The sequence below is a fragment of the Aspergillus nomiae genome, assembly GCF_001204775.2.
Source record: "Aspergillus nomiae NRRL 13137 chromosome Unknown contig00023, whole genome shotgun sequence".
In the NCBI taxonomy this organism is placed as follows: Eukaryota; Fungi; Ascomycota; class Eurotiomycetes; order Eurotiales; family Aspergillaceae; genus Aspergillus; species Aspergillus nomiae.
Genome location: NW_015378078.1, coordinates 1 through 134,876, shown reverse-complemented (window position 1 = coordinate 134,876; position 134,876 = coordinate 1). Strand labels below are relative to the sequence as shown.

The 134,876-nt window shown below is 49.0% G+C and overlaps 45 protein-coding genes across 45 annotated transcripts; 20 read left to right on the top strand and 25 right to left on the bottom strand.

The window, feature by feature from the left end:
* Positions 1-440: 440 nt before the first annotated feature.
* On the bottom strand, positions 441-1,274 carry ANOM_001774 (cell wall mannoprotein 1 family protein; the record flags this gene model as incomplete). The annotated part of the gene is made up of 1 exon (XM_015547031.1): positions 441-1,274. One exon carries the CDS (start codon positions 1,272-1,274, stop codon positions 441-443), a length of 834 nt encoding a protein of 277 aa, XP_015410798.1.
* Positions 1,275-5,423: 4,149 nt separating this feature from the next.
* ANOM_001773 (extracellular guanyl-specific ribonuclease RntA) lies at positions 5,424-6,089 on the bottom strand (the record flags this gene model as incomplete). The annotated part of the gene is made up of 2 exons (XM_015547030.1): positions 5,424-5,887; positions 5,991-6,089. Coding segments are annotated over 2 exons (426 nt in total), but the record flags the coding sequence as incomplete, so codon positions are not given.
* A 508-nt stretch (positions 6,090-6,597) lies between these two features.
* Positions 6,598-8,148, bottom strand: ANOM_001772 (zinc-dependent alcohol dehydrogenase; the record flags this gene model as incomplete). The annotated part of the gene is made up of 8 exons (XM_015547029.1): positions 6,598-6,999; positions 7,053-7,116; positions 7,166-7,216; positions 7,269-7,368; positions 7,428-7,579; positions 7,761-7,809; positions 7,862-7,947; positions 8,009-8,148. The coding sequence occupies 8 exons, from the start codon at positions 8,146-8,148 to the stop codon at positions 6,598-6,600; spliced, it is 1,044 nt and encodes a 347-aa protein (XP_015410792.1).
* Positions 8,149-8,450: 302 nt separating this feature from the next.
* Positions 8,451-10,416, bottom strand: ANOM_001771 (amino acid permease; the record flags this gene model as incomplete). The annotated part of the gene is made up of 8 exons (XM_015547028.1): positions 8,451-8,851; positions 8,916-9,287; positions 9,338-9,432; positions 9,480-9,659; positions 9,712-9,869; positions 9,919-10,045; positions 10,092-10,203; positions 10,257-10,416. 8 exons carry the CDS (start codon positions 10,414-10,416, stop codon positions 8,451-8,453), a joined length of 1,605 nt encoding a protein of 534 aa, XP_015410795.1.
* A 2,078-nt stretch (positions 10,417-12,494) lies between these two features.
* Positions 12,495-13,289, bottom strand: ANOM_001770 (cutinase family protein; the record flags this gene model as incomplete). The annotated part of the gene is made up of 3 exons (XM_015547027.1): positions 12,495-12,765; positions 12,838-13,055; positions 13,104-13,289. 3 exons carry the CDS (start codon positions 13,287-13,289, stop codon positions 12,495-12,497), a joined length of 675 nt encoding a protein of 224 aa, XP_015410794.1.
* A 2,123-nt stretch (positions 13,290-15,412) lies between these two features.
* ANOM_001769 (uncharacterized protein) lies at positions 15,413-16,929 on the bottom strand (the record flags this gene model as incomplete). Its single annotated transcript, XM_015547026.1, has 4 exons — positions 15,413-16,020; positions 16,075-16,315; positions 16,377-16,594; positions 16,650-16,929. 4 exons carry the CDS (start codon positions 16,927-16,929, stop codon positions 15,413-15,415), a joined length of 1,347 nt encoding a protein of 448 aa, XP_015410778.1.
* Positions 16,930-18,118: 1,189 nt separating this feature from the next.
* ANOM_001768 (fungal specific transcription factor domain-containing protein) lies at positions 18,119-20,328 on the bottom strand (the record flags this gene model as incomplete). The annotated part of the gene is made up of 4 exons (XM_015547025.1): positions 18,119-18,208; positions 18,263-19,873; positions 19,928-20,234; positions 20,261-20,328. 4 exons carry the CDS (start codon positions 20,326-20,328, stop codon positions 18,119-18,121), a joined length of 2,076 nt encoding a protein of 691 aa, XP_015410779.1.
* Positions 20,329-20,952: 624 nt separating this feature from the next.
* On the top strand, positions 20,953-22,284 carry ANOM_001767 (putative MFS monocarboxylate transporter; the record flags this gene model as incomplete). Its single annotated transcript, XM_015547024.1, has 2 exons — positions 20,953-21,273; positions 21,325-22,284. 2 exons carry the CDS (start codon positions 20,953-20,955, stop codon positions 22,282-22,284), a joined length of 1,281 nt encoding a protein of 426 aa, XP_015410772.1.
* A 491-nt stretch (positions 22,285-22,775) lies between these two features.
* On the bottom strand, positions 22,776-24,338 carry ANOM_001766 (putative nuclear envelope protein Brr6; the record flags this gene model as incomplete). The annotated part of the gene is made up of 3 exons (XM_015547023.1): positions 24,140-24,338; positions 23,179-24,078; positions 22,776-23,125 (listed from the first exon to the last, which is right to left on the bottom strand). Exons 1-3 carry the CDS (start codon positions 24,252-24,254, stop codon positions 22,776-22,778), a joined length of 1,365 nt encoding a protein of 454 aa, XP_015410773.1. The 5' UTR covers positions 24,255-24,338.
* Positions 24,339-24,849: 511 nt separating this feature from the next.
* On the bottom strand, positions 24,850-26,163 carry ANOM_001765 (uncharacterized protein). The gene is made up of 2 exons (XM_015547022.1): positions 25,557-26,163; positions 24,850-25,502 (listed from the first exon to the last, which is right to left on the bottom strand). The coding sequence occupies exons 1-2, from the start codon at positions 25,718-25,720 to the stop codon at positions 25,118-25,120; spliced, it is 549 nt and encodes a 182-aa protein (XP_015410770.1). The 5' UTR covers positions 25,721-26,163; the 3' UTR covers positions 24,850-25,117.
* A 1,430-nt stretch (positions 26,164-27,593) lies between these two features.
* Positions 27,594-28,628, bottom strand: ANOM_001764 (alpha/beta fold hydrolase; the record flags this gene model as incomplete). Its single annotated transcript, XM_015547021.1, has 1 exon — positions 27,594-28,628. One exon carries the CDS (start codon positions 28,626-28,628, stop codon positions 27,594-27,596), a length of 1,035 nt encoding a protein of 344 aa, XP_015410771.1.
* A 1,691-nt stretch (positions 28,629-30,319) lies between these two features.
* ANOM_001763 (uncharacterized protein) lies at positions 30,320-34,806 on the top strand (the record flags this gene model as incomplete). Its single annotated transcript, XM_015547020.1, has 8 exons — positions 30,320-30,562; positions 30,626-30,640; positions 30,722-30,917; positions 30,984-31,928; positions 31,983-32,341; positions 32,591-32,705; positions 32,767-33,092; positions 33,193-34,806. 8 exons carry the CDS (start codon positions 30,320-30,322, stop codon positions 34,804-34,806), a joined length of 3,813 nt encoding a protein of 1,270 aa, XP_015410776.1.
* Positions 34,807-35,108: 302 nt separating this feature from the next.
* Positions 35,109-36,671, bottom strand: ANOM_001762 (feruloyl esterase B precursor; the record flags this gene model as incomplete). The annotated part of the gene is made up of 1 exon (XM_015547019.1): positions 35,109-36,671. The coding sequence occupies one exon, from the start codon at positions 36,669-36,671 to the stop codon at positions 35,109-35,111; it is 1,563 nt and encodes a 520-aa protein (XP_015410777.1).
* A 1,104-nt stretch (positions 36,672-37,775) lies between these two features.
* ANOM_001761 (putative endoglucanase-1 precursor) lies at positions 37,776-38,581 on the bottom strand (the record flags this gene model as incomplete). Its single annotated transcript, XM_015547018.1, has 2 exons — positions 37,776-38,172; positions 38,226-38,581. The coding sequence occupies 2 exons, from the start codon at positions 38,579-38,581 to the stop codon at positions 37,776-37,778; spliced, it is 753 nt and encodes a 250-aa protein (XP_015410774.1).
* A 1,842-nt stretch (positions 38,582-40,423) lies between these two features.
* On the top strand, positions 40,424-41,167 carry ANOM_001760 (aminoglycoside phosphotransferase family protein; the record flags this gene model as incomplete). The annotated part of the gene is made up of 2 exons (XM_015547017.1): positions 40,424-40,717; positions 40,802-41,167. 2 exons carry the CDS (start codon positions 40,424-40,426, stop codon positions 41,165-41,167), a joined length of 660 nt encoding a protein of 219 aa, XP_015410775.1.
* Positions 41,168-41,872: 705 nt separating this feature from the next.
* Positions 41,873-43,444, bottom strand: ANOM_001759 (MCT family MFS transporter; the record flags this gene model as incomplete). The annotated part of the gene is made up of 3 exons (XM_015547016.1): positions 41,873-42,302; positions 42,358-43,048; positions 43,120-43,444. 3 exons carry the CDS (start codon positions 43,442-43,444, stop codon positions 41,873-41,875), a joined length of 1,446 nt encoding a protein of 481 aa, XP_015410789.1.
* Positions 43,445-46,650: 3,206 nt separating this feature from the next.
* On the bottom strand, positions 46,651-47,657 carry cwc26 (putative cell cycle control protein (Cwf26); the record flags this gene model as incomplete). Its single annotated transcript, XM_015547015.1, has 2 exons — positions 46,651-47,411; positions 47,465-47,657. The coding sequence occupies 2 exons, from the start codon at positions 47,655-47,657 to the stop codon at positions 46,651-46,653; spliced, it is 954 nt and encodes a 317-aa protein (XP_015410788.1).
* Positions 47,658-48,090: 433 nt separating this feature from the next.
* tcsB (putative sensor histidine kinase/response regulator TcsB/Sln1) lies at positions 48,091-51,761 on the bottom strand (the record flags this gene model as incomplete). Its single annotated transcript, XM_015547014.1, has 7 exons — positions 48,091-48,264; positions 48,312-48,451; positions 48,500-48,623; positions 48,675-50,900; positions 50,965-51,534; positions 51,585-51,619; positions 51,678-51,761. The coding sequence occupies 7 exons, from the start codon at positions 51,759-51,761 to the stop codon at positions 48,183-48,185; spliced, it is 3,261 nt and encodes a 1,086-aa protein (XP_015410787.1). The 3' UTR covers positions 48,091-48,182.
* A 2,088-nt stretch (positions 51,762-53,849) lies between these two features.
* Positions 53,850-54,662, top strand: ANOM_001756 (uncharacterized protein; the record flags this gene model as incomplete). Its single annotated transcript, XM_015547013.1, has 1 exon — positions 53,850-54,662. The coding sequence occupies one exon, from the start codon at positions 53,850-53,852 to the stop codon at positions 54,660-54,662; it is 813 nt and encodes a 270-aa protein (XP_015410786.1).
* Positions 54,663-55,895: 1,233 nt separating this feature from the next.
* On the bottom strand, positions 55,896-60,317 carry ANOM_001755 (cytochrome P450; the record flags this gene model as incomplete). The annotated part of the gene is made up of 9 exons (XM_015547012.1): positions 55,896-56,699; positions 56,754-56,967; positions 57,024-57,354; positions 57,407-57,738; positions 57,797-57,955; positions 58,046-58,213; positions 58,479-58,513; positions 58,570-58,613; positions 59,408-60,317. 9 exons carry the CDS (start codon positions 60,315-60,317, stop codon positions 55,896-55,898), a joined length of 2,997 nt encoding a protein of 998 aa, XP_015410785.1.
* Positions 60,318-62,403: 2,086 nt separating this feature from the next.
* Positions 62,404-64,051, top strand: ANOM_001754 (aldehyde dehydrogenase family protein; the record flags this gene model as incomplete). The annotated part of the gene is made up of 4 exons (XM_015547011.1): positions 62,404-62,457; positions 62,524-62,593; positions 62,662-63,095; positions 63,152-64,051. 4 exons carry the CDS (start codon positions 62,404-62,406, stop codon positions 64,049-64,051), a joined length of 1,458 nt encoding a protein of 485 aa, XP_015410784.1.
* Positions 64,052-64,466: 415 nt separating this feature from the next.
* On the top strand, positions 64,467-65,044 carry ANOM_001753 (MGMT family protein; the record flags this gene model as incomplete). The annotated part of the gene is made up of 3 exons (XM_015547010.1): positions 64,467-64,581; positions 64,662-64,785; positions 64,873-65,044. 3 exons carry the CDS (start codon positions 64,467-64,469, stop codon positions 65,042-65,044), a joined length of 411 nt encoding a protein of 136 aa, XP_015410783.1.
* Positions 65,045-65,359: 315 nt separating this feature from the next.
* ANOM_001752 (serine/threonine-protein kinase) lies at positions 65,360-67,498 on the bottom strand (the record flags this gene model as incomplete). The annotated part of the gene is made up of 5 exons (XM_015547009.1): positions 65,360-65,967; positions 66,043-66,274; positions 66,325-66,412; positions 66,467-67,257; positions 67,335-67,498. 5 exons carry the CDS (start codon positions 67,496-67,498, stop codon positions 65,530-65,532), a joined length of 1,713 nt encoding a protein of 570 aa, XP_015410782.1. The 3' UTR covers positions 65,360-65,529.
* A 2,942-nt stretch (positions 67,499-70,440) lies between these two features.
* On the top strand, positions 70,441-76,483 carry ANOM_001751 (uncharacterized protein; the record flags this gene model as incomplete). The annotated part of the gene is made up of 21 exons (XM_015547008.1): positions 70,441-70,660; positions 70,711-70,766; positions 70,819-70,943; positions 70,993-71,103; positions 71,153-71,299; positions 71,353-71,392; positions 71,445-71,544; positions 71,591-71,774; positions 71,829-71,837; positions 71,893-71,984; positions 72,034-72,079; positions 72,132-72,253; positions 72,306-72,379; positions 72,434-72,631; positions 73,518-73,659; positions 73,730-74,309; positions 74,361-74,597; positions 74,649-75,413; positions 75,470-76,007; positions 76,069-76,207; positions 76,266-76,483. The coding sequence occupies 21 exons, from the start codon at positions 70,441-70,443 to the stop codon at positions 76,481-76,483; spliced, it is 4,143 nt and encodes a 1,380-aa protein (XP_015410781.1).
* Positions 76,484-77,122: 639 nt separating this feature from the next.
* On the top strand, positions 77,123-78,246 carry ANOM_001750 (uncharacterized protein; the record flags this gene model as incomplete). The annotated part of the gene is made up of 4 exons (XM_015547007.1): positions 77,123-77,233; positions 77,407-77,589; positions 77,690-77,825; positions 77,885-78,246. 4 exons carry the CDS (start codon positions 77,123-77,125, stop codon positions 78,244-78,246), a joined length of 792 nt encoding a protein of 263 aa, XP_015410780.1.
* A 428-nt stretch (positions 78,247-78,674) lies between these two features.
* Positions 78,675-80,435, top strand: ANOM_001749 (carboxylesterase family protein; the record flags this gene model as incomplete). The annotated part of the gene is made up of 8 exons (XM_015547006.1): positions 78,675-79,165; positions 79,216-79,294; positions 79,349-79,465; positions 79,523-79,789; positions 79,837-79,874; positions 79,964-80,157; positions 80,206-80,280; positions 80,332-80,435. 8 exons carry the CDS (start codon positions 78,675-78,677, stop codon positions 80,433-80,435), a joined length of 1,365 nt encoding a protein of 454 aa, XP_015410768.1.
* Positions 80,436-81,071: 636 nt separating this feature from the next.
* ANOM_001748 (serine hydrolase domain-containing protein) lies at positions 81,072-83,029 on the top strand (the record flags this gene model as incomplete). Its single annotated transcript, XM_015547005.1, has 4 exons — positions 81,072-81,630; positions 81,689-81,826; positions 81,882-82,146; positions 82,195-83,029. The coding sequence occupies 4 exons, from the start codon at positions 81,072-81,074 to the stop codon at positions 83,027-83,029; spliced, it is 1,797 nt and encodes a 598-aa protein (XP_015410769.1).
* Positions 83,030-83,921: 892 nt separating this feature from the next.
* Positions 83,922-85,460, top strand: ANOM_001747 (NAD(P)/FAD-dependent oxidoreductase; the record flags this gene model as incomplete). The annotated part of the gene is made up of 7 exons (XM_015547004.1): positions 83,922-83,975; positions 84,038-84,082; positions 84,139-84,186; positions 84,247-84,716; positions 84,779-85,196; positions 85,255-85,328; positions 85,379-85,460. 7 exons carry the CDS (start codon positions 83,922-83,924, stop codon positions 85,458-85,460), a joined length of 1,191 nt encoding a protein of 396 aa, XP_015410764.1.
* Positions 85,461-85,891: 431 nt separating this feature from the next.
* On the top strand, positions 85,892-87,485 carry ANOM_001746 (FAD-dependent oxidoreductase; the record flags this gene model as incomplete). Its single annotated transcript, XM_015547003.1, has 4 exons — positions 85,892-86,184; positions 86,239-86,510; positions 86,555-86,925; positions 86,988-87,485. 4 exons carry the CDS (start codon positions 85,892-85,894, stop codon positions 87,483-87,485), a joined length of 1,434 nt encoding a protein of 477 aa, XP_015410765.1.
* Positions 87,486-89,469: 1,984 nt separating this feature from the next.
* ANOM_001745 (uncharacterized protein) lies at positions 89,470-90,185 on the top strand (the record flags this gene model as incomplete). Its single annotated transcript, XM_015547002.1, has 2 exons — positions 89,470-89,539; positions 89,593-90,185. The coding sequence occupies 2 exons, from the start codon at positions 89,470-89,472 to the stop codon at positions 90,183-90,185; spliced, it is 663 nt and encodes a 220-aa protein (XP_015410766.1).
* Positions 90,186-91,014: 829 nt separating this feature from the next.
* On the bottom strand, positions 91,015-93,762 carry ANOM_001744 (putative short-chain dehydrogenase/reductase; the record flags this gene model as incomplete). The annotated part of the gene is made up of 5 exons (XM_015547001.1): positions 91,015-91,077; positions 91,131-91,855; positions 91,912-91,979; positions 92,273-93,213; positions 93,274-93,762. 5 exons carry the CDS (start codon positions 93,760-93,762, stop codon positions 91,015-91,017), a joined length of 2,286 nt encoding a protein of 761 aa, XP_015410767.1.
* A 2,255-nt stretch (positions 93,763-96,017) lies between these two features.
* ANOM_001743 (uncharacterized protein) lies at positions 96,018-97,367 on the top strand (the record flags this gene model as incomplete). The annotated part of the gene is made up of 1 exon (XM_015547000.1): positions 96,018-97,367. The coding sequence occupies one exon, from the start codon at positions 96,018-96,020 to the stop codon at positions 97,365-97,367; it is 1,350 nt and encodes a 449-aa protein (XP_015410760.1).
* Positions 97,368-98,189: 822 nt separating this feature from the next.
* On the bottom strand, positions 98,190-98,504 carry ANOM_001742 (uncharacterized protein; the record flags this gene model as incomplete). Its single annotated transcript, XM_015546999.1, has 3 exons — positions 98,190-98,237; positions 98,294-98,359; positions 98,412-98,504. 3 exons carry the CDS (start codon positions 98,502-98,504, stop codon positions 98,190-98,192), a joined length of 207 nt encoding a protein of 68 aa, XP_015410761.1.
* A 1,945-nt stretch (positions 98,505-100,449) lies between these two features.
* ANOM_001741 (uncharacterized protein) lies at positions 100,450-102,194 on the bottom strand (the record flags this gene model as incomplete). Its single annotated transcript, XM_015546998.1, has 2 exons — positions 100,450-102,018; positions 102,108-102,194. Coding segments are annotated over 2 exons (1,623 nt in total), but the record flags the coding sequence as incomplete, so codon positions are not given.
* Positions 102,195-105,066: 2,872 nt separating this feature from the next.
* ANOM_001740 (Zn(II)2Cys6 transcription factor) lies at positions 105,067-106,778 on the bottom strand (the record flags this gene model as incomplete). The annotated part of the gene is made up of 4 exons (XM_015546997.1): positions 105,067-105,500; positions 105,554-105,863; positions 105,915-106,633; positions 106,700-106,778. The coding sequence occupies 4 exons, from the start codon at positions 106,776-106,778 to the stop codon at positions 105,067-105,069; spliced, it is 1,542 nt and encodes a 513-aa protein (XP_015410763.1).
* A 1,154-nt stretch (positions 106,779-107,932) lies between these two features.
* Positions 107,933-110,046, top strand: ANOM_001739 (putative sugar transporter; the record flags this gene model as incomplete). Its single annotated transcript, XM_015546996.1, has 7 exons — positions 107,933-108,011; positions 108,076-108,164; positions 108,246-108,316; positions 108,371-108,662; positions 108,859-109,575; positions 109,637-109,741; positions 109,816-110,046. 7 exons carry the CDS (start codon positions 107,933-107,935, stop codon positions 110,044-110,046), a joined length of 1,584 nt encoding a protein of 527 aa, XP_015410809.1.
* A 495-nt stretch (positions 110,047-110,541) lies between these two features.
* On the top strand, positions 110,542-112,182 carry ANOM_001738 (amidohydrolase; the record flags this gene model as incomplete). Its single annotated transcript, XM_015546995.1, has 1 exon — positions 110,542-112,182. The coding sequence occupies one exon, from the start codon at positions 110,542-110,544 to the stop codon at positions 112,180-112,182; it is 1,641 nt and encodes a 546-aa protein (XP_015410808.1).
* Positions 112,183-113,483: 1,301 nt separating this feature from the next.
* Positions 113,484-114,369, bottom strand: ANOM_001737 (uncharacterized protein; the record flags this gene model as incomplete). The annotated part of the gene is made up of 3 exons (XM_015546994.1): positions 113,484-113,732; positions 113,796-114,066; positions 114,125-114,369. The coding sequence occupies 3 exons, from the start codon at positions 114,367-114,369 to the stop codon at positions 113,484-113,486; spliced, it is 765 nt and encodes a 254-aa protein (XP_015410801.1).
* Positions 114,370-115,536: 1,167 nt separating this feature from the next.
* On the top strand, positions 115,537-116,984 carry ANOM_001736 (Zn(II)2Cys6 transcription factor; the record flags this gene model as incomplete). The annotated part of the gene is made up of 3 exons (XM_015546993.1): positions 115,537-115,896; positions 115,957-116,100; positions 116,157-116,984. The coding sequence occupies 3 exons, from the start codon at positions 115,537-115,539 to the stop codon at positions 116,982-116,984; spliced, it is 1,332 nt and encodes a 443-aa protein (XP_015410800.1).
* A 67-nt stretch (positions 116,985-117,051) lies between these two features.
* On the bottom strand, positions 117,052-117,985 carry ANOM_001735 (copper homeostasis protein CutC; the record flags this gene model as incomplete). The annotated part of the gene is made up of 2 exons (XM_015546992.1): positions 117,052-117,715; positions 117,840-117,985. 2 exons carry the CDS (start codon positions 117,983-117,985, stop codon positions 117,052-117,054), a joined length of 810 nt encoding a protein of 269 aa, XP_015410803.1.
* Positions 117,986-118,699: 714 nt separating this feature from the next.
* ANOM_001734 (M81 family metallopeptidase) lies at positions 118,700-120,235 on the top strand (the record flags this gene model as incomplete). The annotated part of the gene is made up of 1 exon (XM_015546991.1): positions 118,700-120,235. One exon carries the CDS (start codon positions 118,700-118,702, stop codon positions 120,233-120,235), a length of 1,536 nt encoding a protein of 511 aa, XP_015410802.1.
* Positions 120,236-120,361: 126 nt separating this feature from the next.
* On the bottom strand, positions 120,362-121,287 carry ANOM_001733 (uncharacterized protein; the record flags this gene model as incomplete). The annotated part of the gene is made up of 3 exons (XM_015546990.1): positions 120,362-120,550; positions 120,627-121,151; positions 121,210-121,287. 3 exons carry the CDS (start codon positions 121,285-121,287, stop codon positions 120,362-120,364), a joined length of 792 nt encoding a protein of 263 aa, XP_015410805.1.
* A 1,101-nt stretch (positions 121,288-122,388) lies between these two features.
* ANOM_001732 (putative Melibiase subfamily) lies at positions 122,389-124,548 on the bottom strand (the record flags this gene model as incomplete). Its single annotated transcript, XM_015546989.1, has 1 exon — positions 122,389-124,548. The coding sequence occupies one exon, from the start codon at positions 124,546-124,548 to the stop codon at positions 122,389-122,391; it is 2,160 nt and encodes a 719-aa protein (XP_015410804.1).
* A 2,633-nt stretch (positions 124,549-127,181) lies between these two features.
* On the top strand, positions 127,182-129,164 carry ANOM_001731 (adenosine deaminase family protein; the record flags this gene model as incomplete). Its single annotated transcript, XM_015546988.1, has 5 exons — positions 127,182-127,340; positions 127,396-128,271; positions 128,326-128,356; positions 128,422-128,908; positions 128,964-129,164. The coding sequence occupies exons 1-5, from the start codon at positions 127,199-127,201 to the stop codon at positions 129,162-129,164; spliced, it is 1,737 nt and encodes a 578-aa protein (XP_015410807.1). The 5' UTR covers positions 127,182-127,198.
* A 4,321-nt stretch (positions 129,165-133,485) lies between these two features.
* On the top strand, positions 133,486-134,876 carry ANOM_001730 (amino acid transporter; the record flags this gene model as incomplete). The annotated part of the gene is made up of 7 exons (XM_015546987.1): positions 133,486-133,646; positions 133,741-133,754; positions 133,821-133,893; positions 133,953-134,284; positions 134,341-134,484; positions 134,538-134,752; positions 134,810-134,876. Coding segments are annotated over 7 exons (1,006 nt in total), but the record flags the coding sequence as incomplete, so codon positions are not given.

The following is a 134,876-nucleotide window of genomic DNA, read 5'->3' as shown; positions in this document are numbered from 1 at the left end:
GTTAGATAAGTGAGATTTCAAAAGCAAAAAAGAAAAGCCGAACGCGGGGGTCGAACCCGCAACCTTGAGATACCGTGAAGACTAAGAGTCTCACGCTCTACCGATTGAGCTAGCCCGGCTGGTGTTGAAATATGCTTGCTAATTTTGCCATCTTATTCCGGAGGTCTACAGAATCGGAACTCTCCGTTTTGTCAGAAGAGCGCGAGTAAAGTGATTACAAGGAAAACATGTCAATCAGCAAATATAATCCATTACTAGACTATAGCGAATTTCCAACGCGGTATATACAGGCAGTGCCCGTTACATTAATCGGTAAGACAGAATAAAATATACAGAACAAGCCCACACTGCTTTCCTAATCGTTCCAATCGGTCATGGCGCTTGTCTTCATCACCATCGTCAAAAGTCGTTGAAGGACGATGGGATCATCCCATGGGTACTCATCGCTTAGACAGCGACGGCAATGGCGGCCATGGCGACGGCACCAAGGGAGTAGCCGATGGTGGCCTTGTTGGCAGCTCCGGTGGCCAAGGGAGGAGAGGTGGCGGAGGCAGAGCCGGAGCCAGTGGGGGTGCTGGAGCCGGAGGGGACAGCGGAGGAGCTGGCACCGCTGGAGGAGGTGGGATCACAGGGCCGGAGGAGGTGGCAGAGGCAGAGCCAGTAGCGGAGGAGCTGCCGGTCTCAGTAGCGCTGGCGCTGTCGGTGGCAGAGGCGGACTCGGTGGGAGCAGCGCTGGAAGAGGGGGCAGAGTCGGAAACATCCTTGTACTCATCGATACCCTTCTGGATGGCCTTGCTGATACCAGCGGAGAGGTTCTTGGCAATGTCCTTGAGAGCCTCAGGGACCTTGGAGGTGATGGCATCGGCGAGACCATCGGCAGCAGACTTCTGCTGGTTGAGGGACTCCTTGACCTTGCCGCCGGCACCAGCCTTGACGAACTGGTCCTTCTTGGCGATAATGTCATCGACGGCCTGCTCGACCTTCTTGGTCAAGTCCTGGACGGGGCCAGGCAGACCAAGAGCATCGCTGGTGCTGATCTCGTCACCGCCCTTGATGGTCTCGGTGCCCTTGGTGATGGTGGAGACCAGGTCAGCCGAGGCGGACTCGACCTTGGAGGGATCACCGCCGCTGTAGCCCTTGATGGCGGAGTCGAGGGCATCGGTCTTGGAGCTGATCTCGGCGATGATGTCAGCGGGAGAAGAAGCACGCTCAACGAGAGGGGTGGCCAGGGCGGCGCCGGCGAGACCCAGGGTGAAGATGGCGGAGAATCTCATCTTGACGGGAAAGACTGGTAAGTTGAATTAAGATTATAAGGTGATCTATATAATTGGGAAGACCAAACGAGTGCCCGAGTGCAGAGAAGCTAAGAACGTTGCCAAAAGAATGGAGAGCTCTGATCTGATCTTTCTTCCATCGAGGCGCTTCGAACCGTCTCTATATATACACGACGGACCACAATGAAGCTCACATGCGTGATCAGGTCCGGCCTCGGCCAGAATGGGTCAGGGGAATGGAGTCAGTGGGTTATTCTTAGCAGGATTTGGTTTAGGTTGCAGAGACCCAGCATTTGCCCCATGGGATTGGTCTCGGGGTGTATGAAGCTACCAGGATGAGTTTAATTAATATTTGGGTATGTCGTAGGGATCGTCGTCGCGACGGTTGGTCTGGACTTCTCTGACTGGTGCCGCTGAGATTTGGGGCGGCTTGGATCGTCGCTGTTGGAATAATCGCATGTCATTGTGACATTCTTAGGGCTCCCAAGCAAGGACGGACTACAACGTGACGGTCACCCTCCAGCAAAAGCTTGGGGATGTTAGGGCATGTTTCTCACGACCACCCTCACCTTTCGTTGTACAAACATGCGGCCGGCCCAAAACCATGAGTAATGGGAACCCCGGAGAGCGAATTGTTTCCCTGAAAACCAATCAATTAGGATTCAATGGCGGGGGCGCTATGGCATTAGCGTTGTAACATTGGGGTCAGAACTCCGGGCCGCCCCCAGATTCTCATTTGTCCTCTTCTCAGGTCTGGGGGAGATTCGCCTAAACGGCACTTGGCCCGAGTCTTAGTCTCTGCTTCGACCCCCTGTGAACTGAGACATTGCACCATTGATTCCCAGATTACCCCGCACAGTTGGCTCAATGTACAGGCGAGGCCATTGGGTTCTCTCGTTCGGGCGTCCGGCGTGCGGATCCAAAGGCTGAATTCTTGGCATCATATCGTCCCCAAACGGGGTCCTCCGTAGTCCCTCCGACGAAAAATTCCCACTTTTGGGTACGGATGTGGCAAGAACCCTTCCGACTGCTCCGCTGATTGGTAATAGCGAACAGTCAACCTCTCAGCCTATCGCAGGCAAATATCCAGGGAAGCGAGATTACCTCTGTCCCGTTTATTGTGATTTTTCCAAGCCACTTACTTCGCTGGATCGCTTTGTTTCCATGCACATTCAGCTGTCTACCTCGGTCTCAACAAGCGGGATCTGTTGCTTAACCCTCGTGCCTTGTGTTGGAACCGTGGCCACGGCTCTCTCACCCACACTACATGAGATTTTCTTGGTGAAAAAAGGTTGAGACCCCGTGGCGCCTCCTTCTTGCTCGATCGCGTTAGATGGCGACATGCGCCAATACCGTCCCTGGCATACCAGGTGGTCCTTGCAGTTTTTGACAAAAGTCCTAGTTTGTAGTTGTGACTCCAACTTTTGAGGTCACATCCGCCGGACCCATACACGAGGCGATCCCCCCCCGTGTGGAACCTACTGTTGCTGAATACTTTGGCAATTTCGCCCGGCTCGAACTGGGCCGAATTCGAGTTTATGATTTTTGTTATGAATGGAAGTTTCCGGAAATAACAGGAGTGGACTTTTGTTCGAAATTATCCGATTATAGCGGCATTTTGCTCCAATAAGCGCCCCGCTTGGTATGGAGGGATTTGGCGGCAAGAGCCAACATCCCACTGCTCGTCGTGATCTTATTTGCCGGAGGTTACATCGCCCTAGTAGGTAAGTACGTGGTGCTCTGATCCCATGCATAAATGGCTCACATGAATCCTAGACTAGTCGCTATACAGCCATGAGTAGTTAGCATGGACCCCGAAGCTACTGTAGCGCGAAATCGGTGGCGATTCAGTTAGGGTCGGGACTTCGGAAGGCCTGGAGCTCTACCCTGAAGCTGTGCGGTTTGGTCTGGAGCAATTCGATGGCAATATTTGCGTTAGCGCCATATTCTTGTCTAATATGGAAAGCATTGCGATCGCTCAGACATCCTGTCAAAGATACCTATATCACTAGTGCCATTCCCTGGTCATAATATTGACGCACGACGCTCGGTGACTGAAATCCGTCCAATTCGAGGAAAATCCAACGATCCCAATTTTAGATTATCTATGCTTTCACTCACGCGAAGATTGACTTTGTGGCAGCACTTTATTTGAAGCCAGTACGGAATGATGATTTTCGCGTGACTGTGTTGACATTGCCCTTGAATTTTGGAAGTCGCCGAGGTCTCAACCATACCTCGTACCTTTCGCTCGCGCAATGCGCAGCACTTGTTGTACCATGCAACTGTACTGGATTATCATGAAAACCTAAGGGTTTTGCTGATCTAGACCCGGTTCCAATTCTAGTTGTCCTGCTTTCCCAGGCACGCTTTAGAGTTTTCCCTTGACCGTTTCACGATATGGACGACCACGGATCAAACAAAGCTAGTGCTACACCCATTGAGCCTTGCAAACTAGGATCGATCGTTAGAACTTCGGAGAACCTGAAACTAGCCCTATACTGCGTACCCATAGTGCGACGATGATCGGTGACGTCGATCTCATTAGATTCCTTATACGTGGAGCGATGATCATCGCTACCATTGCCGGTTACATGCTGATAAGTCGATCACTGTCACACCATTGAAAGAACGAATCTACGATTGCACTACGCTGTCCTAGATTCGCCGAAACAACACGGCAGGAGAAATGAATTGCCTGGGTAAAGGATACCTATGAGTTGTCTTTGGTTTCACAGACCCAATTGCAGCTCGGTGATTTTGGGCCATGCGTTGGAGGGTCGGCCTGAACTTTGATCTATTTCAAATATAGTGGTAGTACCATGATTTACGAATCTTGAGTAACTACAACTCAGGATTTCGCCTGATACAGAGTTATGTAGGATTCATGAGCGCTGCTTTCGCCGTGGAGCCTTTCCTCGACGACGAAGCCATCGCAACCTCGAATGGACCATCCCCCGTCACACTTCCGTGGTCGTTTTATTCACGTTTTGGCCTTGTGTCTCTTCGACCTTCCCACCAATTGGCAAGGCAATATTCTGGGTATCATTGCCACTCAGCCTTCTGCTGGACGCCCTGCACCTTTCCGGTTGCACCAAGGTTTAACTATATGTGGATATATTACCGACACTTCCCCGTTGCTGTCCTCTCGAAACGTATCTAACCTGCTTCCATATCCCGTCATTTTATTAGACCAAAAGTCACGCCCTCACATTTAACAGCACGATTTGATCAAAATCGCCGATGTCTCGAGTCGAGAGTTCTGGAATCTGTTGAAATTGATCGTCCCAGAAGTCTTTCGACCATAGGCATGCTCTATGTCTCTCCATGTTTAGAACAGTCTTGGAATCGGGCATTTGTGTTTCTCCTCATCTTCGCTACTAACGAAACCTAGAGGATAATCTAGGAGGTCCCACGTCTCCCGCAAAAGCTAACCCTAGAGTACTCATTTCACTCCCAAGCCCAAATTACCGCACCAACGCGCTGTGCCCTCGATTGCACCGCTGTCATACAGTTGATCGATGATTAATCTCTAAATAATATCACTGCTACTGGAGCGAAACAGATATTGGGATAATGTAACGGGCACTACGTGTATAGATGCATCATGTGGACTGGTGCTTGCCCGAGATACACGTACCTCGTAGGAGCCTGTTCATTATATATTACCACGGCTCGAGCAGAGGTGTGCTGTGGTTATGAGCTATGTGGTTGACTATTCTACATGGACTTTAGCCATCATTGAATATAAATCTAGTGAGTTTCACCTCACATAGTTGTGTCTTGCTGTAATTGATGTTGGCATTTTATACCCCTGATATGGTTGTAATACCTCTATTTTCTCTTCCGATGACGGCCTAGCGAAAGAAGTTTGTGATTAGAACTGTACAGAGTTGGTTGAATCTAAATATTAGGCTTTGGCAGCACAAGGGCGAGTAGGTGTATTATAGTCATAACCGTCTTAAATCTATGAAAAGCATAAAACGGCCCTAGGTGCATGTAAATATATATATGTTTCTGAGTATGTAAATACATTCTGGCACATGCAACTACCTTGGGCCTTATTTTACCAGCTATACTACTTAAAACGAAAGCATACGCCCAAACATAATAACAAAGAAATTGTTCAAGTCGTAATAGTTCCAAGTTCCTACTGGAAAATATATACATCCAATCCGGACCAAACCACACAGTCCATTTTGTCACAATATATATAATACCACACTCACTCCGATTTAAGTACAAGCGACGAAGTTGTTGCCACTAGCTCCGGTGTGGGTAATCAAACCAGCCAACTGGTTGTTATCGTTGAACACCACGCGGTCCGCACCAGGAGAACCGCCGTTGTAGGTCGATCCGGAGCTCAGGATCGGCCACTCATAGTACGGGGACGATACAGGGAAGTCGAAACCCTCGTAGTTGTTGTACTTGTGAGGGTAGTTGTTGCTGCCGACGGTTTCGCCGGACTGCTGCAGTTTGTAACCGGCATCCTGGGCGGTGGAAACGGCGGAGGAGGAGTAGCAGTTGCTGCCGCAGGTATAGTCGCAGGCGCGCTCGGTGAGAGATGGGAGGGCGAGGGCGGTGGGGAGGAGGAGGGTGGTGAGCGTCAGGAGCTGTGGTATTTGGTTAGGACCTTATCTGTCTGCGATCTGGGGACGGGTGGAAAAGTGGAGTTGGAGATGGGGTATTGGGTTGGACGATCGCGATCATACGGACCTTGCTGTACAACATCTTGATCAACGGGTGCGATCTGCGCGGTTCCAAGGGTTGGATTTGTTTTTGCTGATGATGATGATTACTTTCTCCTTCTGCTCCGGGGATTAGAATGGGTTTAAATAATGTCCAGGCCAAGCTATCCACGTTGTCTTATGCTCGGCATTGCTGCACCCCGGCATCTGTCCGGTTGAGATAGTCACTACGAATTGATATGCGGTGTTACATTTCGGAGGTGCCCGTGAAGAATGTCGATAAGCAGATTGGTAGAGAGGCATGTCCGGCTGATCTCTCTGGAGGCAGGACATTGTTTTGAATTAATTGAGCGTGATTGGGTTGAAATGTAGCTGGAGTGCAGATCCCTTCGCTGTCCAGTGATTATTATTTGCGGCGAGGGTTATCGGGCTCAGCTGACCGTGACCAATGAGAGGTGGACAGGGGGTGCACGGTGTCCGGTGGAGAGATTATAGATGTGAAGAACTGCGAATTAACCTGTCAAGATCGAATGAAATCGTGCAGAATACCTGGATGGCTGGATTTCTATCCCAGTGATCGTCGCCCCGGTGCGACCATGACTGGCTGTGCGACTTCCTTGCCATCGCCCCTGGATTTAACTCATTTCTCCACTAATTCTCGGACTCTCCGACGGAATCAGCAAAACGGCCCGGCCCTCTATCGCAAACCGTTCCAACCGCTCAATTACTGTGTTTACTTCTGATAACTCAAAAACCTGATAGTGTGTAGACACCCGCCCGGCCGCTGCCATTCTCAGGAGATCCTGCATCTCCTCTTCCGTCCCCACACAACTCCCAACAACGTGAAACCCGCGATTCACACAGTCCAACGGCGAGATAGGCATGCGGTAGTCTTGCGAGGGGAGACCAACGCAGACGAGCGTCCCGACGGGGCGAAGGAGTCGGAGAGCTTGGTTGTATGCGGTTGCAAGACCGACGACTACCACGACGGCGTGCGCCCCGTCGCCATCGGTTAGATTTTGGACTTCTTTTTCCACCTGTCTGAGTGTCAGTTCTACACACGTGTTCACGAAGCGAGAGGTCCACCGACATCGTTGCGGAAATCGACAAATGCCGCCGCGCCGGACTCCATACATATGTCTTGCTTCGTTGCGCTGCCTGGGTTAGCACTTGTGGAGCTGTGTTCGCTTGGAATTGTGCTACCTGTCTACCGCGATGATATTGTACCCCATTTCCTTTCCGATTTGAATCCCTCTGTGAATGGTGAGCGGGTGTTGTTTGGATTTTGCAACCGAGTGATTCTCACAAATGGCCCAATCCGCCACCGGCGCCCATAATTACGACCCAATCGCCCTTTTGGCAGAACTTGTGCAATTTGTTCAGCGCGCCGTACATGGTCAGCCCGGCTGCATCGTCAGTATCGCTGGTTTTAAACCCTGAGCCAAAAGCGAAAGGGGATACATACCGCATAACAAAGGTGCAACGGCCTCTGGCTTCAGGTCCTCCGGGATGATCGATATGAAATTGGCCGGAGAGACGATGTATTCTGTCGCTGTTAGCAGTTCACCAGAGCCCTGGACTTGAGAATGGCATACGCTGAAACGTTCCCGGGACATTCTAATCAAATTAGCGAGGGATTGCTTGAGAGGAGCGAGAGAAACTAACCCGGCCGGAGTTACTCTGATTCGGACAATTTGGATATTGGACTTTACATGTCGGACACTTCATGCAAGTGCTATACAGCCATCTGCTACATGTTAACCATTTCATAAGCAGTTCCGACTTTGGGGAGTGATACTTGACTCCCACGCGCTTCCCCATTATTTCCTCGCTCGTATCCGGGCCAACTGAACGCCATCAGTATGTCACCTCTGAGCCGAAGCATTCAACAGGTCTTACCTTGGACGACCCTCCCGATCCCCTCGTGGCCGGGGACATTCGTGCTCATGGGTAATTCTCCATTAATGTTGTGTAGATCCGAGTGACTATCCGCCTATTAGCCGCCAATTCATAAACCAGCCCAAATCAAGCTCGTAAATAAAATACCAGAAACCAGTGCATTCCAACTTAATCAACACCTCGCCTGCCTTTGGCTCCGGAACGGGGATATCATGACGGAGATCCAGTTTAGCGCCGGGGCGAGGGCGCTCAATCGTAGCTGCTGTCTGGTATTTCGGGATGGACATGATGAAGTCGTAAATCAGATATAGAGAACAATCTCCGTGGGAAGGCAAAGAGGGGCACGAATTCTTGAGCGGCGCGGGTTCTTATGCTCAGTTAAGACTCCGTAAATCCGAACCCACCTCTTCTCCATATCCGCAGATGTGGGGGAATCGAAGTTGGGGTAAAATTAATCAATTCCCGAAGATGACTCCCGACTCGGCTACCGATGGGAGCTGGACCTCCGTTTGCATGAACCACACTAGATAAATCTGTTCATATATCCTTCATTGCTAGTTCTACACGTTAAATATCTAGTACCAAGGTATTAACCAATAAATATATCCTTCAACGTGGCCAACCAACCGTGCTTCTTATCGGGTTCTGTCTCGTCCACCACGGCGACTCTTCTTCCCGTCCAGATGTCCATCTCCTCGAGCTTGACGATCTTCGTCTTATGCCAGATCTTGTATCCCACAACCAGAATCACGAAAACCGGAAGCAGGATGTAATTGATGATGAAATCGTCCACGCTAAACGGATTCAAAAAGGCCGTATACCCCTGGAAGAAAACGAGGAAGATCGTCGCGGCCAGCGCGAAATACGTGCCGTAGGGATACAGCACCGCTTGGAAAGGGAGTCGGGATGGATCGTCGCCCTGTACGACCATTGCCTTGCGGAAGCGGATGTGTGCGATGCAGATGACGGCCCAGACGACGAAGGTGGCCACTATTCCGGAGTTGTCAGTATTGTATTCGTGAGGTTGGGGAGTTGTTGGTGTGGTATTACTTACCCCCTGCTAAGGTGATTAATGCGGAGTAGATCCGGCCCGCGCTCGAGGACAGCGTGAGGAACACGATGCAAGTGAAGATGTTGGAGAAGATCAGGGCCGCCCAGGGGACACCCCGCGAATTGGTGCGGCCGATGAAGCGCGGTGCCTTGCCGTTGCGGGCCATGAAGAGCATGGTTCGCGATGCCACGTACAACGAGCCGTTTCCGGCGGAGATGACGCTGATGACGATTAGGGCGTTGATTAGATGCGCGGCGGGCAGGATGCCTGCGTCCGTGAGCGCGATGGTCAAGGGGGAGCTGGCGGCGGTGGAGGTGGAGCTGAGCAGCTTGGGGTGGTTGTAGGGGAGTAGGATTCCCAGGAAGAAGAACATTCCTGTGACTTGTCAGTGTTCTGCTTGGTTGCCTTGCGGAAGTGAGCTATACCAATGTAGAAGATCAGGATACGCCAGAAGACCTGCTTGATGGCGGTCGGGACGGCCTTTTGAGGGTTTGCGGATTCTCCCGCAGTTACACCAACCCTGCGGCCGTCAGAGATCGTGAACTTGTTGCGTCTGGGAGAACTTACATCTCTGTGCCCGCATAGAGCGTGCCGGCAACGACGAACGTCCTTGCGACGCCGTTGATCGAATCGGCAAATGCGCCCGGATCATGGTAATATTTGAAGCCAATGGGACCAGGCCCGACGCCGCCCGTGCTGATGCAGATGGCCAGGATGAAGAAAGCGATCAGGGCCAGCACTTTGATACTATTGATGGTATGTGAGCGAGTTGACCAGAATGTAGCAGCGAGACACATACAGCGACAACCAAAACTCCATTTCACCATATGCTAAAACACCCAGATTGGACAACCCTAGGAACAGGAACCAAAAGATCAGGATCCAGCCCCATTGGGGCACAGCATCTGTCCAGAAGCCGATGACAAGCGAAATTGCATTATATTCACTCGCCAGAATCTATCGAGTCAGCGACATCCCAGCAATATGAGGAAAAGAAAGCCCTTACCGTCACCCAGAGATACCAGTACGCCCATCCTAGTCCGAAAGCCAATGAATCGTCCACGAATCGTTGCGCATATTCAGTGAACGATCCAGAAACAGGGATTGCAGTAGCCATTTCACCCAGCGATTGCCTGCTCTATTAGCGTCCAGCCGGCACAAACGACCCACAAGACTCACATCACGAAAAACACAATAAGGCCGACAAGAGAAAAACTGATCAGGCACCCAGCCGGGCCGCCCTTATTCAGTGCATTACCCGAACCGACCAACAATCCTGGCCCGATAATCCCTGTACTGTCTTAGACATCGATATTACTAGAGATCGGACAGGGCACAGCCTACCGCCAATTGCGATCATCTGCAGATGTCGCGACTTCAATCGTCTCTTCAACGGAGCAGCTAGGGGGTCGATGGACCCTTCCTGGCTGTGGGGATCCTCCTCATCCAGGTCGGACCGAGCCTGGTACGTGAGAGCATCATCTTTTCCGAATTTGGTAGACATTGGCTATAAAATCGAACCCATAAATTCGCGGTCGTAGGTTGTCGGATTGTAACCAACAGAACCGTGGAAAAACGGATCTATTGTAGGAAGCAGATGATTTTTGCCCACGCAAGCCCATGATGGCGTGAGTGGGCGTGAGTGGGCGTGTGTGGTTGGTATCTCTTAGATCGGGCGACAGAGAGCGCGTTCATTTGCTGGCGATGTCGTGATAAAGGTGTATGTTTGCGGAAGACTCAACAGTCTATTGTGAAGTAACCTTCCTAAAATTGCTAGCGAGTTGTTATGTATTGTAATTACTATATCTTCGTACAGATAGATGGAAAAAATCCATACAAAATCACTAAATTGATAAACAAATTTAGCAAAATCACACACCCTAGTGCATAATCAGGTATAGCGCACAGTATTCAATACAAGGGCAATACGGCGGGTCTTGCTGGTGGGCAATTTTAAGCTTATGGCGGCAGCCGAGGAATTAGACGCATGCCCTTAGCGTAGATCGTAGTCTCTTCGTTGATTGGGCTCTGGCTCATATGTGGCCCTCATGTCGACAAGCAAGCCATCTATGACACATTCTTAACCTAGATCTTACTACAACTTAACCGTTCTTTATATCGATCTGCGATGATGCCTTCGTACAACAAGAATTGTGTGGATATTGCCCTGCCCAGTTTGGGTCATAGCGCGTGTTTTGAGACATTTTTGCCATTGAGCTGGTGTACATGTAACTAAGGGGACAATTAAAACACTTCCTTAGGAAGAGAACAAGAGGTATAGGGAAATTGCTTTCTCTACCTATCTTGATATGGGAATATAACAACTATCAACTTCATTGTTTAGGGTCAAATGCCATCGCACGTGCCTCGCGCTTCCTTCCGTTTTAAGGCTAGCGTTTTGGCTTACTCAGCAGATATCGCCACGTTTTCAACCAATCACCAATAATGTTGTATCAATGCTCACCAAAATATGGTATTGGTATGAAAAGGTGCAATACATTGCGATTCCAGCAAAGGATCCCAACTCCCTTAGTATTGGGATATACATTAATACGTTATGCATAAGGCTCAGTCATACTAACAAGGAAGCCTACAACGGCATACAATTGGGCTTATTTTGAAAGGTAAGAATATCCCAACTGACGCTAGCACCAGCATCCTGGAGTTGTGGCAACGCGTATAGATTATGACAACATCTCAAGGGTTCATAACACAGCTAAGCTGATCGAGAAATCGAAGCGTATGCGCGCCTAGCATAGAACAATGGAAGGGGAGAACGAAAATAAACCAAAAAGAAATGGAACAAAAAGCAGGGTAGATATTGAGTAAGATAGTTATAGGTACATGGACTTTCCTTGTAGGAAAATCGAGATATAATATACCGGAGGGATAAATTCGAGTCGTCATATTCCCAATCACGATGCAAAGAAGAACAATGTGTGTGTTGGATGATATACAGTCGGATGAGAGAGATGCTCACACCATTGCGCTTGCATATACAGTGGCTACGGCGAATGCATAAGGAATTGAATACCCGTTGAAACCCTGTTTGAGCATAAAATTTATACAAATCCCAATTATTATAAAATTTTTACTTTAACTATATATCTCTGATGTTTGCCTTATTTATCAACGCACAGGTACCCGCCATGAGTTTGAGATCTAGAACCGTTTCCTTTCTCTCTCTAGTAGCCCTCCTGAAGCAAACATCCAGTCCAGAGTTTGAGGGCCGTTCTCAACTAGCCTTATGGCTGCATTCCAATATTTGCAGGATCGTGGAGCTATTTGCCTTGCGCGGAAAAGTTTCCTGTGGGTTTTCTTGTCAATGTCGATCCACTAAGTTGGCGCGTGCTTCTAGCCGGATGTAACGCCCAGTCCTCGTGGCGGTGGGTTCACCCACGGTACTTGAAGTTTAGGTCCTTTATATATTCAGCTTTAGTTACATTCAATGCTTTACAAAAATACCTCCATTGATGCCATATCACATATATGTACACAGTACACACGAGAGACAATGACCAGCACAGTCCATCTACCCATCCATATCTCGTATCCAACATATCCGTCGCCCAAACTCGCACTCTAAGCTGACTGAACCTTCGACACAAGGAAAGAGGCAGCCTCCGGCGCATTGATAGTGTAAGTCAAATGGGCGGCGGTGACAATGAGCGTGCCGTCGCAGACAAGGTCACCCATCGCACAGAAGACCTTGACATCGTCCTTGGGGTAGTTAGGGATCTGGCCCTTGTCCTGGAGGTTACGGGTGAAGCCAAAGAAAACAACACCCTTGACCTTGTCCTTGACTTCGGTGGAGAGCTGTTGGACGGCGTTATCGATGACAGCACTACCTTGACTGTTTATCGTATTGTAAATTAGTATACGAGGAAATGTAGACTGTGGAATAGGGGATGGGAGCTGAGCCTACCTGTATCCACCGGCCACAATCTGGGTGTTAGGGCACTTGGTGCTGGCTTGCTCAAAGAGCGACTTCGCGGTGGAGATGGCACCGGGGTCGGTGTTTTGAGGCAGAGCATTCTGCATCAATCCCCCGGTGTACAAGCCACCCACACCTTGGCAAGCAACCTTATCGGCACCGAGCTTGCTCTTCAGGGCCGAGCAGAGAGGAGGCCCGATGACAGTTCCCTGTCGAGGTTAGCGATATGCGTGCGATAGAGCTTCTCGTTGCCGAACCATGTTGCCCATCTCGGTGGATCCTCGGGCGAAAATCAGAGTCACATCCTTGCATGCACCATTGGTGAGATCATTGGAAGAAGCAAGCTGTCTGGCTTCCAGTGACTGGTCTGCTGGCTCAGCGATGGGGCTGGCTGCTGCCAGAGTAGCCAGGACAGAGATGAGGAGGGCGCGGAGCATCACCATCTTGTTCAGATATCGGGTAGAAATGTGATATGGCACGTGGAGGTATTCAAGAAGGGTTTGAATAGAGGGTTTGCAAGAGGACTGTGATGGATTCATCTATAATCTGAGGGTCCATCCCTCCTTTTATAGTCTTTTACCGTTACCCCAATTGAGAATCATTATGCTAATTATCTCCCGATATTTACCCTGTGTTTAGCAATGGTCGCTAAACCCAAACTTGAGCCTAGTTTAGTGAGAGCCTTCGAACCCTCTTCTTTTCTTCTAATTCCATCTTTACCCTGTAGCCTGGCGCTCTGGCCCCGTTTCAAAGTGAACACCAGCCAGGGTATCTAACGACCTAACGACGCCCTAGCGGGACAATCAACACACTAGATAATAGCTAGTCCGTAGAGTCTCGGATGTACTCCTGATTTTCACCATCTGACATCCAATCGGCATTTTGCGCTTGGCATAGACATCCTCCAAGAAAGAGCCAGTGACCGAATCAGGATTCTTAGTATCCGCTCCTACTAGTTCGGTTGGGATGGCTCCACTCGTTCCTATTATTGAGGGTTGAAGAACGGTTGAAGTTCATTGAGCTGATCGTCTCTTCGTATTCCCCGCTCTATGCAGGTCCCTAGACAATATCCCATATAGACTGTGAACTAGGCACAGATTATCTGTAACAGACGTAGCACCAATTGTTCAAAGTCAATGATTATCCACGAATTAATCTGTCGCATCGCCGTGCCCGAAATAGATATGCCTCAGATCGAGTGCCACTAGGGACTACGGAACCGAACCCTAGTGGGGCTAAAACCGGGACGATTCACCTTTAAGGTCAAGCCAGGTTAGGGCTGCGTTGCTGGACTCAAACAAGCTATTGTCCTTTGGGAGGACGGAGTTCGTCGAGTTTCACATGTGGAGAAACGATTGTCGCGCGAAGCCCTCTGGTTTCCATGGGTGGCAGGTTGGATACGAAGTGCCAGGAATCGTCGGCATGTTGTCGGCGAAAATCAGTTCCTTTGGCGGTGCCAAGATTGTCGGGGTTGGAGCGTGCTGGATACGAAGGATTTTGGTGTTATACCTGGGGTAAGTTGAGATAGAGGCATTTTTCATATGGTGTTTATCGGAAACTTGGGTTGATTCATCTGATATGACGCTGTCCCTGGCTTGTTTCTTCTTTGGGTTGTGATCTGTGCTGTGCGAAGATTCTTAGGGGAGTGGGTCGCTGACAATTGTGTCTGGATATCCAATCGTAGACACTTTTGCGACATGGCATCCTCGGGACTTTGCTGTCTGTTCCTACTCATCTGTCATTGCTTACCGTGTGCTTCTGCCGAAATCTGATCCTCTAATTTTGGCCCCATGTAAAGTCTAATGTCCTCCGACAACCACGGACCCGAGTGAGTTTAAACTGGGATTGAGGATCGTCAATGTCAAACCCCAGCATACTGTGTATTAAGGGGAAAAGAGAAAGCCGAGGCAGAGAATTCCATTTGGGTTTCAACCATGGTGTAGAGAAGGACTGCCTTTTAGAATAGTCAGATCAGGTTTATCTGCATTTCACTATCTAGGGTTTGCGCTTATCACTATTCGGTATCACGTTAATAGTATCTTCGAAATCACGCAATAAAGCTTAGCTACGAGTTTGTCTTTATTGTCAGCCCTTGTATTTGGCTATCACCGTCCCTAAATCGATGCTTGCAGTCCGGGGAAGGGCACAGAGTACAGGGCTCTGAACAGATGCAACTGTCCCGGTAGTCAGTCTCATTAGTGTTCGAGGCTGTCTGGCGTATCAGCTCACTGTCGCATGAACACTGAGAAGTATCGTATATTGCAGATATAATTACAGGATCTATGATTTTCTGGGTGCATGTCGATCCCGGGGCATATCGGTAATGGACATCTATTTTTGCACCCGAGACTGGAGTATATCCGATAATTAACCTAGGTGATTTTCTAGTCATAACTTTAATTTTGGAAATCTGTGGGCTTCTGTTTATCTGTTTAACACGATATTTAGGGTGTAGGACCCTACTGTTTCATCATATTATTCTAGAAGATGAGAACCTCCCGAGAGATGATGTCAGAGGCCTTCATTTCCTTTCTCTTCTGTTTCATATACATGAGTCCCCATGCGATCAAGCCTTTCCAGTGTACTTCAACGAGTAGACGCCCCTCTCAATACTATTCAACAGAATGTATCCGCTCCGGAAATAAGGATAAACACTCCAGGCACCCACAAATTCCACCTCCCCACCCTGGGCATCATCTTCAGGATGGCAGTCAAAGAAACCAACCTGTTTGAACCCCTTGCCCGTCGGATCGTCCTTAATAGAACTAACATCGACAATGCGCAATCCGCTCCCGTAGTTAGCTTGGTACGTCAGCCCATCAATGACATACTGGTTATGGTCGATTGACCGCACGGGAGACTGGTAAGTCCCCGTATGCTTCGGGTTCGCCAGCTTCTTGATGTCGAAGATGTAGGTCGTTGTGTGTCCGTTAGCGGCTTCGCCTGTCCCGTCTTGTTCGTCCAGTTCGTCGTCCAGGAGGAGGTAGGACATGTCGGAAACTGCGATCCAGCCTTGGTGCGTGTAGCTTGCTCCAACATAGGGGGTTTTGGAGATCTGGATGGGGGCCGCTCTGTCAGTTATGTCGACGATGGTGAGGGTGTCTTCATTGTAGTTAAAGCAGATCTCGCGATTGGTGTATTTCTTGTCAGGGCCAGTGTAGATCACACATTGTGCTGGTCTGCATTAGTACTGGACTTTGACTGGGTCGTTCGGCTAGCAAAACTTACCATCGTGCACATAACCGTCCTCGCTGACACATCCAGGCGATGTCGGTTTCGCTGGATCAGACACATCGAGCATCCACAGACCGCCAGCGCAGGATAGGTTCCTAGCCGTACCGACGGCGAAGATCGTGTTGGTTTCCTCATGCGCGACGATATTATGCGAGCTACCAAAACCGCTATACCAAGCCGTTAGGTCTTCTGTTGTCGAGAAATTGGTCGGGTTATTGCTGTCTGTGTCGAGAAGCTGGACTCAGTTAGCCTTGGACACACCCAACCATGAAAGAAATGTTGGCACTATGATCTACCTTCTTCAAGTCAAAGATCTGAAGTCCATGGCCCGGTGACTCCGACCCGATATATGCATGGTCCCCAATCACCTTCATATCTCGCCAAATAGTGGCCGTTGTCTGCGTCGGTAGACGGCCGACATACTGCACACTGCCATCCTCCAGAACTTCTACAAACGCCGTTCCGTCCGTTTGGCCAACGACACCGAATTCACGACCATCGGCTGATGTCCATCCTGCTCATCGTCAGTTTTACTGCTACGGAAGAGAAGCATGGCATTGGTAACATACCCCAGATATCATTCCCCTCCCGGGTCGTGCTGCCCATGGCTTGGTGGCTGAGGAAACCAAGGAGATCAACGTTCTCACAGGAATATTCTCCTGCTTTGCCACTCACACAAGGCGTCTTCCCGAGGTCAATATAGCTATTTGGTTTGAATAGACCCTGGGCCCGGGCTCGCTCGCGATGCTCCGTTTTGAGAGACATAAGATGGCTCATGATTGGAGCGCCCTCGCGGGAAGCTGCCGCGAAGCAAGCCAGGGACAGGAGGGAGATTATTGATGGTTTCATGATGTCTGTTACCCAGGAGAAAGGTATGAGAGGAATGTTGGTCTGCTGATTGCTGCTGCTCTTTCCATCCTCACACTCTTATATATCCCAGATGCCGCAGTATCGGGCTATGAAATCACCGCCAAGGACACTAAACTCCTCACTTTTGCCAAGTTTATCATTTCATCCCATTCATCGCAGTAGATAGGGAACACCATCATCGTCGGCATTGCGCGATTGTGGAATGGCAAACTTTAATAACCATTCTTCACTTACGCACAGATAAGCCAAAAACCTTGGTGAAAGCGCCTGATTTGCTTTGAGTAGAAGGCTAATTTTCATATGGTTCTTAGGTTACATGGAAAGCGGGCTTGCGAGTGAACGGAGGCTGTTGGTTGGACGGGACGAGCCTAAACGGAACATGAATACTGGCGTTAGCCATCTTGGCAGGGACGCAATGTAACAGGGGTCTTATCGGCATTTGTTTGAACGTTGGGCTGGCGACTCTTGGATTTGTAATATGCGGAAGGTCAATGGTATATGTATCACCTGGACCATTGCGGGGATTTCGGAAATAGACATTATCGCAAATAAAGTACCGAGGAGAGGGGCATCAACGGTTAGAATGCATCTGACCGTGTAGGCAAAAATAAAAGACCCGTTGAGAAGCCTTGTCATAGTGTACATTCCTCCGGTGGTTCGTCTCTCTTGAGGGACTCTCCTGGTCGAAATTGGTAGGAGAGGATCATCGAAGCGACTACACTACTCGCGTTTCGTTTTGGGTTGAGATGAATGACCGCTATACCTCGTAATGACTGTGTCTTCATAGAATGCACCGTGCGCCTCGCCTCCAAGCAGCTGCTTTCGCCAAGTAGAATCCCCGCACAAATGTTGGGACAATGTGATCATCCCCAAAGATCGGAGCTCCGTCGGACGCCGGTGAGACATAGTCTTGGGCAGGGACAAGTGACGGAGAGACCGAAACACGACATCTCGCGAGCCTCGCTAAACGTTCTGCCCGGCATCAACATCTCAAGGGATCCTCAAGTCGGGTATTGGCAAGTGAAGATATCTGACATGGCATTTCCCATATGCAAGGCGCTTGGAGTTCCTTTATGGGATCATAGCGAGTTCGTGTATTCATCATGGAACTTCGCTCCTTTGAATTTAATCGGTTAGGAATTCAAATGACCAGACAAAATCGAAACTCTCAACTAGGAAGCAAAGGCACTAGCGGGATTTCGTTGAACACCCAATTCATTGGCTCCGCAGTGTTTTGGTTCAGGAGAACATCTGTCATCTAAACAATGGTGAGTTACGGAAAAAAAAATGAATAGTTCGAATCTTCACATACCATAAGGTCCCAATCGTCCATGGACTGGGGAGTTATATCCAGGCCCATTTGACCAGGCCCATTTACAAAGCCTTCGGTCTGGCCGTGAGCCGCCATTTCTTCAAGGATGCGTAAGCATCTTGCCTCTGCGTCCGCAGCGGTCTTGAGTAACAACACCACAAGTTGGTCGCGCGCAAGGCCTTGTCTAAGTCCTGCAATCCTTGCCTCAATCAACGCAACAAGTAAGTAACCCTTAATATTGGTCTCGCCGGCTTCAATAGCACGGAAGAGCCACTCTTTGGATTCCTGCACCATCGAAAGTAGATCTGCTCGTAAAAATACCGGGCCGAGACTTTCGTCTTCTTGCAACTGGGTGCTTAATTCTGTTGCAACGGCAAGACTAGTTTGCATGCCAAACATGCGGAGATAGCCAGTCCCACAGATCGCGAGCCTCTCGAAATCATTCTGATTTGTTGAAGCTGTATCGTGACGAGTATGAGCCGCCATGAGAGATGAGGATGGGTTCAATGCACACCATAGTCTGAGCGACGTCTCAACCACCACCTTCCGAGAATATGCATAGGCCGTTTCATGTGGCGCCATAGCGAAGAACGGAATATGGATAGTCATAAGGTAGCGCAACATAAGGCAATCCACCATGTGAATCGGAAACTGAGATGTGAAGCCGGTGCCCGTATTATACCTCTGAAGGGTCCGACACAGAGCTCTGTAAGACGCTCTGAACTCTGCATCCAGTCGCAGTGTTTCTTCATAAACACTCTTGGAGCCGAGGTCATTCAAGAATTTCACAATTGCGAGGCGAATAGGAAGGGTTTTACGGAGAGCTATCGGGATTGACACTTGAGTGAGGGTATCTTCTGGCTTCGGCACCGGGGCATCGGCCACAAGCTGATCATCATCATAATTACCGGGAAGCGCGGTGTCAAAGTCATCCAGAGATATGAACACGGGCGCACCACAGGCCATACTCGAATGCAGGGCTATTTCGAGTATAGTATTCCATAGCCTCCGGCGCATCTCGCCAACATAGATCGTCCTATTTGATAAATAGGTCGGGTCTCTATGGAGCCCCCAGTACACCGCAGTCCTCAGTAGTGCACCTGCTGAAGTCCAAATAGCGTCACCGCCCACATTTACCAATTCGCGAGCAATCAATAGTAGAATATTGATCTGTAGGAATTGGATACTCCGCCTGGACTTGAAAACAGGTTCTGAAAACCACGTCTGCGCTTCATAGATCCACTGAATGGCCGAGGCTCGTAGGGAAAACGTTTCATCGTATACGGTAGCTCCGATAGCAAGCACTAATTTAACTTGAACCAAAAATGCCATGTCAGGTGCTGCATCTGACACCCAGAGTGCCTCATAATCCCTTCGGAAGGTTGGAATATGAAGTACACGATAGACAGTTTCGGATGTCCTAAGGTAACAGTCAACGAGCTCGTCGGCTACATCCTTTGAGGGCAGAACAGATGTTGGGGGTGACGGCCATGAAGGTACCCGCCGCGACTTGATAACCCTCGCAAGGGCTTTACACCTCTGCATGCCAGCCAACACATCCGATGTCTCGTCACGAACATGAGGCTCAAGCATCTCAAAGACCTCTCGGCACTACTGTACTTTAGCGTGTTACCCCATAGAAGTGAGCAGTCTGCAAGTACTTACTAGCCCAATCACACCGTTGATCCAATGACTTTGGCCAAACATGCGGGACTTATGTACAACACTGCGAGTGATGACTTGAGTTTCCCCAAATAGGTGACTATCAACCTCGCACAGGGGCGAATTCATGACCCTTAGCTCAGGGCGAGAAGTCGGATCAGAGGACTGGGTACGTCTCTGGTTTACTTTTGATAGCTGCTCTTCGAGGCTTTTAATTTTGCTCTTCAGCGCCTCAATATCCCCAACAGAAGCTTGACTCCTCGGAGTTGTGGCATCTGCTGAGCCGCCCACTATGGGCTCATATGCATGGCTAGTCACGGTTGGTGGCCTGCTTACATAGGGAGATGTGCTAGGGGCTGTTGGAGAGGGACCATCTCGGGGTTCCAGTGTAATTGTTTGGCCATGGTTAACATGTGGCCTCGGATGGTCAGAGGGGTGAGTTTCATAGATGCATGCTTCATTTTTCGAGCGCACACAATTGTTACAGGGAGTCTTCCGATCGCATCGGATTTTTCGTCTCCTGCAAAGAGAGCACGAGCTGTATTTCTGCGGTCAGTGCGAATGGACGACGCGGATAAGGGTTCTGCGACCTACACAGCCGGTCGTCTGCGCCGTCGTTCGGGGTCAGTCATAGCTAACCCTTACGACCGTGTCAAACTCGGTCCAACCTAAGAAAGCGTCACAGGATTTACAGCGTATCTCCGAAACTATATCGTTTCTTTTTGCTGGAAAATAAAAAAAATGAAAGGAGATGAAGACACGACTGGTTTATGGAGGTAAGCCTTTGCGCTTTTGGTCCGTTTCGCCCGCCATTTACCGAGTCCGATGACCGGCTCCGGGCTTATCCCCGATTAATATACAGCATTCAGCAAGAATCGAATGATCTATATAGGATATAAGATCACTTTGGTCACTCATGATGTTGTATATGGAGGCGCCGATCACATCTCAAGACTGACAAGGACCAAAAGGCCACCTATACACTCTCCTGTTAATACCATACTCAATCCCGGACCCTGGAATGCAATATGACAAAATCATCCGAGCATACTATAGATCCACTTAGAAGCGGGCTCGACCAGGAGAAGTTGTCCCAGATATCGCCTAAATATGAAGAAGCACCAGATGGTGGTGCTAGAGCGTGGCTTGTGGCCGCAGGGGGCGCTTCACTCTTCTTCTGTTGTCTCGGCTTCGCAAATTCATTCGGCACTTTCGAGGAGTACTACTTATCACACCAACTTCGTGGGCAATCTCCAGACAACATTGCCTGGATAGGATCGCTAGCAGCATTCCTTCAATTTGCGACAGGTGCAATCTCAGGTCCATTATTCGATCGTTACGGCGCATGGGTATGTCTTTTGGTCTGTCTTGACTTCTGCCCTGAACTGACTTAGGAGTAGATTATCCGGCCAGCTGCAGTCGCCTACGTTTTTGCCATGATGATGCTTAGTTTGTGCAAGACGTACTGGCAGATTATGCTTGTGCAAGGTGTATTGATGGGAATAGTCACGGGCTTCCTGCAATTTCCAGCATTTCCAGCAGTATCACAATGGTTTGACAAGAAGCGAGCAGCCGCTCTAGGCATTGCTGCGGCTGGTTCGTCTGTTGGCGGTATCGTGATTCCTATTGCATTGTCCAAAATGTTGAACGGCTCGTCCTTGGGATTTGGATGGTCGGTGCGAATCATCGGGTTCCTCATAACGCCCATCATGGCATTTGCATGCCTCACCATCAAGCGCCGCCTGCCGCCAAGTACATCCCCCTTCTGGATTCCATCGGCATTGAAGGAAGCGAAATTCGCCCTCCTGATAGCCTCATTGTTTTTTATGTTAATTGGCATGTTCTTCCCCCTGTTCTACATCCCTACCTATGCAGTATCCAGAGGCATGAGTGCGACTCTTTCTGGGTATTTGCTGGCGATCTTGAACGCGGCATCCACATTTGGCCGTGTCATCCCAGGCATATTGGCAGATAAATTCGGGCGATTGAACGCATTCATGGTCGGTGGTATAACCACAGCGATCGTGATATTCTGTTTCGATTTGGCAACAACCAACGCAGGCTTGATCGTATATTCGGTTGTCGTTGGCTTTACTTCGGGAACCATCATCTCTGGAGCTTCTGCGGCCTTTACCCTCTGTCCGAAGGATCCCCGGGACATGGGAACTTATATGGGAATGGGCATGGCCCTGAGCTCTTTTGCGATGTTAATCGGTCCCCCGGTGAATGGCGCACTCGTCAAAAAATACGGAGGGTACTCGGAAGCAAGCATATTCAGTGGTGTCATGTGTTTGGTTGGTGGTTTCTTTGCTCTGGCAACCAAGGCTTTGACCCCTGAAGGTATCTTTGGACGAACATGAGGTTCTGGCCACGATGGGTATGATAGACTTTTTCATACTATTGTATCGGCGTGGGTGTCTTTTGAAGCGCGTTCATGTATATAATAATGTCTTTGAAAAGCGAATAATCACCACTTCGGGGTTCGTTTTTGTGGCTGATCGGTGCATGTATATGGCGGCGTGGAAGCATGTTGTGATCCCTACTCCTGGCAGCCAAGTAATAATCATTTTGATGGATACATGAGCACTGTGCCATCATAGTAAATCCTCATATGGTCGAGACCAGCTGCTCGCATCAAACAATAATGCATAATGTTGCCCAAAGATTATCTATATATACACGAAAAGAAACTGACGCTATGTGCTCCATCATGCAACGCCAGTGGACAAGGACCTATAGCAACAAAGGCCGAGCACATTCTTTTGACCAAGTCCCAATTCAAAATTAAAAATAAACGCCGGAATCCTTCCGCTAATGCAAATGCGTACACACACTTTTGTCAAACCACAGATTATAATAACAACTTCCTATCTCTCTTCGTGGGACTTGGGGTTCGCATGCGATTTTCCCGAGTGCGGCTCCGCTCATTGACGAAGTCCCGTGTTGGCGAGTCTTCGAGCATCAACGGTTTTTCTTTTTTATGATCAAGACTCGGCGCATGGGTCTGGTAATTAAACCCACCCGAGTCTGGTAGGACGGCTGGGAGGGGCCTAATGAAGGGTGATGCTGTCCGGAGGGTTGCCGAGAAAAGCTGGGGGCAGAAGGATGAGTATACTCGTGTTGATTGTAACGGTTTCTGAACGAACGGAAGGACCAGTTGCTGACAACGGTAACTGTCGAAATGGTCGCGAGGAAGAACATCTGGAGGGCATTAGTCACTGCAGCTGGTCTAGGTGGGGTTTGGAAAAGAAGACATACAATCGCTTTCCAGCTAATGGGGTCGATGAAGCTGTTGATGATGATCGCCATGGTATGTGCCGACACCTTTGCCCGTCCGACCTTCGCTGGATCCCGGTTCATACAGCGTTCCCAGTTTTCACAGACTGTCTCCAGCGCTGGAAGTCGATCTCCGCCGCCGCACTTGTTATCCACGTAGCTCTTCGCACACGTCGCCATTTCTGCTAATATCGTATCGGACACCTCTTCCGCCGCCTGCTCGAACTCCGCCCGAATAGCCGACACAAATCCAAACACCACGTACACGGCGAGCGAGAACAGAGACAGGTTCACGACCAACTGAGCCCACCACGACAGGATACTCGGAACGTTGGGATGTGCCTCGAGCAAAGCGAAAAAGTCCGAGAAAGAAGACATACGCGATGCCGGTTGGGCCTGCCCCTGAATGTGTCCCTGGTTTTGGTTCTGCTTGTTGCCCGATACGTGCTCGTCCTCACTCTCATCATCACTCTCCCTGCGAAATTGCATATCTAGTGCCTTGTCCCTCCGTCTTCTCTTCTGTACCCGGCGAGCCAACGCATTGGAATAATGATTCAGACGAGGAATCTCGCCCCGCCCGGGACTGGGCGCAAACCGTCCGTACATGTTGAATAATGAATTTCGATGGCCCGACTTCATGGGCGGCTCCGGAGTATCTTCGTTATCTGCGTTCTCGGGAGACGACATATTCTCTGCACCGGACGAGAAATCGACATCGAACTTGCGCGGGGTCATGAATGCGGACTGGCCAAAGAGGGATTTCGGGGTGCCAGGCGGGTCTTGGGATCGTGACTGCGAGAAGAGGAAGGGCTGTGAATTGGGTTCGCGCAAGGCTGGTGTCTGTTTCTTGTCGGGAGATTCGAAGATGCGATGGGGTCCTGTGCGGAGTCAAATTAAATTAGCAATGATTGTGACGGGCGGAGTGCATGGAGGCCGCACGTTTCTTTTGGTTGTCATGCTGCATGCTGAGCTGATAGAAGGGTGAAGTCACATCCCCTGGGGCTCTTGTCTGCCATTCGAAGTCCATCGGACTTTCTGCTGATCGTTTGTCCATCTTGAATGATGGAAGGTAAAATGTCCTAAACACGAAGCGCGTGTGAGGCGGGATGACAGAAAGGTAGAGAAAGATTTGGAGTACCTGATTGACATTCGTTCGATCGGCGAATTTTTGACCATTCCCGATCGGTGATGGTAAACAAATCTGGCAGCCCTAGTGCACTTACCCTGCAACGGGTTCCCCTCAGCCTACATTGTTCTTTTCTTTTGGTTTATTTATTTCATTTTATTTTTTTTATGTGAGTTTCTCCTTATGTTCATCAGAATGCGTCCAATGTTGAACAGCAGGGTAACAATGATGAGGGAGAAGGCAATAAAAAATGGCGGTGACAGGCGATATGCAGGGGCTGAACGTAACATATATTGCTCACGAAGTATAAATACGAAGTAGCCTCATATATGACGCATACTTAATTGCACCTCCTCGTACTACACTACAATACGACAGGTCTTTGTAATGGCTTTTCCCAAACCCAGGTGATGCGTTCAGAAATCTATACAAAGTCGTTCTTTTGTTCTTCAATAGTATCTTACTACTCGATACGTACCATCGGTAGAAAATCAAAACAAAGGTTCATTTGTTCATAGTCATCACGTATTCACACGAATAGAATATCAAAATATCAAACTGAGGGTATGAGTATAAACAGTCTAAAAGTAGGATCTAGGTCGTAACCCATCATCACTGGTGCCAAAAGTACAAAAGCAAAAATCTTGGGTAGAAGAACGACTGCGCCGAGAAGATAATGAAACAACCACCGAGGAGAAAAGGGCGAATTCTAATCAACTCCATAACCGAGGCTTGTGGGCCTAAGAAGTATCGCAAGACAGAAACAAGACAAGTATACAACATCAGGACATTCACAGCTTTGCGTGATCATGGTCGACTAACTCGAAATCATCATCGGCGAGGTAGCCCGTAGCAATCTCACCCTCCCGGGTGATGATTTCGTATTCCTTGACAAGCTTCTCGGTTTCTCGTGTCTCGAATTTCTCTACTGCCTTGCTTATCGCATCAGAGAGAATTGTCTGTCCCGACACTTGGTATGGCTCGAACAGAGCTTCCTCCTGAAGGTGTCCTGGAAGATCCTTTGCGGCTGAGGGTTCATCAACGTCTTCCGCCGCGGAGGAGTCGGATGGGCCGCTGTCAAGGGCCTCCCGAATGTCGTGTCGCAGGGTGAACTTGGCGGTGGTAGCCAGCTGGTTGGACTTGGCCTTTCGGTCGAGCTGCAAGAGACGGGAATACCTTTCATGGCGTCAGTCTTCGTTAACACTTGGAGGAGACTCTATGACAACGTACTTCAGGGAGTGACTCTGAGGCGCCGCTGGACGAGTCACTGGGTCAGACAGAGAGACCTCGTGATGCGGGAGCGCCGCTCGGCCACCGTAGGCCCATTTGGACTTGTGGTTATAGACCCTTTTGGCCGCGGTACCGTTATGACGAAGATCGATGGAGTCAGACATGATGACTGTTTTTCAATGAGATATAAATGACTGATGACGACAGTATGGAGAAGGAGACGCGAGTGAACCGATAGGATGAGGTTGATATAAGGGTACTCAGATCGAGCTGTCAAACGGGATGGTGGAGGTAATTGCCACCACTTAGCAGAAGAGGCAAGAACGAGGTGGAAGGGATTATTAAGGGTGAGAGGTAGCCCGAGGGACCGGAGTTGGATGGAGAACAGGGACCCTGCGCGAGGAAGGAGGCCTTGGGGGGTTGAGTCACCAATGTCTGAGCTTAAACGGAGTCATGGAACAATCAACACTCCCTGAATGGCCCGGTAATGTTCATTCAACCCAAAAATAGACACAATAGACGCTGGGGAATGTGGAGCGAGACCAAGTCTTTGATCGATCTGTCTTCCTGAACAAAATAAAGAAGAAGACGAAGAAGGAGTCGAAGCGGAGAAAGAGGAGATAGCATTCATATCATATCATATCGTATCATATTGACTCCGCAGCACGAGGACCGAGCGAGGCGTTGCTGACTACGGCAGTCATGCTCCGCGAGGAGATGATAAATGGCCATCCTATGACGATCGGCCTTCCTTATCGTGACTGCGAGGGGGAATCCTATTCCTGCTCGCCGAACGCCCCCTGACGCCACTTTGGAACCATGGTTGTTTCCTACGTCCTGAATAACGGGCGACGAGTAGTAGTTGGATGGCGATCGCCGCATTGGGATTCGCCGTCAACCTGATCCACTGCCTCAGGCACAGCCAGCCACCCGGGATGGTGATTGGCCATCACGTCAGCACTACGGACGTCCGCCTAACAGAGACGCCGACTTTACTATGACGCGAAGGGCTGATCAAATATGTAAAATACTTGGAAAAATTCACTCGAAATGATCGTATTTTAGCACATTGTGTTTTCCACTTCCGTGGTTGGGTATGCGAATAGAAACCAGCCTTCTGAACGTATCTTGCGTCACTGGAACAGTACTTGATGCTTATCAGCTGTGGGCGGCGATGCTCCATCTGATTGCAGGAACCCCAGGCAGATGACTTTGCTCCATCGGGCGGCTCGGGGTCACCTGCAGGGTTAGTCAACCGTTGCCTTAACCTCGGTCCAGAACCTCTCCGATGACTCAATCGTGCATTAACCCTTGCCTGACTCAGCTATGCCTTGGTATGTACATAACTCAACTGGTTGCCCGGCGCTGGAGTCAGCGATCTAACATTCCACAATCCTATAGTGACTGGCTATCTCGTGTATAATCTAAATATTATTGACTTGTTCTGAATTTATACATGATTATATTCACGTGTGATTTCGATGCTGTGTGTAGAGGTCCTAAGGTTGAAGAAACTGGGCAGGCTGTATACTTAATTTGATCACAGTGGAAGTACAGCAAACTAAAACTGGATGGTAGAACTACGGGGCCAACAGGTGTAGTTTTTAATTAAAAATTCTGGTTCTACTACTGATATATTATTTTAATACGTTTAGAAGTATGTACTGCGGAAAGGAATTATCGAGCCATAGTATTCATACGGTAGATTTTGGAAGTTTACTGTGGTAATAGAATACTTATTTAATTTTAAAAACATACACCCTAGATTATTGATTCTTTAGACACGAAAAGAAACGTTGACATGGTTAAGACACGGTGAAAATACTCTTGATCCATAGTGTTTTCAACCCTAAGGCCGCCTAGTAGGAATCGACCTCATTCGACTGAGCTGTCGAACAGCTTCGGCAGCCTATGAATCTATGATCATACAGAAGTTAATAGAACCAGTTATTTTGCCATAAATTCAGGGTATGAAAGAGTAGAGATTCTACAAGTGACAGCCATACTATACATCGAATATCGTATTTCACATTGTATTCATCTTTCCAGCATGCCTCTCACAACCTCTTCAGTGTGATCATCAGTAAAGGTAAAATGACTGTAGCCCTTCCACTCAGTCAAGACCGATCCCTCGAGTCTATCCGCCATCCATCGAGCCATTTCAATCGGAGTATTTCGGTCCTTGTCGCCAGACCATAAACGAACCCCAGGGAAATCAATCTCCCGTAAGCCAAAGCCCCACGGCCTTGTAAGAATCCTACACTCCTGGACATACCCCTGAGACCCCTGTCGAAAACTCTCTCGTACAATCTTAGCTGCATGTTTGAGGATTTTCTCATCCTCGAAGACCACAGAGTCCGTTTTGTTGAAATTGTTCTTAACCGTTTTCGCTAGCAGCTCCTCCAGAACCTTTGGGTCTGGGTGGTGAGCAGCCGGTACAATAGTCCAATCAGTGTACAGTCGCCCCAGACCGGAGAACCACCTCCCCAGGTTCCACAGGACGCGTGAACGAAGAGACATACCCTGCGTGCCGGCCTCAAGGGGCGCAAATCCGACGAGTACACCTACGCCCTTCAGGTTCTCCTTGGCTAGGGCCTTTGCACACACAAGTGAGTAAGGTCCTCCACCGGAGCCACCAAGGACTCGGTACTGATCTAGACCCAGTTTACCCGTGAACTCTTTGACGTCGGCGGGCCAGTCAAGGAGTTGTCGGTTTGGTTGAAACGTTGACAGCCCCATTCCAGGTCGGTCAAGGGCGAAGATTCGGGCACCATGTCGCAGGCCCAGCTCGTGGAAGTCGATCTCATAACGACATGCGGGTAAACCATGGAAGTAGAGAAGTGGTCTTCCTTGTGGGGAACCGTATTCGGCGAAACCGAGGGTGCGGCCGTCAGAGAGGGTCAGGGTTTGATCTAGTTGTGCGGGGTCTACTGCTGTTGACGATGTGTTGCAGGATTCTGTAGGCACAGCATGCTTTGTCTTAGACGCAGAAAGTGTGGACGAGCTTCTCCTTGAAGCTGATGAAAGGAAACCCTCTGTTGCTGATATTAAACGACGGTATCCGACGGTCATTTTTCTTAGTATGGTGGAAGGTACTGTTTGATTCCTCTGGACTCGCATGGTGGCTAACTTGTATTTATATTAACGGTTAGTCCGAGGAACCCCCGCTGGCTCATTTTACGTTACTTACGCTGATCGTCGAGAAATACGAACTGGCCGGTGATGGAGCAATCCACCGCGTCATCTGACTATTCCATCTATATAAATTCCATATTGATCCACCTCATTTAAACCATACATCAAGTCTCAACATTATCTAAGGAAAATTCAAAACCGGAAAGCAAGCCCTCCCTGACCTCATTCTATCCAAATAAACAACAATGTCATCAGTTCCTACCCGAGCTCTTCTACCACTATATACAACTCGCCGACATGATATTCTCCCCACTCAGAGATTACCACGACCCTTGATATATCGCGAATCTTCAGTCCTTCCCAGATCCTTCTCGACCCGGTTCCCTGTGGCGAATAAGCAGACAAGCTCATCAAACCCAGACTCAAACGAACCACCTCAGTACCCTGCTTTCAGCTTCGAAGCACTGGGAATAAGCAAAGGAACGAAAGTATTTGTCATTGCAATCCTGTGTTGTTTTGGGACCATGGAGACCTGGTTCTGGTGCAAGGCTATTTGGCGCTGGTGGCAGGGAAAGACCGAAGAGGTGGAGACAGTTCAGGCAACGAAGTAAATGGGAACACTAGACCTGAGACAGGATCCTCTTGAACCTATGATATTTCTCAATTTTGTATAACTACTCGCTGGCTAGGTCGTATCACCACTCTGGATGATTGTCACTGGAACTACCTAAATAGGAAATAATTTGGCCAAGACTCATGGAGCTAAAAACGGCGCAGAGAGGAAGGCTAAATAACACAAACTATTATTGGCTAGGGCAAGCCACCACGTAGAAGGGATGGCCATGACCCTAGACAATCATCACCTTTGACCCTCAAAACGTAATTGCCAGAGCCCTCGTAGCCCAATGCATTGAAAACCGCGGGCCAGACTTCTAGTTAATGGACTTTGGCTACGCATGTAAGCAAGGATGCCGAAAATGACGGTTGACCGGAAATTTCCCAGCAGAAAATCGGTCTTCTTGGCCCGAGTTCTCGGCGGAGAAGACGAAACCTTGCAAGATTTATCTAGAAATTGACATAGTCCCACTATCTAGCCGTACTTCAGCATACGGCCCCAAACATTGCATTAGTTGAAGCAGACAGTAAGCCGGGCTCTGATTGTCTCGGATGCATGAGTCAGTATCCTGAAGGGACAGAGCCCTGGCGTGGATGAGGGGTCTCGATGATAAAATTATACCCGTAAGTGTTTCAAGGCATATTCGAGTAACCTTGAAGAATGACACGCAGCAAGGAAGTGATGCTGACTTCGACTCACTAGGTCAATGACGGAAAAATATGTGACTCGGACGTAGATATTAAGTGACTAGGGGTCTGTGTTACTCCGCCGGCTCGGCGGAGTAGTAGAACCTTGGCCAGTGCTGAGTTGTCACAGCTGGTAATGGATGTTTTGACGATCATCACTTTGGTGGAATACTAGTCCGCCGACTCGGCGGAATGAAATACTCTTCTCACTGATCAGTCTAGTTTACCTTCTCGTTTTTTCTTTCTTGATTGTTTATAAGTGCTTGATTATCTTCAGCAGACAGCATGTTCTTAGATATCGCCACTCTCTAGCGCACTGGTACATCATGCCTACTAAAACATGGTCGTCGCAAACAGGCGACACAGCAGTGTCGTCAAGAACTTCAACACCTGCGATACCTGAAAAGCCTAACGAAGATGCTTCATCTTCATACGACCATCAGGTTATGGAGGATAGAAGTAAGGGAGAGACTGGATCTGGTCTGGACGATGCGCCAACCGATGCTCCAAGCACTGGTGGCTTCACTTTACTCATGACCGTCACAGCTTTGGCTCTGAGCATGTTTTTGGTACGACTTCACCTTTCGAACCGTTCGACCATTGTGACGCTAATATTGGATCGCAATGAATAGGTTTCGCTAGATATGGTAAGCAGATTTGGCCACTGGGCGAAGGCGTCAATTTTCAATACATGACGAGCGAGGAGCTAATCAGTCCTTCTACGTCAGACCATTGTCGCAACGGCAATCCCGAAGATCACCGATGAGTTTGGTGGGATTGAGGAGGAGGCTTGGTACGGTTCAGCGTTTTTCATTACACTAGGAAGCTTCCAAGCGGCGTGGGGGAAAGGATACAAGTACTTTCCGCTGAAGATATCCTTCCTCGTGTCAATCTTTCTCTTTGAGGTTGGCAGTTTAGTGTGCGGTACGTTTCTACTTGAGAAGTGTCCCATGTCCTCGGTGTCTGACTGGTTCTCTATGTTTTGTTTAGGTGTCGCGCCGAATAGTATTGCGCTCATTGTTGGACGGGCTATCACCGGCGTCGGAGGCGCTGGAATTTCTTCGGGTGCCTTTACCATTATCGCATTATCCGCACCACCTAGACAGCGGCCAGCATATATTGGAATCCTGGGTGCCTCTTATGGAATCGCTGCAGCTATTGGACCTCTGGTTGGCGGTGCTTTCACTACCAACGTTACCTGGCGATGGTGTTTTTATATCAATTTGCCGATTGGCGGACTGGCAGCCGGAATCATCCTGTTCTTCTACCGACCTCCTCCTCCATTGCCCTTCCTGAATACACCACTGAAAGAGAAGATACTCCAAATGGACCTACCTGGTACCTTGATCCTCGTTTCGGCTCTGGTCTGCTATGTCCTTGCCCTACAGTGGGGTGGTGTGTCGTTGTCGTGGGGCGATTCTAAAGTTGTCGGAACATTAGTTGGATTTGGTGTGCTGTTAGTTGCCTTTGCTATTGTGCAATGGGCACAAAAGGAACGCGCCGCAATGATTGGGCGACTGTTCCGCCGAAATGTAGTGATCATGATGATCTACATTGACCTGCTAGCGGGAACCTTTTTCTTGCTGGTATACTACCTGCCAATCTACTTCCAGGTGGTGTCGGGTGTCTCTGCTGCCCAGAGCGGAATCCGGAACCTGCCTCTGATCCTTGGCCAAAGTGTTTCGACTGTCATATCTGGTGTTGCCCTCAGCAGGTTTGGATACCCACAACCATTCCTCTTGGTTGGGGGAGTACTCACCGCGATTGGATCAGGCCTGCTGTACACGCTTGACGTTAATACTGGCTCTGGAAAATGGATTGGCTACCAGCTGCTAGCAGGTATCGGCATTGGATGGTGCTTCCAAGTTCCTGTGGTGACGGCACAGGCGTCTGTCGCGCCGGAGGATCTACCGTCTGTGACGGCCATGGTATTAAGTACGTTCTTCGCCCACTTCACATTTTTAGGCAGTATTAACTAACATTTTTCAGCCGTACAAACCCTAGGGGGATCAGTCTTCGTTTCAGCCGGCCAATCAGCTATGGTCAATGTTCTTCTCAAACACCTCCAGAGTGAGACGTCAACCGTAGATGCCTTCAAGGTTGCGATGACAGGCGCAACGGAGCTGCGCCAAAAGTTCTCTTCCGCTCAAATGCAGTTCATACTGACTGCCTATATGGATGGCCTCCAGGCGGCATTTCTGGTGGCCGTTGTCGCGTCCAGCGTGGCCACGTGGTCTGTTTGGCGACTCGGTGGGTTAAATTCTCGGGTCAAACTACTGCTGCTGCCGCTGCATGATGACAGTGCTAGAAATCTGTGTTGTAATACCAGCTTTGGAAATATTTTTAGAGTATCTCAGAGGGAGTACTACTTTTAGTGGTAGTACCAGTATTAATATAGAAGGAATAGCGGGGTGACAAGGATTTATATAGCAGGAGGCGGTCAACGACAGTGCTTACTTTTGCTCCCTGAACCTCAAACAAAAGAGACGCGCTATCTTCTCATCTATCACTCTCTCATTCCTGGCTTTTAGATGTACTTCTTTTCACCCTTGTACCTCAAATATTCATGCAGGCATTGACATGCATATTGGCCTTAGTTTACAACCATCAGTGCGATGATGCGGACTCATCAGCATCCAACCTCAACCCCGCCCGAGGACGAGCAACCACCTCGGAAGAAAATACGAAAGGGGACCCGCAGTTGTTGGGAATGTAAGTGATTAAGTGAGGAATTCTGGCACTGGCTAGTAGGCCTAGACTGATTGCAAGACAGGCAAACATCGTAAGGTTCGCTGTCATTTCGTTTCTGATGGCGACCAAAGTTGTCGCGAATGCCTGTCAAGGGGGTTTGCCTGTCGCAGCCAGGACTTACCAGAGCCCGAAAATGCTCGCGAATCAGATCGTGCGTCCCTGAGTGATCGACTTGGCCGCGTAGAATCGCTTCTTGAGAGAGTTCTGCGACGGCTGGACACCGTCGGTGGTGTTGAGGAGGCGCAGGCGTCCATGACGACTGATAATGAGAACGGCTTAACCTCTAGTGCAGCCGCCACGCCTGCAAATGAAAACGCCCCAGTCCTGTCACTTTTTGATAGTGGAGTAGTAAGTACCATGACCCAAACTTGTATGGGAAGATCCCTTAACATAAAGCAGCTTGCTTTCGACGATCGGAGGTCTCTACGCCAAATATCACATTGTATAGTGCAACCACTCGCGACTGGGAAAGCTACGCCAGGAGCTTCTGGATTTGTTGCCATCACATAGCGCTTTGAGAAGACTTGAACAAGCCAATAGCTGCTGGTGGCTAGTCAGGGCTCAATGCTTCCAGGAATACGAGGAATCGCTACTCTCAAGCGCCGCGGCAGCCCGTTCGGACAGTCACCCAACCGCGATCGCCAAAGTCCTTTTGTGGGTGGCCATTTGTCTCCAGCAGCTCCCACGGGGATCTGACATTGAATCATTGGAACTTCCCTATCCTCCCACCCGCCTGATTGCAAACTGTGTCAAGCTTGTGGCACATTCCATCAGCTCTGACGAGACTTTAGTAAGTAGCCTTGATGGATTGGAATGTCTAGTACTTCAAGGCGTACTTTACAACAATGATGGAAAACTGCGGAGCGCCTGGTTATGCTATCGCCGGGCGCTCAGTGTTGCTCAAATCATCGGGCTACATCGCCTGGCCGCAGACTCGGCGGACGAGTCTGCCTCTGTTTCCAGGGCAAAACATATCTGGAATCACATCATTTACGCAGACCGATACCTCTCTTTAATGCTAGGAATGTATCATGGCATCACGGACGTGGCCCTGGATTCAAAGCGAAGCGGGGACCAGACACTGAATCCACCCCCCATGGATGTTCTTTGTCGCATAGCTGGATCCATTATCGAACGAAACCAGAAGTTTAGCGGAATTACACCTTCAATGGTTCGAACGACACAAACCATCGATGCGGAACTTATGTCAATTGACCCTCCATTGGTGGTTGAGGGCCCAACTGTCATATCGCCAGGAAAGTCTATCGAGCGAGCTCAGGCCTATACCAAACTTATGACGCAGTTGTGGCATTATCAACTCATCGCCTGGCTCCATCTGCCACTGCTTTTGGAATCTGGCACTGAGAGACGCTATGACTACAGCAGGCAAAGCTGTCTAGAGGCATCCCGGCATATGATTACGTGCTATACATCGATCCGTCGCCTCACTGCGAATAGCTTTTGTTGCAAGTCGCTAGACTTCCAGGCATTTACTGCCGCCGTCACTCTCCTGATCAATATCCTCGGACCGACTGGTCGATCCCACCCTGACTCCAATGACTGGCCCGCCATCGAAACCGTAATGACAACCCTGGAGACACTGGCACAGGGACAGCCACCCGACAAGGTAGCAAGTCGAGGTCTTAGCGTTCTGCGGACTTTGAAAAGGGTTGCGACGAGAAACAACACAACCCAGTCTGGTCTCTCCGACAGACTTCCTCCCGTGGACGGCCAATCTGGACGCATCAAGGTTGACATACCATACTTTGGCACCATTTCTCTTGACTGTAGCACTCGCAGTGATACCCCAGAACAACAAAAGCTTAACGACGGCCCACCAAGGGTTATTCGTACAGACCTGGCTTCCAATAGTGCACTCTCCTCAAACGCCGGAAATACTACAGAGGCAAGCACTGTGCATGATCAGGCTATGAATGTGGGGCCCTGGCCAGAAGCTCGCCTGGCACTTGGCTCTGCCGATATATGGTCATTTGATCCGGATTTAACAGTATTGCCCTCCTTCTTGCCCGATTTGGAAGACACCTGGGACTTGGGGCTTTGAATAGGATTCGGGTGACTTGCACCGTGCAAGGGAGTAGGCATCTGCAAATGTACTTTAAGAAGCGCCTCGGCATTTTGCGACCATAGAAGGACTAGCAATATCTACTATTTGCCGGGTATTTACATTATATCAGCATACTCGATGTAAGTTGAGCTAGATAGAGTGGAATTGATATTGGGTATGTCAGATCGGTGGGAATATGGTAGCGTACCCCATCAAACTGTTCTCTATTAGAGCTCTGAAGAACACACTCTCCGACAGCTTAGACGTATTATGTCGGGAGGATAATTGACAGAATATACCTAAGTCATTTTGACGCAGGTAAAGGATGACGCATTCCTAGCATCTCCTCCAATGAACCTTTGTTGGAGAGGGTAGGGGCATAAGTCTCTCGCTGTGCCGTTGTTCCCTTTGGTGGCTTGTAAAGTAGCCGGAGCAAGATCTTTCTCGACCCAGTCCATGAGTTGGAAGAGGGCACCATTCGGAACTGGTCCCAGCCCACCATAGCAATGGCCAACTCCGGGTGCCTCAAACAGACGATAGAAATCATGGGCACTTGGATCCGTCTTCAATACCTCCTCGAAATACTTGGTCGATCCTCGCGGCGGGATAGCTTCATCGGCAAGGCCGTGCCAGGCGATTACCTTGCCCCCGTTGGCTTTGAACTTGGACAGGTCAGGGTTGGTATTCGCGAGCATCGGCGCATACTGGAAAGCGGATGCATGCAGACTTTCGAAGAACGCGGACTCAGTCATATTGTTCAAAGCAAACTCTGGGTCCTTGGCAACAAGATACCGGAACCAATTCCCAGACAGATCAGCCCCGGAGGAATAACATGTGCCGTTGGCAGCGCACGCAGTGGGGATATAGAGAGTGGTGAGCACTGCATCTTTGTTAACCCCGAACCAACCGTCGTTCCCGGAACCTGACCAAGCTGCCTGAACAGCAGCGGCACCAGAAGCAGTCAACTTGTGTGTTTTCCCTCTGCAGATATATTCCTCTCCAATGAAGCTGTGAGCCGTGACATTGCACAGGCCAGGTGAACTAATTATACCGTCTTGAACGCCATCTAGCAAATCACAGGCCTTGACTGCTGCACTGACAAAGGCCTCGATCTCGCAGGGGGATGGGTAAGTGCCTAGATTGTGCATCACTTGGGTGGGCCAATATGCCGCTGGTATGAAGGTTTCCATATTCAAAGCAGGAGCGACAGCTAAGATACCATCGAATGCATCAGGGTAATTCTGAGCCATCGCAAGGCCCTGCCGTCCACCACCAGAGCATCCGGTGAAGTAAGAGTAATTGGCCGCTCTCTGGTAATAGGACTTGGTGATTTGCTTTCCAATGACGGCCATGTCGTTCGTGGCCTTGGATGCATAGTTTTCCAAGAGGAACCAGTTGACGTTGCCTTTGCTGCTGAGAGCCCACTCAAGGTCGGTTGGAATGGCTCCCGACCCAGTGGCGTGGCCTCCATCGGTGGATGAAGCGGCAAATCCTTGGGCAACGGCGTACGTGAGGTATGTAGAACCAAACCCTGTGCTGTAGCCACCTCCGCCCAGGCCTTGGAACCTGCCATTCCAACCCTTGAGCGGGAGCCACACTTGCGTAGTAATTGTGTCGTTCCAGCCTGGATGGGTATGGAGGACCGTGACATTGCAGAAGCTGATGGTATACCGACCACCATCATTCGTTCCGGGCCCAAGGCTGACGGTGGAAAAGTTGTGAGCTTCGTGGGCTTGAATGTCGAGAATGGCAGCGCCTGGCAATTCGGGCTTGGGAAAATACCCAGGCGAGCATTCGGAAGCAGATGCTGCTTGGAAGAAGACAGCACTCAAACAGAGCAAAGGTGCTGCAGGCAGAAACATCGTGGCAATTGAGGACAGGAGATAGTTCAACAATGATGAGCCATGAACTTGACCATGCTTATATAGAAAAGAGTCAAGAAGCGCCAAACTCTTGAATTCGACCGTGTGTCAAATCATAGACCTGAAGTAATTCGTCGGAGCGCCTAGTATACGAGAGTTTCCGCGTATGCACGGATGTTCCACTTTTGATCGCCTTCCTTTCGGCGTTTTTCACCTTAGGAATAGTCTGAAGATAACAATCCGGACCCTAACTCCTGGCCGTAACCTGCGTGGGTTACCCATGCTAAAATAAAGCCTATTACAGGTATGAATCCAGTCAAAAGAGTTAAGAGCCCAGAAACATGTCTGTAGCACTTTCCCCTGTGCAGGTCGTCACTATTGGACCCACTTTTCTATACGCGTATTCAGGTGCAAACTTACCCAGCCACAGTTGACTGGAGACGTTGGCCATAGTGGATTTTTGGGTATGTGTTTAGATTGATGATTCAGCCTTGAATATAGCACCACTAGTCTCACAGATATGAGAAAGAGAAGCGCGGATATGGAGGACACCAAGATTAATGTCGTTTAAGGTAGTGGACCTAATTCATTGAACCCTCCCAAGACCTTTCCCAAGAAGCATTGACTACCTTTAAAGTTACCTTCTGCGCATACACGGACCCTACAGTATCGACTGTTATTGCACCTTATAGAGATCCCTGGATCTAATCAACAGTGAACGACCCATAGACCGGACATAATATAGCACATTGGAAACAGCAATGCCAAGTTGTAGAATCAGACCAAAGCTGATAAAGGACACTGGCGTGGAATACTCTGCGGTCTAAGTATGAAAGGAATCCATATTATTCATGAAAATACTGCCCAAATGGTTTACAAACTAGTTGCGTTTGCTTTTGATTTTATGCAGCAAAGCTATGGCGACACATTCCTGAGTATTACAGAGAAGGGGGAGAGAGTTTGCTAGAACATAACTGGAATTCAAAGTGTAATTGAGTACTCAATAAATGGCTGATGCTGGCGGCATTTGTAAGTTGAGTAACCTATACAGAGAGTACTCTTTCTGTCATGTAAAGGAGCATATGTGCTTATGTTATGTGCTACTTAGAAGGTGACAGTATAAGATGAAGTGGTGAAGACAGCGTTTTGTCCAGTGAAGGGTTCAGTACCGGCACCAATGCTCAGGTAGTACTGGGAGGCAGGGAAGTTCTGCTTCTCAGTGAGGTAGGTGAAGAACTCAGCCAGATTACCGGAGTAGTCCTGGATCTCCGTGGGAGCAACGAAGCTGAAAACAGTGGTCGCGGCGTTTGTTCCCTTGTAGAGCTTCCAGGCTTTGCCGCCAACGGTGGGATTATCGATCGGGGAGCCAGTGGCAGAGATGGGACCGGCACCACCAAGGGCGGCGGTCCAGATCATGATTTCGTACTCAGCTTTGCCGCCAGCAGTGGAGGAGGTGAAGATATCGTAAGCCACGTCACCGACGATGTTGTCTCCCTTGTAGCTGCCAGAGGCTGTCAGCATATGGTACTTTCAGGCAATGAATCCTTTACGAACCTCCACTTCCATGTGGATTGGATGTTGGGCAGGTCAGAAACCTTCTTGTTTTCAGGCCGGGCCTCCACGTTGGGGTAGCTTTTGACTTTGCCCTGGCCGCCGGACCAGCTCCAGGTAGAATGCCAGGCGATGCCGCTGGAGTTGCCCTTGCCCGGGGAGTCAAGTCCAACGCACTGGCTACCAGAGCCACTGTCCTTACCCCACATATTGTTGTAGAGCTTGAAGTTACCGACATTGATCGTATCGTACTGCCCGCAGGAATCTGCACGTTTTGCAGACTTGTGCTGATGTGATGGGGTCCATGCAGCAGAGGCAATAGCAGCAAAAAGAGCCAGAACAGCAGGAGAGGCCTTCATGGTGTTGGCTTTGGAAAGATGGATTGAAAGATGTCAGGAATCGATAGCGGTCGTGCTGAATTGGATGAATTAATTAATGCTTTGAAGCAACCTGAAGATGTCCCTTTCTTATATCCGAGAACCATGGTAGATGTTACTGCTTCTCTGCGATGTTGCCATGATCATCGGCCCCTTTCCCATCTTCATCTTCATATGGTGTCTTAGTCTGAAACCTGGCTAGGGTAAACAGGATAAAGTTCACCAGGTTCCGAGCATACTCCGAGTATTGTATACAAGGTACCAGCTATTAACCAAGTTGCTTTATTCCTATTGCATGGATAAAATCAGGGGGGAACTGGAAGTCGATCATAGCTGTGTTGGGCGTCTCATAGGATGATCGTCGGTCACAATCGGCGGAATGGCAACCTTAGATTAGATGAACGATTAGAATATCAACATTCTACAAGCCTATGACATCAACTCCACCTATCAAATACCTCACCCACAAAGTCAGCCGATATACAAAATAGCATTTGGATACATAAAGTCATGATAGTAACTACTGACACGATGCCCTCACGTAGGATTGTTGGTTCATATGCATGGCATGCCCATAGCGTCGTACAAGCTTTCAGGTGGATTAAGATCCTTATTCCACTCCACTACAGTACGTAAGGGATTCAGCCTATTCATTCCGGTCTTCCATTAGCCTAATTCTACTAAAAATCCTAATGGTCTGCCGGATGGTCAGTTGGCAGGAGCGAGGGTCTCAGGGTCTTTGGATGTTAGGGTGAATATAATCCACGGTTTCAGTCCCCCGAAATCGGTAGCCAGTCTTGTCGATCCACAAACCGTCAAAACTTAATCATAGTGGCTTCTTACACACGGGACGTTGTTCCCGGCTCGGTACACTCGGCACAGATATTATAGGGCGACTGAGCTATATACTGGATCTCAATTCAGGAATGGACTCCAAGTTTTGCCGCGCGTTCACAGTCTCCTTAGAAGCTATGGTTTTGCGGATGGACTCTAACCAGTTGACGTCTGCTGAACTAGACCCAACAAGGATCGAAACGTAATAGCAGCTGATTTTATGGATATGACCTTGGGAAGAGTCAGGTTAAATGAAATGGTTACTCGAAGGGGTAAAAGGTATATGTACATTACATTATGTTGTGTATACGTCAACGTCAGTTCAGATGGAATCCCTTCTCATTCAACTACTTTCTGAATTTCGTAATACACTAGGTCTGATACTACTGGCTCAGTTAAGACTGGTTTGCGGACATATGCGCCACGTTCATGCTAATTCTGTTCCACCCCAGTCACTATTATATGGATGTACCAATACTACTGGTACTATATATTAAAATCCGACCATTCCTCTCTACTTAGAGTCGTGATGCCAGAAACCAATCTATTGGCATGGCCTCGGAACCAAGGGGTGTCTGCCGTCTCCAGCCACAGTTCTTTTACTTTCAGGGCAAACAATGTGACCCTGCGGCCACAGCAAACAGGGGTTACAGGTATTAAGAGTAATAGGTTCACTAGGCTGAACACCTGCTTGGTTCTCTGTCGCGGGACTAAGGTTGCATACGGATCAGGATCTACTCGCCGTACTTGATTATTCTCGAGATTACCGGAACTTCTGGTTCCTATTTCCTCTTTCCAATGGCAATCCTCATTCTAGAAAGCTAGGGCAAAGGCAAAGCGGTGAAGATTAGTCTCTCAAGGGGGCCCAAGATTTATTTATAAACAAGTTCCCCGCAGAAATGAAACTGAAAGCACACAAGTTCTTCCATCGGAATCTTTGCAGTATTTCCGATCAAACTGCTGTTGTTTATTATTACTGATTTCTCCAACATGAACTCAAGCCCTTACAAGGCATGTAGCTGGACTACTGAACGCCAAAAGCACTGTAACTACGAAAGCTACCTCAAATTGTTCTATGAAGCAGGCGACCGAGGCGTCTGGTCGATAGGCTCAAAGTTGATATTGAAAGATCGAGGTGCTAGCCTTCCGACCTTTGAGGTACCAAATATTCAGTTTGTGCAGGAGCAGACCTCTATTCCTGTTCCCACTGTTGTCGAATCTTGGGAGGAAGGCGACTACACTCTCATATTGATGCGACGTATTCCTGGCGAACCTCTCGGCAAAGTTTGGTCAAAATTGTCTACGGATGAAAAAGAGGGGATAGCAAAACAGACCGCTGAGTATTTACAGCAACTTCGGAATCTCTAGTCTGATAAAATTCAATCTCTTGGTGGCCTTCCGGTCTATTCCAACTTCTTGTTCAAGAGCAAGACTTCTCAGGTTCCTCACGGTCGTCTTGTATCTGATAACGAGCTCTGGGCTGATATGGAGGGTGGGTTGAAAGAGACGATCCCCGAGGCTGCGCGAGTACAACTTCGACAATGTATGCCATCCGCTTTGCCGTACACCTTTACGCATGGCGACCTCACAAATGTTAATGTTATGGTAGAGGACGGTTCACTTACTGGTATTATTGATTGGGAGATGTCTGGATACTTTCCAGTATGGTGGGAATATGTGTGTACCTCGGTCCCTGATAGCGAGGAGGACAGAGAGTGGAAGGCGTTGTTGTGACAATATATGCCTGATTATAGTGTCGCACGCGAGTTCTGGCTGGACTACCTTTGCAGGGATATATAGAGTGAAAGAGCAATGCAGTTTATGGAAAAGGTAAGGAATGAGACCCATGAAGGAGGTATCTAACGTTCTCCAAATCTGGTAGGATAATTTATAGGCACATTGAGCTTCTTTTTGCTATTACCATGTCTTGGACCCATACTTCCTAGCACAGAAAATTCCATGTCTACTGTCGTGGACTGTTCATTGATAGAATTTGTTCATCTTCTTCGAATAAGGTTTGAAGGTTGGGAATTGTTGCTGAAGTAGTGATGATACATTTTATATAGCAGAATGAAAGCAGAGCCTCATGTACAAATGAGTGACAATAAGTAAGCCGAGAGTCCTTAATTATCACGTATACAGCGAAGCGCAGAGAAACGATTGACAGAGAGACCCCGAATGTGCCTCATTATATTCGAATAAACCGCACAGCTATGTCTTCGGTGCATGGCATAGAGAAAGATCATTTCCTCTTAATCGATAAGCTTAGGAATTGAGCAGAGTAAGGGTTCTTTTCTCCTATTCGAAAATGCTAGCAAGCACAAAGTATCAAGTCTATATGGAGAAAGAGGTAGAAAGGGAGGATGTCTAGCTGCAGGCGGTCTAATGTTGTTCTTCTCTGCATCTCCCTTGAATCTATTGTCAAATGACAGGCCACGGTTACACTTTCTTCAAATTCATACCCCCAACAACAATCCGCGCGGCAACAAACAGCGTCGCGCCGGCCATCATGACCACACCGCAGAACACCTGCAATCTGGTATATGAACCATGCAGCATATCGGGGACTAAGGCACCGCCAATGGGGGAGCCTGTCAGCGCTGCTATAGAGATAATCGAGAAACACGTTCCGTTGCGCGCGCCAACTTCATGGAGGTCGGAGATTTGAGCAATTAGGGCCGGGATAAGCGAGACGAAGGCTCCGGAGCCAAAGCCATACAGTGCGCTGAAGATAATTATGGGTGTGTTCCCGCGGGATGGGAGCCAGAGGGCTAGAACGAGGATTGCAGAGAAATAGCTGAAGATGATCATTACGTTGTATCGGCCTATGCGGTCTGCGATGTAGCCGGGAAGAGTACGGCCGAAGATACTTGTGTGTGTTAGATTAAGTCTCTCAAATGATCTAATGTCGGAGAGTGGATCACCTAGCTGCGTTCAAGATGGGAAGAAGATATGAAGACATGTTCTGTGACATCCCATAACGTTCCCCAGAGCTGATCACGAACGTAAAGGGCAAGAACATGCCCCAGAAGAAGCAAAAGGCTGCAGCAGCAGTTAGGACGAACTTAAGATCATGCAGCGGCCGGACGAAAGCCATGATATCGAATGCCTTGTTCTGCGGCTTCAACCTGGATCGTAACGTAAGGTTGGTAATTCCGAGCATGAAGAGGATAAGAAAGGCGCATATCCGCATTGCCCAGCCAAAGTCGACTTGTGGAATCAGTTTCGATACCATGATAGGGAAGATCACGCCTCCTAAACTCGATCCTGAAGCTGCGACGCCCAGTGCGAATGCTCGGCGCTTGGCGAACCAGCCACTGGCTGAGTTGATCGAGGCATTGAACACGGCACTCGCGCCAAGAGGGCTGCATATACCCTGAGAAAGGATAAATTGGTAGTACTCTGTGGAGATAGAGGCCATCATGAGGCCGAAAACATGGAAGAATGTCCCCGCGAGCAAGATCCAACGGGGTCCATAGTTATCGAAAAGGGTGCCGAAGAGTGGACCGGCGAAGAACATGACAAACGTTTCGAGGGAGGTGATCCAGGCTATGGTGCTGGGAGATAGATGGCTCAATTGGTGGCGTTCATAGTATGCTTGGAAAACACCGATACCTAGAGCAATGTAAATTAGGCTGTTCAGGCTAGCGGGTGCATCGAATCCTGACGCATAGCATGATACGCACAGTTAGTCCAACCAAAACTGACGAACATCCCGCAGAATGCTCCCAAAATAGTCATCCACGCCTGCAATCCCCCATCAGGCGGGAGGCCTGGGGCTGGAGTGACTGGCGGGCCTGAAGCTTCACGTTTCTCCCCGGGTTGGGGGCTGGCACGGGGGGGTTTAGAAGTAACGAGCTCCGTGGTATTCTGCTGGTCTGGCTGGCTACCCATCTCCAGGCCCTTTTCTAGGTGCACGCTCACTGCCGGGGTTGAATGGTCGTCAGAGATAGCGTTGATTGTCGTGCTGGCGATGGATGGGACATCCTGCTCACGATTTGCAGCTACCATGCCTGCTGCCGTCCCTCGCCTCTGAGAGAGGGCTACCAGTTCAGACTTTGGGTGTCCTTGGCTTAAAATCAACAGGCAGTTATTGTTGCAAATCTGTGCAAGAACAAAGTAGTAAAATCGAAGGCCCTCGCTCGCATCGAAAGACGGGGAGGCAAGGCGTAGTGTTTTCCAGACCAACAAGAATGAAGGCCAGTGATTGCGGGGTATTGCACCAGATAGAGGGCTAAGAATGGAGCAAGTCGATGTCCAAAGGGTCTTCGAGTCAAGGAGACACGGGCACTGTCTGATTGTCCTTCCCGATACTTGAGAAAATGGTCTATGTACACGGGAAGACCAAGGGAATATTTGCTACATGATCGCGGACTCTCAGCCTCGCGTCGAACTATAGCCCTGAATGTGACCCGGGTGATGATCCGCAAGGGCCTCCACAACCTCCCCCACCCCCTGAATTGAACCCACAACTAGGTAGGATCCCGGGGTTACTCTCCGCGGATGTATTCGAATCGCTGTGCTGTGGGTCTTGTAGCCCCTCTTAGTTATATTGTTTTGTCGCCTCTTCTAACGGGTAGACTTCCGCACGACCCAATATCACCCGGACCCAAACCGGGCTAGGTTGGCTCCTGTTGATTGATCAGTGACGTTTCGGTGTTCACATAGTCAATGGGAGTTCCTTTTATGTTATATTGTTTATCTTGTCTGTTGGATACAGGTAGGCTGGTAGCCAGGTATGTATTTCATGTATGCACCTGCGTGGGCTGTGGGGAAGACGACTTCAGTCACCACACCTTGACAGTCACCACACCTGGATAGTCACCACTAACAATGATAATAATATGATCGTTGAACGATGTGTGGATTTCTGCAATGGTCATGGATAGAGTATTCCTCTGGGTAGGTCGATCTCTTTCTCCCAATTTTCCTCACTCTGTCCTCTCGGTAAATGCGCTTGTCCAGGCCACTGCCTTACTTTTCAGACGCTCAACATCTGAAATACGAAAATCAACATGGAAAGTACCTTTTCTTGCCTCTTGAACATAAAAAGTATGGGCAAGTCAGTTGGATGAGAAAGGGCTGATTACTTCAATTAACAGAATTCCCCCAATTCACAGAATAACAGGTTCACCATTTCTTAATGTTGTTAAAGATTAGCTTCAATATTTTCGTATATTTATCGTTAGGAACCGGGAAGAGTCCTGATACAATAGATATTCTTGTACAGTCATTCTTGACCAACAAATATTTGATGATTATTCTCAGGCCCCACTACCAAGACATTGGCGTAGTTGGATTGTTTAACTAGACTTTTTCCAACCCATGGTATTAGCGTTGTCTGTGGACTATACATCTCAATTTATTGAGGTTCGCTCGATATTTCCCTGAGGCTAGGATTTTGGAAGTGGCGCTCTATATTAGGGTCATATACGGAGTATATGCTGGTCAACTCGATTTACAGGATCAATGTTCACGTTTTTACAAGCAGAAGGTTGTCCAGAAATGTCATTTTCAACCCAAATCTGTTTATCTCGCTCGTGAAGCCTGGGGTGAGTAGGAGATGAAGTGCCTGATTTACTTTGTTAAGTTGTTTCCCGGAATATACTTTATGACTGGTTCCTAACAGAAATATAGTTCGTCTCCATAGGGTTCCACAATATGGTTTGCCTTTATTAAAAGTCACTAACTACAGAGTAGAAGAGCACTAGTTCAAACCTTGGCGTAGAATCTGAGATAATATGGAGGTGTACTCTGTACATCCCCGAAGTATACAGTGCACACACAATATCAGAACGCTAGTAAAACATTCTGTAAGTATTAAAAGACAAGCTCTTGTTACGCATCTCTCTTGTTTCTACAGCATTCATATCAAAAAAGGCGGCCACAGCCAATAGGGATAGTTATTCCACACTTGCGGTGAGGCCAGTATTGCCAGGTGATCGGAGCGATGCATTAAAGGGAGACCATCCCTTAAGCTCTGTGTTTTAACGCCTCCCAGACGGCAAAAACAGTGGTTCAAAAACGTTCATCCTAGGCAGCCTTGAAGCCATTAAAGCTTTTCAGTCTAGTCAACCTCCTCGCAGCAAAATCTCAACCAGCTCGTTCAATCATGGCCGTGAAGGGCTCTTTGTTGTCCCTCGACATAGGTTTCAAGGATTGTCTGTATAGAATACGCCGTCCCAATGGAAGGGTTGTGTACGTTACGGTCAAGGATTTAGACATTATTCCAGAGGAATTTCGAACCTATGGCTCTGGTATGATATCTAAACTATCGAAGTTCAGGGAATAAAATAATAATACATAGGAAACTCTTACCGTCTATAAAGACGAAAGTGGAATTCGGTCCAAACGTGATTTATTCAAACCCTACACTTTGCAAGAACAGGAGATACCTGTTAATTGCGAGCGTGTTAATATTTTCGACTATTCGATTTTACGGAAATTGAAGAAGTCTTCCGTGTCCAGCGAGAAGAAGTCCAGTATTTCTTGAAAATAGCTAGATTTAGCTTTGAACTTTCCTGGCTTGCGTAGAAGATCCAAGTTTATTATATCTTGACACGATATAACTCAGCATTAACCCCAAGAATTGTAGAATATATTCTTGAAGAGGCACCACGCCGTATTATTAGATTTATATTTGAAAAGGTTAATGGATCTCGTCCAGATACTTCATATTTTAGAGACTGTAGAGTCGCTTTACAAAAACTTTATAATCTCGATATATTGCATAGAGATTTCAACAGAGACAATATATTTATTACGGACGAAGGAGCAAGTTTATTGACTTCGAAGACTCGTGTGTTAGCTCCGCTGAGAATCAAGAGAAATGGGATAAGAAAAAGAGCGATGAAATGCAGAGTTTTATAGAGAAGCTATCTGACAATTCTGGAAGGGGACGCCCGTTGACCGTCGGTGACGGTGTATAACACACCACTTTATATTTGTAGTGGGTGGTCCGAGAATTATATCGTCCGGCCAATATAAACCGCGTCCTCGAAGATACAGTACCTGAGTTTAGAGGTACCTTCATCAATTACGAGTCAAATGCCGAGTCAAGTGCTGGTATATATAATTGAGGCATATCGATAACGAAAAGGTGAGTATTGAAATCATTTTATGTCAGTAGTATATCAGGATTATAATATCACACGTCTCTCCAGTGTCCAGCACTGAACCAAGTCCTAGTAAAGGAAGCCATTCTCATGTCTGCCATATCACTCATCCATCTGCCATTGGTAATCCAGCGCCTCCAATCTTCCCTTCCGATTCCTAGCTGCAAACCACTCTTTCTCGAACCCATTACTGCGGTCCACTCCATCCCACCGATGCCCCGGCCTGAGTCCGTAGCGATTCGGCTGGAAAGCTCCCTTGTATAAAGGCTTCCCAGTTGCACTCTTCCCAGGACCCTTGTTGGTCAAGAATTGTGCAGCCGGGTCATTCCACCGCTGTCGGGCCCGTAACTCATCATTCATATCCTCATCATCGACCGTCCGGGCAACAGGCATCGCCCGCGCTTCCTGAAGCTGCTCTCGACGTTTCTCTCGTTCTTGCCGCTGGACATCGCCCATCAGCGCCTCCTTCGCCTGTTCCTCCTTCTCCAGCTTCTCCTGCTCCGCCTTGCGCGCCTCCGCCCGTTTCATAGCCACATTAATGATTCGTCCAGACGCATCACGATAAATCGTCTCCTGCGCTTGTCCCCCTGCCGGACTATCCTTATACAGGGCCGCCTCGACCTTCTTCCGCCGTTCCTGCGCAGCAACCATCGCAGCCGTCTGCGCCGCAGTCTGTAGACCCGCCCTCGCACCAGACTCCATCCTCATCGCCCCATCATCCTCATCCTCCCCCTCAACCACAGCAGGCGCATCATCATCCCCCCCTTCATTCCTCCGCGCCGCATTCTCAGCCGCAGCTGACGCGATAATCGCATCCGCAGCGTCCTGCTCGTTCCCGGCACCGCTAGAGTCTTCCAATTCGACTTTTTCGTGCGCCGGAACTCCGCACTCCGGCCAGACGCCACGAGGGACGGACCATCCTCGTCATCGTTCATAAAGTTCGCCGCGGAGCTCTTGAGATCGGGCGGGTCGTCATCAGCAATGATCAGGCCTTGCGCGGCGGTGTCGATTTCCTTGGTCTTCTTGCGCTTCTTTTTTGGTCTCTCGGTGGCGGGATCCGCGGTTAGATAGTTCTTCGCGAGGTAATCGGCTAGTGAGGATGAGGGCATTTTGTGACCGTGATTGTGCTGTTTTTGGTGTATGCGAGCTTGGTTAAAAGCTGGTTGGGTGTCGCTGTTATCTGATAATCGGAGGATTGTTTCGCCGGTTTGTAGTTTGGGGTTTTTTAAAGGGAAGGCGGTCAGCTTGGCTCTGCGCTAAGTAGGGGCCTGTACTAGTAATTTATCCCTCTTGTATCCCCATTAACCATAGATAATTTGGGCTTGAAGTTTGGGTACGTGGAGGAAGCGAGCCACAAATAGAGATTAGCCAGCTTAAAGCAAACTTCAATGTCTGGCCATTGCGACATGCTGATCCTACGAAAGATTCGACCTCCACTGAACTATCTCGGAAAATGTTCAAAACTTCTGCCAGATCAATTACTGCGACCGCCTACTTTATTGTCCCATGACTGGCAATCGATAAGTTTCAATGCGATAAAAGTTGTCATTTATGTACAGATATATTTAGTATAAACAATTATGAATTACACATGAACGTTATCGATGAAGCGCCGGAGATATATTCCAACTTTATTACGAACTGCCGTCAGACTCTTCAGGAATCGTCGCAAACTTGTTCAGTACCTGCTTCAAGATAGGCCGTCGGATGGGTTTACTACTTGGATCAGCAGCTTGACGGTATACTGCAGGGTATGCGCTCACCTAATGAACATGTCCATCCCGGAATCCATGCAATCTTTGATATTGCTATCCTCGGAAAAGGCGCTCAGCGCGACAATCGGCGCAGAGTATCCCATCTCGCGGATGAGTCGCGTACTCTGAAGTCCATCGAGGATAGGCATCTGCGTGCGTCAGTTGTTGTATGACAAAAGATGCAGAAGGAGCTTTACCTGAATGTCCATGAAGATGAGGTCGAATACCTTGCCCTCTTCCATGTTAGCCTTGACGGTGTCGTACGCCTCTTGCCCATCCTTGACTACCGTCACGTCGTAGACTGCCTCAAGGGCAAGCATCCTGACAGGGTTAGCTGTTGGAAGGGTACAACCATGGACATGCTGAACGTACCGAAGGGCCACTTCCTGATTGATCTTATTATCCTCGGCCATTAACACGCGGATCTTCTTTGGACCAGTGTCCGAGGAGTTGTTGGACTCCGGACCATTTGATGGAGATGAAGAGGTAGAGGGAACAGTAGGGGCGAAGAATGGCTGGCTTAACCCAACCAGACGTGGTTGGACATCTGGCTTAGTGCTGAGTGTTTCTTTACTACCCACAGTGCTGTGGTTCGACGGGGTCTGAGCAATATTGGAAAACTCTTCCAGCGAAAGCGACATGACGCTCGGGGTTCTTGAGCCGTCAACGCTGGAGCTTCGCGTGCTAGCTGCTGCCTCCTTCACGAACTTCAACGGTATCTTCAGGGTAAACAGTGCCCCGTTGCCTTCTTCACTATCCAACAGAATTATGCCTCCCATAAGTCGAGATAGTTGAGCACATATACTCAAACCAAGACCAGTTCCTCCATATTTCCGGTTCAGCCCTAGGTCTCCCTGTACGAAGGGATCAAAGACACGTCTCTGCATGTTGGCTGGAATACCCGGTCCGTTATCCTCGACCTCAAACTGGAATATCAGTGTCCGCAAGTCGGACGGCACAGGCACCCGTGTATCCACCTGGCTGTCGAGAAGATCGGTACCGTTCACCGGCATTACGCTCAACGGCGACGAGGTACCCGAACGTAATTGCGAGCTCGGCTTTGAGTCTTGCACCAGTGTCACGGAGCTATCGGGACTCCGGACTTCCTCCACACACCGGATGCGAACCTCGACCTTGCCATTCTCAGGGGTGAACTTGAGACTATTCCCAACCAAGTTGATCAGCACCTGCAGGATCCGATGTTGATCGCCCCAGAGCACCATGTCCTTGAGTCTGCCTGTCTGCGGTGGACCAACAGCGGGGTGTACCCGTTCAACTCCTTGTTCCTGGCACATGGTACCCCGAGACTGACTATCTCCAGGGCCGACGTAGTCGACACTGAAATTAATACGCTTCTCATGAACCTGACTCTGGAATATGATTGAAAGTTGAGAACGAATGTCGGAGAGTCTAAATTCCTTTTCCTCTAGGTGAATAGCCTGCTCGATCTGATTCCTGCTGAAAGTCAACAGGTCATTTAATAGATGCAGGAGGAGATCGCCCGATTTGTAGACAACTTGAAGCGACTTCTTAATCCGATGCAGATCTTCCTCCCCCATGCACACCGCGCACATGCCCAAAATGCCATTGAGCGGGGTCTTGAGCTCGTGCGAAATGTTGGCGATGAACAAGGTCTTGCTCTCGTTGGCCGCCTCTGCCGCCAACTTGGCCTTCTGGAGCTCCTTTGTCCGCTCAACCACGCGTTCTTCCAGACGGTTGTATTGGATTGTCAGCTCGTCTGACATCTCATTGAACGTGCTGGTTAGCTCTGTAAGCTCATCTGTCACACAGGACCTCCGTTCCTTCACCCGCGAAGGTATCCGGAAGGAGGACCGGGGATCCCGTCGATCGCCGAAGCTGTGAGAGCTGTTGAATCGCTCCAACGGCCGTCGGAGGCGTTTCACCCAAGACGCAGGCGCGGCCTTTTCATCCATATGTTCTTCAATGGTCTGTACCGTGTCTCCATGCCCCTCGCCCTCATGCTCCATGTAGCCTGGAGACGATGTTGGCGGCACCTCTGGCTCGATCGATTTCTGAGCGGCCTCGCGCATCCTGCGAATAGGAGCAACAGCCCAGTGCGCCAGCAGAGGTACAACCAAGATAATGAACCCCGCGGTTCCGAACACACAAGCAAGGATTATCTTCCGCAATCGAACCACCGCCGTGAAGGCTTCGGAATGCGTTTCTTCCACCAGAAGAATCCATTCAACTAGTGAAGTTTTGGGCCGGACCGCGCCCACCGCGACGTTGTACCCTTGTTCATTTTTGGTCGAGAGTTCGCCGACGGGTTTATTCTGGCTCTCCTCGGGTTCGGCCATTAACTTCAGTGCCATGGGGTACTTGGAAAGCTCGAAGGAGGTACCGGCGGAGACGCCACGGTGACGGCTGTCTTGGGACGGCAGCGGAGTGGGCTCGAAGATGTAGTGAACCTGTGCGTCGGCGATCGCTGGCCGATCAGGGGACGAGGTGGCGGTTGCAGACTCCGCGGCGAAGCGGTTCTCCGGTCTCGAGGGCCCGAGTAGCAGGACTTGCCCGGTGTTGCCCAGTCCGTCGCGAGAGCTGACCACATTTTGCACGTTCGCCGCACTGGCGACAACCCTACAGTCCGTTAGCATGGATGCCTTGCCTCTCGTTTCCCGTCGCCCGATACAAGACCACCTACGTCATGAAACCAAGGATATCCGTATTTGATGTATTATTCACGATGGGCAGTGTCAGGGAAACAAGGGAAAAGGAGCTGTTGATTGCTATGGGTCCCAGCAGCAGCGCAGAAGTTAATCCTAGAGTGTACTCCGGAAAGGCATGCACCGTGGTGGAACTATCGCCTTTCGAGGACTGTGTATATGTCAAGTTCGGATAGAGGGCCGAGGGGTATCCAAGTCCTTCATGTCCCAGCATTACGGAGCTGCCATTTGGGTAGGTGTATGGAAGCGTGATCTCTGGTATGGAATCACTGGTGACGCCCAACAATCGGTCGCGACCGCCTTGTCCGTTCTTCGAGTAGAGAATCGCCTGGTATGTGCTTAGGTATCCCCGGCTTCCTAGTGCCGATTGTATGTCGGTGATGGAATTCGCCCAGTTGGCGTCCGATGTATTCCCGGCATAGTAACGTCGTAGAGATGATTGTACCAGGAGCCGCGTGGAGATGGTTTTGCAGGTCACTTCGAGGAGCTCCAGGCTCGAGGCGATCTGGCTCGCCTTGATGGTCGCGACCAGTTCAAGCCCTTGCGATCTGTTCGGGGGTCAGTGACCATGAGCGCACGTGCAAGACTTACCACCTACTCGACATCGACTACAAAACTATACGTGGTGGTCCACTAGTGCGTCTTGTCAGCTTGTCGATCTCCCTTGCCAGTCTGTATGGTACAAACTTACTGTCGCCACGGCGAGGATGACAATACCCACCAGGGCTGTCAGGAGGACCAGCAGCCCTAGCTGCACAGCAATGGGGATGCGCATCCGGGCACGGCAATGTTAGCAATGGTCAGTCCATAAAGGAGATCATGCCCTGAGGTGTCCTATTATGACGATCGAGGATCTGGAGAAGAGAGGAACACCGGGCTAGCAGGAGTGAGATGCATGTCTATTTGATTCATTAACCGTCCGCGGTTGGGAACAGCCCAGAATATTCTGCACTAACCACGTTGGAAGCGCAAGGTTGCTGCCATCCCGATTAATTCCTTGGATTCAGCCCGAGCAAGGGTCTGACTTAGACTGCGTTGATTTGCTGAGAGCCCGCCACATAGAGGAGCTAATGAGGGTCTAGACTTCCTAGTACTAGGCGAGGTCCCGCGCATGACACGCATGATTGGCATGAGGCTGGTGGGGATCCGCGGATACTCCGTTGGCACGCTGTAGAGCATGTCAACCGAGCTTGAGAAAAACAGGTTTTGATTTCTCTTACGAGGTACAACTTGTCGATTTATGCTACGATGCCCGGGGTTTATTTTTCCGATTTGTTCTTTTCTTTTTATTTATTTATTTATTGCCGATTTTGTCATCTCACCCCGGAACCTTAATATTCCTATTCAATTAGCCCTATGTCGACGATGTTAGCCCACGGTTGTCTCGTAGAATGCCTAAATTACCTTAAAGATTACTCCGGATTGGATTGGTTTTCATGTTCCTTTCATAAGCTATAGACAGAATGGTCCTATCCGAAGACCCATATAGCTAACAGTGATATTTGCCAGACGGCTGGCAACCCCAGAGTAACGGCGAATTGTGCCCACAGGATAACCTTGTCAGACCTAAGTGATGTACAATTCATAGTGTCGTCCAGATGATCTCGTTCTATTGGTACGATCTAATGGGTTAGTGTGATTTCCAGATTCATCGTCATGCCATACCCCGGTCTACACTAGTACGAAATTCTTGGACAAGCTTAATGTGCAAAATACAATTTCAGCGACCGTATCGTTATTGCTTTCATGCATGATTCGATCCATTGATCTGAAAGTCTTCAACTAGCACGGCTTCTAGTCGATTCCTACCAGCCCTGCTTTGAGCCGCCGTTATGGATTTCAAAATGAACTAGCCCCTCTGAAAAAAAGAAAAAAAAAAGAAAAAAGAAAGAGAGAGAAAAGAAATGAAAAAACAGCGCGAGTATCGCTGGTGTTGTGTATTTCGTATTTTCGTTATAGACAATTCATGAGTTTCCTGCAATTATTGCATCGCATTCTTAATGATAATCTGTCGGACAGGTAAGATACGCGAGGAAGAATTACGCCTCACAATTTCCAAGAAAAAGCAACAAAAGTATACTTCTGGTTCGATGTATATTTTACGGGCCAAGTAAGCTGACAAGGTATGCAGACAAGTGAATGACCCACTCGTAGTATTTTGTTCTAGGCTATCGACGGCCTCCAAGGGCTTGGCTACCTAAGCTATACATGATACAAGCTCGATGTAATGGCAGACAATCTAGATCGTCCCATGGTGACCTATGGGGCTACTATGAAGGGATCGCTCTGGATTAATGATGTACCCTCTGCCGTGCCGGATTACACCCAAGTAATGTACCCATTCGTCACGGCAAGCAAGGGGTGACTGGTCAGAGCTCAGATTCCCTCAGCCGCGCCTGGCCAGGACGAAGACAAATGATACCTGGCCCGACAGCGATGCTCTACACTTGCATGAAAGTCATGCTTGTACTGGCGACTTGGGTATCTCAAAGGGGGGGAGAAACACAGCAGAAGCAAAGGTAAGGTTTCACCTGGCCAGCATCAGCACCATGCCTCCCTTTATGTGATATCCGGCCGAGCGCCGTACCTCGCATAGCGTTATTCTTTGTTACACGAAGAGGGCCCATGCGGGCGAGCTTGACGGTGATCTCGATGTCGACGGCAGTGAGCCAAACCCCCTAAGATGGAGGATATAACACATGATATACGGGACTCCCCAAGGGATGATACCTTCGCTTCGTGCTTACGAGTATCTTAGAAGGCCATTCTAGTCCACATGCTGACGTACTATATGAGGTAGATTCTCTTGGAACCCTACTTTACGAGTATCTGCGCTTCTGACGTTTCGGAGTAATATTGGAAGATGTGGTTATTCTGTTGCAAAAACCAAGTCGGCCGTAACGTCGAGCAGCCGAATCAGCAGAATATCATAGGAGTTGGGCAATTCACCGTTGTGCATAGACTCAACAACAGCATTGTTCGAAAGGTCCCAGTAGATAAGGCAGACATCTACAACACCCGCGCGGTCGAGATCGAAGCTCAAGTCTATCGCCACCTCGGACGACACAAACGCATCGCGCGATGTCTACAATGCAGCGAGGATTATATTGATCTACGATACGAGGCAAAAGGCGACCTAGAGTCATATCTGAGCCATCATTGTGTAAGTGATCGCTTCAGATATCGGATGGCTCGGCAGGCTGTAAAAGCAGTCATCTTCATTCATGGGAAAGGCGTCATTCACTCCGACCTTTCCGCTCGACAGTACCTCGTTGATAAACGGTACAGCGCTAGGTTATCCGACTTTGGTGGATCATCATTGCAGGGCTCGGATGCTATTATCATGGAGAACGCGACACATTTTCTGCCTAGGGATGAAGATGCGCCCAACACCGTGCAAAGTGATATATTTGCCCTCGGGTCGACTCTTTACGAGATACTGGTCGGTCGCAAACCTTACGAGGGATTGGAAGACGAAAAGATCCAACAATTGTATTTGAACAAAACGTTTCCTTCACTAGACGAGATAAGATCTGTGTCATGGCGGACCATCATCCTCAAATGCTGGATGAGCGAGTATAAAGTCGCTTCAGATATTCTGAAAGATGTCACAATCCCCCCTCTGATCTCGCACATCTTCTCCTGGCGCAACTCTCGCACTATACGCACAAATTGAAGAATTCAACTCTCATTCTTGAGAAAGCTTTCCAATGATGATGGCACCAGTGAAGGCGGGTTATACAAAACGGGGCATATTCATGGGTTCCCTGGGAATGCAATTGGATTAGAGTAGTTTGGACTAGAATGGCGAAGAAAGTCAGACGTACCTGTGCTTAGGGCATTTCCCTTTGACTCTATTAGACCCACTGTGCCGCACTTCATACTTGGGACAGGAATTCCTGGGACCTGTGGCTGGCTTTTCAGGGCAATCCGGACCAGGGATCAACTCAGCCTTGTTACAGTCTGAGTTTCTGCAGCCCTGGCTATGTATCGTGATAGCTTGGTAATCCACACACATCTCTTCGTTCAGTATGAAAGTCAGAATAGAACTTTCCGAGGCTTTCAACAAGATTCGATCGCAGCTGCGACTAGGTTGAGTCCTGAGTTACCAACACGGTGGTCGAGGGCCGTCTTTAATTATCTGAAGTACTATGTCAGAGCTCCTGCGCTCGGACACGGCATCGTTACACGTACCAAACTCATCATACCTATAGGGGAGACGTTATCCAGGGCCTAGATCATTCAACCCTAGGACCGTCTCACGGTCTGATTCTTGGTAGGCGTTGACCGCCCTATACAGCTAGTTCTAACGATGAAGTGGTGTTCATTTAGGTTTCTTGTGGTCCCATTCGTTCACCTCCTGATGGCGCAACCAGAAAGAGAGCCAGTAGCGCAACGGCCTGCCGTCTCTATATTTGAAAACAAAGGGTATATGCTTTAAACGTTCGACTACGATTGACCGCCTCTCTTATACACTCCCATTGGCAGTGTTCTTATTTAAGTTGCCGAGGTAAATATGAATCCATCCTTTTTAAGAGACTAATTTGATACGATAACAGTCGCGTGATAGGGCTGGACTTTGTATCTCCCTCCCCGCACTTCCTATGCAGTGTCTTTCAGCTATATCTACATAGCATTAGCTTTATTATTGCGTAGATTTACGGTTTTCTCTTGTAGTGCGTTTATATCCCAGATTTTAAGAAGCCAATACTAATGCTCGCCTAGTGCCACCAGGACGAAGTGTAGGTAATTGTGAGAACACACTTTGTATGTCTCTTACTCTGTGAGTTTAATCAATAGATACATGGTCTAGTCTGATAAACAAAGTCATGGATTGCAATTTCTTTCCCTATGCATCCGCTCAGCTTCTTATATCGAAAACGTCTATTTACGAAGCACTCGTTGCAATTCAACGTAGCTTAGCCACAACCCTTACACCCTTCGACCCATCCTTCGGCATAGCAACATGATAATCGTGCTCAAAAGAAACATCCCTCTCATCCGTCTCCCACAACTCCATATCAAACATCCGCGTAAGCGCAGCAGTAACAAGATACAGCTCCGCCCTGGCAAGCTCAATCCCCAAACACTTCCTTCCGCCTCTCGAAAAAGCCAACTGGAATTTCCTGCGCTCACGACCCTCATCCCCCAGCCAGCGCTCGGGACTAAATACGTACGGGTCCGGGAAGACTGATTCAGCGGTATGTGCGCTCAACGTCGTGATACTAACGGGTGTGCCGGGAGGGAGGGTATAGGATCTACGCGTGGGGCCTGGTGTGGTCACATACGCGGATGGGGTATAGGTTATGGGCTTGTGCTGGATACGGGCTGCGCGAGCGGTCACGCCGAAGGAGAGTCGGTTGCCTTCTTCGATGACAGCGGAGAGGTACGGGAATTGCTCTAGTTGCGTCCAGGTTGAGGGTGTCGGCAGGGTATCTAGTTCTTTGCGGAGTGTTGCGAGGAGAGAAGGGTTGGCGAGGAGATGGTAGAAGATGATATTGAGTGTTTGGGCGGGGGACTCTGTTCCTGCGAGGGTCAGTAGTGCGCCTTCTTGTTCCAGGCGCAGGAGGGCTTTTTCGGATGCGGGGAGGTTGGGGTTGTCGAGCACGGATTCGTAAACGGATTCTTTGCCTCCTGGATTGATTGACTTTTTCCCGTTTAAAGTGCTGGATGCTTTTGCCCTCATGATTGTGGTCAATTCCGCACGGACTCTCTGGTATTGTTGTTAGTGGTGTACATTGCCTGTGGTGGATGGTGGAGGACTTACATCAAAGAGTTCGTGCATGTCAATGAGTCCAGGAGGCATGACAGGCCTGGTTATGCGTTGTGGCAGTGCTTCGAGAATGTCCGGGATCCATGGAAAGTGCTTGTTCATGTTGATTCCCTTGAGCAACTCATGACTGTTGCGGCGGAGCCTGGCCGCCGCCTGTTCATCTGAGAGTACGTCGGTTTGGTGGGCAAATAAAAAGTTGGCGACAACACTACACTTCGTAATGAGTAATCTTGACCAGCATGTTTAATTCACCGAGGTTCATACTCATTGGAAAATCCATAGAATGCGTCCGATAGATTGATGGGAGCTCCCGTCGCCGCATGTTTGTCGATCAAATCGCACAACTGGTTCACCTTTGCGGTGATCACGCCTTCGAGTGAGAGAACGTTGCGCTTACTGAAGAAGGGAGTGAGCGCTTCCCGACGGATCTTGTGAAGGTAGTAGTCGGCAGTGGTCCCAATGCCACCGGGGACACGTAAGGTGCGTAGCTGGTAGTCATACTTGTCGAGGCGGGTCATCGATGGGGCGTAGATTGTGTCGAGGTAACCAACATCGTTGATGTGGACCTCATCCGGGGTTACCCGGATGATGGGCCCTGAGCATCCAATCAGTACTACAGTGTAGCGAACTGGAAAGAAGAACCATACCGTATTGCTTGTGAAGCTCTTGAATTTTAAATACGTACTGCCCTGGCTGGACGACATCATAGTAGAATTCATACCACCAGGTGAGTGCCGCCAGTCGGGGGCCTGGAATGTGGGATAAGGAATGGAAATAAAGACGACGGATGGCTTCGATGGCGGTCCATAGCGCCAGAAGGAGGAAGCTTGTCTCGACCGCCTGAAGCAGAGCCATACTGTTGCACTGTGCAAGGCGGTAAATCGAATAGGAACTGAATGAATGCCGTTTTAAGGGAACTTGTTGTGCCACGAAGCTCGATGCCAAGAGAGCCAAACAAAGAGAAGCATCCAAGCCTAAACTAGTAGACCCTGGCTAGTCTGTACAATCAAATATCAGTCCTAACACTGGTCAATCACCTCATCTGTCGCTGCGGGGCCAACTCGCGGCAGTTACTGGATGCAACGTGGTAAGCCCTAATGCAAGGCTGTACAGTGGCGCAAGCGGCCCGGAATGAAACCAAAGCACCTACCACACCGTAGGCGATTTTGTCATCTACGTGCGCCTCTAAGATGTGCCTAGATTACGCGCCATCTTGCTGCCTCAAGGATCAAATTACTGATCGCCTGGGAAGGATGAATTCTTCCTCATGCCGAACTCTGCGATACCAATATCCCTCGTGACCATCAGGAGAGACACGTTTCGTTTTTAGTTCTTCAACGATGAGAATAGTAGCTGGTTGCCCCTCATATAAGATGGCACCGATGTACGCTACACCACTTGGGGTGATAGTCGTCGGCACGGTGTTTCCTGTGTTGGGACTAATCGTGGTCTTCCTACGATTCTACATGCGGATCGAAGTTGGACCATGGCATATGCTCTGGATGGATAATTGGTTGACGATCCCAGCATTGGTATGTATATACTTCTCACTAACATTTCCTAATCTGTGTCACTGAAGCTTGACCAGATAGTCGAATTAATTCTAGCCGCTCTACTAATATGGGGAGGCTGACGAGATCCTTAGGGGTTATCCTTCCTCCCAAACTGTCCCCGGCCCCAACGGTTGCCTCTTCTCCACATCGCCACGTCAGAGCATACCTCAATAGGTATGGCCATTCATGCTCTGGTGGTGACTTTTGCTCGTCAATATAGATGTTAATGGTACTCTTGGAGACAATATTTCGCTCACATCGCTACCATCCTCGCCGTCGGCTTCATCCAGCTTCCAGACTCCTAAGAGTGTTTGGCTATGGCCCGCACGAGCGGGCCAAAAGCAACAGCTCGGCACCCATGAGACTCAGAATATGCAACACAGCACGAAACAGGAAGATTGGAAGCATTATAGCTAATGACTGTAACTCGCCGGGTGGATAACACGGCACTTCCTCACTTCCAACCATGATACCAACATTACCATTTATGACGTCCTGTATAGTCATGGTAGAAGTTGGCATGTGAGTTGGGGAACGCAGGCATCACAAGAAGCCATCTTCCATGATTGCTTATCTCCGAGATACCAGTACCACCCTCCATAGGATACCCTAGTGCAAGAAAGAGCCAAACCTACCGCTAAGTTTCGCGGATCGTGGATTCTGGAGAGAAGCTCTCATCACCGGGCTCTGCATTCTATCCGGAGCTTTCCTACGCGAACATGCACAGAATCCTTGAACCTGGCGAGGGCATGTCAGGTCTCAGGAGTATAGTGAGATAACACGCCCCCGTGATATAGTAGCTTTTCGCTTGAAAGGTCTCACATACGAGAACACCAACTGGGTACAATTCCAACGGTATAGTGAGCTCTATAGTTCCAGCGATTCCGAGGACGAAGGCATCGTCAATCAGCGTGAGATAAATCGTGTCGGCTCACGGAATCGTTGCGACTCCGTAGGAATCGGCCGCAGCGCAGAATTGGAGGAATGGTTTCAATAATGCGTGGAGTAGTGGTGGAAAAGGGTTGTGGTTGGACTGAGCCGATTGACGATACCTTCACCGGTCTTGGCGGCAATGTGGTGAGGCTACAAGTGAACGTAGACGGAAGCTGATATCCTCTATACTGGAACGATGCGGCTTGGATTGCGTTGTTGTGCGCGTAGTATCAGAGTTGGCATTGGGGCTGAGTCGGTTCAACTCAATATAGGGATCCTCTAATGGCCTTCCTGCGGATTGCTTCGCAATGTAGATCAATTTGTTCAAGACTCCGTATTCGATCTTCAGCTTAATACTGTACACAGTAGCCTTCAGCGTGGTCTGGTAGATGTAGTAATTTGCGCATTCTACTGCGATCAGAGCAATGTCCATCAGGATGCAGACCATGTTCATCACAAATAACTGTAAGATGATGTTACGGTTGTCTCGGTTGGGGTTCAGTTTCAGCATGCGCGTAGTTTCCCATATGTAGATACCCGAGATGATCAGTTCCTGGGCGCAGAATCCCGCGACTTGGACTCTCTCCATGATATTATACGCATGCAGGTACTTGTACGACTGCATGTAATTGGCAGCGTATGTCAATATGGTGGTCGGTACATGCAGGAGAAAGACGTTGGCAATGATCATGCCGCAGACAAAATTCAACACCCGTGTATTTTGAACAACCAAGTGTAGTCTTGAGTAAAGTACGAATGACTGCCCGGTCACCATGGTCCACCACCCAACTGTGACAAGTGTCAACGAGACCCAGATTGCTGACGTCAGATCAAAAAATTTCATGAAAAAGCCGATCGAGTAGGGGAGGATCCCCGCGGTCGAAATCAGCAAACTCCAAAAGTAAATCCCTTTATACTGCTTGAAGATCGAGAAGATGAGAACCAGTAACTCAATGGAATTATACCAGGCGATCACCACGAAGGTGGTGATCGTGATGCGAAGGCCATCGCTGTTACCCGTGTAACTACCCGTAACCCAATTCGACGGGCTGGACGAGCTGTCGGTCGACATAATTATTAGTGAATCAGTCAGGGAGAGGGTGTGTCAGTAGCAGTGAACTGTGGAATGTCCATGGTCTAGACGATGAGTATAGGAGTGGCCTGATCACGGCTTGCCAACACAGCACAAAAAGGAAAGGGAAAAAGGTGCTTGTGAGTTGGAACCGGAGAAATTTTGCGGGGACATTTGCAGATGGCTGCCCTCTTGGGTCTAGTGTCTTTTTACGCGATTAGATTCATTCCTCGCTGTTCGTATTAGACTAACCTTTTAGTTCGCCCGCATCTCGAGTAGGTTGCAGAGTCAGCTTGACAAGTCGCATACTCTTTTGTCTCAATATACTATAGGAGCAAGTCCATGCAGAAGACCAGCAGTGGCTTTAACAAAAAAGCAAAAAACTACTCAACACCCCCCAATTAAGCTTACTTATCCTCCAATCAAGATAGAACAAGGCCCAAGCTCAAGATAGAGTCCAGAAAGTAAGGGTCCAGTTTCGTTTTGCTAGTCCGAGTCTGGTTAGACTGTATGCTCTCACCCAATAGTATACCCTTAAATGCTTAATCATAAGCTTCCAGGGTCGCCATCCATAAACTCCCTGCATAAATGTTGATGTGTCAACCTCATCGTACAAGCCACTGTACTATCACAGTCATGCCATGGTCTATTCATTTGACTTTTTAATTGTGATTCAGGCTTTCGGCTACGACAGAGAATCATCAATAGTTCATAGTGGTGTTCCAGAAAGTGCGGTCTGTTTTGACCAGGCCTTTTGTGACCTTCCAAGTTCTCTCTGGTCTACATCTCTCTTATGAGATCTAGATTTGCGCTCAATATCAGAGATTTGGATGCGACATGGAACGCTTGGCTGACTACGATTATCATCGCGATTCTGACGGCAGACAGACCGGTTCAACGTGGGATTCTTGTTCTCGGGACTAAAAACGGCTAGATGGCTTGAGCAGGAGCCTCCTTTGAATGGACGGACTATTGTTCTTCATCGGAAACGATACAATGACTATTCTTAGCTGCACGCTTTGGTCAAAAGCGCCGCATGAATCAAGGGGTATTATCCAGTCGACGATGAAAGATTTCCAAAAGGTTACTGGCTGGGCCATTGATGACTGACTACAATGCAACTCACGATTTACATCCTGCCTGGTTACTGAGAGAGATACAGTAGATACGTCGGGAGAATGAAAAGCTGTCGATCCTCGTTGTGACCCACTACGCTCCTTTACTCCAGAGCACATCTGCCCCGCAAAATGATCAGAGCCCTTGGGGGTTTGCGTTCAGCACTGGTACATTACCAAAGGCTTCCGATGGAGTGAAGGTCTGGGTATTCGGGCATACATACTTCACAATCCAGTTCAAGGATGGCCAGGTAAAAGTTATGAGCAACCAACGGGGGAATATGCTGTTTTCGAGGAATATGAGAATGTGGAGGGTAAATTTGATGTAAGGAAAATTATACATATGTCATGAGTATATCCATTCTAGGCTTTAGTCTAGAGGTGGTAGTCACAGATCGTCGGTACTTGTACATGCTGAAACATTTTACAATCGAACAAGGAATGTTTGGAATAAAAATCATGACAGCAAGCGCTCTTTTGTGGTTACATCATTTGCAGCGTTAAGCATATCATACTAGAGCAGGGTGTTTAAGTGCAGCATTCTGAGCGTTGGGTAAAATGAAAGTCAAGGTTTAGGGTTTCGAGCCCTTGTTATGGTGCTCCTTCAAATGAAAACAGACCTAATCCCCGCTAATCTCAGGACTTCTATAGTCTGATATGACATTTTATCTTGCAGTGAACTCTACTGTAACCTGTTCGCAAACCTACTTCCACATATTTTACATTTGGATGTGCATACTAAACCCACTTGGGCCGGGAGATAACGGATTTTAGTGTCGGAATTAAGATTGGATCTAATCTCCTCGGCAGTTGTTTCTCCCCATTTGTTTAAATGTGGACCCTTTTGTCGAAGATGAAGATATTTCATTAACCAGGAATATTATTTACAATTGATACGCGGTGCAGAGCATTCAGGTCTTTCTACTTCTATATATTGGTCTTCCTGCTTTTCAGGACAATCATCACAAGCCATGGCTTCTGAAGCACCAACTGAGATTGAAACGCGTCTCTTCATTAATGGCGAGGTTGGTGGAATTGACTATTGAATATACGTATACATAGCCCAATGGCTGATAGATTTTCTCCTCCAGTTTCGCCCTGCTTCAGATGGGGGAACATTTCCATTGAAATCACCGGCTACCCTGGAAACAGTCGCTTTAGGTAAGCTGCCATGCCGTCTACCGAAAATCAAAGAACCAGGCTATGACTTACAACCGTACCTCCTTTAGTCTCTGAAGCCTCGGTGGAGGATACAAACGACGCCGTCGCAGCGGCCCAGGCAGCGTTCCCAGCATGGTCGAGCCTCTCGCCGCACGACCGGGGGGCGTACATGTTGAAGCTCGCCGATCTCATTCTCGAATCCGAAAAGGAGCTAGCATATCTCGAGGCCATCTCCATGGGACGACCCATCTCGGAATACTGGGATGCGAAGGCTGCTGCAGAAAAGCTGCAGTATTTCGCCTCCTGCGGCTGGCATGGCCAGGGCCAAACAAGTCTGAACACGCCAGGATTCATCAATATGACCCTGAGGCAGCCGTATGGGGTTGTTGCGGCCATCATCCCTTGGAATGTCCCAGTTAACTTCTTCATAAACAAAGTGGCGCCTGCGATCGCGGCCGGAAATACGGTCGTCATTAAGAGTAGCGAAAAGGCGCCGTTGACTGTAAGCACACTCCCCGTATTGGATTTGTGCTGTCCTTAATTCTAACTCCGTCTCAGTCGGCCAAAGTTGCTCACCTCATTCAACGTGCTGGATTTCCCCCAGGTGTGATCAATGTCCTGTCTGGTCACGGCCACATCTCCGGCAACACTCTCGCACATCATATGGACGTTCGAGTGATCACTTTCACGGGCTCGGGGCGCACAGGCCGTCTTATCCAAAAGGCAGCGGCCAACTCCAACCTGAAGAATGTGATCTTTGAGCTCGGAGGCAAGTCCCCGACTGTTATATTCCCAGATGCGGACCTAGAAAAGGCGGCGAAGGAGTCAGCGTATAGTATCCAAACGAACAGCGGCCAAGTGTGCATGGCCAACTCTCGAATCTATGTCCATACTTCCATCGCCGATCAATTTATCCCTCTGTTCAAGGCCAATCTCCAGTCCGTGTCGATGGGCGATCCCACAAAACCCTGCGTAAACCACGGTCCGCAGGCCGATGAAACCCAGTTCAACATTGTGAAACGCTACATAGAGCTGGGCAAGAAAGACGGCGAACTCATCCTTGGAGGAGGCGATGTCCCTGACCAAAAAGGCTACTTTATCCCGCCGACGATCTTCGCGAATACGCCAGAGAGCTCCCAGATCATGAAGGAGGAGATATTCGGGCCGGTGGTTAATATCAACGTGTTCGAGACCGAAGCCGAGGTCATTAAGATGGTAAACTCATCCGAGTTTGGGCTTTATGCTGCGGTCTACACGCGAGATTTGAACCGGGCTATGCGCTTTGCTACGTCTATGGAGGCTGGTACCGTGGGCATCAACTGCACGAGTCCGACTGGTGCGTTTGATATGCCCTTTGGTGGATACAAGGCCAGTGGTATTGGGAGGGAAGGCATCCATCACAGTCTCGATAACTACCTTGAAACGAAAACTGTACATTTGAGGGTTGAGGGACTCTAAGTCAAGTACGATGTTTGTGGATTGTGTAATCACTACCATACTTCAGTCCATCTTATCGGCAGATGATGAGCTGCAATATATAAACGCATCCGAAGGGCCACCTTACTACTGAATGTAAATATGTCCAGCCTTCAAACACTCAATCTCACTTGTCCAGGAACTACTATACAATATAAATACCTAAATTGCCAATAGCCCAATGGAGATAGCTATTTGGAATCTACATAGCAACACTCGAGTCTCGACCATCAGGTGTAGTTCCACCGGGAACCCTTAAAGCGGCACCCCGCACCCAATCGAATCCAGCCCAATGATTGAATCCATAACATACGAACCTCCTTCAACTGAACAAAACACACGGTACAACCCCTCTTATTTCTTCCTCAACCCAATATACAAAGTAGCAAAAGAACCAATGCCCCGCACAGACGAAGCCGAACACTGGTTCAACGCCGTCTACTCCGCGGTGCAGGAAATCCCGCCAGGCAAAGTGACGTCCTATGGCCATATTGCTCTTCTTCTTGGGTATCGTAGGTTTACTTTTCTATATTGTTTCTATGATCATATAGAGATATCACTGCGATATAAAGATGATACTAAAGATATGTAGCGCAACGACCCCGTCAGGTGGGGATTTGTTTGAAACATCTCCCTTCGAATTCGGAAGAGTACTATCATTCGGGCAATGTGCCCTGGCAGAGGGTGATTAATTCGAAAGGCATGATTTCGCATAGGTACCTACTATCTTTTTCCTATTGCTAGGGAGCGCTTGGCTTTCGTGGGAGTATGTTTGTAGGGTTGATCGGTACTGATGTGAATAGGGAACCCGGCAGTGCGGAACGACAGGCGGAGGCATTGAGAGAGGAGGGAATCCAGGTTGAGACGGATGCTATGGGGGAGTTCTACGTGGATTTGGCTCGGTTTGGCTGGTTTCCTTCGGTGTTGCCCAGTGAGGAGGATGAAAGTGAACTGGAGGATGTAGTAGATGGGTAACGTTGGTTATGAATGTACGACGGGTTAATTAGTACTCCGTCTCTGTATAGAACACTCATTTCATAAGCATCGCCAACATTGGGTCGTGGACTGAATATATCCGATCGCCATATAGTATAGTATATCCTCCCTTGTTATGAAGTTGCTGCCACACAAGCATTTACCTAAACAGTCGAAAGGAATGAATATAGGCCTGACGTCAAAAGGTCTTTTATGTCTAACGCAAGTCCCCATTGACTAGCCGACCCGACGATGACAGATGTAGAGGTAGACATGATATCAAGACTCTATGTAGTGAAAGAGATAAAGGAAAGATGGTAGTAGAAAAAAGAACAGAAAAGGGTAACGAAGAGCATGCGCGTCATGTCAAGGTGTCATAAAACATCCAGAGAAACGGCCGAACCAAAATGGATACATCCGCAGGGTAAATCAAGCAAGAACAGCCACCATTCAAAGGAAAAGTCATCACGCTGTTGTCGTCAAGTCTACCGCCGCTTCACCTCGGACGCCCATCCTTCGATCCCTTCGCCCCGACTGCCGGGGGGAACGCCCAGGTCGACGGCATCCATCCCTGCCGTGTCCTTCATCCACGCATGCGATGCCATCCCACCAGCATTGGCACGTCGTTCGGGCGGGATTTCCAACATGGGCAACAAGAATTCACTGATGCGCATACTCTCTTCGGCCGAGAAATGGTACTTCTCCCGAAGGACGTCGGGTAGGGCCCAATGACGCAGTCGATGGATGTTGCGCAATTCGCCCTTGCGGTTAAAGATCTCTTGCGACCACTTGCCAGAGAGGCAGAGTGATTTGGGGAAGGGACCGAGTAGTTCGATGATCTGTGCAATGTGATCGTCGTCTTTGCCGTATTTTGTACCAGATTGCGGATCGAAAAGGTAATCACCCGTGATGAGCTCGAAGACCTAGACATTGGTGAGCAGAAACCCTCCGGTCGGGGCGCAACCCCATCGCGCTGAGCATAATTCCGTCGAACATACCATGCACGCCATACTCCATACATCCGTACTCGCACCCCACTTGGACCCGAGAATGACCTCGGGCGAGCGATACTGTCGTGTTTGGATGTCGTTCGTAAAGTGGTGGCCGACCCAGCAGGCATTCCCCAAATCAGCAATCTTGACCGAGATAATATCGCATTCGGGTTCATCTTTCACTTCTTTGGAGGATTTATTCAAAGAGATGCCGGATACTTCGCGTTCAAGGAGGTCACTAGCGAAGGTTAGCCACCGTTGCGGTTCCCGACGGGACATGGAGCATACGCAGTCTTTTCTCGTTGCTTCTGTTTCTCATCTTCATCCTTGATGCCTAGCATTTCTCTCATGGATGACTTCTCTGACGGGGCAGGTTCTGCAGCGGGTCAGTAGGCGGTCGCGAAACGACCCTGGAGTGCTCGATACGTACCCGACTCCTCATTGATCATCTGACTCAGACTACTCTGCGAGTGGTGCGAGCTGTGTTTGAAATCAAAGGTGGTGTTGAGTGGACTCGGCAACGGTTGACTCCCCGTGATTAGGGTCCTGCGCCGCCGCCGGCCATTGCGGTTATCCTCTTTGTGCTCCTTCTTCTGCTCCTCCTTCACGTATGTCTTCACAATCTGTTCCACATCGCCGATCTCGATCAACACATTCTCCGGCTTCAGATCAGTGTGGATAATACCGCATTCGCGGTGGAGATAGTCCAATCCCAGGAGGACCTGTTTCGTAATCTGTTTTACCAGCGGCATCGGAATACCGCGGTGATTCCATCGCTTAATCAAACCGAGTAGATTCTCACCCAATACCTCAAATACCATACATACGTGGACGCCGTTGGGACCTTTGTGTTCGAAGGAGTCGAGCAGACTGACGACATGCTTGCGACCTGGGTGCGACGGCTTAGCTTGTACAATGCGATTTAGGAGCTTGATCTCGTCGATGGCGGTTTCGGTGTAGTGAGCAGCGGAACGAACGACTTTGAGGGCAACGTGTTTGCCGGTGGTGGTATCGCGGGACAACCAGACGGTGGAGAAATGGCCCCAGCCCAACTTGCGCACGACGACATAGCGACCGTTGTTATACGTTTCGCCGACCGTGACCGGGTGGTAACCGCCCTTGCAGTAGTCTTCTGAATCCTCCTCTTCGGCGGTCGTCTCGATCTCGTCAACGGAGGAGGTGGAGGGGGATCGCGATTGCGGAATGGCGAGAGAGGGAGCCCTACCGGATGGAAATCGATCGATCAACAAGACGAACTCACACTAGAAAATCGCAACAGGGAGGAAAAACAAGCATACCCCTCTGTCGTAGAATCAGCGGCTGTTTCGTTGGTGACGATTGGCTTCAAATCGGTTCCTTTTCTGCGCTTCTTACCGCCATTGCCATTGGCGGCCGATGCGGCCACACTGGCCATCTGCTTTCCTTTATTCAGCACAGCCTTGGTGATATCAACCCCGTCCATAATGTCCGATTGGCGACGACGGTCGGGGAATCAGGTTGGAATGAATGGGGGGAGGAGCGGAGGGAAGGGAAGTTTGACGCCGACGGGCGATGAGGCGAAAAGGCGAAGAGAAAGTTGATACGGTTCCAGCTGGAGGTGGCGGGCGCAAACGTCGAGACGAAGTGGCGGGGGTTAGAAAGAAGAATGCGTTGGGGGTGGGGGAGGATGTCCCGCGGGGAGGTAAAAGAAATTCACAAAAGGGAAAGGAGAAATAGAAAAAGGGAGAGGGGAGAAGAGAGGTTGAGAGGGAAACGACGAAGAAGATTGAAGATTGAAGATGTTGTTGTTGTTATTGTGAGAGGGGCTCGAATCTTTTTCGGCGGTACGTTGACAATACCAGGTGTTGTTACCCTTTTACCGTCCGTATACTTACTGGAGTACTTCCCAAGATAGATCACAAACTCGTCAATCTCCAAAAGATCGGTCTAGGACGAAACGGAAAATATTACAAATAATAAGACTCAAAACAGGAAATAATGGCGAAGAAAGAAATTTCAAAGCAGTGTCAATGCGTGACAGCCATTCAAGACTTTCTATATCAAAGAATTCGTCCCAAAGAAAAAAAAGAAAAAAAGATTAGCCATCAAATGGAACCCAATCCTTTTATGACGCAAACGACCTGTTTGCTAGGATGCCCGAATTCCCCCGACCTGATACTAAGTTGTAGGGGATGCAGAAACCCGTGGGATTGAGAATGGGAGAACTCAAAAGCAACCGATCGTGAAGTATTCAATCGAATTAATTTGTCAAGCGATCGCAAGCCAGCTTGTGTTGGGAAATGTGATGTCCGCAAACAGGCGTACCAGGAGTCCGTAGTATAAGCGCTACGGAGTATAGGGACAAGGGGACAGAACCCCCGGTGGATATACCGACTGAAACACTTACTATCCAGATGGATCGAATGCTACCGGATGATGTCAAGATCATATAAGACCAGGTCCAGTCATCTTATCCACCCCGCGGATCTCCATATCCATCCTCGGTCTGCGCTGACTCCCAGGGACATTGATAACGATCTCCTCCCTACTTACTACACATCAAACCGATGTCTACTACGATAGTGTTGATTGACATAGGACTCTGTATGGACTGGATATATCTTTCAGCTAACCAGTCACTGCGCTGCCCATTCAGGGGTCTAGATTTACACGTCAGCCCTTAGCTACCGCCGACTCCGTGCTGGTTGAGTCGCCCACGGGCCACTCGATGAGGGCCAGAGGGCACCAGTGACAGTGCCGCATTAGGCAGTCCGGCGCCACTCCCAACCGATCGGAACTCCCGGAATTATCATTTTTCCATGGATCAGTCACGGGGATTTCGCACGTGATGCCGAATATATCACGTGCTCTTGATGCCCAGCATGTGGTGGCCTGGGGCATCAGCGTGTCACGGGCATCAAGCCTCCTCTCCATTTTGGGCATCGAAAGATGTGCGGTGATGCCACACTCGTCGCGTGGAATGCTCCATGAGCCCAATCGGTTGTGATCTTCGCCGTTAGCCTGGTCGTTATTATGGATGGACCGAACCGTTACTATTTTGGGTCGAAAAGACTAAATATAAGCGACGATAAGTTATCATAACGACGGCACGAACTAGTCAGCTTGATTTGGAAGCTCTCTCGTCTGTCTGCCGTGTGACTCCTCAGAGTCGCTACGATTAGTGCAAGACTACAATACTGCTGTACTACCACGCTGGTTGTCGGGAACCAAACCTGATTAAAATGATCGCCGCGCGTGGTATGCTGCCCAGGGATTGCGCATGCCAAGTGATAGTGCAGCATATAGAGACAGCCAGTCCTCAACTCTACCCCACATTTATTTCGAGGGTCCTTCCCATGTCAGGGCGATCGTCTCTCCAGAGAGTGTATTTGGAACAAGAAGATATGTCGAGGTTGTGGATAATATTCACAGCAGGTTCCTGTCGCACTCGTGGGTTGGTGCATCCCGACTTGGTGTTTTCTGATAACCCTCAGCAACAGAACTAGTGCTCAACAAAATCCTGTTATTTGATATAAAACTAGGCGTTGGTATTCTTGCGCAATGGTCCACAGGAATAACGTTATATACACTTTGGTTAAGGTGAGAAATTCTATTTTGTATCCCCCCAGAGAATGCTGGTTAGAAATGCCACGTAAACCTACCATCTGAAAGACAAGATGTACGCTCACTCCCCGCGCAGTCTCCATTAGTACTTGGCGACAGGTACAGGATAGGATCATTGTGTGTAGTCCAGCGCAGGCCATCCAAATATCCCGAGTCCTACAGCTACGCTGTGGGCTTGCGAGTTTTATGAATGTGCCCTTGCAGTCAAGGTCGTACGGAGATTGAACTGCCCAATCAGCAGATATCTGATGGAAAGGAACAGTTTCGAGTCTCCACATTCCCGCAGCGATAGCTCCTGCATAGGGATACCCTCCAGCCTCTGATAGAAACTACCTATCTCGTGACATCACAGTCGCCAAAGGCGTGATGGTCGTTGCCCCATTTGCGGGTATTCCTGAACGAACCCTTTCCCATAAGGCTACAGAGTCTTGGTCATCCCACTTTATCAGCCATGATACATGTCCCTTGCAGTGTGATCGGCCAGTGCAACCTTCAAACATCGATCACTGGTGGTGTCGATGGCGAAGGCCATTTGCGCAAAAACATATATGTAGACCATGAATTGCTGCACCAAGAGTGGTAATGGCGTGATACCCTCATGCCTTGCGTCCATATCAGACTATGTATCTGTCCACGCATATACATTCCAGTGGTTGTAGAGTAGGACCCACTCGCTATAGGTAATATAGCGGAAAATCCCACATTGTGTTTGTGTGCCTGGCAGCTTTAAATATCCCGGCTGGCACTCATTGGACCATACCTGGAGATGGAGGAGAACTTTCGCATGGGTTCTGAACCATCATGGAATCCAAGTCCTGGAAAAGCGTGTCAAAAGAGAGCCAAGCCTCGTCAGGGCAAACGCTCTTAGGCGACGATCCCCCGCCAGGGAGGTGGGTAGAGCCAGCGGTGGAACACTCGGATCTGCGACTAGTGCGCGATGACATCTCTATGGATATATTTCTAGTGGCCGCTGCAGAGCTGGCCGAGAGATTTACCTATCGGTCGGTATCAGCACCAATACGTATGATAGACCCACCTCATGGCTAGCTGGCCTACTGACTTGGGTTCCAGAGAACTATATTCAGAATCCCCGGGACGATCCATCGCACCCGGGAGCACTGGGAATGGTGCGCGTGACAGTGATAGAAACTTACTTGGATTTCGTTAACGACAGATTAGGGCCAGACAATAGCGACGAGCATCAACTACATTTTTGTTACATGGTGCTACCTATCTCCGGTTCTAATGGGTATCATAGCAGATAGCTTTCTGGGTCGGTTCAAAACTATCATTCTAGGAACTGGGTATGATAGTTTACGTACAGCGTAGGCCATATACTGACAATCTTGATAGACTATCGGCAGGCGGGGTATTGATTTTATTTGCCACTTCTCTCCCAGGGAGTCTGGAGAACGGAGCTGGTTTCCCCGGGCTTGTGGCCGCGTTGATCTTGATCGGGCTGGGGTAAGGTTGATACAACCCCAGGACGGAATAGATAACTGAGTGTTTCCAGAACCGGTGCTATCAAGAGCAATGTTGGACCACTGATTGCAGAGCAGTATCAGTCTATCGGGCCGCGCGTGAAGACCTTGCCAGATGGTGAACAGGTTCTGGTAGACCCAAACATTACTATCCAGGCGATATATGCCCGATATTACTGGTCAGTTACCATTCTCACTGTCTTCCTTTCGTCCATCCTGACGGTGATCTTAGGATAATCAACTTAGGCGCCCTATCGGTTGTACCCGTCTCGGTAAGTCCCTTTTCTTCCCACCAGCATTGGATTATCATTCACAAACCTCTAGTGGTTAGAGCTGAAAGTGGGTTTCTGGGCTGCTTTTATGCTACCTTTATGCTTTTGGGCTCTGGCAATGATCGCGCTTCTGGCTGGTCGCACGCGTTATAGTAAGAATATCTATGCATTATCTTCTTCAGTCGCTAATGGGGATAGTTGTGCGACCTCCGAATGGATCAGCTATTACCAAGGCAATGCGAATACTATGGATTGGTATCAGAAGCGGAGGCAATCTCGAGGCAGCCCGGCCTGCATCACTGGAAAAGACCGGTGTCTCCGTGACATGGGATGATGTGTTCGTGGACGAACTTAAATGTGCCCTGGTGGCATGTCGTGTATTGTAAGTACTTCGTGCTGACAGGTATAAGATATATGTTACTCACAGGTGGCTTAGTTTGATCTTGTATGTGCCGAAGCATCTAAACATACCAGACCATCAAGAGAGCTAATTTCAACAGTCCATTATACTGGATTTGTAGTGGCCAGGCAAGTTCAAACCTTGTCAGTCAAGGTGCCTCGATGAACACTCATGGTATACCGAATGATATGAGTATGTGTGACTGTTGAGGTTGATGTATGCATGACTAACTTATAGACAGTGGGATGTATTAACCCCATCACGGTCCTCATTGCAGTACCATTGTTGTATGTTCCATATTTTATGACATTGTGTTGACCACACTGACAACCGTATCAGTGAGCGCTTTGTTTATCCGACATTGCATCGCCTGCATATCAAGTTCAAGCCAATTAGTCGGATCGCGACAGGCCTTCTGTTGTCGTCTTGTGCGATGGCACTAGCGGCCGGCCTCCAGGAACGTATGTAGACTGTTTATCATACTGAATTACATCTTTCACTAACCGTAGCTAGTGATCTACGAGACCTCCCCATGTCAAAGAAACCCAGCAGCCGATAGTTGCAAAGGAGTCTCTCCGATTCGACGGGTGAGTTCCGCCAGCCCCAAGGTGTGAAACGTGTCTCTTAACAACCCCAACCAGATCAGCATACTTTTGCAAATACCAGTTTACTGTCTGATGGGTCTTGCCGAGCTGTTCGCAATGCTATCCGGCATGGAGTATGCTTATACCAAAGCGCCACAGTCCATGCGTAGCATTATCATGTCCCTTTTTCTCCTGGCCGGCGCATTCGGTTCTTCCATTGGTGTTTCTCTTTCGCCGACATCTGTGGATCCCAAGGTATTGATAGAATATATATCGCTCAGTGCGACTATGCTGGTGGCGGCTATCATATTCTTTTTGTGTTTCCGAAAATATAACAGGATGGAGGAGAGTATGAACAAACTAGTCAATGGGGATCGCCCGAGGAGGGAGTCATGAAGCACAGTTAACACACTCCGTCTACAGAGGCATTGATCTGCCATGTATATATTTTAGTATACGCTTGGATGTCTATAGTGTCACCTATCCTCCAACACGCTTGTTTATCTTAATGTGTACGGAAATAATTTAACACCATATGCTCTACTGGCTGGTGTGTCACATTCAAATATCTCAATTCGCGTGTTTCCCAGAGATTCGACGAATGATTGAGTAGTATTCGAACATGGCCCTAGTCTCAGTCTGTGGAGATTCTACAATGGCAGTGATGTAAATCCAACTGTAGAAAGTTAGCTATCAAGAAGCCACAGCAACCATGGCACGGAGTCTAAAAACATATGAGGCATTTACCAAATCCGATTATATGAGAATTACCAATCTCTGGACGGAAAGTCGGGTCTGGTTCCCGAATCCACACCCATGGATCGGTATGCCGAGTTCTTGGTGCGGAAAAGCTAATGCTGCTATTACGTTGCAGATGGACAATTTCCTGTCATTCGAGTGTCGTGCTTGGATAATGCATTGTTATGTATTACTACTCAATGTCTAGCGCACGCCGGCTTGCTGTTTTGGAGAAGATATGGAACTACGAGACGGGGAAGCCAGGTATTCATACATTCCTGCACTGTATACAATGACGAACAAAACTCTCAAACTCTCTACCAGTCTGCCTGCTACGTCATGAGCCAACTTTATCTTTGCCACAGCCGACCAAGCTTTATTAAAGATGAACATGCGGATCTAGACGGCTGTTTCATGGAAAGATCATACCGCTGAAATGGCGAACGTTGCAGCAGCGCCGAATATCCCACTAGCTCTTGCTCCAGGGTCGAAGGGCCCGGAGCAGCTCAAGACTGACGGCTTTAACGCAAACGCACAGGTCACAGGTCTGATATACGTTTATTATTAGCTATACTTTCTGCCACGAGTGGAGCTAACATGTCGTCATTCCCGCAGATGACGGTCGCGTGGATATCTCGCTTAACGAGGACGACCCTCAGGTAGCTGGCCTGTTGGATGCTCTCCAGCGAAAGACAACCCGTCGCCCATCGCAGGTTCAACGTGACGATACTCCTTTTCCAGTTCGGCTAAACGTGGTGATTCACGTCGTGGGCTCGCGCGGCGACGTGCAACCATTCATCGCCTTGGGTCGAGCTATGAAAAGACATGGACACCGCGTGAGACTAGCAACTCATCTGGTATTCCGGGATTTTGTGAAGCGCAATGGACTGGAGTTCTTCAATATCGGGGGCGATCCGGCTGAGCTCATGTCGTTTATGGTGAAGAATGACAAGCTGATCCCAAAGATGGAGACTCTTAGGCAAGGGGGGGTCGGAAAACGTCGCAGAGACATTAGGATAATGCTCGGCGGGTGCTGGAGATCTTGTTTTGAAGCTGGCGAAGGTATCGATATGACTAGTGACGAGGCAATCACGGCGGCACCATTCGTGGCCGATGCTATCGTCGCGAATCCGCCCAGCTTTGCCCATATCCACTGTGCAGAGAAACTGGCCATTCCATTGCATCTAATGTTCACGTTAGTCTCTACTGCATGGCTCTCTTGAGTTGCAGCTGCTGATGGCTTTAGAATGCCATGGTCCCCTACTCAAGCCTTTTCGCACCCGTTAGCAAATATCCGGGTGGGCGATATCAAGCCGTCGGTAGCAAATTTCGCTTCTTACGGTCTGATGGAGATGGTTATCTGGGAAGGTGTCGGCGATCTCGTTAATTCGTTTCGTCGCTTCGAGCTGGGTTTGGAGCAGTTGGATGTTATGCGCGCTCCAAGTCTGATTTCCCGGTTGCGCGTTCCCTTCACCTACATGTGGTTCGTATGCTGTCCCCGTACCTGAATCCAACCATTAAGTGAATGCTATAGGTCACCCTCACTCCTACCAAAGCCAGAAGATTGGCAGGAGCATATCGAGGTAACGGGTTTCAACTTCCTAGCCGCAAACACCGACTTCGTGCCTCCCGCAGACCTGGTTGAGTTCTTAGCTGCAGGCCCGCCACCAGTCTATATTGGATTCGGCTCTATCGTGGTCGATGACCCGGATGCTCTGACCAAGATGATTCTAGACGCTGTTGAAATGACCGGCCAACGCGCACTGATCTCCAAGGGATGGGGTGGTCTCGGAGCCGAAAGCATCAATCGCCCGGACGTCTTCTTCCTCGGAAACTGTCCTCACGACTGGCTATTCACACGGGTTTCCTGTGTAATCCACCACGGAGGCGCAGGCACCACAGCTGCAGGCCTTTCCCTAGGCCGGCCAACTACCATTGTCCCTTTCTTCGGAGACCAGCCCTTCTGGGGTGCCCTGATTGAGCATAACGGAGCAGGACCGTCGCCCATCCCCCACAAAAAGCTTACTGCCGATCGTCTGGCCGATGCGATCCACTTCTGTTTGAAGACCTCCACCATCCAGAAAGCGCAGATCCTGGCCGAGAAAATGTGCGCGGAGGACGGCGCCCGCGATTGCTTAGCGAGCTTTCATAGCCAACTCGATCTTCGTCGGATGCAGTGCATGCTATGTCCTGATCGTGCCGCTGTCTGGCGTGTTAGACGAACCAAGATACTGCTCAGTGCCTTTGCAGCTACTTACCTGGTCCAGCAGAAGAAGCTCAACCCGAAAGATGTCAAATTGTATGCAATACCGTCTGTGTTGGACGCTTCCCCGTGTGCTAACATATATTCCACAGGTACCGTGGAAAACGCTACGACATAAGACAAGGCTGTGAAGGGACGGACAGCTTCACCGGTGCCATGAGCAATTTCCTCACCGGGCTCGTCGACGTGCCCATTGACGCAATCCACAATATCGCGAGTCCGGCTGCGGACCGTTTTGCGGAGAACTACAACTTGCCATCCTGCGAGGCGCGTAGAGCCATGTTCACGCAGCCAGCCTCTGACGCAGCGCCGAGTGCAACCTCAGAAAAGGAGCGTGCGCAAACTAATGATGATTCCAAGGAGACCGCTAGTTTGTCATCCTCGACGACCACGCAGTCGCAGGAAGGAACACCCTCGATGGTTGTCAAGCGAAATCCCTTGCAGCGGGTAGTGATTAACTCGAGTTATCTGGGTCGCAGGGTGCTGAACTGGGTGGTTGAAGTGCCCATGGGGGTCACCCTGTTGTTTTCTCAGTTCGCGCATATTGCTCCACGATTCTACAATGACGAAACTGTGCGCGAGCTACCTGAGGTGACCGGCATTCGGTCGGGATTTGTTGCGGCCGGAAAGGTACTTGTTCCGCGAGCATTCATACGTAATTGAATAGCACTTGTCATGCTAATTGGCCTAGGAACTCGGATACGGCTGCTATGACGGTGTCACTGGTGTTGTAACGCAACCCAGCCGCGGGTGGAAAGATGGTGGGTTTGGTGGGATGACCAAAGGCGTAGGGAAAGGTTTAGGTGGCTTGATCATTAAACCTCAGGCTGGTAAGAGTTGTCCTTGATCTTCTGCATTCAATCAATCTGATCATAATGGGCATTCTAGGTATTTTTGGCTTGATCGGCTACCCGCTTAATGGCGTACATCGAGCCATTGAACATTCATATGGAGCGGACCGACAGGGCTACATTGTCAAATGTCGCATCAGGCAAGGGGTGGCAGAATCTCAGGCTGCATCACAGGAGGAGAAGATGGCTGTCTTGGAGAAATGGAAAACTTATGAGGAAGGAGTTCGATTGAAGCATGAGAAGAAGCCTCGCTGATGTTGGAGGTTCTATTCTATGGCCTGTGTATATTTATTGCAACAGCACCTAGCAAGTATGTCCTTCTATCAACGCGTACAAAATCATAGTGACCAAATGATATCAATTTTCTTTCCTGACACTTGAGGAAACAAGGTAACAAAGCAGAAATTTAATGTCATTTTGTGTCGTTTAAAGGTAAATACAAATGACAGTATCGTGGAGCAAAAAGCCGGCAGTGATTATTCATTCGGGATCCCATCGGCAACCCAGCTCCACTATGCAATCTTCTTGCACCACCCAGAGACACTACACACTACATCCATTCTGGCCCTTTAAAGCTCCCTTACGCTAGACTGAGCTATTACCAATGAGGTAAGAAGTACAGAATCCATACAATGACGACGATGGAGCCGGTTTTTCAATGCCACTGTGGATTACGCTATCGCCGCAAGGAACACCTTATCCGCCACGCAAAATGCCATTCTGAAGCAAACTCCCCTCAATGCCCATTTTGTGATAAGACATTTGGTCGGAAGTGAGTATCTACCATCGAGAGAGCCTTTAATAGGCCTGGAATGCCAATACCATCCTTATTCCACCTCCGAGGCAACGATGTGAATCGATAGTAACGGTGCAACAGTGACACGCTCCGCCAACATGTCCGTACACACCATCAAAACAAGGACATTCCTCGCGGCCGTGCAGCCCAGGCGTGCAGTTATTGTCGCTCGCGAAGATCGAGATGTGACGGAAATTTGGATGCTCCCTGTGCAGCCTGTGTGCAGCGAGGGCTTCAGTGCTCCTTTACACAGTCTGCTGAGCGCTGTGAAGGACAAAGTTCACAAAGCTCGCTTGTACACCCTGCCTCGGCAAGTCTTGGCTTAAGGCGGCACTCTGGATCTATTGAGAAAAGTCCGAATAGAATACTGCCCTACATCCAGGCGTATTTCGAGAAATTTCATCCCTACTGGCCGTTCCTCCACAGAGCTACGTTTGATCCTAATAATGAACCTGCGTTCCTCCTACAATCGGTCGCGATGATGGGATTGTGGGTGTCCGAGGGTGGCCAGCACTCGGCGATGGATCTGCATGCACAGCTGACCACGTCTATCTATCAACAGAAGGTTAGCTTCATGATAAACGTTCCGTTCCATTAATCTTTCCTTCGTGCTAGTTTTTGGGTTCGTTTTTGTTTTTCTTCATTAACATAAGGTTCTCGGATAGGATCGATGGGATGTATCAAGCCGGCGTGGCGAACAGCAACAGGGTTGTCATTCTAATACTCCCGGATCTATCGATCCCTGGCCGATGGCAACCTACCAGGGGATACTGCTACACCTCATTTTCGCTCTTCTACAAGGTGGCCAGGATCGACTAGACCTCCGAATGAAACAAAGTCTTCCTGAAATTCCCTCCCAGCTTCTGGTCGCGCTGGTCCGCAGCTGCCTGCAGCGAAACATGTTTTCCTATCCGACTATGTTCGCGCACTTCAACTCTGCCTCAGTGCCGGACGTTTTATCTGGGTCGGTATTGAGGAAGTCAAACGTTTCGCCTTGGCCCTGTACAAAGTATGCCGCCGATGCCGCGTCGATGACGTGAAACTTCTTTCCTTGGCCGACCTACAATTTGCCATGCCGGATAGCGACGAGTTATGGCATGCTAGCTCTGGTCTGGCCTCACGGATACCGGCGTCTTATAGCGATAGAAACAAGGAGGATAATTGGATATCGCAGGCGGCCAGGTTTCTGCAATCTGATGGTGCAGATTTCGATTGGATCTGAGCTACATGGCTGTACGTCGTCTTGAGACTTGGCATATCAATTCCAATGTTTAAGACTGATGTCTCAAGCGTTATCGAATAGACTTTGGTCTGAGCTACTGGCATCAATCGTCCTGCAATATAAAAGAGGTTTATTGGTCATGGCCACAGTATAACTGCAGTCGTGCCAGGGCCTTGACAACTTAAATAGATTAACATACAAGAGACGATCACCGACGGCAAAGAGATTCGGCAGTCGTGATATCCGAGTTACTATCCTAAACAAGATTCAGGCTAATCGGAGAAATCCTTCAGAATGTGGAGCCCAAACACCAAGATTCCCCGCGCCCCCCGCATTTCTATCTGGGATACTTAATGCTTGTTTGCTCGGAGCTCAAATACCTGCAGAATGATACTAACACCGTTAGGGCTCCAGTGAACAATCTTACCATGGTCAGGCTCGGCATTTTTGTAGCGACAATCCTGTCGTCTACGGCGCTGGCCTCGGAACTGTACATCGACACCACGAGTGGTCCAGTAGAAGGCTTCTACAACAGTTCCTCCGTTCGTGCATTTCTAGGCATACCGTATGCCGAGGCAGCTGGGGGGTCACGTCGATTCAAGCCACCCGTGCCCAAATCGCGATCTAACGAGACGGTTCAGGCCGATTCATTTCCACCGACATGTCCGGGGCAATACACCTTCTCCAACGAGTCTATCTGGAGTGTCCTGCCCTACATGCCATGGAACACGAAGAGCATGTCAGAGGACTGTCTTGCGATCAATATATGGACCCCCCAAACCAAGAAAGAAAATGGTAAATTAGCCGTGATGATGTTCATTTATGGTGGAGGGTTCACCCAGGGCGGGTCGGCGATCCCCTTCTACGACGGGACGAACTTAGTCGAGGATCACCAAGATATAGTTGTCGTTACGTTTAAGTGAGTGCAATCTAATTGTGGGAGCTTCGCAGCTTACCATCGGCTCATAGCTATCGCGTTTCTATATTCGGGTATCCTAACGCGCCGGGCCTTGAACCCGGACAGCAGAATGTTGGACTTCTTGACCAGGTACGCCGCCAGTCGTATGTCGCTCTTCTATGGATGAAGAATTAATGAAGTCAGAGACTTGCCGTTGAGTGGGTGCAGCGTAATATCGCGCAATTTGGCGGAGATCCTTCACGAATTATGCTGTTTGGCCAGAGTGCCGGAGCAGCATCGACAGACCTGTACACTTACGCGGTTCGTATATGGGTCAATATGGACGGAAGCTGAAACTAACGCTGTATTGACTGGCAGTACCCGAAGGATCCCATCGTACACGGCGTGATAATGCAATCGGGTGCCGCATCCATCATTATAAACGAAGACACAGCCCACCAGAACTGGCAGAACCTGTCCCGGGCACTAGGTTGCAGGACTCTGAAGTGCATGCAGGACAAGCCGTGGGAAGATATACTCGAAGAAGTGTCTTCTGGGTCCTACAGATTTAGTCCGGTGGCAGACAACGTAACTGCATTCGCTGACTTCGAAGCTCGTGCAAACCAAGGGGGCCTTGCTCGGCTGGTAAGCTTTCTATCGGTCTACATACGGCCAGTAACTGATTCTTGCAGCCAACATTGATCGGCGGCGCCGATCGTGAGGCATCAGCGTACATGAATCTTAGCTCCAAGTCTATCAATGAGACACTGGTCTACACAGCCACTCAGAACACATTTAATTGCCCAATTGTTGAGACAGTGGCAACCGCCTCGAGCAAGATATTCCCACCTGGCGATACCTTTACCACGGTAATTGGTCTGGGTTGAGTCCAACCCCATGGCTTGGAGCGTATCATTCTAGCGATGTACCCATTGTCTTTGGGACATACAACGAGACAATTGTTCAGCCGCCCTCCAGCCCAGAAGAGGTTGCAGCGAGCAAATACATTCAGGGTACTATTATTTACCACGACTTTCCCGGATCCTAGCTAACGGGGTTAGGCGCATGGGTGGCATTTGCCAAAGACCCTTGGAACGGGTTGAGTGACTATGGGTGGCCCCAGTTTACCTCACAGAGTATGTTTGATCGCCGCCCGTATTGATTAATTGCTAATAGACAACCTTCAGACCGGTCACTAGTGAATTTAGCTCTGGAAAACCGTATCCCGGCAACGATAAGCTCTGCAGAGAAGTGGGATTCGCATTGTCGTAGGGGGAAGTTTAGCCCCTAGGGTATGGCTCGTAGATTCGTGTCGGAATTGAGTACATGGCCGAGTGAGAGATGATTATGAACTTACGACGATATCGCTGGAGGACAAATCGCAGGCTGAGATGTTGTATGCTCTGGGTGACGGAGGCGTGGTTAAATCACGCACATTTCTTTTTTTTTGGAATGCTAGGAGAACTGGCTATAGGCAATAAATAAATGAATAAAGTCCAATGAAGCTCTCTGAAACGGATCTGCCTAAGGTTCGTCTTTCTTCTATTTATATGTCCTACTTTTGTATGGGAGCTCCGCCACAACCTGGCCCGTAGGATTGGAGTAAGATTTAGTCTAGGCCCAATCAGTTTCTAATTCAGCCAAGAACAAACGGACTAGCCAATTAGGTTAATTGAATACCATCTGGATGTGTTAGCAAAGATACTTTATGTGATCTCCACTCATGAACGAGCCGACCAGTGATAGTACACGAGTTACAATGATGATATAGCGGAGCTTGTACTCCGGTAAGGCGTCCATCCAGCAATTCATACTTTCGGAGAATATCACCAAATAGCAGTGAACCCATATCACTATAAAGCACTATCGTTCTCCTAAATGATGTCGATTCCTCATCACGAGTCATTCGTGCTCAAGTCTAGCCATCATGCTATTCCTACCGTCTATTCGAGCTCATCAGCTTCTGCAATTAGTTTCGTTTTTCTTGCTCACTGCTGCTTATTCTGAAAATTCCTGCCCGCTACAGGCCCCTTTATACCATCCACCGCGCGATCCTGTCTCCAACGAGAATGTCAAGGCGGCTTCCGACAACCTCACCCAAGCGATTGAAGCAGCCCTAACTACTGGTGCTACTGATCTCGGCTCACTGCCTATCAACACAACGACATTCGCTATCAAAGTATTCTCCTCCCACACGGAGGACTCTATCTATGAATACCTCTACACCTCACCAACGTACAGCCCAAAATCGGGTGCGGGTGTAGAGAATACGACACTTGATAGCGTTTATCGGGTGGCAAGCATTTCGAAACTCCTCACGGTATTAACCTTGCTGGCACATGACGGATATACTCACTGGAACCATCCAATCACGGATTTTATCCCAGAGCTGGACGCAATACCTCGTAGTCAAAATTCCCGGATTCGATGGCGAGATATCACCATCGGTGATTTGGCTGCACAACTGAGTGGTGTGCCCCATGATTGTATGTTGTGTCCACTCCCGAAGCCTGGCCATCGATGAACTAACTGTTGTTCATATAGACGGATTTGAGGATCTCGCCGGTAAATATAGTAACGAGCAAATGATGGCCATGGGGCTTCCTGCAGTTCCAGCCAAGGATATCCCAACATGCAATCAGGGCGAAGGTCTAAATGGGGGTAATCCGTGCGACAGAGAAGGTGCAGTCAAGCGATAGATTCTCGTAGTTCTCAAACAGCTAACAGGGCATAAAAGCCTTCCTCCGTGGCATCGTCAGTGAAGATCCAACGTTTGCTCCTGGCACCACGCCCGCATATTCCAATGCAGCTTACCAGCTTTTGCGCTACGCGATGGAGAACATCACCGGAATCGAATTCGCGTCTATGTTCGATGACAGCATAGTGAAACCCCTCAATCTCAACTCCACAAGCCTTCTCACCCCAAAGAATGATAACACTGGTATCATCCCGGTCAACGCGACGGCCAGCCTGTGGGATTTTAATCTGGGTGACGGTGACGCGTAAGATGCCCTACACCCTTCCGAGTGACAAAACTGACAATACCCTAGCTTTGGGGGTGCATACTCCAGTGCCAATGATCTTGCCGTCATTGGTCGTTCCATTCTGCAATCCCTCTCTGGCTCCTCAGCATTGAATCTCTCGGCAACCCTGACCCGCCACTGGCTCAAACCGCTGAGCCATACCACCAGCTTTAGAACATCCGTCGGGGCGCCGTGGGAAATATTCCGCTACGAGCTGCCGAACCGACCCAACCACGTCATTGACGTCTACTCCAAGTCAGGAAATCTAGGAGCATACGCCGATATCATTGCGCTCATTCCAGAGTATGAAATTGGTTTTTCGATCACAGCCGCTGACCTCCCGACGAACCCGCTGATGAATGTATGGGGGCTAGCAGACCTAGTCATTGACCGGCTCACTCCTGCGTTTGACAAGGCCGCTCGCCAAGAAGCAAACAGCACCTATGCAGGCACATACCAGGCCCCAGGGGGTAATTCCACAGCTGATTCGTATGTCACCATTACCACGGATCACGACAAGCCCGGTCTCCAGGTAACTGAATGGGTGAGCAATGGCATCGACTTTCTTCAGTCTCTGGCAGGTCTTTCGGGGTTTGAAGGACTAGCCGTCACGTTATATCCCACTGGTATTGAGGAGAGTGTACATGGCGACAGAGTGAAACACGTGTTTTTCCGCAGTGTATTTGACTACGATACGTCTGGGTCGTCAAAGGGCTTTATCTCGGCTTGTCAGTCTTGGCTGAATGTCGATGGCTCTCGAATTGGCAACATTGGCGTTGATGAATGGGTGTTTACGGTTGAGAAAGGTCAGGCAACCATTGCTGAGCCTCGACTATTGAGAAAAGAGTTGCGCCGAGCATAGAAGGGACTTGTTGATTTTGCCACTGGTGTTCTATGCAGCATATGCTACATTTTGGTGTAGCTATAGATGTTCTTTTCTTTCGTAGTATTGTTTACTTTCGCTTTCGTTATATCCGTTCGGTCTTTCAAGGAGCTTGCGCTGGCTGAGAATTGATAAGCTGCAAGCACATGGTATTTCTGTTACCTGACCATATTTGCATCCGCAAGGGAGTAATGATCCTTCAGAAGAACTTGGAAGGGACTTGTCCCATTCAACATTCTATTAGGGACAAGGAATATGCTCACATTGTAGAGCGTCTAGAAAGGCACACTAATACCAATTCTTCTCTGCTGAATGCCATCTCGGCAACTTGCATAGATATTCCTCTCACGGGTAAAACCTCAGACTCCACCGCTGGGGCATTGAAAGAATTGCAGCATTCGTACAAGCCCTATACTCGGAGATGATGTGCGGATGTAGGTGAGTCACGGCCTCCGAATTCCGGTGACCCCAGATTGATTTCCGACTGGCTGGTCTTCGAAACTCGGGCCTCCCCGAGCGAGATATCCATGATCAGGGTCATGAGGCCGGAATAATTAGCTAATCGCACATCCAGCAAACGGAAAAACAGGCGTAAGGCGATCCGGAAGTGGCCATCCGAGGCATGATATCCATGCGCTCGGCGTTAAGAAGGAGAATTTTCCTCAAGGAGTTACGAATTACCCCCGAGCCCCGAGACCACGGATCTGATAACGGAATCATGCCGACCCCGGCTGCCGTTGACCAATGGTGGCGCATGGCAGAGTCTTTTTCCGCTTTGCCTCCCTTATCTGATCGAGTACTTAAAAAGAGGCGCGTCCAGGTACCCCAGTCAACAGTTCATCTTTTTTTCCAATTTCATTATTGACACAAAATGGCCAGTTCTTTGAGAAATATCATTGTTGTCGGAGGGTCATATGTGGGAAAGGTTCGTCATGGCTGAGTTTCTACCTGTTCATTCCTGATGCCTAATACTAAATTTGAATTTAGACCACAGCCCAAGAGCTCGCACAAGTAGTGCCGAACACGCACAGGGTAGGATCCTGAGTTGACATACTATTTGCTTTAAGTGTCTGACCTTAAACATACAGGTGCTTCTGATTGAGCCACACAGTCATTTCCACCATCTCTTCACCTTTGTAAGCATGCATGGTATCTCTGTGCCTGATTCCAACTTACTAATGTGTCCTATTGTACAGCCCCGGTTCGCAATCGTTCCCGGACAAGAACACAAAGCCTTCATTCCATACACGGGAGTCTTCCCTAGTACCTCAAGCCCAGTCAGACATGCCGTAGTGCAAGCTAGGGCTCTATCCGTGCAGCCGCAACACGTCAAGCTGGATCGTGAATGGCAAGGTTCTAGTCAAATTCCCTTCGAATATCTCGTCGTCGCAACCGGCACCCGTCTCGTACAACCGGCCGGTATGAGGCATGACGACAAGCTCTCCTCCGTCGCATATCTGCAGAGCCACCAAAACGACGTGAAACGGGCAAAGTCCATCCTCATCGCGGGTGGCGGTGCAGTCGGTGTCCAGATGGCGACCGATCTAAAGGAGTTCTACCCCGATAAGGAAATCACAGTGGTACAGTCTCGCCCCCAGTTAATGTCGGGGTTCCATGTAGGCCTGCATGATCTTGTCAAGGAGCGGTTTGATGAGCTTGGAATCAAGTGAGTACAACATGATCCTCGGCTACAGACGTGTGCAGTGGACTAATTATAATTCTTTACAGGTTTGTGACAGGAGCTCGCGTCAAGATTCCTGCCGAGGGATATCCTACACAGGGAGGTCCATTCAATGTCGAGCTCACCAACGGCACGCAATTGTCGACAGAATTTGTGATCTGTGCTACTGGCCAAACACCAAATAATGGTCTCATCAGTGAACTGACCCCCTCAACGTCGGAGTCTCTGATTAACCCCGATAATGGCTTCATTCGGATTCGCCCTACGATGCAATTCCTTGACCCCAAGTACTCCAACCTGTTCGCCGTCGGTGACATCGCCGATACAGGACTGCGGAAGGCTGCTCGACCCGGCTCAGCGCAGGCCGCTGTGGTCGCAAAGAACATCCAGGCTATGATCGAAGGCAAGAATCCCGAGGACGTCTTTCCCCGGATGCCGGCAGCGATCCATCTGACTCTGGGAATGGTATGTTGACCTGATAGTGGGGTCTTTGGATTAGTGGACCAGGACTGACCATTTCCAGAAATATAATGTCGTGTTCCGCAATCCCAATGTCGCCGAAGGGCAGACTGAGCCCACCATCATTAAGAGAGATGAGTGAGTGTCCCTGTTTCTACCGGATATTCACTTACTAACAGGATGTGCAGTGGACGAGAGGATATGAACGTCGAGGCGTTCTGGCAGAGGCTAGGGGTTTCGATTGAGAGCTCTAATCAGTACCATCTGTAGAGTGACAATTTCGTCAAGCCACACTTATTGTGATTGTGCCATGATTTTGAACTTGTTACAGTCATAATGTATATATACCCAATAAACATCATATTTTGTATTACAGGACTTTCCATCGAAGTTTCTCAGGTATGAAAAGCTATCTGGGTTGCTGGTTTGCATTTTTCTGTTGAGGAATTAAACGGGTGATGCTAACTAACGTTGGCCCTAAGCAGCCACTAAAATGGTGTCAGCGTGTAGCAGAGTGACGAATCCACGACAAAATCTCCGACAATACGAGGACCTTCAGACCGCCGATTTTGAGGTGAATGATTTCAGAAGATATCTTACACTCTATTCCTGGTCCCATATTGCAGATTCCTGTCAATACTTTGCAAAATATAGGTCACACCAAGCGACGCCGGCCCGCCTCATCATTCCAGCTAGCGACAATGGCCGAATCGCCGTTTAGAGTTATTATCGTCGGCGGCTCGGTGACAGGGCTGACACTGGCGCATTGTCTTGATCGAGCAGGAATAGATTATATTGTGCTGGAAAAACATCAGGAAATCCATCCACAGATCGGCGCATCGGTGGTGATCTTCCCCAACGGAGGCCGAATCTTAGAGCAGTTGGGTCTTTACCAGAGGATACAAGAATTGGCCCAGAGGCTCCGACGGATTCATACATGCTTTCCTGACGGGTTTCACTATGACAACAATGTACCTGAGCAGGTGAAGAAATTGTATGTTTATCGTAATTATCTATTGGGCTTAGGCACTGAGTAAAGCATCTATAGATTCGGCATGGACTTTGCTATCTTGGAGCGAAGACAGCTGCTTGAGGTCTTGTACACGGGACTACAGGACAAGGCCAAAGTACATACCGGTCAGCAAGTGACCAGTGTGTTGCCGACTGAAGCTGGCGTATCGGTGACAACGGCCGACGGGACCAGATATGATGGTCATCTCGTCGTCGGAGCGGATGGAGTCCATAGTTTCGTCCGGTCGGAGATGTGGCGCATCGCTGATCTGGAGCAGCCACGGCTTATATCAAAAAAGGAAAAATCGGGTAAGTAGACATAACAAATAATTGACCTTGGCTAATTGGCATAGATATGACGGTGGAATTTGCGTGTGTTTTCGGTATCTCGAATCCAGTGGAAGGGGTCAAGTCTTGGGATCATGTCATTCGATACAACCGCGGAGTGACGCTCTTTGTCTTTCCTGGAACAGATAATGGCGTATTCTGGCTCCTATTTCGAAAGCTTGACAAAAGGTATACCTATCCCAACACGCCTCGGTTCACGAAGGAAGATGCGATTTCCACATGTGAATCATTGGTCGACCTTGCTGTATGGGAGAATGTCCATTTCGGTGATATCTGGAGGCAACGGCGAACCTTCCACATGACAGCGTTGGAGGAAGGCCTGCTAAGAACATGGCACTATGGCCGCATAGTCTGTATTGGAGACAGTGTTAGCAAGGTAATAGGCTGTTCTAAGGACACCAGATACGATTCATCAGAGATCACTAACCTGAATTTCAGATGACCCCAAATCAAGGGCAAGGAGCTAATACAGCGATTGAGGCTGCAGCTGGTTTGGCAAATGTGTTGTTTTCTGTAAGGCAAAAGGCCGAGGGAAACAGTCCATCAGAGGGAGAAATTCAACGAATGCTTGATCAGTTCAACACGACACAGTTCCAGCGTCTATTAGCGATCCATCAAAGCTCGGAGTTCCTGACTCGGCTCCAGGCATGTGATGGCCTGGCCAAATCCTTATTTGCCCGTTTTGTGGCGCCATATTGTGGAGGCACTATTGAGGGAATTTCTGGACTGGCTACGAGCGGCACAGCCCTGGACTTTGTGCCCCTGACTGAACGCTCTGGAAGGGGTTGGTCGCCCGTATCTTCTTGGGCGCCATGGATATCCAAGATGGCGTATCTCGGAACCCAAGCATTCGTTGGCTTAGCGATTGCATCACTTCCAGCAAGCGTTGCGTGGACATTATACAAAATAGCTATTACTAGACTGCTAGCTAGGTGAACATTTTCTGTGGGCTCCGATTATACTTCTTTACGCCCTTTAACTCACCGCTAATTGGGTCAAGTATGGATCCAGCCCGTACGGATCGACAGTGATAGCATCTGCTCCTCCGATTAGTAACATGCTCGAGTCTTTATTTTGCCGCTCTCTTCAGCTTTAGGCTTTTCCATTTACTCCCAGGCTCAGAGTACTCTCGATATCCGCGCGTGAGCTAGCTTAGCCGGGCCCCTTGGCATGCATGCTATCACATCTATTGGGACGCGTCGCATGAAGATCATTGTGCTACTCATCGAGGAATTACTAGACGCATCTTTAGGTCAACCTAGTCCGAATATTCCGCATATTTGGCTATCCCATCATAGATAGTTCCCTCGTGAAAGGAGCCACGTATGAGGTGTCTATCTTTCTAGGCTAAATCTCGGGCTCTGAAGACGTACAGGTCTACCCACTTAGTATCTGCGAGCCTCTTCAAGCAATATCTTTACTGAAAGAGGCTCTTGCTCACTCTACCCCTGAATTAGTACACAAAATGACCTCCTAGGGTTCGAAACGATGGCCAACAGTAGAAAATATAAACATTTGCAAGATATTGTTTCACCACAACAATGAGTAACCCAACGCAACATACCTGAGGAACCAATTTCCTGAGCCAAGACTATGTTGATCTGACATGTCGACTAATGCATGTGGCAGTGCAGCACGTCGCGTTGATAAATACCAAATGAGGGTTAAGAGCAGTCCATTGTATGGCATATTTCCCCTACCCGCTTAACTTGATTAATCAATCAATTCAACCTTAATTCTCGGGCATTGGCTTCGTACCTCGTAGGGCTAGCAATAGCATCAATCACAAACTCATGCGAATGAGCTAGTTCGCAACTAGCGTCGCTCCTATTGCCTCAATTTTGGAAACGGTTAAAATGGCCACGGCGGACTACATCCAGCTGAATAGTGGGTATAATGTAGCCAGTAGGCTCAATTGATGAAATAGCAGCCAGCGGAGTGGACGAGTGAATTAACCCGTCTACGGACCAACGGCAACGGTGCCTTGCACCAAACCGCCTGGAGAATAGCATATCCGCCATGCCAGGTATATCTGATCCAAAAATACCATATTCCCCGCAGCTTCTGGACAGGTTCCTCGTCATCACCCGCGAGATCGACAGGTGGAAAACGCTAAGCTCTCGCCGGGTGGGCCCCAGTCCGCCAGTGAGACTTTAGCCCTGTAGTGGAGGATCAGCGGGCGCCGCGTGTGCACTCAAAACCACCTCAGACCAATAAGGATACTTGCTGTACGGGTGCCTATTGTTAATGTGGTTTGTTATGACCTACAACTGTGGTTAACTATGGAGATACTCCGTTGCCGATCATTTACTAGGGCTAGTGATGGAGTATGTGCCGGAGTTGATGAATCCCGAAGACAATTCACTTCTCCGAAGTTATGCCATGCATTGAGACTTGTCCTTTCTGTACCATCATTGACCCATTTTTGAGGCATATCTTCCTAGGCATCATGTTATGGTTGTCTTTGTTTTGCATGCCTTACAGTCTGCTGAGGCGATTCTTCGGCTGGTTACCCCGTAGAATGAAGTACCATTGATGCAAGCGCCGTATAGTCGAGCAAGGGATCCACCTATTCGTAAGACGACAACTGTCTTTGCGCTCGGTCAACCAGAGTCGAAGTCTGGTACAGTACCGGGGGATCGGGCCCACAGCCCTATCGACACAGCTTCTGATGCTGACGACTCACCCAGGACAAACGCCACGTCAAGCTGGTCGTCATTTCCGATTTCAATGGCGCCAGATTAGCAACACTGTCAGATGGTGGACGTTTGGCTGTAGATCAAATGGTATAAAAGGAACGGTGCAACAGGCCTCATTATTCCATCATCAGCTCAAATCCAATACACAATCACCAGTCACTCACCTTCCACTCACCACTCAATTACCCATTCGTTCAAGTTCCCTTGATTCAACTATCACAATGAAGATTTCCACCGTTCTCTCTACCTTGATGGTTGCTGGCCTCGTTGCGGCCGCTCCTCCTGCCGAGCGTATGTCCACTCTCCCCTTGCTGAATGAAAACATGGCTAATGCTTGTCGAAAGGCCCTACCGGTCTGCAGAAGGCTCCAGCTCCTCTTCCTACCGCTGATGCTCCTGTCCCACCGAAGCCGGACAATGGCAATGACAAGCGTGGAGATGTTCCCCCGCCTAAGAAGCCTACCGATCTCCCAGCTCCTCCTAAAGATATCAAGGAGAACGACAATGGCAAGCGCGGTGACGTGCCGCCTCCTCCTACCGACAAGCCTCTCCCTCCCAAGGAGAAACACGACAACGACAAGCGTGGCGATGTCCCTCCCCCTCCTCCCACCGATAAGCCCCTTCCACCCAAGGAAGGTGACAAGGGCAAGCGTGACGAGGTTCCCCCTCCCCCTAAGCCCACCGACAAGCCTGCTCCTCCTAAAGAGAACGACAACGGAAAGCGTGGGGATGTACCGCCTCCTCCCCCGACGGACAAACCTTTTCCTCCTAAGGAGAAGGAGAACAACAACGACAAGCGCGGCGACGTCCCTCCTCCTCCTAAGCCTGCTGACGACAAGCCCGTTCCCCCTAAGGAGAATGATAACGGAAAGCGTGGCGATGTTCCCCCTCCTCCCCCCACTGACAAGCCTCAGCCTCCCAAGCCTGCTCAGCAGTAAGCAGTAGGCCACGGGATATATCTTGCCTGATCAATTACCGGGTCAAGCACGATAGGGGACGATCAACCTCTGGGATAGGAGTGGAGGGCTTTTACACTTACAATGGCTTCGTCTTTTCTTTCTTTTTTTGTCCAGCTGGATTTATTATGTAGCTACTCAATCGAATGCATTCCTTTTTTGTATGGTTTATGTTTCTAGTTGTCGTGTAGTCTGTCTGTGTTCGAATCCTCACCCAGTTACATGTCACATTGGTTATCGTAGAAGGCGCCTACTGTCACTGCGTTTCTAGAATATAGACCATGTGTAATCCAGTGATTCAGGAAATTGCACTACTGGTGTGATTCCTGCTTTATATAGAGTATCTGCATCAAAATCCAATCATTTATGTTGAGTAATCAATTAGATGAGGGTTGTGTGGCTCTTGACAGACGAAATATATACCTGGCTACTTTTTGTAGAATGAATGCCAATGCTTCATAGGGGATAACACAGCTGGGGTTTGTTTAAAGGTTTGTAAAGTAAGAATGCAGGTTGGTAAACGAAGCATCTAGCATCATAGTACTATAGCAGACATATGGTGATATATGCGTACATGCACTCGCCTGACGCTATATATTTTGGCTGGGTTGATACTACTTTCTTGAAGAGGGGACCCCTCGCGCTTTTCTTTCGGTAGTGACCGCCATCATATGAACTGTTGGTATTTGAAGAAAGAAATGGAAAATATAGAAAATGAAAGATTCATGAAAAAGGAAATGGTCTGATTGAACAGTCCCATAAATGTATCTACACAGGAATAGATGTTCATAGAGTAACAAGCCCTGAATAATCATTGAATGGTAAAACCACCGTCCACCCTGATGTCGGCACCATTAATCATACCACTGGAATCCTGTTGGACTGGTTAGAGCGAGTAAATAAGCATGGTGATACTGAAATGCTTACCTGACAGAGGAAAAGAACAGCATCTGCGACCTCCTCCGGTAAAGCGAATTTCCCGGTCGGGATCGTCTTCAGAAAGGCCTCTCGTACATCATCTCGTCCCCACGCCTTCTTTCCGAGCTCGGTCCAGGCTACTGTTGGGGAGACAGAGTTCGACGTGATGCCACGACCTCCCCACTCGGAAGCCATACTACGTGTCAATCCTAAGAGCGCGGCTTTAGAAGCGCAGTATGCGCTATGCCGAGGCAGTGCTACATGCGCGGCCTGCGAGGCGATGTTGACGATTCTTCCGGGTGGCGGAGGATTAGTTGACGACTCTGCAGCCTTGGACGCAGCGAAGTAGAGTCGAGCAAACGCTTGCGAACACAGCATTGGTCCGAAGACATTCGTGGTGAGATGCTTCATGGTGTCCTCGGGTGGCGTCGATTCCATATCACTGAGGTTGACATAACCAGCTGTATTGATTAGGATACTGGGAAAGGCCCGATCAGCCACAGAGACAGACGATGGCTCGACCATTTCCTTGTCCAGTGCTTTGAATGCCGACTGGACTGATTCCGGCGACGTGATGTCGCATTCATAGGTGCGGATTTCATCTGAGTCGCGAACCCGACCGTACGTAGACTCTAGCAGTTGGTCTCGACGCCCAGCCTCAAAGGGCGCGTACAAGATGGCTAGTCGAGCTCCTTGCTGTCTGAGCTTCTGGCCTATGCTGGACCCAAGGCCACCTAGACCACGGTTAAGATTAACATGGTTCTCATTCTCGGCGACCGCTCAACCCTACCTAGGCCTCCGGGAAGGATTGCTAACCTGCGAGCAAACGCCATACCCACGACTGATGTAGTATCGAAACTGGAGTTGGGGATGATAGTGAGGAATGAGTCTTTCTTTACCCCTCAGGACGTTTCGTGGACTTTGCCTGTTGTGGTAAAGCGATAAATTTGGCTATGATGTCATTTCATCTCGGTTATTTTTCTGGGCATATAAAACACGATCTGGGTAGAAGACTTCATGGATGAGTGTGCAAGCATGGGGAAAATGACACTAAATGGCAACACCTTGTTCGGCTTATCTGCAATCACTCTTTGTCTCCCTTGAACTACATGGTATAACTGCTGACTCTCCGCAACCGCTCCCCATAAAACCATAGGACCAAGGGCACCGGTACCGCTACGGCCAAGGCCAGGAAGCCCAGAAGGCTATTTCCCCACCCGTAGCCGAGGCGTTCGTACATAGAAGGCCCAAACAAGGGGAAGCCGAAGGCACAGAGACCTCTGGCGAGATACGACGCCGCCATTGCACTCGCGCCATACAGCGGGAACGTATCGATAAAGTAGGCCATCACGCATTGGAAGACAAGGGTACATCCGCACATCAGGACTACGATGGCAACGTTGGGCACCGCCCAATGCAGCTTCGCCTCGGCTGTCCAACCATACCAGAACAGCGCGGGTGGCACGCACACGGCACTGATGGCTAGCAGTGGGAGGCGAAATTCCGGCCGTCCTTCATTCTGGTTCCGTCGCTTGAGGGCGAGGTATATGCGGTCGGCGGAGAACATGCCGATCTGGATACCAATGAAGTAGCCGATTCCAGGTGCGATGAAGTGCAGCGACGCGAGATCCTTGGGCTCTTCGTAGTGCCGTTCCCAGAGTGTCGGGAAGGTCGAGAAGATGAGATACGTGGTCCCGTAGATGATGGCCGCGTAGAGTGACAGTAGCATGACAATAGGCTGCGTCGTGAGGAACTCCATGGGGCGTATAATGGTCTTGGTGTAGAGGGCCGCGAGGGTGCGCTGCTCGTCATCGTACAATGCTTTAGGATCATTCTTGAGAAGCTGCTTCTTCCGGCGACCAAGAATAACAGGGGGATATGTCTCGCGGAAGACAAAGGCGCTGATGACGATTAACACACCAGCCACGGCAGAGGTGGCGTAGAAGTCGTAGCGCCAGGATGCGGAATAGCTGGTGAAGCCGCCCACGATAGCACCGATTGGGGTCGCGAGGATGAAGGCCATGTTCAGGACAGCAAGTCCTTGGCCCCGCTGCTCGACTGGGAAAAGATCGCTAACCATTCCAACTCCAACCTAAGTAAGCTAGTAGTCAGTTATACATAGCATAGCTCATATTGCACCTGCTATACTCACGGTAGGACTTGCACCGCTTCCAAACCCTGACAAGATTCGAAATGCGAGAAGTTGTGCCCTATTTTGCGCAAACCCGCAGGCAAGATTGAACACCATGTACATCAGGTTCCCGGCGTGGATCAAAGGGACACGCCCCCACAGCTCACTAAAGGGCGCCAGCAGCAGCGGCCCCAGCGCAAGCATTAGTATATATGCTGACATGGTCAGCGGTCCTTCGATATTTGGATCCATGTCCAGCTCGGCGCATATTCTGTCTAGCGACGGGGCCACGATCGTGGTGGATAGGTTGACCAGCATATTCAAGATGGTGATGAGCACAATGATGGCCCAGCGTCGAGCAATAGGCCATTGGTTTGGGTGAGGATACTCATCGTCGAAGTCAACGACAGCGGTCTGGAGCGATGACTCCTCATCAGAATTCTTTTCAGGGTGAGTACCCGGTGTTGCACTGTAAGATGCGGCGGACTTGTCAGGCGGAGCTTCGCTCATGGTGGTGAATTGGTGAAGCAGGCAATACGATAGAACCAACAGGTAGAAGTTGTATGGAAAATTGAATAAGGAGTAGTCTATGCTGTACTATAAACACACCATTGTCCTGAAGAGCGGAATGCTGTGGGTCGGGGCTTTCTCTGGTATGGACTATTTCCCCCTTGCTGGGAGGGCTTGCGTCTGCAACAACAAGAACCCAGGAAGGAGACCACCTGGGTGGGAAATCTCGTCTTCCAATGAGGCCTGAGGATATGCAAGGGCGATGGAAGTATGGCGTACTCGAAGCCAAGTCGTAGGTCCACGTGAAAGTAAATGCCTTGCGCGTACAGATTTACAGATGCATGCATGTATGACCTTGGATGAGAGAATTGGGATCCGAAAGAATATAATTACATATCATCGTAAATTAATGGCTACACATGGATGCTGAGGTCTAGATGGCTTCGCGCACGCAGACCCTTGCTCTAACTGGACCAATCCACAACGACCTAGAGTCAGCATTATATGCGGCGGGCACACGCTCGCAGCATTTGGGATACAAAAGTTTTCTAAATTAACACACAAATCTCGCGGGCACATACGGCAGGCCTTTCATGTATCGAGCTAAAGTCCTCATGCCGATGGTATCGAACTCTTCATAGAGAACATCATCCAGCATCTGATTACGGACACCGTGCTTCCTATAGATATCCTGTCCGATGGTCTTAAGGGTCTTCTCGGCCGCATTGCCTGACATCGTACTCCGTGTAAAGGACTGTGATAAAGGCGTAACTAGGGCCGCTTCCCCGCAGAGAGAACACGATGAATCCCTACTGGCAACTTCCATCTTCTTCTCTGTGGACTGTTGAAAAAACACCTTGGTCTCTGCCGTGGCGTCCTGGAGTTTATACTCCCCAATGCGCGCACCCTAGATATAAAAGGCCCTCCGATTGGTGCAAGTCCGATCGAGGGTTGTAAGCGTCTGCCTCCTAAACTCTTAGCCTCCCCATTGTGTACTCGATATATCCATCATGGCCCTTTGTGGCGCGAGTCAAATTAAGATTGACGGCCTCCGTCACCCCTTGCAGCAAGCAAACAAGTTCACCAACCGTCCATCCCAGGGGCTAAGTCTGACGTAATTGCGATACTGATGCCTTGAAAGGGCCAGATTGCGTCAGCTTGATTAAACTCTCTGAAAATAGTCAGGGTCCACATCGAGAGAAGATACAATTTTCTTGCTTCCTTACGCGGGGATCGCGAAGGACTCGTTGTTACGGGGAGTGGCTGTTATGGTCGCAGACGGGCCGCAACTCTACGCAAGCCACGCACTCTATTTTCACCGCCGCCTTCCCAGATCCCAATGCATGTACCTACTTCTACACACCCACAAATCCTGTGTTTAAGCCATCTCGAACTCGGTGGTCAAATTTGGCATTCTAAGTACCTTTATCGAAGGCTGAGAACAAGTTCAAGAATTAGGCTCTGTTCATTGGCTCACCATTCTTAGTAGTGAACGGTGCAAAAAAAGAAGTAGAAAAATGACAAATGAAAAATGCAAAAAGCAAGCATGAAATATTATACAAAAAGACAAGGCGATACCTCATTTACCTTCTTCCTACCGTCGTATAGCTGATTGACAGGCATTCTACCCTGCGTAGTCAGGTAGGAAATACCCTTACGCAATGAACCGAATGACCCTAATGGGCTGGTTGGATATGGTGCCGTGATATTGCCCTATTCGAGGGTCGATGCGTGTCTTAGGTAGACTTCTGCCGATCTTTTGGCCCTTCCATACACAGGAGGATAGAAAGGATCCACATATTCCTTAATGCAAGCACCTTTCAGTTGGGCTGTGGCTAACGATCTCTGCCGAGAATGCTACTCCTTGCTGCAAAATTGCGCAACACACTGCGTACACAACACATTCAGAGTAAAGAACGACGCATTCCATGGTCATCTTTTGAAGATCTCGATTTTTCAGAATCTGAACCCGAGGTTGGAAAGTACTTGCGTAAGCCACACCACGCTGCATCTCATCTACCCTGTACGTATATGGGCCATCGTGGCCATTAGTGAGATCAGGCTCCTGATCATACTGCGTAATATTTTGCAATGTAGGATCGTCCCTTACCTATGTTTGGCGACTGGAACTTTCACAATCACATTCTCTCTGGGGTTTAAATGAACCCACGCTGGCTTGACGGAAAACCCCAACAACCGTGAATCTGGACGTTCTTCGTCTGAAAAGCAAGTATTGCTTTTGACTCTTTATCACAATGGGATCAATTGGCCTAGAAGATTCAGGCCCAACGTTAGATTCCTTCCAGGCGGATAGGCCGCGGGACATTGTCGACAGCTTCCTGCAGCAGCATCCGAACATCGACTACATCCGCTTTCAATGGGTCGATTACGCGGGAGTTTTGCGCGCCCGGGTTGCAACCAAGGCTCATTTTGATACAATCGTGAAGAGCAACAAGCCCCTCAGCTGTGGGCAGGTCACCTTCAGCTGCCTTCCGGATGGGAGTAGAGTCCCTTTCGAACCATGTGCCGTACACCTGCTCCACCCAGACTGGAAGTCACTGCGGGTAATATCCACATCCCCAGGTCATGATAGCCCATCGTATGCTTCCGTAATGTGTTCCATCGTCCAGAAGCTGCCTGGTGTGGCACGCGATCCAGACCTATGTCCACGGATCGCCCTGGAGAACATCGTCGCCAAGGCCCATAATCAGCACGGTATCGACTTTCTAATTGGCTTTGAGATCGAATTTGTTGTGCTGCAGGACGGTCCCGACGGCTGCTTGATTCCCTTCTCCTCTCATCCGGGCACCTACTCCGCCGCCGCTCTCCGTGGACCCTCGTACCGTTACTTCGAGGAGTGCATGCGAAACCTCTTGGACTCCGGCATCCAAGTCCGTGAGTTTCACGCGGAAGGGAGTATTGGCCAATACGAGGTAACGCTTGCTGCGCGCCCGCCGCTTGAAGCTATCGATGAGTTGGTCTCCGCGCACGATATCATCCGCACCACGTTTGCCAACCATGGTCTGACCGCTACCATGTCTCCGAAGCCGGTTATGGACCGACAGGCCAACGGCTCTCACATTCATGTCTCCATCCACCCTCCACAGCACGAGGAGGCCTTTCTTGCCGGTCTTCTCTCCCGCCTACCCGCCATCTGTTCCTTGTCCATGCCCTCGATCGCCTCGTATGATCGCCATGCTGACTTTCTTGCCGGTACGGTTGTCGCCTGGGGTTCCCAAAATCGCCAGGTCCCAGTGCGTAAAATGCGCCCTGGGTACTGGGAGATACGCTGCGCAGACGCCATGGCCAATATGTACTTGGCCGTCGCCGGCATCTTAGCCGCTGGACTCCTAGGAAAGCAAAATAATGAACCTTTGCACTGGAACGATGCCAGCTATGCAGGTAATATGCAGGCCAGTTCCGACAAGCTTCCAGCCAATCTAGAACAGTCTCTGAGCCAGCTAGAGCGGGTGTGTGGAGAACTGTCGGAAATGCTAGACAGTCGGATACCTGGGCACTACTTGGATTTCAAACGGCATGAAGTCGGGGCTTTGAAGAATCTAGATGAGCAGCAGTTGCGCCAACTTCTAGCAAGGCTAGTGTAGACAGGTCATATCATTAATAAAGCACAATTAAAGGAAGAAGGCTTGTCAATGAAGTCGAAGAACCCCAATTGTGGAGCATTATCGCTGGCCTTACTATAGGCCCTGTCCGCTTCAAATAGAAACCCTGTTCGCAAAGGAAGAAGTTCAGGCATGAAAGCTTTAGGAGAAAAAACGCTGAATATATATCGACATTAGAACAACACTTATCTATACTGTGAAGCGTTCGTGCTTTCGTGCTAGTTTGAATTATAGATAACAATACGACTGCTCTAAAAGTCCTAGAGATCATCAAGGATTTTACACTGTAAAGAAAGAATATACTCTATTCGATCTATACAATGCGATATGCATATTCGTACAGGATGGGCGTGCAAGTCTGGCCTTGACTTCTTGTATTTTGATATATCTCATACTGGCTAAAGTATGTACCTGGTGTACACTCTTAATGAAAAGAGGTATCTTCTACAACCCTTGTATCTACACACTTCCTTTCCTCACTCGCCGGATGGCATTTGCCGTGGTTCGTAATAATGCACTGAAAATCTGGCTACATGCCTCTCATGGAGCGAAAACAATTGGAGCAGCCCCATATTAATCAGTGCCCCCCAGCTCCAATTGGACTGACCTCTACAAGCTCACTTCACCTAATATAACACTTAGATAAAGGTTGACGATTACAGAAAAGTCCAAGTGGTAATATAGATTATAGTTTAAGTTCAACAGGTGTTACGGCCATATGTACAGGTTCATTCCGAATGGCAAGCCCGGGATAAACTCTTCTTTCCCCCGTTCATACAATTGAGACCATTCGGTAGAACGGGCTCAGTTCTTGGCTTGCTGGCAGACACCCTGGTCGGCCTTCTCGTCTTGCTGTAGTCCACATCAGTTGCTGGTGATTCGAGTTAAGTAGGGGGCTGAACGCTTACCAAGCAGAATCCACCTTCACAGACACCCATGCTACCGTCCTTCTTGCAGGGAGCGCCGATAGGGAGCTAATACATTGTCAGTAGCTTGTTCCAAAATGACATCGCACGCTTGACATACAGTGTTCTGAGCAGGATTGTTACCAGCCTGCTGCTGGGGAGCGGCAATAGCAGCGCTGATAAGAGTGAGAGCGGCGAGGAAGGAGAAACGCATTTTGATGGTGTTGGATTTGGGGCTTTAGAAGAAGTGGCTTGTGGGGTGGATTGGTTGTCTTTCTTGGTTTAGATTGTCTGAACTGTTGAGAAAGCTGTTGATGGAGTGCCTTGGGGCCCTTATATGTCTTTCCACACACTCGATTATATAACAGCTGTTTCTATTTATACCGAGTAAGTTGATCTCCGTACTCCACCATTGTGGATGAGTGCCACGTACGTGAGACTCCAATAGTGTCTGAACAATTGGTGTGATTTTCAGAGCCGTAACTCAATCAGGCATGCGAGGCATGAATGGATGGATCTACGGTCAACACAGGCAATGACATATTTGTTGGTTCTTTCTTCGCTCCCACATCGACTCAGTCATTCTTTCATTTATCTCCATACATTTCAGCATTACTCCATAACGCAAAACATCGTGCATATACAGTGAGCAACGGTAGACAGGAAAGACGATATCGGTATGCTCCCTACCCTTTCGGGCCTCTACGGAAATCTGTATAACCGAGTTTGCCGGCAAGGCGAGTTAGGCCCGAGGGAGAACGTGGGGAAGTTGTGGGTGTCCTTGAGCCTTAGTCTCTCTGATTGGCGCTATTTGGGCCAACAGGGTAATGATATTCTCGGGGGCTCTTGGCGGGTGAAGATCTCGAACCTACCCCTGATGTTCTCCTGCCCTCCGTAAACACTAGAGCTTATAGTCGCGCTCTAGTGTGCGTCAGCCAACCAGAATCTAGGTTGGGGTTGAACCAGGGGGGTATTCGATGTTGCCTTCGCCAAAATATCCCAAGTCGGATACGGGTAGTCAACCAACCTTGGTTGAATGCAGTATAGCAGGTCTACAAGTGATGCTAGTGAAGATAACACTGCATCATATCTATGGTCACGGACCTTACGGAGTCCACGAGCAAGGCACAAAATGCGTACTCCTGCTCAGGAGTAACCCAACCCACAGTGGGGTGACGATCAGCCTTGAGGCTACGAAAACGGTCCTGGAATCAGCCGGCCTGAAGAACCAACGCCAAGGCAATGTAGAGCGCCTAATTAAGTGCGATCTTCTCAGCAATAGGTAGCGCCCTTCGGTAGCTGTTCGCCCATCAAACACTCAATCAAACAAGACACCCCAACGCCTCGACTCCCAGCCCCTTTTGCTCGCAAAAGCCCAAACCTCAATGGCACGCCGCATAGGATAAGTGATGTACATTAACTAGATACAAACACGGTAGGGCGAGTACCCTTGGACCACCAGGTTTTAATTTTCCCAATATTTCTACCTAGACATCGTTTTCTACCCAATAGCTTGACGGCTGATCCACCCTGAGCGATAGGACTCCTTCCACTTACATTTGAAACATTAGTCATATCAGTAAATCAAAGCATGCTTGGCGTAGAAACAAGAATCTCCTTAATCAATATCTCTTCTCACCCCTCCCCATTCTTTCTCTCACTACGAAGTATATTTCTGATAGCTACATTGAAGCGCTGCTAGGACATGCAGAGAATATTGCTTACCAAGCGAGCTTCTCTTAAACATGTTAATTTGGCCACTTCTCTTAATCTATGAAACCATTGAGCGAACCGCCAATCCAGTCACCAATCATATAAAGTGAAGTTCTTTTCCTAGCGTGTGCCAGATGATCCACCTGCCGTCCAGAAATGTTCAAGTGCTAGTAGTTAGACCTTGCACCGAGGCAGACTATCGAGGGGCTAAGGTGCCGAAGATGCAGAAAGATCCTTAGGGCATAATGTTGACAGGCCTGCTACTCCGGATTCTCTCACTCTCACGGGCACATGAAAATGTTGCATAGAACGTGAAGGGCTGGGTTCGCATGGCTAGCGGATCTACTACTAGGCAAAGGATGGTATTGACGAGAACAATATATCACGGCACACGCTGTGTGCGTTCCATGTTAGAGCAGACAGAACACGTTGGTATATTTTATGCCTTAGCCCCGACCAGTGACATGCATAGCCTGCACTATTTCATTTCCTCTGAAAAACTCTCGAGCGGTTCGGTGCAAGAAGTCCACCCGGTAGCGCAGCAAGCCCTCCTCGTTACGTCGACAATGCACCTCCAGTAGTCCTTTGCACATGCTCTTCAGTTGTCTTCGGAGTTGCTCAACTTGCAGTAAGAGGCTTCTGTAAGTGGGAGGTTCATTCCTCTGTGGAGGTACCATATTTTCGTCTTGGATTTCTCTTTCCAGGGACACATAGAGCAACACAGGTAAAGGCTCAGGGGCACTCGATGCAACGTTGAATATATGCGAAACATAAGAAGTATATATCGGATCGACTGATTCAAGCATGGATTTGAACAGCAGTTCAAGGTCGACAGGGATCATCCTAAGCTTCTTCTGCAAGAAGAAAAGGGTATCCCCAGTAGTCAACCATTCGTCGAAGGAGCGCACGACCAGAACCGCCCAGAGAAATACACCCTGAGCCCGATCGGCAATTTCACCCACAATTTCATGGGTCTGCGGATTGAGTTCAAGAAGTAGTCCCCAGGCCGGATGTTGTTCGAGTTCACTCTGAACGTAATCGTGGATATCGTCGCGGTTGTGCCATTCCAAGTACAACTTCTGGTCGGCCGATGCTCCATATGCGTCTTCAAATATCTTCCATTGCCGGCTGGAGAGACACATTTTGATGTTCGAGTGAACGAGAGAGTTCAAAAGTTCGATCAACTCGGAATGCTCTCCTGTGCATTCGTCCAGACCGTCGATGAAAAAACAAAATTTGGTTGGGATAGCGTTTTGACTACATAAAGATTTGAAGGTCTCTAATAGTTCCTCCATACACCACGGGCTGTCGCCGTGTTCGCCCGACATGGTCGCTTCCCACCTTCGCGGACATACGATAGGAATCAGGTCCGGACTGTGGGTGAATATACCGTAGAGGAGAGACTGGAGCAAGCCAATTTTAGATTTCTGCATGCTGTTTCCTGCACTCCAGAAGAAATGGCTGGCAATAACCAGCTTCTCACTTCCAGCCCATGATCTGAGGCTTTCCAGGGTCTGGGGGTGAGCGAGTAGATATTTCATAAAAGTTGACTTTCCTGACGCTGGCTTCCCAGAGACCCAATATATGCTGCCATTTTCTCCCTGTAGCCATGGAAGGGTTGTTGGTTTAGGGAAATGATCGGTTTCCACGTCTATATTTCTTGGAAAGACCCACATAAAGCTCTTCTCATGGGCTCTCGCGATTCCCGCATGGTGGTCCCTGATTGATCGAAAGTGGAGTGTCCTGAGGAATCTCTGTACAAAGGCGACTTTTGATGCTTTTTGCACAACATGTGCCATTCTACAGGCCATGGAACTGAGCTGGTTTGGATTGAAGGGGTTCGTCACGCCAGGTAGCACATCTCCTATGTACTCCTCAGCCGCTTGATGCTGTACGTCACGGAGGGTTTCTAAGATATCCGCAAGCCATCTCGTTTGACTCATCTCTATTTGTCGATTCTGGTTCTTTAGGCGTTGTACGTCTTGTAAGATACTAGATTGTCCATCTCTGATAGGCTTAAATTAGCTCCGGCGTTTGGGTTATAGCACGTTTCTATATACCTTAGAACAATCGTGAGAACTCGCATCGCTTCCCTTCTACACACCAGTAACCCTTCCTCTAGAGCTTTAACCTGTTTCTCGTCCCAGACCCCTCGCAGTGCCTCATGGAAAGACCCAAAGATACTTGAAGAGCTAGAATGAGATCTTAGCTGGTTAGCTGCGATTAGTAATTCTTCACATATTCCCAGACAACAATGCGCCAGGCTCTGAAGCTCAAAATCTCCGTATGATATGGATTCATCGGTGGACCGTTCTGGAGTAAGTCTAATTGTCAAGCCGCCGCTGAGTTGTTGTAGTGTGTCGTAGATGTGGCTAAGATTGGTATATTCCACAGGTCGGCCATCGACCGCCTGATCTAATTCCCTAGGCAGAGACAATAGCGCAGAGCTAAAGCCAAGGGTTTGTAGGGTGTTTCCACACAGACGAAGTGCAGGAACCGGATCAAGTATAGTCCTTGCTGAACTGATTCTCTCTGAGTTTAACATAACTGGCAATCTTAACATGTACTTGGATTCTCTTTCGAGGAATGGCTCCCGTAGTTAGACGGCTCATTCAAAAGGATAGAATGAAGAAATGCCTACCCAAGGTTGTCAATGCTGACAGCAGAATTACGTCTGGCCATACTACTATGCTGACGCTGTGAATGGCCCCCAATATATATTTATAGAACATCCCGGGTTAGCTGGACACACGGTTAGCGAGGCGGATTAACGGGTGCCTACGTATCAGATTTAACTAATATATGTGGTCCAAGCACTGCGCGCCGTTTACGTGGCTGCCTGTTTATCGCGTTTTGGCCCCTTCTGCGGGCAAAAGCTTTGAGATACGCTCACACTCTCGCTTAGATCCAGATATATATAATTTGTAACATGGTGCAAGTAACGTAACTGATAAGCGAGCGGGCCAGAGAATCGGGCGGGCCACCACGCGTCATTTCTACGCGTCTGTTTTTTTGAAGCTATTCAACCACCAGCCATACCACCAAAAATGCCTAAATCATCAAAAGATAAGGTGGAACAAGAGGAAAGAGTCTTATTAGCTATATCAGCTATTAAAAATAATGAAATCAACAATATTCGTGAAGCCGCGCGCGTTTTTAATATACCCCGTACAACATTACAAAGACGCCTAGCAGGGTATACATTTCGATCAGATTTACGCGCAAATAGTCATAAATTGACTACTAGTGAAGAGGAATCGCTTAAGAAGTGGATTCTATCATTAGATCTACGTGGAATGCCTCCTTGATCTATATACGTAGAAGAAATAGCCAATATTCTACTTTCAAAGCGTGATACTACATCTCCCCCTACTACTGTAGAGGTAAAATGGATATCTAACTTTACCAAGCGTACGCCTGAGCTTAAGACCTGCTTTGCACATCAATATAACTATCAACGTGCCAAAACAGAAGATCCAAAGATTTTAAATACCTAGTTTCAGCAGATAAATAAGACTATTCAAAAATACGGTATAGCCTTATCCAATATCTATAATTTCGATAAAACCGGGTTTACAATAGGCCTAATCACTATTACTAAAGTAATTACTAGGTCTAATACACTAGGCAAGCCATTTTTATTGCAACCAGATAACCGGGAATGGGTCACTTCTATAAAATATATTAGTTCTAATAGATGGGCTCTACCTCCTTGCATCATATTTAAAGGTAAAGTACATATAAAGGCCTGGTATAAGAATCGAAAGGTTCCACCTAATTAGAGGATCGAGGTCAGTCCTAATAGCTAAACGAGTAATAAAATAGGTCTATATTGATTATAGAGTCATTTTATACCGGCTACTACAAGCCAATTTATCGGACAATATCGATTACTTATTTTAAACGGCCACGATAGTTATCTAACGCCTCGATTTGATTAGATATACTTGGAAAACGATATTATACCAATCTATATACCTACGCACGCTTCTCATAGATTTTAACCACTTAATATTGCTATTTTCTCACCTTTAAAACGCGCGTACAGTGGCCTTGTTGAATCTAAAATACACTGCGGGCTTCATTATATCGATAAACTTGACTTTTTAAACACCTATCCGGAAGCTCATACACAGGCGTTTATCAAAAGCAATATTTATAGTACTTTTAAAGCTACCAGTCTAGTTCCTTTAAATCCTAAATCAATTCTATCTCAGCTAGCAGTTCAACTCAATACGCCTACACCTCCGGGTAGTAGACCAAGCAGCCGAGACAGTTCAGCGCCTAAAATACCTCATACAGTTAAGCAATTGAAAAAGTCAGAATCTACGTTTAAAAGATTACTTAAAAATCGGTCTCGCAGTCCCGATTCATCTACTAAGATCTACTTAAATTAAATAATTAAAGGCGCTGAACGAGCTATAAATAATATAATACTATTTAAGTATTAGCTTGAGCGATATAAGACTTTATATAAAAAGTAGCTTAAAAAGCGAAAGCGCTCTACTAAGCAGATTACTTTTAAAGGGGGTACGTCAGTATCTAACACCCGAATCTATATAGAGCGCAGAGCTCAGGTAGATAAAGCTATTCAAGCAGAGGGAATTCAACCTGCTGAATCGGGGACTAGGCACGCACCCCCTAGATATTCTGGCTGTAATATACAGGGCCATAAAATTATAAACTGCCCGAATCGATAGAACTATTCATTTTTCTATATAAATACAAATTGATGATATTTTGACCAATTTCAATTTCAATATAGCGGCGTGGTGGCCCGCCCGATTCTCTGGCCCGCTCGCTTATCAGTTACGTTAACGTGCCTTGAATAACAATGATACCACATTTACTAGGAATAATAGATCCGCAGTTACTGTATAAAACTAGTAAATATTTGGTACGAATAGTAATGTACAAAGTTTAGCATTTATGTCACGAAGAGCCAACTCCAACCGAAGCTCCGTTGTTCAAACATGTATCATACAGTGATGGGGTAATCTAATTGCGAAGAAATTGAAATAAAAAGTACACTGGTAGTGGTTCATTCTCGTATGTTTTCATATCTACCATAAGGTCGTCAGCATATCCACCAACCGCCTCATCGTCCCGTTCCTCGTTGCCTTCCAAAAGGCCATGGCTTGGGACAACAGACAATCTCGGTGTGCGTCGTCTGTTGTATAGGTTCCCAGGACGACCATGGGCCAGCAGTAATACTCGGCATAATAGTCTGTGGACGGGTCGAGCTTGCTGACCAAACTCATCCCTTCACAGACCAACTCCTGAAGAGAGCTGTCAGCTGTGGCCGAGTTGCTATTGATCATGTGCTCCAAAAGTATCTTGGAAACAACAATATATAGTCTTGGGCCTAGCAGAAGCGGTGTATGTGTAGTTGCGGCCAGCCAATCGCTCTCGGGCGAGGGCTGCGGCTGATCAACCCCACAATGACTGAAGTGGCTTAATAGCTGTTGGAGCTCATGGCATCTTGCGATATCGATGCCTTCCGCAGAGGATCGCTCATGCATTAGCGCGATCTCCCGCGCATATACAAACAGCTTCGGCGGCGCCCGAGCACCGGCGACTCGGGGTACACCGGTACTTTCCATTTGTACATTTCTTGGAGTTTAGTTTCAGCCAGGGAAAGGGCGGCTTCGACAGGCTCGGGCGGCTTAATCGTTTGTTGAAACGGGATGCTCGTTGTCGCATGGAATATGAAGGCTTCTAGTATTACACGAGACATGTTGGTCTCCCTTTCGGATTGCAGCATGGGAGTTGTTTGGTCATCTTGAAAGCGTAACTGTATCAATTGCGCGAGGCCCAGTATATGGGCATCCACGCCCCTTGAGAGCCGAGGTTTGGATCTCTAGTACTGGTTGTTAGAAATGCTCGATGCATTCTCGATATATAAGCTCACCTCATAGATACACAACATCATGGATGTTCGAATGATTGCTGTGTTCGCAGCATCAAACATACCACTGTCGAGGCTTTCGCGTAGTCCTGATATCGCTTTGACGTAATGCATGCTGGCCAGCTTCTGGAAATGGACCTGTGAGTAAATGTCGTCCACCGGTATTTCTGCGCCACAGCATGCGAGAAGGGAATGCATGTAGAAGGGGGTACGTAAGGCCAACATCAATGAATCATCGGCGGCAGATCTGATGACAGTATCAAGGGCCATTGGTCGGATTAACTGCGGTAGAAACACAGCCCTTAGGAATTCAAACAATGGCGCGCTGTCGGGAGTTATGGCGGGTGATAGACAGAACAATGGGGAGATATAATTGAGGATCGAGGAAGGGCTGCTTTGGGTAGTCATCGTATAGTCATTTTGGCTACTTGGGGTATCAGTGTTGGTGGGAGAAAGAAGCACATCGCTTCCTCCTTCAGTATCCCAAGAGGGAGACGCGCTGGCTGCATTGTCTGCCTCGAGTCCATGCTGTTTAACATGCCACTCATTGATAGAAGGTTGAGGGGAATGCTCTGAACGGGCTTTGCTGGCCGACCGGTGTTCAGATCTGGTCTGTTTTGGATTGCCACATAGGTCCGCAGGCCATTCACAGGAAAGCCATCGTCGGGCGCAATTCGAGCATGTCCCGGGAGTCTCGTCGCACTTCTTCTTCCTCTTCCTGCCTATAAGGGCTCGTTAGTCGAACGTTGAAAAACTTCCAGCAGAGATTGCGGAGTGGGGTGACCCACATGTGAGACAGCCAGTCTTCGTGCGGAGATGCGCCGGCCTTCGACGGGGTGGACGGTAGTTTTTCGTTCGGGGTGTCATTTCCGGCAAACTTGAATCAACTCCCCAATCTAGTAGGGCCAGCTCTTCTGCCGCGGTACCATACCGGTTGAGTTGGGGCGTATCATGCGCACAATCGGGAAGGTATCCCCTAATAGATGCCTAATGCCCTGATCTTCGTGGTTACAAGGCACTAGATACCTCCTGTGACGACCTATCTACTTGGCAATCGTACTGCCGATAAAGCCCTGGCCAGTGGAATGGCTATTCTTAGCACTTGGCCCGATAGGGAATGTGTACCCTATGGCCGCCAGGGTCCGTATAGCTGCAACACTAATTCACGCGGCTGAGATAGCTGCGACGGCGATGTGTTGAAATTGATATCAGGACCCCAACAGGCAGACGTCAAGGGCTACCGTCGGTTATCCGCTATCTGATAAGGCGTCAGCATTGTGATTCAATGACACACTATCACCCACTGGTTATCTCTGGTGTGGGGAAATCTTAGACTGTGGGGTTGGGCGTACCCTCGAAGAGATTTTGCGGGGTGTACGTCAGGGATCCGGCCAGCAGTTCGTGTATCAAGTGTGTTAACAAGGGGGGATGACCGGTGCTAGGAGTTTCAACAAGGCCAGGAGGTGCTGTTCAGGATGCAACGAGGGTTGAGTCTTTTGCCTCCGCCACGAAGACGGGCCATGTCCGGGGGCTTCCCATTGGTGAATTCGACCGAGCGGACCCATAATTTGGACAGACACAGCCAATGGCATCACTTTGCGCGATTCTCGCCCAATTGGGTCACGGGGTGGATATCAAACTCTCCAACAAGCAAAAACCATTTCGTCGCTTCCACGCCACGTTCTTTGGTCAAGGCTTGTCCCTTAGTAGATAGTCTATCCGAATCTCTGGAATCGGATATTGCATTAATTCATGTAGTCTAGTAGTCGTGCCTCCCCTCCCCTACAAAGATAATTCATCGTATATATCACCACTGCCTCGTGTATAGTCTACTTGCGATCAACTTGGCATTTGACGATACCTTCGTGTAGACATAGAAACTACTGCCTCGGCGAATGTTTTCAAAGACTCCCACCTCTTGGATAACTGGCTTTACAGTGTCAACATTGATATTTCCTTTCATCGTCCATCTTTGAAACCATTGAAATCTTGCCAACCCTAGCTGGTGATTGCGAGCCTCGATGACCGAGTCATCTGGGATACAACGAGACAATGTGGAAAGGCCACGGACGCCACCGGGGACGGTTTATTTCGGAGAGGGTAGATATCCCGCATCGTTCTATCGCAATATTCGCACTCCGGGGCAAACACTGACGGTCTCAAGGACCCATCGATCTTGACGGCGTCGAAGAAGATTCCGACGGCCATGTTATACTCCAGCCACATCCATCGAGTGATCCAAATGAGCCATTGGTACGTTTTCAGTCGCGAAACTGCCTTCCTCGCCACCCAGAATAGCCTGTTTGAGTATGAGCTGACGAGAAGTTTGGGTAGAACTGGCCCACTTACCAAAAGGCCATCAACTTTGGGATTACTTGCCTTTTCACCTTGATGGTGTTTACCACGTACGAGTCTATTTCCTAATTAAAAGCCCACACAGTATGCTGACACACCGCTAGACTGGACGTCGGAACAGTGACCTGGCCTGCCCTGATGGAAGATCTCGGTTATGGAGAAGAGTATCTTAATAACAGCTATGCGTCTGGATTGGCAGGCATGGCTATTGGGTGCATCTTCTTCATTCCTGCGGCGGACCTACTCGGGCGGAAGCCTGTATACATGTTTGCTTCCTTTGCCCTGGTCCTGTCGAATATAGGTTCAGCGGTGTTCCAAACCCGCGTCCAGTATATCGTGCTACAGGCGATAGCGGGGCTCGCAGGCTCAATCAACGACACGATCATTCAGATGACTGTAAGTACAGCTGGCCTTGTCAAAGAACCTATTCCTAGTTCCGAGCTTATGCGATATGAGATAACAGATCGTGGATCTTTTTTTTGTGCACCAGCGTGCAACAATGAATGGTATATATTCCACATGTGTGGTGGTTGGTGTAAGGCTCTATTGCTCCAAAACCACTTTATCTCTGAACTAAACTCGTTGTTTCTAGACATATCTGAGCCTCATTCCCACCGGATATATTATCAATAGCCAGGGATGGCGTTGGGTATGGTGGTGGTGCGCCATTCTTAACGGACTGGTACTACTCTTGATCATTTTCGCGTACGAAGAGACTCGGTATGGGAGGCCCGCAGGAAACTGCTATGTTGGCCAAGACCCCCCAGGGGCACTGGGGGCAGAAGAGAAGCAGATTACAGCCTCTGAATTCGACAAAGAAAAGCCGATGCCAACCCATTGTGATACAGTCCCACCGTCGCCTGTGGAGGAGCCTATCCCGCCCCGGAAGACGTATTTTGAAAGAATGACTCACTTTGAGCCTTCTGACGATATCACCTTCAAAAGGTACTGGCGGCATATGTGGACTCCATTTGTCCTAATTTTCCGCATCCCAGCAGTGGCATTTGTGGGTCTTCAATATTCCTTCATGATGGTCTGGGTGGCCATCCTAGCCACAACACAACCTCTCTTGTTTGCGGAACCCCCATATAATTTTACATCAGTGGGCATCGGCAATATTAACATTGCGCCCTTTGTCGGTGCAGTTATCGGGTCCATATATGGCGGTCCTCTCAATGACTACTATGTCGTGTACATGGCCCGGCGCCGAGGTGGAATCTATGACCCGGAACTCAGATTGCACATGCTCCTTGCGCCCATGATCATCTTACCTCTAGGTCTCTTCCTTTACGGCATCAGCATTGCCAATGTACGTTGCACTACTCCCCGAGTGAGAATCGGAATCCCTCGCTAACAGAAAGCTTCACTAGGGACAACCGTGGATTGTCCCCTTAATTGGATCCTCATTTGTCGGCTTTGGTATCGGATCGGTAACATCGATCGTTCTCCCGTACTATGGAGATTCCTATTGTGAGGTATGCTTGATCTGTGCCTCCTGGCGCTCTTTTCCGCTGGTCTTGCAACATCGTGGTGGCTGATTATCTCCTAGCTTGTCGCTGAAGGCCTCGTCGTCATCACAGTCGTCCGCAACGCAATCTCGACGGGTGTCTCGTTCGCTATCAATCCGTGGATGAACGGACTTGGTGTGCAGAATATGTTTATCAGTGCTGGATGCGTGTGTTTTGGCATTATGCTCTTTATCATTCCCATGATAATCTGGGGTAAGAAGACGCGTATCAGCACCGCTGACTATTACTTGAGTGCCGTGGCTGCCGGTTAGGGTCTGTATCGACCGGGCTCTGCAGTGCACACGAGATTGTTGAAGGGGATGGTGGGGATAGGGGATGGTGATGGAGAAGGTGATAATTTGTAGAGACAGTGTAATTAGACTGGAGGGGAGTTAGATAAAATTGAACTAGATCGCCAGAAATCATTCCTGGTCACGAGACCTGTGTCTACCGTATATCGCATCTTAGAATTATAAATACCTGTTCCATTACTTCCCCGCCACTCTCCTGATTCCTTCCTCCACAGCCCATACCAAGTGTATCGAATCCCACCTGCCAAGCCGATCTGGATGTGGAGAATCTTCGGCCGCGTAGGCCAATGGCGTCACTTTGCGCAGGGCCATCTTCACTTGGACCCTCATGCGACTACGACAAGGCATATAAGTCGACATTCCGCCCGCTGTATATCACCAACCCCGGGGGCAATCTCTTGTTCACTTCAATATAACTATCATAGCCGGTCTAGTATACATACGCGAAAAACCGACATGGCGTCTACTACAATTTTTGCCAACGGGCGCATCTTCACACCGAGCACCGGCGCAGAAGGATATGACTTCCAACAAACCATGATCATCAGCGGGGACCGCATCCAATATGTCGGATCCCCAAACCACGACGCGATTCAGCAAGCGAAAGACTCCGGTGCCCATGAGGTAGACCTGCAAAACAAGATCGTGGTCCCAAGTTTCATCGATAGCCACATGCATATTGTCGACTTTTCGCTGTCATGCCGCAAGCTAAGCCTTCTCTCGTGTAAATCGTTGGAGGAGATTCGGCAGGCGATCAAGGCTTTTGCGGAGGCGAATCCAAAGGAGCCTCGGATTATGTGCAAAAGCTGGGTTCAGTCGACCACAGGGGGAGAGGCGCTCGCAAGTATGTTGGACGACCTGGATCCGCGCCCGATCTACATCCATGCCAACGATATGCATTCGGGATGGTGTAATACTGCCGCCTTGGAGGAGTTAGGGGTCGCCACTATGGCTGATCCTCCCGGTGGAACGATTCATCGGGATGCGAATGGGAAGCCGTCGGGTTTGTTGAGTGAGATGGCTCACTTGGGTATCGTTCCGCAGTTCCTGGTAAGGGCTACCCCGCTGAAGGATAAGCTGGATGCGATGGACGATGCGTTGGCAGAGTACACTGCGGCTGGGTACTCGGGAATGATTGACATGGGTATGGACGATCTTGAATGGGACGTGCTGAAGGCGTGGCGGGAGCGACACGGGGAGAAGTTTCCGTTTCATATTGCGGCGCACTGGGTGATTCCACCTAATGACAACCTGGACGTGGTGTTTGGTGAACTTGATCGGGCGATCGCCCTCCATCGTGAATATAATCCGGCGACATCTCCCGACTTTTGCATTGCAGGGATTAAACTGATGTGCGATGGCGTCGTTGACAGCTGTACTGCAGCTCTGACAGACCCGTACCAGGGATGCGAGAATCCGGTGGATCCGATCTGGCCCGAGGACGCTCTGCAAGCTGTTGTGAAGAAGGCAGATGCGGCTGGACTGCAGATCGCTATTCACGCCATTGGCGACAAGGCCGTCAAGAATGCCATCGATGCACTATCTCTCGCACAGCCTGGGCATCGTCATCGCATTGAACATCTCGAACTCACCTCGCCGGAGGACGCGAAACGCCTGGGTCAGCTTGGAATCACGGCGTCGGTTCAACCTGTCCACTCGGACCCGGCTCTGTTCCGTGCCTGGCCGGAGCTTATTGGAGAGCATCGCTGTAGCCGTGCATTTGCCTACCGCGAATTCCTTGAGGGCGGCGCCCCAGTGGCATTTGGCACAGATTCACCCACTGCACCCCATTCTGCCCTGCCAAACTTGTATAATGCTACCACCAGGAGATCCGCCCTTGAGCCCGAGTGTACGGAAACGGTCAATTCTCACTTTGGATTGCCTCTGGCTGCCGCTGTAACTGCCGCCACAACTGGGGCGGCCTATTCCCGTTGGGCGGATTTGTGGACGGGGTCCTTGAAGGCTGGTTTGAGAGCGGACTTTGTGGTTTTGGAAACGGACTGGAAGGCAGAGAATCTACTCAAGGCAAGCGTACAGCAAACTTGGGCTCGAGGTCGGAAGACCTTCGATGCCAGTACGAATGGTGCACAAGTATAAAGAATATCTCATAAAGCGATGATTTCTATTCTATGCTTGTTGAAATAGAACATAATGAGAAATGAAGCAAACACTCATATCCTTCCTCGCATCATACGGTGCGCGAAGGGCATCACTCTTCTTCCTAATTCGTATATGTAGCTGTATAGAAGAAAAACAAGGAATTCCCTAGCTTTGTGTCAACATAACCCTAACAGATATCATCCGTCGTGTGTATTTACCTACGAGTTGGCTTTAGACCATCCGGCCCGAATGGACATTCGACCCATCCCGGCCCCGTTTCTCCGGTGTTTGTGAATTCCTCATGACTGGGCGTGGCCGTTGCTCATGTGCGTATTGCCCAGAGGCTGACTCCTTCTTGCCTTTGCGTGATTTGAGCATCAGAAGTGGTAGCAGAAGACACATGATGAGTGGATAGTTTTTTCTGTTTCGCACGGGACGTCGAGGAAAGGGAAATAGGAACGATAGATATCTGAGTACGATTTCCAGCGAAAATTTGGTATTGAACTGAGTGAAAAGTGTAGCTCTTTTCTATAATTTCTCCGACTACCATCTATTGCATAGTACTTATACCTCTTGAGGCGGACTCCCTAGACTGTTGCAAAGAACGAAAATAACCTCAACGTGGCTTGAATGACAGCCATTCGAGAACTCATTGGTGTACGCTTTGGGTAACCACTTCGGTACCTTTCATAAATGATATGGCTTGACTTGGCCTTGCGCAGATCCACGTTGTACACGCATTGACAGGCTTAGCAGAAGTTTATAGACTCTACAATCCTATACCCTATCATTATAATCGGTCAGTGGGTCCATAACTTCCAAATCTAGTAACTAATTCGGTGTGGCATCCCACCGCATCAGCTACTCCGTACTACTGATGCACCTCAATATATTGAGGGGCTGCCTGGAATCGTTTCAAAGCACCCACCTTTGCTCATGCTTTCGGTTTGGAACCATCAGCAATTCTTCTCTAGGCGTCATTTTATTCAGTAGGAGGATGCTCAGAGCCCCTGATTACATCAGAGAGATTATGTTTCGGTTTCCTAGCTAATGTGGAGGATTGTATGAGTAGGTTCATCTATTCAAGCAGTACGAGGTAGACGGTGGTTGATTGTGTATGCTCCATGGTGAAGCTATAGTCCCATATAACTTTCTACTATTATTTCTGACATTATATCATAACTAAAGGAGCCAGTCTAGGAAATAATCAAGATAGGAACGGGTGTCAGGAAACCTCGAGCATTAATTCCATACAGATCTCTGCATTAATGTCGCCGATGTATGGCGCATTGCAGCTTTTAGGCAGACATTGACCCGGACCCATACTTCTCTGCCGCTTGGTTATGCCTTCGGATATTCCTACTCCAGAGCCCCGCGAAAATCATCGACAACGCAGCAAGGACTTCGGGGAGAAAGACGAGGACTACACGAACAGCGATAGATCCAAACACGGGACTCAGGTCTTGCCTCTGGGTACAAACGGCAACCAGATTATAGAGAACGCGAACACCGGTGAAGACGATAGCAGCAAGGGCCCCATACATAAGCTAGGAAATCGACAGGCGTTAGTGCTCATGAAACATCATTCATTCGTTCGCGGGGTTATATACCTTGGTACCATCTTTATACCCCGGAGCATACTTGTTGCATTGAGATGGAAGAAGGGAGAAGAGTGCCCACATCACTTCCATCGCCCAGACAGCGACAACTAAACCCGTTCCCACCTTCCAGTGCGAAAGGTCCTCAGGCGTCCCTTCACCCTGGTAGATCTGCAATGATCCGCCAATGCTAAGGCCGAGACCAGCGCCCATGAGACCAGTGATCGTGATTATCACTATCCAACAGAGGCGCACATTGTGTTCCGGGTGACGGTAATACCGACTATTAACAGCCGAGTGTGTTAGGAGCTTTGCTACCCAGGGAGACGATCTAAACGTACGCTTCATATAGAAGTCCATCGATAGCCAATAACAGTGGGGATATTCCTATCCCGGAGATGATGTTCGCCGCGATGCTAGAACTGTCGTTCACTCCTATGGCACCCCCGATTACCCGCACAGTACAGAAGATGAGAAGGTTGGTCCAAGGAAGCCAGCCGATCCATCCATGGGACCAGTAAACATACAGCACAAAAGGAACTAGGAAGAGGTAAACTGCAAGATCAGCTGGAAATATCCCGTTCATCTTGGTCGCAGAATCGGTCCGGTCGCTCGTGTTTATGGGGAGCAAATATAACGTGTCAATGGGATGGACTGAATATAGCAGCAACTCCTAGTGGAGCGATTGAATGGAATAGACAATGCAAGGAATTATGAAAATACGATAGGGCCGTCTAAGGTGGGCAGAGGGTGTAAAGGTATTTATCTACACCACTTGTACGGCTCTGGTCAACTTAGGGCTCTACTTGACTTTCCGCATTGGGGATATAGCTCGTCGCAGTGGCTCAGTAGAACGGGTCGAACAAATATGAGATAAATTAAAGAAAAAAAAGTCGAAAGCAAATAGACAAGAGACGAAAAGCCTATCAGCAGCCAATAGTACATACCCCACAGCTGTAGTTCGAATTGGTGAAAAATAATTTAGTATCTCTCTTTCTTGGGGCTATTCGGTGGGCTGGCAATCTAATGCGAGTGAGCCCAACACCGACGCTGATAGGCGTCATTCTGAATCTCTCGACAAATTCCGGACGTTCTAGGCTAGCCGGAACGTCAAGAAACAATGCTTCTATGGGCAATCGCTTCGGAGCAGGCTTGAGGCTTAGCACTGAAGATGTGGGGATAGAAACCTCATTCGCTCACAAACAGGCAGCAGAATGCTTATTTCTGACAAGGCTGGACCTCACTAAACCCAAATGAGCATACTATTCGGAAGGACTGAAGTGCACAGCCTCTTGCCGAGCTCGCAGCCTAAGCATTTGGCGCTCATTCTTGGCAGGTTAAAAAAGAGCGAAAGTCTCGTTTCTTTCCGACCCCACTACTTTGGTCCGATCTTACTCATTCGGGTATCCAACTCGTAACCCCATCAGATTCTCTAAGTATACAGCTCAATGGTTTATCGAGGAAAGCCCAGTCCTGCCTGTGAGCCCTGTCGGACTCGACGCCTCAAAGTACGTGGCATGTCAATCTATATTAGTCCGATCTGCGGGTGTAACTAAGTCTATGTGTAGTGCGATCAGCGGAGACCGTCCTGCTCTCAGTGCATCCGCGCTCATCGAGAATGCTCAGGGTATCGCGACGTAGCGACCCTCAGCTTTCACGATCAGAGTCAAGAAGTAATAGGAAAGGCCCGTCGCCAGCAGAATACCAAGCGTCGACGAAAGCATTGTCATGCTCGAGGCGACCAAGTCCTTCCATGGTCAATGGTCACCGACAGTCATCGCCTACAATATTACCGTCCCTCACCTTCTCAGTGAATGACCAAGCATCGGGTTTTATCTTTTCCCATTATGTCCGAAATGCGAAGCACACTCGAGGTCATCTTGACTTCCTTTCAACCCTTGTTCGAACAGATACTAGTCCCGCGGTCACAGCCTGCATCAGCGCCCTAGGGCTCGCATCCCTGGCTAATATCCATATGTCGCCCGAGTTAATGTCAGCTGCACGGCATGAATATAGTGCGGCACTGTCAGCGACTAGTGTAGCCCTACGCGATCCGGAATGTGCCCGGTCCGATTCGACCTTAGCAGCAGTTGAGCTCTTGTCGCTGTATGAGGTGGGCAACTAATGCAAACACCATGTCGCATGGCTAATCTTAGGCTAATAAGCATAATAGATCGTGACGTGCGAGGGCCCACCTTTAATAGGGCGCTGGTTGAACCATATAGAAGGGGGTGTGAAACTAATTGAGCTTCGCGGATTCGAGCAAATAGACCATCAAGCGGGCTTGGAGCTGTTCACTCAGATCCGGGTGCAAATTGTATGTCATGCACACTTCGACGGAAACCGCAATAGGCTGACTATATATTACAACAGGCACTGGGAAATTTATACAAGAAGCAACGCACTCCGTCATGGCTGCTGGACTTGTCCAAAGAGGCTCTAAAGCGCCGCGGCGATACTGGGGACCAAGTCCTTGACTACTTCTTCCGAATACTGGTGGAAGTCGGTGATCTGGTTGCAGATATCAATGAGAATGCATACGCCCATCCGGCTGAAGTTCTTCAGAAAGCTCTCAACCTTGATTCAGGGCTGATAACGTGGGCGATGAGCATCGATGCGAGATGGAAATATACTGTCGTTAAGGTGAAAAAGTTCGAAGATGAAAATAATACTCTCCGCCCTGTATACGGTGATCATTATCACGTCTACCCCAATATCACAGTGAGCATGGCTTGGAACCATTATCGGTTCATTCGCATCATTCTTCACGGCATCATTGGATACATTTCCGCCAATTACTTTCAGGAATCTGGAAACGGATCATTCGGGCAAAACGAGAGGCAGAGCACCGCAATCTCGCAGCAGTTAGCCGAGGATATATGTGCCAGCGTGCCGTATCATCTGGGCATGACCGGTTCATCCGATGGATCAACCTTGGGTATTCCCTTCGCAGGCGGTGTTCTTCGGTTAATGTGGCCGCTTTTTATTGCATCCGATGCCACAGGAGTGTCGCCGAACATGCAGGCGTGGATTGCGCAGTGTCTGGATAAAATTGGGCATGGCGTGGGAATCAATATGGCGGTTACAATGTCCCAGATCCTTCGAGCTGATATGCACCTTAACTGGCTGGAGGAAGAAGAAACCAATATCGTGAAACGACCATATCTTGTACGTAACGAATATTACCCACCTGACACATAATGTGGATTGATACTTCTGTTTGTGATAATCATAACCAAGGATATAACACTTGTGTTGTAGCATACTTTCATGTTGCTTTGTTAAGGATAGCCCTCAACGCCTCTACTTCACCATCACTGACCAGTTCCACCGAGGATTGAGCAAGGGCTGCAGAATGGAATGCGGGAGCACGCGTTTTCTCCCATAACATTCCAACATTGGTGGCTCTAACTCCTCCGCCTACAATGATCTGAGGTAACCGGCCATGACCCTTCACACGTCCCCTTAACCGCTCGAGTCTTTCATGTACCAGATGGTTTAGTTGAGAGACACATTCAATCGCTGTCGCACCGGATGGGCCACTCGTCAGGATAGAAGTAAACCCGCACTCCACGATATCTGTCAGGGCAGTATCCCAGTTCGATTCCGATATCTGGTCAAATGCGCGATGAAAAGTACATGGCCTACCTTGCGCAAGGTCAACCAGTTCTCTGTTCCTCCCTACGTCAATCCGAGGAACGGCCTCCTCTGGTGCAGTCTGAGTCAAAATACCGAACACAAATCCATCGGCACCATGCTCCAAGAACGAATGCATGGTACGCTTCATGACTTCAAAGTCTGTGTCGCTGTAATAGAAGCTCTGCGCATGTGGTCGGATCATCACATAGATAGGAATGGAGATCTGCGATTTCAATATTGCCACGGTCTCGGGCTCAGGTGACAGGCCACCTGATGCATAATCTCGGCATAGCCTTGATGGTATTAGTGTTTAGTTTTAAACAAATTATGCGCAAGCATTGAGTATGTTAGTTCAACTGCCTAGAGGCAGAGACAGTCCTGAACTGACGATTTCATGGCTAAACAGAGGTGACTCACTCAATTCGATCAGCTCCAGCTCTGGCAGCAATTATAGCCGACTCTTTATTGAAGCAGGCAATCTCTAACAGTGGTCGATGGGCATTCTTGTTTGATCCTTTGTGGCTCGAGTCGCGCGACGCCGAGCTTGGCTGAATTTGCTCCATGTTCTCTATCCAGTATCAGTGACCATTGAATTTCTGTGCTTACTTCACCTGTATGTGGTGAAAACCGTACCCGTGTGTATGTCACTTGCGTTTTACTTTCAATATCCTCGGTTGAATATCTGCTCCAAGCAGGACCAAGCGAACTCGAACTCAAAGTGACTTTGAGTGTTGCCTTGGTGCCTCGGGCAAGAACGCTTCTACGCCATTCCTCTTCAGGCACCTGAGGATGAAGGTTGTTCCGTTCCGCTGACATTGGATATTGACAGACTTGGAGATACATTTATGCACATTCTCCCTGTCGTCAGACTCGAGCAATGAGATGGCTGTGGATACCTGGATCAGAACCAATTCTGCTACCTACTACGCATTGCAAAAGGCCCCATTTACTACTCTTGGAGTGTATCTGACCCATGCTTTGTCTGCAATGCACATTTGCCATGAATCATCAAATTGCAGCATTCTTGAACATGCTAAACTTGCTTTGATTCAGCCAGCTAGCTCGTTCTAAATGGCTAAAACAGACAAATTCGTCAAATATACCAGGCCATATATCCGTAGAAGCTCCGTTGCTACCGCTCGGGTTCACAGGCTTATCAAGGATTATGCGGGGTAATTAACCTAACATCAAAATGTCAACAACCCTCCGTAGTCCAGCAAAGTCTTCTATACACAGCTTAAAGATCTTTATACCAGACCTTGAGCCTCAAAGCAGTCATGGTAAAGCATCCTGTCATTGCAGTTGCAGGATTAGCCTGTGAAACGTCTACCTTCACCCCCTCGCGCACCCTAGCGCCTGCATTTCATCCCCGCAGAGGAAACGAAGTGATCGATGGATACGACTTCATACAGGCGGGCACACCTCTAGGCGATGCAGCAGAATGGCACGGTGCTTTGATTGGCCATGCATTACCCGGTGGAATGGTGACGCGCGATGCCTTCGAGGAGCTGGCGGGAGAGATTGTGGGGCGCTTAGGCAATATTGTTGCGACTACGAAGGTACATGGTCTCTGGTTTGATATTCATGGCGCTATGTGCGTGGAGGGCATTAATGACGCCGAGGTTGAACTTCTGCGACGGATTAGGGCCGTCACTGGTCCTGGTGTCATTGTGTCGGCGTCTATGGATTTACACGGAAATATTTCTAGGGAATTAGCACATGAGTTGGACATTTTAACATGCTATCGGACGGCTCCGCATGAGGATGAATCAGAGACTAAAGAGCGAGCGTGTCGCAATCTTGTTGACCTTCTTACGCAGTCTTCTGAGCTCGCTGGAGGTCCGGTACGACCCCTCAAAGCGTGGATTCCAGTGCCCATCTTGCTACCCGGAGAGCAAACGTCTACGCGTATTGAGCCGGCTAAGGGTCTTTATGAGATCGTGCCTGAAGTCGAGGCAGAACCCGGGGTGATCGATGCCGCGATATGGGTCGGATATCCCTGGGCCGACGAGCCACGGAATCGCGGCGCCATAGTTGTCACAGGGTGGGATGAAACGGCCATTACTGCTGGAGCGGAGCGTTTAGCAAAGAAGTTCTGGGACTCGCGCAAGGACTTCAAGTTTGTCGCACCAACAGGGTCTTTCAAACAATGTATCGATACGGCGTTGGCCTCGCCTGTCCACCCTTTCTTCATCTCCGACTCCGGAGATAACCCGACTGCGGGCGGTTCAGGCGATGTGACTTGGGGACTGACGCGGCTACTCGATCGATCCGAGTTTAAAGGTCCTTCGGGACCGAAAGTTATATATGCCAGTGTTCCGGGCCCGCAAGCCGTCCAAACAATGGTTCAAGCAGGTGTCGGTGCTACAGTAACTGTTACAGCGGGAGCGGAAGTGGACCATATCCATGCTGGCCCTATCACCATGACGGGACGCGTGCATTCGATCAAGCATGGCGACAAGGACGCCGTCATCGAGGCAGTCTTGCAGGTTGGCAGTGTGTTTGCGATTCTTACTCAGCTTCGCAAACCTTACCATCACGAACGTGACTTTACTGATCTCAATCTGAACCCTCGTGCTACGGATATAGTGATCGTTAAAATTGGATACCTAGAGCCGGAACTGTTTGATATGGCTGCAGATTGGATGCTCGGGCTCACTCCTGGTGGTGTGGACCAAGACATCAAGCGACTGGGGCATAAACGCATTCGTCGACCGATGTGGCCTTTTGATACTACTTTCCCGGAGCCTCCCGATTTAACGGCGCGGATCATTGCGAAGTCTAATGAACCGATGGATGGACCTGATGAGTGACAGAGCTTCTGTACTGAGAAGTTTGCAAAAGCTAAAGGCATAAGGTGGATATGATGGAGTATACATTAGTTTTACGCATAGGTTAGAGTTATCTACCAGTACTATCAGGTATAGCTCACATGGACTTCAACTTGGACCAAACTCCAGGGGCTTTGGCTGACCCCACCAGTCGCATGGGTTAAATCGCCAGGCTCCATTACCCGCGGCAAACCAGTACTTGACCACGTAGGGCAACATCCACGGCAAGGGAGGAAAGTCAGTGCCGCCTTCGTAGGTCTTGTCGGCACAGCCAAGTAACGTGGGGAAGATATCATACTGTGGTAGACGAGTTAGCACCCAACCTGCCGGCACCATATGGATAGTGTATAAGAAAAGTGAAATGGCAGCCTACAAGCATTGCGATATTCCCCGTTTTCTGTGCAATTTTCCCAACCTCTTTCCATATATTCTTCAACCCGTCGCTATCGATGTCTCCCATACCCAAGAAGATATCGATCTCAGCGTAGAGGTGATCCGTCAGGGCCTTGCTGAAAGAGTCAATTATTTTCTCCATGCCATCGGTTCCTTTCCACCGGTACTCTTCGGGCTTCGTGGCCGAGGAATAAGCAATCAGTTTCTCTAGTCCGTCATGGAACAGCTCGTGTTGATGCTTTGGGTCATCCATAAACCCTGGTCTATCGATAAACTTCTCAATCTCTGGAAACATGAAAGTCTCCTCAACCCAGTGATGGTGATGCACCATCTTGGCCCACGACTGAACGTAGAAGAGAAGGTCCTTGACATCCTGGGCGTTGAACTGTTCGTCAGTAGCAATGGGCACGTACGGCGCCTGTTGGAGAATGGCATTCAGTCCTCGTATGATGGCATTATGCGCATGTGCCATCTCAGAGGCGCCATGAACGTGACCGAGCGATCCCTGAGCATTTGGTCAGCCGGTGTCATTCAGCTCTTTCTGCTGGACTATGGGCACATACATCCAAGGTCTTTGACGGCGTCGCGATAAGGTGGAAGGGCTCGTCTGCCCACGGGGCGCTCGAGGGTTTCGTGGTCATGGTGCAATCGGGTGTTCTTCCTTAACGCTCACAATTGCATGATCGAAGTGAAATCTGGTCAATGGTTGATTGCGTCGGAGCCGCGCCTACAAGAAACTTTGAAACAAATATTTACACGCAGACGCCCCAGTGTCTGTGCGAGAGCCAAGAAATGAAATACGGACCCAATCGACCGGGTTGGCTTAACGCCGTCAGCCTAATTTTTTAAGTCGCCAATGGCTGGAGTGAGAAACGCAAGCTGACTGCACTTGCTCCAGCTATCATCATTAGTTGGCCAGATTGTTGGTTTCTTCGCAGCTGGTTGGCGGAAGTTTACGCTGCAAAGCCCTATGCTCAGCCTCGTGGAAACTCAAATATCGCGATTGTTGTCGTCTAACTGGAAGAGATGCTCAAGTGCTCATTAATACGATAGAATGCTGCGTTGCTACCCAGACAACCTGTGAACCAAGTTATGATTCATGAATTATTTGTAACATTTCATGGACTTATCTTATCGTGGACTTCTCCAGTGGGCTTTCTCTTACCCGGTACTTGATCGTTACATTGTCTACGTACGGGCCATCATGATATTTCATGAACTTATGACTGGGTACTCCTGCGGCGAACATAATATTAAGCTTCTCAAATGTAGTCTTGGAAATAGCCCCGAAGAAATGTGAGGAACGCGAATGCAAACTAGACGAAACCTGTCTTCCCTCGCCAGTCCCAATCTGCTGAACTCATCATGTATAGCGATATAGTAGACAATGCATAGTACATATTGAGCTTCTATGTTGTGTTGCATTGAGGGATCTTATAGAGGATGTTAAAGGGATATGAGGAAGGCAGGTTTTAATGACCTCTCGAGTCCAGCGACTTAGGTTCACCTTTCGACGTCATAGAATTAACGACTCGGTTCAATTCGAGATCTTTGGCTTGCCGTCGGAGTGCCAATGATCAGTGTCGATTATTCGTGAGCATGCTGGGTCATTCAATCTACGTTGGTAGTTCACATGTAACGTGGAAGTGTGCAAGTGCCTCTTCCTATCTCATAGAGACAAATATCTCATTAGGATTGAAGACCTGACTTCTTTATAGGCTATATAGTAATCTATTACTGAACTAAATATTGCCACTAGTGAGTTTCAGCAAACGGGCAGAGTGCTTTGATGGCATCCGAATGTGAAGTATTCCCTGCGCGAGCTCCCATGAGATCTCACATGGAAAGGTAGCAGGATAAAGTAGCTCTGTTCTTATAGGACGCCCACAAAGAGCAGGAATCGGTAGCTCAATGCAGTCTGGGCCTCCTCGTCTCCAGACAGCTAAATAGTGAACGCCTGAATCGCGATTGTCTGATGTAGGCACTGCCATGCCTAATGCGACCCAGCCGTCATGCCAGCGAGGAAGGCCGAGAGGCCAGAAAGCAGTAGCCGTGTTAAAATCAGCACGAATTGTACGGTAGACATCCATACCTTGTTTGATCAGCTCAAACTGGTGCGGGCTAAGTTTGTCTAGCCGTCCGCTTAGATGTACGCGGCCGAGAAGACTATTAACCACCGTCATCGCATTAGTTTCGTCATCCCACTCTGGTTGAGGGTATGCCCAAACGGCACCTTGCTCGGGGGTAACAGCTGTTGGAAGAGCGGCAGCAATTGCTGCGTAATGACCGGGATCTTGTTGGTCGCTAGTTGATTGCAAAGCATGGACAGCCAACATAGCATAATCCATTCGCTGAGCACCACTCGAGCAATTTTCAATGACCAGGTCAGAATACCGGTCATGCAGACCGTTGACCCAGTGCAGATACGCCCGATTGTGATCTAATTGACCAGATCCCGCACTTGAACAGTTGATGTCTGTACCCTGAGTGACTTCGATGTTATAGTCGAATTTAAAATAACCCACGCCATATTCGGTGACTAGCCTGTATATAACAGCATTCATATGTTCCTGGACCGCCGCGTGACGAAAGTCTAGCTGATAACGTCCTTTTTCAACGATGCGCTGGCCATTTCGCTGAAAGAACGCTTCATACGGTAACTGTGTCGCGACAACGCTGCGTACGCCAATGACTTCTGGCTCAATCCAGAGGCCTGGAGTAAGGCCTTGTGTTTTCAAGTGCAAAAGTAGTTCCCTGAATCCCGTAGGAAAGCGCTTCTTCGAAGGTTCCCACAACCCAACATCATCCCACCAGCCCGAATCATCAGCATACCAGCCAGCGTCGATAACAAAGTATTCAGCTCCAGCTCGGACTACGGGGTCAACGAGTGCCAGAATCTTTTCATCAGTAGGGTCACCCATAAGACAATTCATGTAGTCATTGAAGATGATGGGCAATGTCTCATGATCGTCGTGTTTCCGCCGCATCTGTCGCCGGTAACGGGTCATCTCGGCAAATGCATGTTCATAGTTCCCTAGGACATGGCATAAAGCCACAGGCACGGTAGTGAATTCTTGTCCGGGCGAGAGCCTTTGTCTCCAATCATGATCGGTCTCAACCGGACCGCCAGCAGCTAGATACACGCTGTCTTTCCAGTCACCGACTTCCCAGCGCCAGGAACCATTGTTTTCAACCTGCCAAAGCCATGTTTCAGCATTGTCAGTACGCTTCAAAAGGCCCATAGGCAAATGGCCTTCTGTTGAGAAGGTTCCGCGGTTAGAAACCGAATAGTGACCTAAGCTAGCTGCATATTCCTCAGCACGTCCATACACGCCGTAGTCGTCTAGACCCAAGCTGGGTAGATCGTGATCGATCCATTGTGCCTCTCTGAACCATGAATTATTGGGGACTGCAAGAACGTAGTCAGACCACCATTTCTCTGCACCAGTTGTTAGTCCACCCAGGACCAAGGAGCTCAGCTGTGTCACCACGATGTCCTTGTCACTGTCATTTCGGATTGTGCTTGTCGCACGGAGCACACAAGTACTCGGGTAGAGTATCAAGTGCGCAATCGCCGTCACCCCAAAGACGGAGTCTTTTAATGTAACGTCCAGGGTATGGGTATCCGCTTGTTGCTTGATCTCATGCGATTGGTAACGTAGCCGGGTCCCCACATATGTAGCTATCAGAGATTTGGACGATTTATGCTTTGCGGTGCCTTCACCGGCCAGCCGCATTTCCACCAGCGGTGTGTATGAATTAGTGAAGTGTTTTGATAGCGACGGTCGAGAAGAACCGGGTAAGGGAATCACTTCCTTCAGGAAAGCAGACCCTTGTTCATCAACGAAGACACTGACACGCAAGACGTCGCTTTGTAGTGTAATGGTCTCCGGGAGGGCCATATTAAAGGGGAACACCTAGCTTCAATACCAGAACTATTAATTGTTTTACTCTTGAACTTTGAAAGTAGATGTTTCGCCACACTTTTTGATTTATCCAGAGCTCATGCTAAGACTAACGAACTCGACTCAGAGATGGTTGTGGGAAGCTTCTTTCCTATAGGAATATAAGCCTACATTTCATGTAATCAGGTGGGGAGATGGCATTGTGGGGTTGGTGGGAAATATTGGAGAAAAGGTTGGCGTAAATAGGCTGAATATCCTGGCATGAACCTCATCTCCGCATTTGAGGGAAACTCTGCGACCGTTCATAGAAACGGAGGTTGACGCTTTATATATCTAGAGATTACTCCTCTCATGAGAAAACGATACGATGTGATAGGTCATAACTCTTGTATTCTAATCAACGCTAGATGAGATAGACTGATCGAATCTAATCTCGGTAGTTATAGTGCAAACATACCCTGGATAATCGCAGATCTCGTTCACAATTAGATTGGTGTCTTTCATGCCTTCACGTTGCCCTTTTGAATCTACTTAATCAATCTCGTATATGGCTTTATCTGCCCTGGCAGGTATAACAGCAAACAAAAAGCATCACTACACTACGAATAGATGTGGCAAGTCAGTCACACAGTTCTTGCTTTCGACCAGCATATAAGATATTCTGTACCTGCTTCTAACATTCTTCGTGTTAAATGGTGATACCTCAATCCCCAACATCGTCTACAACTCAGGTTGACGATGTATGGAAATGCTGTGGTGAAACCAAGTCGAGAAACTGTACTTGGTGCCAGAAACCTGTCATTCAAGACCGGGACAGGCCGTGGATGATTCTTAGTGTACATCTGTACTAGCCTTATGCCATCAGAACGGCGCTAACCGTTGGTTCGCTTTTTCATGTATACTGGAAGGACTAGAATGCTGGTTTACCCATATTCAATTGCCGGTCTAGCCAGTTCGTCTACAATATAATTTGATGTTATTAAAATAGGGTGAAAAAGCTCAACAAGGATTGGTAACGTAAGGAAAGCTACCTATAATAGAAAGACACAGGGATCTTTGAGAGCCCACTTAATACCCCTGGAGCAGGCTAATGCTAACGGTATTGGTCGGGTTGAATCGAGCCCAACCAGGCTAGCAGTAGTTCTGATCCGACTAACAGTCGAAGATCGAGAGAACTAGTTCGACTGACTATCAGGTCGAACCACCACCGTGAGTGAGGATGTCCACATCTTTATGATGTGTTATATCGCTGAGTAGAACTATAGGGTCATGGGTGCTGTTCTTAGGTGTCTTGTTTGAGGGCGAAATACGTTACCCCAAAAGCAAAAATTGCTAATTAGCCAGTAAATTTAGTCAGAATACCAAATTCGCACGATAGACCACAGCTTGCTCTGAACCTCACGACTTTTCGCAAGCTGAAGATGTTTCTACCGGCACTGGACAATGAACATAGCCCTGGCTCGACTACCAATGTTCTACGACTCTGCATACAGCCAGCTCATCGATCGCCCCACTCGCGTGATCCATGTTACTGAATCCTGCAGTTGAGCATAGTAAAGTACAGGTAGCCTCCTGCATTAACTTGAGTGTCACTCAGCTCACCTTGTTGCCGTTTCTTGGTTAGACAATTTAGGTAGTTTCCTGGGGGAAATGTGATTGCTATGCAGAATTAGTCCTTGTTTTCCCCTCGTTTCCATTCTCCATTTAGGTGTTCAGCTGGTCTTGTCCCTTGCATACCCATACCAGGGCCAGGAAGGGGACCGTGCCAACCCTCGGATGGTTGTGACCAAGTCTGTATGCATCCATGTTGCTCAGGCTTCAAGTCAGACTGCAGTGTTCACTTGGTGAAGGGATGATGCTTCATCAGTTAGTTCAATTACTCCGCATATACTTGACGGAGTACTCCGTGAAGCGTATTCTGGGCAGAAGGATTGCAGAGGATTCAATAATCGAGTGGCAGGAAAGACCCACACGAGCTTTGGCCAGCAAATTAACGGCCTCAAAAGGGTGAGACATGCAGCGGGATTGTTTGAGTCAGCACGGAATTTCCAGTGAAAATTTCGCATTGCCAAGAGAATTAGGGTAGCGGGATTAATATCAAGCTTGGGCAAATGTAACCTGAATGGCGCAGATTGGGCCAAGCTGCAGCGATAATCCGCTTGGCCTATCAATAACCCAACTAATATTATGCAATCAGTTCGAACTATCGACGGACTTACCGCGATTGGGGAGACGCTATCCAACTGCCCCCAATACGAATGAAAAAACATCCGTCTCCACCGTGTGATCTGGCCAATGCTTCTCGTAATAGCAATCTGTTAGATATCAGAAAATAAGGATTCCGTGGGATCCGGGCTTGACGATTGGGTTTCTGCAATACAATTGGTGCCTGTGTAGCTGCATTCCTTACTTTCCCCGTACCTTTGATGATCAGCCGCAGCTGAGAATGGCTTGACTATCGTCAGAACGGCAGCAAGATTGTAGATCAAAATTCCCCATCTCAAGGGCCTCCTCCGACTGGTCTAAATCGAATGACTCTGATTAGGTCTGCAGGACCACGTATATATAGCTTGAAAGACGCCATCATGCTACCCTTCCGTGTGTAACTCCACGGCCGCTTCCACCACGCCAGTGGCACTCGCCCATCATGAAGTTCCTCGTCGCGACAGTGACCCTCCTCTGCTCTTTGGTCTCTGCGCAGACTGTGCCTGATGTCAACAGCCTTGCTGTGCAAAAGCATCTGCGCGCCCGATCGGCATTGATCGCGTTCGAGAAGAGACAGCGACAAGGTCTGTTGCCGCGGAATATTGACGGAACTACGGTGAAAGGACTAACATGGTGTAGACCACTTTTTCCGTCAAAACCTCTCTTCTGTAGCCCAGAGAGCGGACGCCATTGTAGCAGCGATTCGCCAGGAGGAAATTGACGAGTACTGGAGAGTGCCTGGAACCCCAGAGAAGAATGATACCGACGAGAGGTTCGCCGGTGAGGTGTTCCCGAAAGCCCGGCCATTGATCAATGGAACCAAACTCTGGGACGTGGTCAGGCACATGCCTAAGGGTTCTCTTTTACATGCGCACTTGGCTGCCATGCTTCCCTATGAGACTCTTCTGGAAACCATTCTTCACACCGAGGGTATGGTCTTCTCCGCCTCCCAGGACCTATCCACCGAGGACAACCGCAAGAATGCGTCCATCGAGTTTGCTCATGTCAATCATACCATTGCCACCAATGGATCGTCAATCTATTCAAAGGATTATGTCCCTAACACGCCAGTTCCCGTAACGTTGGCTGCCAGCACTTTCCCGGGTGGTCAACAGGGTTTCGTCGACTTCGTCAACACCAAGGTCACCCTCTCTCCTGAGCAGTCTCTGCGTCACGAATTGGGAGTCGATGAGATCTGGCGTGTCTTCCAGGAAGCCTTCGGTCCCGCCAACACCATGCTGTCGTACGAGCCCGTTGTCCGCAAGTTCTACCAGAAGCTCTTTTCGCGCCTGGCCGAGGACCACATCAACTGGGTAGAAATCCGTGCTGGTGGTTCGAGCGGCAAGCTTGTCCATGAGGGTCAGGAGGACCCTGATCCGGATCTGGATATCTGGTGGGACGTTCTGTTGGAGGAGCTGGAGAAGTTTCAGAAAACCCCGGAGGGCGCCGAGTTCTGGGGAGCGAGAGTCATCTGGTCGGACAGCAGAGGCAAGAACCGTGCTTCGCTGACAAAGAGTAAGAAGAATTTTGCCGCGACCATTGCTTTCTGTATCTAACAAGTTTGCATAGGCATGGGAATTGCTCTTGAGCGGAAGCGCAGGTGAGACTTCTAACTGTCCATCGCGATCATGAGGAAGGTTTTGTTGGCTAACAGATTGGTATTAGACACCCTCAGCTCTTCTCGGGCTACGACGTGGTTGCGCAGGAAGACTTGGGCCGTCCTCTCGCCGACATGGCACCCGAATTGATCTGGTTCCAGCAGCAGGCCGAGGAGTCGAATCTCACTATTCCTTTCTTCTTCCACGCCGGCGAAACTCTCGGCGATGGAAACTCGACCGACAACAACTTGTTCGACGCGGTCCTCTTCGGCACACGCCGTATTGGACACGGTTTCTCCCTGTACAAGCACCCGAGGTTGATTGATGAGGTGATCGAGAACGGCATCATGGTGGAAGTCTGCCCCATTTCCAACGAAGTCCTGCGTCTCGCCACCGATATCCTCCACCATCCCCTTCCGGCCATGATTGCCCACGGTATTCCGACGGCTATCAGCAACGACGACCCGGCGATCCTCGGCCAGAACGCAGCTGGCCTGAGCTACGACTTCTACCAGACAATCCAAGCCTTCGATAACGTCGGTCTTGCTGGCCTGGTAAGCTTTCTCAAGTGCCGTTTCATATCAGTAAAACGGAGCTAACAAATACCAGGGGGCACTGGCGCAGAACAGCATCCGGTGGAGCAACTTCGAAGATCAGAACGAGGTCGAATGGGTTCGTGATATTGATTTCGGTGAGAATGGAGATGGCATTAAGGCCAAGCGTTTGCAGCAGTGGAACGAAAAGTGGGAGGCCTTCTGCGAGTGGGTTGTGAAGGAGTACGGAGACCGTTATGCCACAGAGGAGGTCTGATATCCACATAGCATGATTAAGCTAGTGAATGTTAGACTTAGGTTTCCAACTGATTGCCTCGTATTAACCATTTCTCAATACATATTCAAGTCGGATTTGATTCTTGTCTTATGGTAAACCAAAGTCTCAGTGATTGAAGGGCGACCTGCCCCAACTCTAACCTGGAAGCTCGAGTACTCACGACCATCAGCCATCGAGATACTTATCACCGCATCTCATTCAGAATTGACTATTGGCAATTTTTTGTTTCGTATTACAAAATCCCCGGCGTCCATCCCTTTTTGCAACGCGAAGTTCAGTGAGGGTATAGTCTTAGGGCACAGATTTCCAAAATCGAGTCCAACCACGTGCTTCTAGAGCCACTGCCCTAGTGCATGCATGGATAGATGATATGTTCTGCACAGGCGAGAATCAGTTCGAAGTCAAGACCACTGATCGTTGTGATTATATTGCCCTGCGCAATATGTCAATCACAGAACAACTGTTTCCGTCTGTTTTCTCCAAACCGCCTTCAATGCCGTTTGCCTCTGGGGATGACTGAATCTCCTATAAACCCTTGGCTCCTTGTCAAGAACTCAAACGAAAGTGCCACCTAACCCTGTAGACTTATCAAGCCTGACAATGGAAGATGTGGCGCCTTTGAGCCAAGACAGGCTTCTGGTAGCAGCAAGACATCGCGATTTCGTTAGACATCGGACTTTTTCCCTGAATGTCGTAGATCACCCACTGAAGTGCATTCCTTCGATCTTAGAGGCTTCTCCATGTGTCCCCAAGCATATGCGACCGTGGAAAGGCAGTGGCGTACTTGCAAATCGAGCCAAGGTAACTTCTTCGGAGTGGCGAAGGGAACGTTTCGGCTTCTTCGGGTCGGGAGCTGTACGCCACGAGCTCAGAACAGATGTACATATCGACACGGTATGTTCGTCAAAGGCTAGTCAAGGGATGCATCACGCGCGTATCTTATTCGCGGCGTCGATCAATATAGGGATCCAAGACAGCTGTTTTTGCGATCGGCACGCACTCTTGGCGGAGTAAATCACACGGAACGCCCATGATAAGGCAAATCGTTCTTGTTGCTCCAGAATCCGCAGCTCATCTTCGGTGTGAGTTTCCCGGTCTGCACAGTAAGATGTCCAACCAGAAGACTCGATCTATAGAAAAGTGAGGTTCTTGTCTTGGTGTTGCCAATCTTAGCGCACGGCTAGGGCAACGAATAACATCGACAGTGGCTGACGGGTGGCTGAATCTAACTTAGATCCCTGTCATCTGGGTTTTATGCAAGGTTTTATAGCTGTTGTAATGTGAACTTAACCGACATATAACATATCAACTGAAGTAAGTTGCCCGGAGATTATTATCATTAGCGAAGATAAAGTAATTGGTCCAATTAAACTTCAACTTGTATCGTCGGGTATCCTTGAGTTAGCAGATTGCAGCATACAACATAGCATAGCGGATAAGAAGACAAAGCACGCTATAAGATAGCAGTACGCCCTTCTGTCATGAAGACGACGAATCTCAAAGACCACTCTCAGAGAGACAGGCGGGGAAACAGTGTCCGGGCGAGAAAACATGTATACGAGACAACGAATATGCCAACGCATTCTCCACTGGTGCGGGCGAAACGGCGGAATGTTAAATAAATCGGGGCGCGAAGGTATCACTCTACAATTTTCATTTCTATTACTTCAGAGCCGGGGTCGATGACGCTGTTCTCTCGAGTAAACCAATATAAAGTAATGAGCCAAGCCGCCGGCATACACGCGACCGGAGATCGTTTACATTATAGTTGGAGTACTCCGTCATTTGAGGTCCAACGCACCCTCATGGAGCATGAATTATGAAGTCTATGAGCATGGGTCTTAGCATGTGACGGCTAACCATAATTTTCCAATCCTCTGGCATCCACCATAACTATCATCATGATTCCCACAAGCGAGATGAACGTACGGCCGAAGGTGGCGACGTTGTCTTGGCCGCCAAGATTCTACGGTAACTGGTGGTTCACGGTGTTGCCGAAGGGAGGAACCAAACGTTTTCTTGATGAAAATAGGCTACACATAACGTGTACAATTACCAGCGGTTCGGATCGATTGACCCCGTTATATTGAATCCTCGGCGTTTCCCCAAAGGGTCAAAGACTCAAAGAATTCACGGACTCTAGGCAACCACGCCTCATCGCTCTCGGAGTACGGAAGATCTTCGGTCAGGGTTATTCCCAGTCCGGTAATCTAAAAGAGATAATGCATGGAAGCCACCAAGATCTGCACCGATAGGTTTGATCGTGTTTCGGACCATGCTAAGCGCGGCAACGGGGCTTTTAGAGCAACGTGGTTGTGACAATGATAAGATATAGCACCTTAAAATAAGCGAAAACAAAGAGTATTATAATTCTATTAGAGTAACAGGGCCTATCTCACTATCTCGGTGGAGCAGAAGCCCGATAGTTCGTTTAGGCTCCGCCCTAGATACAGATATCAAGTTTGTATCCAGATCTAGATTATTAAGGATGTGGAGCAAGGTTGGGTCGGGATGCCGGTAGTCCCTAGTCTTAATGAGTAGGATACCTTGCTCACGGATGAAGTTCGATTAATTGCAACATCTATAGGGAGGGTTGTTCTTGTTCAGGGCATCCGAGCATCATAGTGTGTCCTTCATGACGGAAGACGGCATCCGAGCAGCACGAAGAGGTTCTGGAAGACTTCTAGGATTAACTATCAAGGTCTCCACCGGCTTCACGAGTCTACACCGAAGCGCACCGGGCCGGGGACCGGCAGCATACCGGTGGACCCGACCGGGTAGAAATTAGATAGCGCATGTGAGCAGCAGCAACCTAAGGAACCGACTGGAGAATCTCCCATCATATTCCGCGACACGGCGTCGTTATTGGCACAGAGCAGCCACTAACCGCGCGCCGCCGAGACCTTCCCCAGGAGAGTGATTCTTCCCAAGTTTCCATCGCCTCTTCCCCCGGAGTCCAGCCCCCACTGAAAAAGTGACCGACCTGAGTCGAAAAATAGCAAATCCGGAGTAGGGATGCGGGGAGAAAGCAGGGTATCAAACCACAAGCCCTAAGGTGGTATGCCACTCGCCTCCACCCCTTGCGCAGAAATAACCCGCAACAAGTAATACAAGCGATATTTGATTCGCATTGTGTTGTTCCTGCTTTCCCCTTGATATCAATGCGACCCTCGGGTGACGTACCATCTCGGCCAGCCCGGATCCGGCACGCCGTGCTGCCATCGGGGCAGCAGCCTCGCCACCGACACAAATACACCAGACTACACTCGAATGATCTTTGATCCTTTCTTGCTACCCCGGCCAACTCCAGGTAGCCAAGCATCATCCGAGGGGTGTCCAATTAGTTACATAATATATCAATTACATAATAGTACGGAGTAGACGAGAGGAAGTCCCTTCCCCAGACCGTATCCAGGTGGCCATGCGGAGGGTGTCTCACTCCACGCTTCTAAACTCACTAACCGGAGAGAGGCAACCGGTGACGTACAGACGTGGAGAAATGGTCTCTTTCCTCCTATCGTCGGGAAACCGAGTGATATTATCCGTACGTTATGAAAATCCATCATTGGCCTCCCGATGTGGAGGAGATTCTCCGCCGGACGCCGCTGTTATCAGCAGTGCCGAACAGGAGGTGTTCTGTCACGGCCCATCGGTACCACTTTTCTGCAGGGAAGATACTCCAGTGAGCCAATGCGAGTCTCGAATTGTGCTGCGTCTCGGCGGGTGTTCCACATTCGGCCGTGGGACTGTCTCTAGACAGCGTGGGACACAGCCTCGCCGAACGTTGTTCTGTAATCATTCTAGCCCTCCTTCCGTATTCGTCCATTTTATGCGGCCGTGAACAATACTCCCTTCACATTCCCATGAGAGAAGCACGCCAGGGGAAGCCGGAATGCGGCAAAAAGAAGAGCGGGATCTGCACTGTGAGATCATCGACTATGATTTAGGGCAAAAATTGAGCCTTTCGGGGCGTGAGAATAAGAGTTTTAAGGGCGCCGCCAGTGCTGACTCAGCGCATCCAGCCAATCAGCGCTTGTGCAGAAAATTCTTGATGGAGAAGAGGCAAAAGTTAAAACCTAAAACCCTAATTATGGAGAATATCGAAAAGAAAATGAAAAAGAAAAAAATGAACGGAACGCAACCGCTCGGTTGGGGAGTTTTAGTCTATTTGTTAGTTATATCCGACTCCAGCCGCCTCCCCAGTGGCACTAGCTGGCCCTAAAATACTGCGTCGCGCCGTTGTTTTTGTGTTCTTTCTTCTTATGATCCTTTTTGCGACTCATCCATCCCCATCGACAAGATGACCCTACACACCGAGTCGCCTGCCATTCAGAATGGCCCCAACTATGATGACCAATATGTCGACGTGGAGAAGAAGGAATATACTGAGGATGTTCCAGCAAATGACCCATTTGGAAGCGAGGAAGAAGGAGAAGTCAAGTATCGTGTTATGGGTTGGTGGTAAGCTTCCAATGCTCATGCAATACGACTGCCGTTGTGCTTCAACGGTCTTGTGATTCCAATGCGGTGGCTAATGTGGATAATGTGATTACAGGCAATGTGGAATGTGTAAGCAGTCCTACGCTCAGTTCCTGAACCATACTTCTGAACGTGCTATCTAACCCGTTCATGTAGTGATGATTGCAGAGAATATGTCCCTAGGCATTCTATCTCTTCCGTCCGCAATGGCAACACTAGGACTTGTTCCGTAGGTGTCACCTCTCACCGTAACTCAACTAGCAACAGAACGACTGACGTACGACTCAGGGGAGTGATTATTCTTGTCGGAATGTCCGGCGTTTCATGGTACACAGGTTATGTTATCGGACAGTTTAAGCTTCGTTTCCCTCAAACGCACAGCATGGGTGACGCCGGAGAGCTTATTATGGGTCGCTTTGGACGGGAGCTGATGGGCATTGGCCAACTGCTCCTCTTGATCTTCCTGATGGCCAGTCATATCCTTACCTTTTCGGTGCTATTCAATACCATCACCGGTCACGGAACTTGCACCATTGTTTTCGCTGTCATTGGAATGGTAGTCAGCTTCATCGGCGCCCTTCCCCGTACTATGAACAAGGTGTACTATATGTCCATCGTGTGTCAGTACTTCTACTCCCCCGGGCTTCTTGTGGACAATTACTGACAACCCTTCCAGCTTGCATTAGTATCATCGCGGCGACCTTTATCACCATGATTTCCATTGGAGTCCAGGCCCCCGATCACGTCCAGGTTGATGCCACCAGGGACGTTAGTTTCCAGGATGCATTCTTGGCCGTGTGCAACATTATCTTTGCCTACAGTACGACTTGACCTCTCCCACATGTCGCACAGCTTTTGCTAATCTTGTCACAGTCACTCATGTCGCCTTCTTCGGACTCATCTCGGAAATGAGAGACCCTCGGGAATTCCCCAAGTCGCTGACCATGCTTCAAGTGGTGGATACGTCTATGTACGTCGTCACAGCGATCGTCGCCTATCGTTATGCAGGCCCCGATATCGCCTCTCCCGCCCTTTCGTCTGCAGGACCTGTCATGAAGAAGGTCGCTTACGGCATTGCCATGCCCACTGTGCGTTTAAGAATCCTTGCTCCCTTCACCGGTTCCACTTTCTAACTGTTCCCATAGGTGGTCATTGCTGGTGTTATCTACGGCCATGTTGCCTGCAAATACATTTATGTCCGCGTTTTCCGTG

Excerpts from the sequence above, each read along its gene's own strand:
- ANOM_001765 (XM_015547022.1), bottom strand. The coding sequence starts at position 25,720 with ATGTCTGACTCCATCGATCTTCGTCATAACGGTACCGCGGCCAAAAGG. Across the intron at positions 25,503-25,556 it reads CCTCAGAGTCACTCCCTGAA|GTATTCCCGTCTCTTGCAGC; the intron begins GTACGTTGTCAT and ends ACGCCATGAAAG.